Source organism: Platichthys flesus, chromosome 15, assembly GCF_949316205.1.
Source record: "Platichthys flesus chromosome 15, fPlaFle2.1, whole genome shotgun sequence".
Classification (NCBI taxonomy): Eukaryota; Metazoa; Chordata; class Actinopteri; order Pleuronectiformes; family Pleuronectidae; genus Platichthys; species Platichthys flesus.
In genome coordinates, this window is record NC_084959.1 from 16,131,332 (window position 1) to 16,274,253 (window position 142,922).

At 41.3% G+C, this 142,922-nt stretch overlaps 7 protein-coding genes across 14 annotated transcripts in view; 4 read left to right on the forward strand and 3 right to left on the reverse strand.

The window, feature by feature from the left end:
- The window catches only part of myo1ca (myosin Ic, paralog a), a 12,511-nt gene extending 11,030 nt beyond the window's left edge, over nt 1-1,481 (forward strand). Inside the window, exons 29-33 of one of the 2 annotated variants that reach the window (XM_062406478.1) lie at nt 27-162; nt 407-477; nt 541-653; nt 766-865; nt 1,004-1,481. In XM_062406478.1, coding sequence (XP_062262462.1) covers nt 27-162; nt 407-477; nt 541-653; nt 766-865; nt 1,004-1,030 — 447 coding nt within the window. In that variant the 3' untranslated portion in view covers nt 1,031-1,481. The remainder of the gene's footprint in view (nt 1-26; nt 163-406; nt 478-540; nt 654-765; nt 866-1,003) is intronic. The other variant, XM_062406479.1, reaches the window with a different exon arrangement.
- Nucleotides 1,482-1,603: 122 nt separating this feature from the next.
- On the reverse strand, nt 1,604-2,657 carry LOC133969787 (uncharacterized). Its single transcript, XM_062406480.1, has 2 exons — nt 1,987-2,657; nt 1,604-1,880 (listed from the first exon to the last, which is right to left on the reverse strand). The coding sequence occupies exons 1-2, from the start codon at nt 2,203-2,205 to the stop codon at nt 1,689-1,691; spliced, it is 411 nt and encodes a 136-aa protein (XP_062262464.1). The 5' UTR covers nt 2,206-2,657; the 3' UTR covers nt 1,604-1,688.
- A 7,577-nt stretch (nt 2,658-10,234) lies between these two features.
- Nucleotides 10,235-12,246, forward strand: epd (ependymin). The gene is made up of 6 exons (XM_062406775.1): nt 10,235-10,391; nt 11,093-11,124; nt 11,234-11,371; nt 11,459-11,645; nt 11,735-11,813; nt 11,948-12,246. Exons 1-6 carry the CDS (start codon nt 10,313-10,315, stop codon nt 12,072-12,074), a joined length of 642 nt encoding a protein of 213 aa, XP_062262759.1. The 5' UTR covers nt 10,235-10,312; the 3' UTR covers nt 12,075-12,246.
- A 2,254-nt stretch (nt 12,247-14,500) lies between these two features.
- On the forward strand, nt 14,501-30,799 carry stag2a (STAG2 cohesin complex component a). Of its 2 annotated transcripts, none has more exons than XM_062405774.1 (34): nt 14,501-14,700; nt 17,891-18,020; nt 18,156-18,234; nt 18,423-18,581; nt 18,839-18,935; nt 19,017-19,093; nt 19,660-19,864; nt 19,992-20,143; nt 20,969-21,042; nt 21,313-21,436; nt 21,589-21,687; nt 21,860-21,939; nt 22,263-22,370; nt 22,830-22,938; nt 23,115-23,232; nt 23,351-23,454; nt 23,554-23,646; nt 23,760-23,849; nt 23,935-24,138; nt 24,265-24,335; nt 24,466-24,553; nt 24,652-24,732; nt 24,918-25,010; nt 25,127-25,301; nt 25,395-25,534; nt 25,621-25,722; nt 25,942-26,090; nt 26,220-26,348; nt 26,550-26,758; nt 26,932-27,175; nt 27,483-27,593; nt 27,682-27,808; nt 28,201-28,278; nt 28,807-30,799. In XM_062405774.1, the coding sequence occupies exons 2-34, from the start codon at nt 17,977-17,979 to the stop codon at nt 28,828-28,830; spliced, it is 3,837 nt and encodes a 1,278-aa protein (XP_062261758.1). In that variant the 5' UTR covers nt 14,501-14,700; nt 17,891-17,976; the 3' UTR covers nt 28,831-30,799. The 2 variants fall into 2 exon arrangements, with proteins under 2 accessions (XP_062261758.1, XP_062261759.1); XM_062405775.1 differs by having other exon boundaries at nt 26,935-27,175.
- A 516-nt stretch (nt 30,800-31,315) lies between these two features.
- thoc2 (THO complex 2) lies at nt 31,316-51,774 on the forward strand. Of its 2 annotated transcripts, none has more exons than XM_062406298.1 (39): nt 31,316-31,418; nt 33,702-33,757; nt 34,144-34,235; nt 34,460-34,511; nt 34,648-34,718; nt 35,109-35,230; nt 35,344-35,477; nt 35,773-35,933; nt 36,093-36,185; nt 36,407-36,562; nt 36,830-37,002; nt 37,186-37,381; nt 37,524-37,562; nt 37,688-37,818; nt 38,487-38,588; nt 39,148-39,232; nt 39,768-39,861; nt 39,981-40,061; nt 40,181-40,277; nt 40,511-40,628; nt 40,749-40,928; nt 41,047-41,211; nt 41,504-41,779; nt 41,963-42,104; nt 42,373-42,530; nt 42,914-43,042; nt 43,151-43,282; nt 43,379-43,563; nt 43,987-44,162; nt 44,465-44,567; nt 44,679-45,064; nt 45,534-45,592; nt 47,061-47,096; nt 48,869-49,000; nt 49,182-49,248; nt 49,337-49,479; nt 49,692-49,768; nt 50,841-50,887; nt 50,976-51,774. In XM_062406298.1, exons 1-38 carry the CDS (start codon nt 31,354-31,356, stop codon nt 50,866-50,868), a joined length of 4,692 nt encoding a protein of 1,563 aa, XP_062262282.1. In that variant the 5' UTR covers nt 31,316-31,353; the 3' UTR covers nt 50,869-50,887; nt 50,976-51,774. The 2 variants fall into 2 exon arrangements, with proteins under 2 accessions (XP_062262282.1, XP_062262283.1); XM_062406299.1 differs by having other exon boundaries at nt 31,322-31,418; nt 50,979-51,774.
- A 1,890-nt stretch (nt 51,775-53,664) lies between these two features.
- Nucleotides 53,665-121,263, reverse strand: LOC133969675 (glutamate receptor 3). Of its 5 annotated transcripts, none has more exons than XM_062406302.1 (16): nt 121,061-121,263; nt 119,677-119,835; nt 107,735-107,974; nt 90,637-90,824; nt 82,184-82,237; nt 81,787-81,948; nt 81,250-81,417; nt 79,958-80,062; nt 77,278-77,385; nt 75,259-75,465; nt 72,934-73,307; nt 70,457-70,655; nt 63,132-63,379; nt 57,406-57,520; nt 55,955-56,203; nt 53,665-55,149 (listed from the first exon to the last, which is right to left on the reverse strand). In XM_062406302.1, exons 1-15 carry the CDS (start codon nt 121,146-121,148, stop codon nt 55,958-55,960), a joined length of 2,661 nt encoding a protein of 886 aa, XP_062262286.1. In that variant the 5' UTR covers nt 121,149-121,263; the 3' UTR covers nt 53,665-55,149; nt 55,955-55,957. The 5 variants fall into 5 exon arrangements, 4 of the variants coding, with proteins under 4 accessions (XP_062262286.1, XP_062262284.1, XP_062262287.1 ...); XM_062406300.1 differs by lacking the exon at nt 57,406-57,520 and adding an exon at nt 62,237-62,351; XR_009924235.1 differs by lacking the exon at nt 53,665-55,149 and adding an exon at nt 62,237-62,351 and having other exon boundaries at nt 56,064-56,203.
- A 17,987-nt stretch (nt 121,264-139,250) lies between these two features.
- The window catches only part of cchcr1 (coiled-coil alpha-helical rod protein 1), a 7,713-nt gene continuing 4,041 nt past the window's right edge, over nt 139,251-142,922 (reverse strand). Inside the window, exons 14-19 of the mRNA XM_062406997.1 lie at nt 142,326-142,444; nt 142,027-142,215; nt 140,984-141,085; nt 140,673-140,818; nt 140,450-140,597; nt 139,251-140,349 (exon numbers count right to left, since the gene is read on the reverse strand). Coding sequence (XP_062262981.1) covers nt 140,222-140,349; nt 140,450-140,597; nt 140,673-140,818; nt 140,984-141,085; nt 142,027-142,215; nt 142,326-142,444 — 832 coding nt within the window. The 3' untranslated portion in view covers nt 139,251-140,221. The remainder of the gene's footprint in view (nt 140,350-140,449; nt 140,598-140,672; nt 140,819-140,983; nt 141,086-142,026; nt 142,216-142,325; nt 142,445-142,922) is intronic.

The following is a 142,922-nucleotide window of genomic DNA, read 5'->3' on the forward strand; positions in this document are numbered from 1 at the left end:
ATAATGTGCATCATTGTGCTCCTCAGTACGGTGCGTCAGTCGTAAAATACGACAGGAGGGGTTTCAAGCCTCGGCCTCGCCAGCTGCTCCTCACTAACACCTTCGCTGTGCTGGTGGACAGGACCAAGATCAAACAGAGAATTGACTACACAGCTCTGAAAGGTGGAAACCCACTCTGACTGGGGGGAGGGGGCAGTTATGTGAAATGTTTTAGGTTGTTGAGAATATCTTTAATCCATGATCTCTGTTGAACTCAAGCTTTTATTACATGTGTTCTTTCTTCTTTTCCTTGTTATTTGCTATATTTGTAGATGAGGACATAATAAGATTGTGTGATTTTTGATTAATTCATTGTAAATGTAATCTGTAGCTGAGTAAATTTAAACCAGGTTTTCTCTTTTAACAGGTATCTCTTTGAGCTCTCTCAGCGACGGGGTCTTTGTTGTGCACATGCCCACTGCGGACAATAAGCAGAAGGTACAGTAGGACACAGCAGTCGTGAGTGTTAAACAAAAAGCCACAAAGACACTTTTAATCCAGCTCTGTGTGCCTCAGGGAGACGTTGTGCTGCAGTGCAACAATGTGATCGAGCTAGTGACAAAAGTAGCCATGATGGCCGACAAGATCGACTATGTCAACATCAACCCGGGCAGGTGAGTCCTGTCGTACTTCTCCTCTGAGCTACCAGAAGTCCATTGGTTGTTGGTGGTCCATTGTTATATTCTCATCCTGTCTTTATTTGTAACCTCCATGTGTGGCGTGCAGCATCAGGTTTGCTTCGGCTCGTGGCAGAGAGGGAATCATCGATTTTGTCAGGGGCTCGGAGATGAAGGTAGCCAAAGGCAAGCGAGGACATCTGCTAGTGGTGAGTCAGTGGCTGTTCACATGTCATGTGGGAAACCTCAAGGGAGGGATGAAGGGATGGAGGGATGGAGGGAGACTGTTTTGACATTAAAAAACATTTCGGCCAGCTGACTGTGTTCAATCTGATTTCACTCTGCAGACTGTCCCTCGCACAAACAGCACATGAAGAAACCCGAAAACAGCTGCCAGGCAAACAATAATCCTTTCAGCTAAACGGAGGATTGCCGCTCACAAGTCGTCGTTGTTATTTGTTAGTTTGCAGCCAACAGGATGACACTGCCTGCATACACAACATCCTCAACATAAATAAGATCCTATTGTGATCAATATACAGCATTTTTATTACAAGAATGTCTTGTGATGTTGCAATGAGCTTTTTCCCCCCAGTTAGACAAATGAAGTCATCACAGTTCCAAATGCTTAGTCTCTTTATTGTCATTCACACACATATATATGTATCTATCAAATACAAAAAAGTCTTATGTAAAACATTGTATCTCTGTTCTGTAATAGAAATAAAACAAACCACTTTGAAATAAATAGTATTCAATAAATATGTCAATAAATAATACAAATATCTTTGAAAAGTCTGGTAGATAGAGAGCTTGAAGGGGAATAACAGTGTTCTCTCAGTAATGTGAGCTCATTGCTCACTTAGAGCGGGAGTTGAGAGAGAAACTTTGGGAAATACCCAAGAAAGTCCTTAAATATTAGAAGATGTGTTAAAAAAAAACAGATGTTTTGTTGGTTCTAATTGTCGGTTCAGCTTCTTTTTTGTCTGGCTGGCTGACAAGTGACAAGTGACAGTGCTTTTCAGTATTGAGTCATACATGTGTCTTGGAAGCCAGCAGGAGGAAATCTCTTGCCAGCTTGGTGAGGTAAAGGTCGAGATCCCTCAGAATGATGTAACCCTCCACTCGCCGGTCCCAGACTGTTTTGGAGCTGGGCTCTGGGCTCAAGGGTCTTTGTGCCAAAAGAGATGCTGGCCTCATCCAAGAGCTCCTCATGTAACTCATCTGGGGAAGAAAGGAAAACAATTTTTTATCGGAATAATCTTGGTGTCACTTCCTCCCAAGTCTTACAGAGGGGACAACATGTTTGCAGATTTGAGACTGTACATACCTGACTGGTGACTTGGCTCATCAGGTCCCTCAGATCCAGCTGAATGTGCCTGATGCTCTGAGGTAAAGTAGTGCGCACTGCCATGTTCTCGCTCTCCTCCTTCTCCAGCTGTTTTCTCTTCCACTCCAGCTTATTCCAGTAGGCCTGCATGTCCATTAGAGCAGCATGCAGCCGTTCCCAGTCCTGCACGCACAACACCAGACAGTCAGACGGTTGCATAATCAAGATGTTGCACAAGCACCTTCTTAATGTTTGGTATTTTTAAAAAGGGGAATTCCACTTAAGGTTTTCGATTCTGCAAGGGGAGACATTCTGACATTGTCATAGGGTTTTGCTCTTGTTGGGGAAATAGATTTGTAGACATTTTGAGAGACTGATTTGTACAGGGGCGGGCCGGGGGGAACCCGATTGGCCCCTGCAGTGCCTCCTGTTCTGTGTAGCATTTCATTTATATCTTTTTTGGAAGAACACAATGTGCTTGAACAAGGAACAATTTTCTAAATATATCCAATGATGTGTGCCTTAGCTCAAAGCTATAGAGCTGACAGTCAACATGGAATGACTTAAATGTGATCAGGAATTGTGCATGGATGTCGGACATTAAATTGTGGCCCCTGACTTACATACATTTTAGAGCTAATTATCATCAGTTAGTGCCATAGACTTTTATGGAACTGTTTTGGAACACAGGCAGATACTAACCGTCAGGTTTATCCAGCTGTAGAAATCTGTAGAAATCAGCGGCAGGTCCTTTAACTGTCTGCTTCTGTCCTCAAAATGCTTACTTCCCAACTGCTCCTCCTTCTATTAAAGTAAACAGAGTTGTAATGAGAGAATGTTAATGCTGGATGTGTCCAAATTTGGCCAGGAACAAGATGGCCAGTGTTTCTTTTTTCCAGTACTCACATATTTCTTCAGCAGTTGCTGGACCCGGGATCGGGCAGACCTCGTGAGACCAAAAGAGTTGTTATATTTATTTCTCCGGGGGACCGGGGACGGAGCAGAGTCCAGGAAGCTCAGTGCGCAACAAAGAAGGATGAGACCCTGCTTCCAAACAGTCATCTGAAACAAAACACATGCTGTTAGAATAAAGGACCTGTCGTGTCACTTCCAACACAAGCTGCAGCGCTCTGGGTTGATATACTGGTTCTCTTTGTGGGAATTGTCAATAATATCTGAGAGGAACTTAATGAATATCTTAAACATTTCTGGAAAAACATCCAACCCACATGCTTCAGCACCTCGACAGATGGCATCCCTGTAGGAATTTCTTCTGTAATTTTGTGACACCACAGTTAGTATGGTTGTACATTTATAGAAACGGTTTCCTCTAAATAGTTTCAATGTGGAGGGAAGCACTTTGCACTTCCCTGCAACGCAGTCTTCTTGATGAATCAACATGTTTCTCACCCAGCGAAAGCATGACAGTGCTCTGTTATTGACCAAAAATAATTGTTGTTGGAGCTTAACTCATTTCGAATTCTAGACATCATGAAGTATTGCAGCATAACTAATTCCAGCTACATGCATTGCCATTAACAGTCTGACTGTCATCTGTGTTTTTTTTTACATATTATTAAAAATTTACACTCACTCTTGTCTTTCTATCAATGTCAGGACACTTATTGGCATAATGAATTCCGTAGTTACCTCAACCTTAAAATGCCTAACCCTAAAAACTATTTCTTAACCCTCAAACAGCACTTGGACTTTGTGAGGACCTCACAAATTCAACGTGTCCGCTCAAGATTAGTATCGAACCAAATTGGCACTCATAACTATAGATGGTAATGATATGCGCACGCTCACCTACATTCACAGTCATTTCTCAATGACATTAAATTACAGAACATTACATTGACTCCATAGCTACTACATTCCTAACCCTAATTTTTCCCTAATCTTAATCTAACAGTAAAACATGGCTTTTTTGTCCCCATAAGGAAGACCAATTATATGTAGCATAAATAATCAAAACACCAAACTCATGTCTCTACGTTCCGGATGGGCTTACCTTGGAGGAGTAGTGTACAGCACTCTGAGAAGGAAATATGCATGCTTGAGTGAAGCTCCATGACAGTATTTATGTGTGATCTTTCTTTCGGTTTATGACAAATCTGGAGTTTTTTATTTTTTCCTCTCTCTTTCTCGCTCTCTCACTCTTTCGCTCTCTACTCAGCATCTTGTGGTCACCAGTGTGAGGGCGTGAGGAAGTTGTAAAAAAAACTGTAGTGCTCTGTAACGGATCTCAGTCATGCTAAAAAAGAAAATCTACTTCTACTTTTAGTTTTTGCTGTGTGTTGAATATAGCATAGTAGAGCATGTTTATTCAATATTACTGGACAATTTAATGCCACACAGAGGAAACGGCAGATGAGTCACATGTTGGTTTCTTCAAATAAAGATGACAATGATGATTATTAATACTATTACTAGTGGTAGTAAGAAAGCAATGGGAACCTTCAGTGTAAACTATAAGTTGATTATAGTAAAATTAATTACTGGTTATATTGTACCCCCGCCTATTACATTTACAGCAATGTATTTGAATGTGCTCTGTCTCTGTTAAATAAAAGCATGACACAATGTTAGTCATTTATTCCCTGTTGTTGTTCCTGCAGAGTTTCATTGCTTAGTCACGTAATTGTCACAGTGAAAGTGGTAGACTGGTAAAACTACTAAAATCTGAAACTTATTTATTTTCCAGAGGAAGTGAATTTAAGTTTGAACCACTGCATCTTCAGGGAATATTTGCGGAGTCTCATGATGCAGAGGAGTAATGAATCTCCCAAAACCAAACACTAGAAAAGGAGGTCCCCCCTCCCCTGTCGTTGTCACTGACAAAAACGTTTTCACTATAAATAATAAAATATGGACTATGCTGTAGCTGAATAAAAAGGGTTATTGACAACCCTTTGTTGTGAATTTTCCTTTTCAGAATAATTTGCTCATAGTGATTTCAACAATTTATCATAGTGCCTTTTAAAGATTTGCATTTCTTTTGATTACGTTTTCTATTCAACCATATTTTAGTGTGTTAAATTATTTGTTTTCCACCAAATCTTTGACTCAGTGATTGTAATTTTTAATACCGTAAAATGAAAACACTTTTAAATGAGTCCAATAACCCCTGGTTTGAATATTTATATTTCTTGTGTATGAATACATTGGGAATCATTTCTGATGTTTTGACTTTTTAACCTGTTATAATTTGCTAGATGGTGTGAAGCCCTACATGCAGATGATGATGCCATTTCTTTATCAATAGTGCATGATAAGTCAAATTTAGTAAGTCGTCATTACTAAATCACAAACCTCAGTCTCCATGTTGTTTTCATTATCTCATTCGTAGGCCGAGCCTTTAAATCATGTTTGTTGTTAATCAGGTGCTGAATATTATTCCTAATTTTAAAGATGTACATATTTATTGTTTCCCACATGTCCTGAGAGAACGGCTCTGTCTTGTAGAAATCTGCTCAATAATGAAAGTTATTTATTGATAATTATATTGGAAGTACAATCCTAACCAAAGATGAATCAAATGTGACCCAAATAGAAAGTCAACAAACTTTCTATGGAATTATAACTTGTTGATATTCTGTAGCTTCTTTGAAAATCATACTGAACTAGTAAAAGGCTTTAATCAATGGAGTTTTGAGCTTAGAAGACATTTAGTTTGAAATATATTTATGTACAGTGCCAGTAAAGTTTGGGCAATTTGTCTGGTGGCTGTTTTGCAACATTGTTGCATGATCTGGTCTTTTACTTCACCCTGTTACAAACATTTAGACGTCCTATTTATCCATCAACTATTATGTGTGGCTTGATGAATCGTCAACTGGGGCCTTTTAGGTCTGCACACAAAAAAGTCCTCATCAAATACGAGTGACATGGGCCACATTCGACTGATGGAATAACCTGATGGGATCAGATGTGCCAGCTCACACTTTCAGAATAAAGGTGTACATAGAACGATGAAAGAAACCCAACAAACTGAATGGAACATAGAGAAGAACAATACCCATCCATCCATTAACTATACCGCTCATCCTTTCAGAGCTGCTGGCATCAGGTGGGTGAGCAGGTACACCCACCCTAGACGGGTCATCGGCCTGTCACTGGGCCAGAGACAAATAACCATTCACACTTTTAACATTCAGTTGCATGTCTTTGGACTGTTGGATGAAGCCAAGAAAACTCACACAGAAACAGGAAGAACATGCAAATTCTTCAGAAAGACCCAGGACGTTCCTGCTGCCAAACACTTCAATACTGCGCAATCCATTATGCAATACTTTTAAAATAGGCCTATTCATATATTCATAACCACAGCAGCTATGAAATGCTGTCCTGAATAAAACTATACCTTCACCATACAAGCAACATTTTATAGAATGACTAATTTGGAGAACAGTGACATTTTATAAGAGCAGGTTGATCATTCGTATTACATTTGTCTCAGTCGTTTTTTTGCACTAAAAAAGGTTAATTTAAGACACAACAAGAGTAAAGCACCATGACTTACATAGAGATCAGGGTGCAAATTTATAGGGTGATATAATTTCTTTGAATTTATCAGGTTTTACAAAGTACACATATCTCATTGTGACTTCAATAAACAATGCTTGAGACTTAGACGGAGTGACAGGGCAAAGGTGAACCATTTTTATGAAATCTGAGAGGAGCCATGTAATTCATTTCAGAATATCAAAAGTTTTTATAAAATCCTTGAAAAATTTCTCTGCACTGGCAACACTCACCACCCGTGGTTTCAACCTACCTCTTTGTGGTGGGCCAGTTTCGCTTTGGCATAGCGATGCTGTTTCGCCTGACAGCTGCACAGTCTGTACTGTAACTATGCACTCATGCCATAGGTGGCCACTGTAACTGTTCATGAGGGTTCAAAGATCATCTGTGTGTCAACCAGTCTCTGATTTACAGTTTAAAACTCAGAGATAACCTGAAAGACATTTACCACCAATTAACCCACATAACATGAAACTTTCCCCTACAATGATCACAAGGTAGTATATGGTAGTAGGCCTAGTGAATTTGAATCAATGAATAAAATGTAAAGTATATGAATATTTACAGTGTTTGTATTAAGTTTACTTTAAACGTATCAGCGCAAGTGCACATAGGTTATAAATGAATACTCCCAATCTGATTTTATTTTCATGAATCGTTTAAGTATTTATTACAATTCGATTTTTTAAGAAATTTCAGAAAACTAGCACCAGATTATCTTGTCGTATATTTGATGCAGCCGAGAGGTCAATGATGTTGTTGATGATGAAGGAAGGATTCCGAGGACCCAGTAGTTTCAGTGTAACAAAGTTTATTACAAGAAATTACGGGTCGGGACGGGCATCTAGATACCCGGAGACACACAGCCAATAGTGAAAGTCTGACGTGCTGGGGTCTTACACACAGTTATATAGGGAGTTTGGTTCCACCCATGACTTCTGGGTAAAACACATCCCACATGGGAACACCTGGTGGACTATCTGAGAATGTCTGAGTGTCCAAAGGGCAAACACCATAAATGTAAGCCTATTATTATGTTCTAAGCATATGTCAACATGTTTTACTCTAACGAATACACAACAATCTCTAGGCTGTTAAGAAGTTGAATTGGAGACAGGTCGGGCTGCAGGTCTGACAATATGGCAGTGAGGCCAAGACGTGTCTGACTTTGCAGGACAACATAAGGTTACGAGGTAGAGCAAGTGTTTTTCTATCTTGTTAAGCGTCAGAATTTGTCAGTGATTATTTAACTGCAGTTAATGGATCTTTATTGTTTTACTGTGATGTTGTTATTAGCCCTGCCAAGTTGGTTATAGGTTTTCATTGCTGTTTGTCTCTCTGTCAGCAAAATCACTCAGAAGTAAATTAAACCGATTTCTCTGGGAGTTTGTGGAGGTAGAACCTGTTACATTTTGGAGCGGATCCAGAAAACGGGCTGATCAAAGAATCATTTATCTCGTTCTTTAACAAGGTAGGATTGTTACTCTTGGCCTTTTTCTAGAGGAGGTATGGAAAGGATCATTGTTTATGAGAATGAAAAATTCGAGAAACGTCAGGATAAGGGGAATTGTTTATTTAATAATTTCCTTTTCCCTATTCAAACTGTTTTTTCTGGCATGGTTGGTAAAGCTGTCCCCCATTTTCCTGCCATCGATAGCATCTTTTGTGGCTATCAACTAAATCCTATCCAGGTCACACTCTGCTTTTGACAATATCCAAACTTCGTTCAATTGACTGGGGCTCACCAATTCACAATGTTTGTTCTGACTCCTGAAAAGACCACAGGAATACATTTTACAATACAAATCACATCTGACTCAAAAACCAAAAATTAAGATTGGTTTTCTTTGATGAAAGAAAAAGGTCATTTAAGATATTAAACTGCAGGTCAGTGGGTGAGCCACGGTTTATAAACAAGTTGGACTTCCTCTAAGAAATAGAAAATGCTGAGCGCTCCCAGAATTAGCATGATGTGGTCGCATAAGAGAAGGGCTTCCCTCAGTTTAAAAACCTCCCCTCTCTAATTCCCCGTCATACAATATGTAAAATTTCCCTTATGACCGGCAGAAGTTACTCTGTTTTCTGTCAGAGACCATTTGTGGTTTTAGTTGTGTTGAGCACTTCCTTCCCCTTTTGACAGTTGGAACGACATCTATTGCTCGAATGTAAACCAGTTCTCTTATTCCACTTATTGTAAATGAACTATCATATGAGTCATTCGTTCGCACACACACCCACACACACACACACCCACACTCCCACCCCAAACACAGAGACACACACACACACACACAGTATACATACAGTTTAGTTTACATATATTGTAACATACTTTAACACATAGATAGATGGATATATAGATAGATAGATAGATAGATAGATAGATAGATAGATAGATAGATAGATAGATAGATAGATAGATAGATAGATAGATAGATAGATAGATAGATAGATAGATAGATAGATAGATAGATAGATAGATAGATAGATAGATAGATAGATAGATGTTTGTTGGAAAGCATAGACGCAAGTGGGCAGCTCGATGTGCAGAAGAACAAAAAGGCAGCTGCACAGTGTCATTGTGATAACAATACATTTCTGACCTGGCTCGGGACAGTTGACCTGATATAAACAACCCAGGTTTTCTGTTTAGTTTGGATCACTTTTTTAAAAGACAGGGTAAGAGAGTTCAAGGGAACAAAGACTGACCCCAAGAAGGGAAGTTAAAGCTTTCTTTCTTTCTTTTTCCCCACATATTCATTTACTAATAGGGGTAGAGGCTTTATGGTAAGTTCTTCATGTGCCAAATACAAGTTCTTTATGGAGTCAGTTGACAGAAGGAAAAAGACTCGAAAAGAAACTACATTGCAATGGATTTTCTTTTGTCTCAAAGAGTTATTTAAGAAGTATACCATTCCTGTTGAGGAAAATGACCGGAAGGTAAAAAACTATGGAACATCTCAAACAAGTGACATTCCGAACACATGAAAATGCTGATTTAAAGAAGATTTATTATAAATTGGATTTTTTGTTCAAAAGCAAGTAGCTACCCTCCTTAATGCTTGCGGTTGCTTTTAATAGAAAACACATCTAATCAAGGTCAATGGGTTTTGACAAATTATCCCACAAATGTTAAAGAATTCCTGAATCTGTATCAAAATTGTATGTGATCTTCAACGACGCATGTACGTGTATTCCATCCAGTTGCATAATCTTGGTTACAAACAAAAATACAAACTGGGGTGCCAGGGCCAGCGGGCACCGGCATCATGCAGCTGGAATCTGATTGTGCTGAGTCAGCGTTCAAAGACCGTTTTTGGTCCACTCAACTCTGAACAGTCAGTCATTGTGAGGGGATCCTCAGTGGGAAGCTCAGCAGATAAATACTGCCAAATAAATTGTCCTATAGACGTCAACATACCGAGACATACTTCCCTCACATGAACGTTGTTCATCCTCCATGATTGTTCCCACTTGACCTCCTCTTTACTGTGAAAGGAGCTTTTTTGACAGTGTGGGGCAGACACAGCACATCACTGCACGAAAACATCTGAGGACAGCTGCACAATCACAAAAGCCATGATAGCACAAGAGAAACCATTTTGCCGTGTCACCTCCAGCTGGGCCATGGTCTAATATGTTTGGACAGCTTGATTGTTTGAAGTCCAGGATTGAGTCACCACCGCACCAGCCTGCAGCACTATAAAAGCAGGGATAGATTCAACTGGAAGCCAGATGCACTTACGGTTGTTTTTTGACATCTCAGATATTGTTTTGTGACTCCCCCTGGACCAGGAAAATGTACGCAGCTATCACGTTCGTCGTCCTCATATGCTTGACTGCCGCCACACATGCAGATCACCACCATCAGCCTTGTCGTAAGAATTTGTGGTTCTGTCATTTTGGTTCCTTTATTGGTGATTAATTTTGAGTGGTCCGTGTCAAGTGGCTTCCTAGATCACAGATTTCCTATTTGAGTTAATAGAAAACAATTGTTTTTTTTTTCAGCTTAAGAATGTGTAAAGGGTACAGAATGCTGCTTAGATGTTGCTTTGCAGCTGACACTGCCTGTGGCTCCATGCGCGCTGGCCGGGGCCTGGAGAGCTGTGCAGGCGGGCTGGGTGCTTCACCCCCTGGCTTGGTGGTGCTTTGGCCTGGCTGTGCACACTCTGGCTGGGGCAGTGGAGCTGTGCTTGGCTGCTTGGGCCTCTGCCCCAGGATGAAATGCAGACGTGTGCATCTGTAGAGCTCCCTGCAACTGATGCCCGTTCACTTGTGCAATATATACTGTCTTCTGCAGAGTTTGTACAGTTTTGTAACTATTCCTCTGTTTTGTGTGACTAATCGTATAGTTCTGTTTTATATAATAGTACAACAGGGATAACATTCTTTGGTTTATTTCATTGAAGAAGGTTGTTCTTTCAAATATGTGTTGTGTGTGTGTTTCTGAGTTGCTGTGTGACTAATTGAAAGGTTCTGCTTTTCTTACAAATATGTGTTGTTTTATTTTATCTAAAAACAATAAAACACCCAAATGGCTAGCAGCGGCCCTGCCTCTAACCAGCTGTTGTCTTTTCAGACTCACCTAACATGACAGGATTCCTGTCTGTGGTGAGTTTGCTTTGATCATTTTTTGACCACTTTTTACAGTACCAGGACAAGAACTGGACCTCTAGAATCTCTCTCTCTGAATGAATTGTTTGTTGTTGAATGACACCAGATGAAAATGAAGGGTGAAATGAGAGCATATGGGGCCATCACCTACGACTCGATGTGCAAGAAACTGCGGTTCAGATCAAACGAGAGCCACTTCGCAAACACCTCACTGAGTTTGGATCTGCTGATGTTCTTTGAGGAGGTAACGGTTTTCTCACTTGAATAAATGTCAAAACTCATTAACCGGTTTTGGGCCCTGATTCTTTGAATCTATGTCCACGTCTGGCAGGGAATATTCTATGAGATCGACAGCAAAAACCAGACCTGTGAGAAAAAGAAGCTGCAGTGCACCATCCATCCTCTACAAGTTCCTGATGACGCCAGGTTTCTGGCTACGATAAACAGCGGGAATCCATCCATTGAGGGAGAGGGATTGAAGATCAACGCGTGGGTGGGATCAATGCCAGACAAGAAGGGTGGGACAGATGCTGTCAAATAATGAGAATCTTCTTTACAATGTAAAGTGTGTATCATTCATAGTTGTTAATATCTTTCTCTTTTTTAGGCTACTACTCCATGTCTGTAACCATGGGATGTTTGCCTGTGTTCTCAATGTACTTAGACGAGACATCATTCATGTTCAGGTTGGTTTCTTCTTTTTTTTTTTTAAATGGCATTAAACACTCCAAGCATGTTTATGATATTTTCTCATATCTAATGGGAGCAGAAGTTATAATGCTTTAGATCTCCATTTAATGTTTATATCACTTTCTCGCAGCCTTTTGGAAGTTGAAAACGAGATCAAGGATCCCGATCTCCTCGTGGTGCCTTCCTTTTGCCAGGGACTGCCTGTGGAGGAGACGCCTGAAGGGACAGTGAACAGCTTCATCAACGAGTTCATGTAGATGAGGCTTCACCAGCAGAATTACATTTTGATGTAATGAGGGGGACACGAGATATAACATGGATTATAGATGTAGTCATAATCACTAACAGTTGGTCGCTTTTCAAGTTGGTCCTGCTTACAAAACCTGTCAGATATGATTAATGGAGCAATAAAATGTCAAAGCTGTCAAATGTGTAAAGAGCAAGTTCTTTCTCCCAAGATTATTTCATTGTAAAGAGTTTAATGTTGGCCTCACAGGGGACATGTTGCAGCAAGAGGTACAGGGAAAGTTCAAGAGGCAAAACCCTTTACCGTTTTTGCATTGTGACCTGTGAAGTAAAGCTTTTGTAATGAAACTTGACTTCTAAATATAAACATGCTTGGATCAGTCTTAGTGTGAATATTGCCCATAATAATATCAGTATTGGTTTTATTAGTGTTAATAGTGTTATAGATAGTATTAACACAGAGTTTATTAATAAATGGAGTTTTCAGGTCTGGAGGCCGTTCTATCTTTGTAGAATAATACAACTCTGACACTTCCAAAGAAGAGAACTATGCAACATTAATAAATAAAAAAATAACAAACAGCAACAAATTACCTTGTAGACATTTAAATGTATAATTTCTTACTCTTAATTATTCTCTTTGAATGCTATAAAATGCTTATATTATTATTAAGGCCCGAGCACTGACAGATACTGACAGACAATTGAAATTGTAAGGATTATTATTATAAAATTTTTCAGGCAAATTAATTGGCTTTTTGAGGGCTTTAACATGCTAAAATTCTTGCCAAAAAAAAAGCAGGAAAATGTCTGGGAAATTGCCCACGAGAGAGTGGGCATGTTGATGTTGTGTCTTAACACGTGATTGCCGCAAACCCGAACATTATGCCCTGCCTCCTGTATTATCTACCCAGACAACACCACTTGGCTGAATGCTGGGGACATTTTCCTGTTGTTGTGAATGCGTCTGATCCGAACAAAAGGTGAATTTCAGAAACTACCTTTTCCCAATCTCATGTTTTGAAAATGGCTTTAGAGGGAACTCTGTGTGGTTCACTTGTGGTGTGAAGCCACAGTTTTTTTTTTTACCGTTAATTTATGGTTTTAGCTCATAATCAATTTTACTGTTAAATCCACCTTCTGATCACAGGAAGTGTCCTGATCTGTATAAAACAGTGGTAACCAAGTGCATCATCAAGTGCCTGAAGGGATTTTTTTCTGATTCATCTGAAACAATAAAGGACTTGCGGCAAAACGTGTTGTGCTTTTGTTCATCTCTGCATGTCAACAGCTCCTAAGTAAAAAGTGAATGGACAGTAGCAGCTACACTGTAACAAACAAATCAAAATCTATCAAGATCTAAGAGGAAATATTGGACAAAATAAACCAAACTACAGGTCAACTGAAGTGATGATCTCCTTCCTATATGCTACCTACCTATAGCAACAGCTAAATCTAACTTTTCATTCTTTATTTCTCCTCCTTACTTTTCATCACCTCAGTAATCCCTCACTGGCATCCCCCTTTTCAAATTCCTCTCCTTCTACCAACAACTAGAAGAGATTTCTCAGCTACAGTTTGACTCTCTTGCTCTGAGATATAGGAGCAACAAGAACATGAAAACATCTTCAAAAGTTGAAATTCCAGACCTGTTACTGTTAGATAAAACCCCTCAGGGTTATGCCTGGAGCCGATACTTAGAAAAGAGACTATTCTTATGGGTCTGAATAATAACAATAACACATTTTATGCCACTTTCTCCTCTGACTGGCTTTGTGTTAAACTTCAATAAAAAGGCTTCGCCGGTAATTGCAGCCACCCACAGAAAGGCTACAGTCGACTCACCGCCCGCAGGTCCTCGATGCGTTTAATAAGAGGAGCAGGCAGTCCATCAGGACTTATAATTTTTATTTTATTTTATTTAAAAAAAATGTACCTCGTGCGCAGAAGTGAACTAGATATGAGGTAAACATTACGAATGACTTGGGCTGAATAGGGACATCAGATATTTTGGATAAATACCTTTTAGATTCTGATCACAGAAGAAATGTAAAATCACTATATATTTATAAAAACACTGCTTTTATCATCTTTTGAATTCACACATTTGTGGGACTAGAAGTATTCCTGCAACACAATACTATATTTGTGGCTTATGTTATCCAACATAGTGAATCCAGGACTGTGAAAGCTTGGTGTTAATTTCCCACATATAGTGTGTGTACAGTGATTGTGTGTGTGAGTGTGTGTATAGTGAGAGTGTGTCTGTAGTATATGTATAGTGAGTGTGAGTATACTGTGTGTGTGTATATATAGTAAGAGTGTGTGTGGGTATAATGAGTGTGTGTGTCTTGCAGGGATCAGCACTGACGGACAGGATATGATATGGCCCCTCTGACCAGCAGTTCCCGGTTCCGCCGAAAGGTGGCGTGTGTGCTACATTCATAACAAGGAAAATACAAAGTGTACCTTGCTATATTAGCCACCAAGGAGCCTCCTCACGCTAGCTAGCACATTAAACCACAGTTTCTGAGGTTTGGGAACTGACAGTTTGTGCAGGACACTGGTGAGAGCATCCTTGCAAAGTCCGCAACGTTTGGAATATTCGCTTTTAGTCCGTCTATGATTTAAAACAAGGTAAGTTGTAAAATGGCGGATAGTGAGCGAGTGTTAACATCCAGGGAGTTTGTCATTGATGCTGCTGTGCTAGCTGCTCGGCTACACGGCTCTGTCAACAGGGCTCTCTCACACAGAAATGCCACTTTCCCCCCTCCCGAGTAAATTATAATCGACGTCATTGATAAGGGAGAGCAAAGCTTCCAGGTCGGGAGAAGCAGTGGTGTCGTTAGCCAACCACAGCTAATAGCAATGCTAGTCATGCTAGCGACGAAACCGACGCTGTGATTGTATCGAAATCTCAACGTGGACCTAAATCTGAACGTTAGCATCTCGTTATGCATTAAGAAGCTAACGACGGCTGGTCCTAGCGGCTGTATAACACATCGGCTAACGTCACATCACCGTGAGATTAGCGTTAGCCTGGGAGCTGCTCGGCCGTCGTATCAGAGACGAAGAGCTGACAGGACTCTGTGGCAGCCCGGGGAACATCTGTGGTGCTGTTTGGAGCTCGGGACAATACAGCTGCACTGGCCACAATTGTTTTGGGATCTAGTTATTTCACATCAGAAGTCATGTTAAAGTTGATGATCGCATCGTACTCAAAACTAAATATCTGATGGTGACTTGGACGGAGTACGCGGGAGCCTTTATGGTCACAGGACAACCGCGTCACATTTCCAGTACATCCTGGAATCGGGGTTTAAATGTCGTCTGTGTTAGTCAGCAAGGAACGAGTAGGAGATTTAGTGTCGGTGCTTCAGTTCGTCTGTCGCACAACCGCCTGGTAAAGTTCAGACCACCTGTCTGTCTTCCTCTGTACAGTTTGTCTCCAGCTCCGGGTCAAGAGGTCAGTTCAGATCTAGTGCGACAGCATCAAACACACCACCTGTGTGTGTTCGTGGATGTGTGGGGGTGTATGTGTGTGGCCACCACGTGTAACACTACACAATATCACCACCCTGATATCCCCAATTATCTATGTCGCAATTTCTCTGTATATACAGTCTATGGGCAATTCCCTTCACAAAAAAAAGGATGGAAGAAAGAATTTATTAAGAATTCGAATAAATTTCCACTGCCCAACTGCAAAAACTCCCTTATTGTCCTCATATGAAACTCGGCCTGATTAAATAATTATAGTGGTGCCGCACAGTATCTGTACTGGGGCTGGGCAATTAAATAATATCAATAACTATTATTGTAATTGTGATAAATTGCAATATAACAAGGATTAAATATATATTTATAGATCTTTATCACGTAAAGTGGGGAAGAATACCTATCAACAATTAATAACAATAACAAGTACTTTATAATCTACCTCCGGTCACCCAGTGCTAATATTTGGCAATGTAACGCTCATTTATAACAATACAACAAAAGTCCAATGTATAATACTTATTATAATAATACAAAAACGATCCCAAAAATAATATTGTGGGAGTTAAGTGAGGAGCTATAGCGCATAATTGATCTAGGATTTTTTTTAATGTGTGGATCTTTGTCAATTGTCCTTCTTTGTCAATAAAGAAGCGTTTCAAACGGCAACCTTCACTTAGCAGCAAAAGTCTCAAAAACCTAAAATATATAGTAACATGACATTTGTCCTGATAATTATTTGTTATACACTCCTATGAACCTTTTCATCTTTAAAGTATTTGGTCATATCTTCGTGGCCGAAAGTTTTGCAATATAATTTCCAAAAATTGCAATATACTAAAAGTCCACTATACTTGACATAATGCAGTTGATTTACTTCAGATTTGTGAGTTGCTGGTTTTTTAACTGTTTAAAAAACCAGCAAGTTTCCAACCACAACCTTCACTCTGGAGCAAAAATCATAAAGGAAATAATAATGTGACTCCAGAACTCCCTGTAGCCTTTTGCTTTTTCAGCTCTGCTGGATCTCATAATCTCTTATGACTCAACGCATATTTTCTCTTTCTCTAATTAGCAATGGTGTTAAATGAAGATAAACATGCACATTTCCCTAATGTGATGTATAACCTCTTAGTTCTTATTTGTATTTAATGAATGACAAACGGTTATTCAGCTCGCAAAGATCACATCAATCATGTTTTATTTAATTATTTCAGCACCAAGTAAATATAAATGAAATGTTTTATCTTTAATTTAAGATGTGCAGTGTGGGCGTCATAAATAATTGTTTTCCAAGCTCAGAATTGTCTGCACAATTCGAGATGGAAGCAGCAGAGTCCTCTGTAAAAAAGTTGAGTGGAAGTGAATGAGAGATCCAGGAAACATCTCCATCAATCCTGTATCTAAAGCTTGTTTGAGAGGAGCTCTGACCATGCTGTGGGAATAAAGCAGGGCTCCATCTGATGATCATTTAATTCTGCAGTTATTCACTATAGATTAATCAAGTAATTGTTTTCTGTAAAGAATGTTGTAGAATATTGCCTCACATTTTCCCAGACCCCAGGGAGATATCTTCAGATTGATGCTTTGTTTTGCCATTTCTCTAAAATGGAGAAAAACATCAAATCTCAACATTAGGCTGAAAATCTCAATTTATTAATGGGTTTGGATTTTAATGAGTGCTCAACAAATTTTTCCGTGCACAGGCCCTTTTCACATCAGACATTTTGACATCGCAGTTTTACCAATAACATAAACAATGGCTCCGTTCTGTTCAAGTATCCAAGTATCAGTGACAGTATAACAGAGGCTAACATGCACAATACCAGCACTGGAATTCAACCGGCAGTTATTTGTATTATTTACATCTGTGCTATTTTGGGGGCCTGTACATGTTTTATGAGCGAGGAAACTGTCTGTTCCACTCTGAGAATAAACGCCTCAATAGTTACAATGAAGGGATAATGTTGAAAAGCGATGAGCTTGTGAGCAAATACTCACATTTACTGCCACACAGAGAGAAATCCGTCAACTGCACAGACATTGTTTTCTACATGCACATGAATCTAACAAGCTTGAATATGATATCTCTGCATTATCTTCATCTCTACAGGCTTCATATCACTAAGGCATTTAAAGCAAGCTGGTGTTTATTTGGACCTGATGTCTGGTATAAGATACCTATTGTAATTCTCCCTTTGTGGGGAATACATGGGTTCTTGAAACTGAGCCTTGATGAAGACCTACTTTGATTTGATTGTGCCTCATTGCAGCTCGTGACAGTGTAGTCTTTAATGAATGCACTCTTCCGATTTGTCTTGTTTTCCAGGTGCAGTTGAAGAGATACCATCTTGTTTGGAGTCCAGAGCAGAAGAGGCACCTCCTCCACTGGCAGATCCAAAACATGTTAAAGAAATGATAGCAGCGCAGGATTTGCACACAGAATTTCAGTTTCCTCAGTAAGCAGTGGATCACAGACATCTATCATCAAATGAAACTCATTGATTTTCTTATTCGAAAGCTTCTTTTGCATGTGTCTCCTATCCTCTGAAACGTGAGTTATTTATGAGGTGTAATTGACTTTGTGTTCACAGAGAGGCAGAATCTCAGTTGTCTTCAGATACTGACTTTGAGGATCCTGATGGCAAACATGCAAAGGCAGCAAAGGGCACAGTAAGTTTATTCAAACCGTCTGTCTTCATTTATTCCTTTTCCATAACGATCCATGTATAAATTAAGATAATATGGTAATATCTTTACACTGCGGCAGAATTTAAATTCACACTAAGGATAAGTATTCAGTTTGCACACACGGAATGTAATCACACAATATCTCCACCATCGGACAAACTTTTCTACAGGCAGCTAAGAAAGGCAGGAAGGCGCCGGGAGACAAGGCCAAAGGTGGGGGAGCCGGGAGGGTCCCTGGTCTTGGTCTGGTGAATGGCAATCATCAGGAGAACGGAATGGAGAATATGACCCTGTTCGAGGTGGTTAAAGCGGGGAAGAGTGCCACACAGGTGGGTGCACCCATGTAGTATAGTAAAATGATTTTTTTGACTGGTTTTGTGTCCCCACATCTTTTTTAACTATTGTTTTGTACCTCAGAAAATATTTTGACTGGTTTTGTAGATGTGTCTTATATTATTGGTGTATTGATTAGCTCTTAGCATTGTAACGTCAGCTTCTCTAAGATAATTCTAGGATGATTTTAATCCTGAATGTTGTGCTGATTCGATGCATGAATAAATCATCTTGGTCCTGTTTTCTTTTCCAGTCCGTTGTGGATGATTGGATTGAGGCATACAAACATGACAGGGACGTTGCACTCTTGGACTTAATCAACTTCTTCATTCAGTGCTCTGGCTGTAGAGGTAAGTGTCTGACCAGTGGCAGGTGTCTGAAAGTAGTTGAATATTCAGGATTTGACTGACGTTGTGTGACTCTTCCTGTAGGTGCTGTGAGTGGAGAGATGTTCAGACATATGCAGAACTCAGAAATCATTCGAAAAATGACAGAGGAGTTCGATGAGGTGATGTAGGCTGTTTTAAATTTTTTACTTAAGAGCTTGTTTGCTCTACTGCAGATATTTTCCCTTACATTCCCAACCTTTCGGTCCACACTACCTCAAGTTTATACAATGTCAACACAAGAAGCTCACACAAGTAGGTGGCGATAATTGTCAACATCAATGATCCTTTAAATACCAGAGAAGAACGCCGTGTCCAAGTTATATTGGGCGAGGCAGATGTCTGTGAATTCCGGTAGTGTGGTGCAGTAATGTCAGATTTAGCTGCGAGCTTGGAATAACACCTAGCACAAACCAAAACATAGAAAAACCGAGTGTAATCTAAAGCCCCACCTTGACTGCTGAAAAATGCCTAGAAATGTGTCACTTTGTGTTAGGTAAAAAAAAATAAAAAATACATCGGACACTTGTAAGCACTTTACATTATAACAAGAATGCCTAGAAATGTCCCAAATGTTTTGTTGATTCAAATTCAAATTTGACAGATTTAAATGGGAACTGAACATGGTGTAAAACAAATGTAGCATTTCTGACCGGAACCTGATCATCTCTCTGCTCTCCTCAAACAGGACAGTGGGGACTATCCATTAACTTTGTCGGGGCCACAATGGAAGAAGTTCAGAATAAGCTTCTTTGATTTCATCGCAGTTCTGGTGCGTCAGTGTCAGTACAGCATCATCTATGATGAGTATATGATGGACACAGTCATCTCGCTGCTCACAGGCCTGTCTGACTCACAAGTTCGGGCCTTTAGACACACAAGCACACTCGCAGGTCAGTTTTTAACGTGCACTCTGATATTGTCTATCGGTGCCCTTTGGCTTTCTGCATGTTTATGCTGTTATTGTCAGGAAGTTGTTGTTCCTTCAAGAGTGTCTCAGATTTTTGTCATCTTCGGCAGCCATGAAGTTGATGACAGCCTTGGTGAACGTTGCTCTGAACCTGAGCATCAACATGGACAACACCCAAAGACAGTACGAGGCGGAGAGGAACAAAGTCATCGCCAATCGGGCCAATGATAGGCTGGAGCTCCTGTTACAGAAACGTAAAGAGGTGAGAATACAAATTTATTGTCTTAACACTTGCAGCCACTCTTTTTCTCCAAATACTTGTTCTTGGTACTGAAAGCTTTTAGCAGCACAGAGGCCTGAAAATGTTTTAATTTGCCCCAATGAAAATGTGTGGTTATTTGTAACTTTTTAGTTGACTTTGAATATAATGACGCTGCCTGAAAAATGCATTTGGTCTGAAAGCACCGTTAATGAAGGAAATTCTCAATTTGTCCAGCCTTGTAGTCTATTTTACAAATAGTTAATTATCTATGAAAAACATTTGACCTGAAATAATATCTTAATTTGACGTCCAGATATATTTAGTCCAGTAGTTGCTAAAGGGATAGTTCATCCAAAAAAGGAACATTCACTAATTATCTACTCACCCCTCTGTCGAATGAGGGGGGGGGGGGGGGGGGGGGGGGGGGGGGGTGTTTGAGTCCACAAAACACTTCTGGAGTCTCAGGGGTACACTTTGTTACACAACATAAAACAAAGTCATGCTTCCATGCTGCTCCTGTGGTGTCATCAAAGTGTCCAAAACCCCCGACATTCATATTCAACTTGAAACGGTCTCATTTCCACCATGTTTTAGTCTACGAGCAGTTTGGCGGCATATTGTGTTTTTTGTGTTTTATTACGTCTGAAGAAAGGACATTTATCGGCTAGACTGTTTACCCCTGAAACCCCAAAAGTGCTCTGTGGACTCAAACACCTCAACTTCAAATATTTGTGTTTGGAGATTGAAGAGTGCAGTTTTTGGGGGGAATTTAGTTTTTGAGATATTGATAAATTCCTAAACATTAACTTTGTGTTTTTACTTCAGCTTCAAGAAAATCAAGATGACATTGAAAACATGATGAACGCAATTTTCAAAGGAGTGTTTGTACACAGATATCGGTAAGTGGATTTTTGATATTATTTACTTTACATATGTTCTGATGACTATGAGATTTCCCTGAGTTTGCCTCAACAACACAGGCAATGTGCAATGTTAATTTTCAGTTGTTTGGCGCCCTCTAGTGGGAATTTAATGTCAACAGAGCAATAAGTGCACATAAATTTTTTGGTTAGATTTTGAAATGTAGCACTTCCGAACCGTTCTGTTTACATGCTGCCAAATTATACACCTATTGACTAAATTCTCATCTGTTCTCTTGCGTTTTCCAGTGATGCTATAGCTGAAATTCGAGCTGTTTGTATCGAGGAGATTGGAATGTGGATGAAGCTGTACAGTGACGCCTTCCTCAACGATAGTTACCTGAAGTATGTTGGCTGGACAATGCATGACAAGGTGAGCTAACACAGAGCATCTAGGTTGTTTATGAAATGAATTCAAGTGAACTGACACACACAAACACGCAAAAAGTGACATTGGACACATCTGTAAACTCAGACTGGGGATCGATATGATAACTATTATCTGTATTTCTATTGTGATGACAGCAAGGTGAGGTGCGACTGAAGTGCTTGACCGCCCTGCAAGGCCTCTTCTACAACCGAGAGCTCGGCATTCGACTGGAGCTCTTCACAAGTCGCTTCAAGGTGAGCCAGCAAACAGCGTCGCTTCAGTACTTCAGAACTTCAGTACTTCTCATACATTATTTATAAGAAGAAGATTTACAGGATTTTCATTTGTTCATTCTTTAAACGCAGATATATAAAGAATAACATAATATTAAAATTAATATTTTAAACTTCATATTGTCATTCACAGGACCGCATTGTGTCTATGACACTAGATAAGGAATATGATGTTGCAGTGCAAGCCATTAAACTTCTGACACTTGTCTTACAGTGAGTAACCTGCCTTCCTCTTGAATGGAAACATTGTGTATTGAATCTAATACATTTTGGAACAAATTAAAGACATTACCAGTGTCCACTACTGCTTATACTTGTCATTGTTTTTGTTTAATGCTGACATTGAATATGAAATACGAAGAATATGATCATATTTTAGTTGATTTTCAAAAGGAAATTTCTCCCTAATCTGTAAAGCTTCTGTGAGAATATTTGAACCAGATAATTTCACATTTACCTTTTAAGGCTAAATGCTTTTCATTTTCATTCATTACATTTGCCTGAATCACTAAGAAAGTGCTCATCTCAACTAACAGGAGTAGTGACGAGATTCTGACAGCAGAGGACTGTGAGAGTGTCTATCACCTGGTTTACTCAGCACATCGACCCATCGCTATTTCAGCAGGAGAATTTCTCTTTAAGAAGTAAGTGTTTTATTTTTGCAATCAAACTATTGATTTAGGTGAATTTGACCCTCCAACACATAACACGATTTTAGAGAAAAGGAACATTTCAGTTCTACTACCCTTCCCTCCCTCTCTTGGCTTGGAAGATGGCTTTTTGTGGGAGATATCCCATTTAACTGCAAAATCAAAAATACAAAGTGACATGTTGCTGTGTAGCCTTTCAACAGAGTATCTAACTACATGCGAATACTAGATATGAACTCTTGTTTATTTGACATATGCAAACTATGACGAATTAAGTCGGGGAAAAGAGGAAAATCCAAATCTAATGACACGCACGAAAGTACTTTGAGCTCTATTTTATGTATGAAATTTACTATGTAAAAAATTAATTATTATTATTAAAGGGTCTGCAAGCATTTGTTCCACCTTCCTTCACCGGACATTTTTAACAGTCTTGTATTGTTCTGGTTGAAGGCTTTTCAGTCATCGTGGTCCAGAGGAGGAGGGATTACCCAGGAGGGGCAGGCAGAGCCTCAATGGCAGCCTTATCAAAACTACTGTCTTCTTCTACTTGGAGAGCGAGGTAACCAGATGTCAGCGTGTCACTGTTACTGGATATTAACAGTGTGATCCTGGGGACAGGATTTGATCATGGCTATTTGTGTTTCATTTTTTTAAATCAAATGTTATCTCTGCAATTAACTGATCCAGTAGGTTTTCATTTGACTATTTTATATTGAAGAATTTGATGTTTTGCAGCTCCATGAACATGGGGCCTACTTGGTGGATAGCTTATGGGAGTGTGGATCGGAGCTGCTGAAGGACTGGGAGACAATGATTAGCCTGTTGCTGGATGAGCCCATACCAGGAGAGGAGGGTAAGAGACAACAGTCTCAGACCCTTGCTGGTTCACATTTTCAGCTCCAGTATGAGAAATAAGGAAATCTAGTCTCACATACACGTTGTTAGTAACTTAACCTGTCTGTGTTTTTTAGCCCTGACTGATCGCCAGGAGACAGCTCTGGTTGAAATCATGCTCTGTGCCATCCGGCAGGCTTGTGAATGTCACCCTCCAGTTGGCAGAGGCTCGGGGAAGAGGGTGAGCGCCTGCTTGTCAAGCCCGACACAGAGACGAGCAAATTTGTTTCTTGAATGATTTTGTGATGGTAACATGGTTGTATTTTTGTGCACGAGAAAGGTCCTGACTGCAAAGGAGAAGAAAACACAGCTGGATGATCGGACACGGATCACAGAGATGTTTGCTGTTGCATTGCCTCTGTTGCTGGCAAAGGTGAACACTTGCATTATAGCGAAGGAGCTCATGCAGTTAACTTTTTTATTTACTTGACAATGTGTGTGATTCCTGACCATTGATCCTTTCTGCCTCCTCTGTTCTTGTCATAGTACTGTGTCGATATTGACAAGGTGACCAATTTGCTACAAATACCAAAGTATTTTGATCTTGACATCTACACAACTGGCCGGTTAGAAAAGGTTTGTCAATTTTTAGCATTTTACTAAATTATGCATCCTAAAATTTGATACAGTGTCACTCAAACAATGTTATGTTCCCATCAAGCATTTGGATGCGTTGTTGAGGCAAATCTGGGAAGTGTTGGATAAGCACACAGAGACCGAGGTCCTTGAGGCCTGCTCCACCACCTACCATTATCTCTGCAATGATGAGTTCTCCATCTTTAACCGCGTGGACATCGCCCGCTCCCAGCTTCTTGATGAGCTTGTAGACAAGTTCAGCAGACTCCTGGAGGACTTCCTGCAAGAGGTGGGTGCTGTGAGACTCTGTGTGTGAGAGGTTACTTTGCTATCGATTGTGTGAAAGGATGTTCACAGAAGCAGTGGCGAGCGTGAATGACCAGGATTTCACAAGCTGGATCTCTTTATTTGTCAGGGGGAAGAACTAGATGATGATGACGCCTACCAAGTTCTATCTACACTCAAGAAGATCAGCGCTTTCCACAAGTAAAGGAACTGATGGAATTGTGCTTTTGTGTTTTGTGGTCATCAGTTTTTGTTTATTTGAGAATGTGAGAAGGTGTGACTAATAACATGATATCTTCTATTTCGACTTTCCATTTTTCACTCTCTCTAGTGCCCATGACCTCTCCAAGTGGGATCTCTTCACCAGCACCTACAGACTCCTCAACTCGGGTCTGCAGAATGGGGATATGCCTGAACAGGTATCAAAGTCTGAACAATTGAGATCGTCAGTAACAACAACAAATTCAATCTGACTGAATGAACGTCTCATCTGATCTGCTCGACTTTCGCCCCTCAGATTGTGATTCACGCAATGCAGTGCACACATTACATCATCCTGTGGCATCTAGCAAAGGTTTCAGATGGCAGTTCACTCAAGGTATTTGTCCATTATTGGTCCTGGATGTCTCACAGATATGTTTGTTTGTCATTAAATGGTCCAGGAAATGTATTATTTTTCTCATGAAGTCCTTATATACCGGGACAATCCAACTGTTAACTAGTTCATTTAAAAACGTTATACACTTACAGTAATGTCTAACTGAAATCTTCCTCCTATTTTAGGGAGAAATGGTGACCTTGAGAAAGCAGATGAGAGCATTCTCCTTAATGTGTCAGCGTTACCTAAACAGCATCAACACAGCAGTAAAGGAGCAGGTGGGATTATGCTGACTGCACGGTTCTTTTATTCCTGTTGCTCTTCAATTCCAGACTACAGGTGGAAATGTGGTTGGTCAGTGTTGTCATAAACGCTGTTGTTGTGTTTATTCCAGGCCTTCACCATACTATGTGATCTGCTAATGATCTTCAGTCACCAAATGATGTCGTCAGGCCGAGAACAACTTGAGCCTCTGGTCTATGTCCCAGACTCTACTTTGCAGGCAGAGATGCTCAACTTCATCCTGGATCATGTTTTCATTGATCAAGATGATGACAACAACAGCACAGGTGAGAGTCAAGCACCTGTTGTTTTAACCACGCTTACAAAAATGTGGTACTTGGGGTACGGACTGCGTCTTAAATTTTGTATACATCTTTCAGACGGACATCAAGACGATGAAGCCAGTAAAATCGAGGCTCTGCACAAGCGAAGAAATCTTCTAGCTTCCTATTGCAAATTAATCGTTTACAATGTTGTGGAAATGGACACCGGAGCCGATATATTTAAGCAGTACATGAGGGTAGGTTTTAACACTTTTTCTTTAACTATGAAGATTCCTCCAGTCCTGCACTTCTTCTTAATAAGATTTCATCCCTCTCTCCTTAGTATTACAATGACTATGGAGATATCATCAAAGAAACGATGAGCAAAACAAGACAAATCGACAAAGTACAATGTGCGAAGACACTCAACCTGAGCCTTCAAAGGGTAAGCCTTCCATCCCAGGTAGAAACTTAAATGTTTCAAAAGTCAACTGATATAGTGTCCTTACATTTTTGGGATGATGCAGATTAATAAACCTTTAGTTCTACCAAATTGAATTTATCTAAAACTTCAGATCACAAATGCATTGAGTCTCCAATTTAAACCTCTCAGTTGTGAAAACAGGGGTGAGGAAATCTAACTTTTTTTCTTTCCTTTTGGTAGTTATTCAATGAGATGTTGTCAGAACTTGGCATCAACATCGACCGCTCGTCTTCAGCCTTCTGTGGCATTAAAGAGCTTGCCCGACGCTTCTCATTAACCTTTGGCTTGGATCAATTGAAGACCAGGGATGCTATTGCCATGTTACATAAGTAAGTAGCAGTCCTCATCCAAGCCCTTGTGGTTTTACAGCGTTGCGTGCAACTCAGCTCTTACAATGACTTGTGTGTTTTTTAATAAGGAAAGCTGTTCATTCATTATTTGCCTGTTGTTTGTTCTAGGGATGGGATTGAGTTTGCTTTTAAAGATCCCAGTCCCCAAGGAGAGGGGGGTCCACCGCTGAATCTAGCATTTCTGGATATTCTGAGCGAGTTCTCAAGCAAACTCATGCGACAGGACAAGAGAACAGTGTAAGTCTGAGGCACAAGATTCATGCAGTGATTTAAGTTCTGTTGTAAGCACAGCGCTGTTTGAGGAATTCTTTAAGGGATAGTTCAACGAGAAATGTAAATTTCATGGAGGGGTGGGTGTTTGAGCCCACAAAACACTTTTGGAGTCTCAGATTACATCACTTAAAATAGCAAAATCTTTTTTCAATCCGACTTCTGCAGTCATGCGTACCTGGAGCGGTTCATGACCTTACAGATGGCTCTGCAGAGAGAGGACTGCTGGCTGCCCCTCATCTCCTACAGAAACTCCCTGCAGGTTGGAGGTGACGATGACACCATGTCTGTCATCAGTGGGATCAGCAGTCGGGGGTCCTCCATCAGAAGTAAGAAGTCTAAACCAGCCACGACTAGCAAAAGGAAACTGCCTGAAGGTGAGCAATTCAACAATGGGTCTCAGTCACTGGAATGATTATTCTCCTTGGGACTTCATAGGCAAACTCTTTGTTTAGTTCCTACTCTACCTTGCCTGTGCCCACTGCACACATTATTATGGCCACTGCATGCATTCAGTAAATTACAGCAAGTGAAAGGTTATTTTCTCCAGCAGAAGAGAACAGCTGCAGCAGCAGCGATGCAGTCTGGATGAACCGTGAGCAAAACGTGCAGACGCCGGTGATGATGCATTCACCTCACGTCACCTCTACTGTACTGAGGGATCCAAAGAAGATGAGGCCAGAAGAAAGCTACACGGCTGCATACACCATGCCAGCAGAGCAGCTCCCCCATCAGCATGTGCCTACCCAGCAACAGCAGCCGCACCATCCCCACCAGGCTGCCATTGACTACAAGTAAAAAAAACTCCTTCTACAGTGTCTATTCTCACTTTGTACACACTGCACTGTGTTGTAGATTTAATTTGAACTGGGTCAATGAAAATCTTTGCCCATAATAATGTCTAGGTGAACACATATATTTTGTCATTTTTTAGCAAATTTAAAACATTTCAGAAACTTAAAGCGACTGTACTGTACTTTCTCCTTTCACTTACCTTGAAATTGATTTCGGCAAATGTTGATGCTTTCATTAATACCTTATGTTATCTCTGTAAGTATGGACATATTGAAGTCATGTTAAATGCTGCCCACTGTCCCACAGTACCCAGGTTACTTGGATGTTGACACAGAGGCAACAAGCTGAGGCGCGTCAGCAGCAAGAGCGGGTTAACATGCACTATACCAAGATGAGGAACCACATGCAGCAAGCAATGTAAGATTGTACTTGTTTATTTAAATAAGTAATTGACATAAGAAAGCTCCGTCGCTTAACATGTATCTTATGTACGTGCCCTCCTCAGTCGTCGAGGCTCAGGACTCATGGAGGATGATGAGGAGCCAATAGTTGAGGATGTGATGATGTCGTCCGAGGACCGCTTGGAGGACATCAATGAGGGCATGGATTTTGACACAATGGACATTGATTTGGTAATTGTCAAACTTGTTAACCGTAACTATGTTTTTGTAAAATGAATGCCAACAGACAGTGTCTTATATTAATATTTATATAAATCTTACAAACTTGCAAACTCATTTAAACAGCAAAGTTTCCAAACAAAAATAAATTGATGATGGTGCGTGAAGTGTATATGAATGTCTGTGATCACTGCATACAAAGAAACTCGCTGTAGTATTATTACATCCCAAAAGTGTCATATCAGAATCTGCACATCAGGAAAAGTGATTGAGTAAAATTGACTAAAGTTGCCGCATTTCAATGCATCATTTGATATATTGTAATTATTTCTTTTTTCTTTAAAACTATTATTTCCCAATACTTTTCCATAATAATTTGTTCTGACTGAACTTTTGTTTTTTAGCCGGCAACAAAGAATCGAAGAGAAAGAACGGAACTGAAGCCAGACTACTTCGATCCATCTTCCATTATGGATGATTCGGTAAGGATTTTCTACTCATAATATCGGCCTGTTATTTGTCATGATAGTGACTGATTAATAAAGGATAGCATAAACACTACACTTGGATTTCTGTGTGAAGATTCTCCTACATCTAGCTCACAGTTATCAAGATGTGTCTGGAGAAGGGCATTAGGACTTGGTTGTAGATGTTTCGCCTTCACACCACAGGAAGTATCTATAAGTATCTATAACCAACTCCACTGGCCCCTGATTCAACCTTTCTTGGATCACATTTGGATAACAAAAGCTAAATGAATACTCTCCTCCCTACGATCCCCATGTCACCCTAATGACAAGAAACAGGAACAATTTCTGTGAAAACTAATGTTGTTTTTAATATAGTAAAACTATAGTAAATAATAATAGTTTGAATATACTTTACAAAAGGGATATCTTTCACAATTCTGTAATTAACATGTTTGGCTGTTGTTTTTTTATTGATCAATGAAAGCTGTCATTGTTATTACCCTTACCCTATTTTTTGTAATACTTTGTGTTTGTTTTAAGGTTCTCAATGTCTCCATGTACTAAAAAAAAAGGATGGACAGCCAGTCTTCAAAATCCTCGGGAGATGCGTGAAAATCAGGATGGAGCCAAATGGTCTTTTCTAAATGGTTTGCGAGACACCAATGTTTGCCTCAACAACACTTTGTCAAAACTCTGAGGGAGAGCTTGAATATGAATTTTAATTTGATATTTTCACACACCATCCTTCTGTCATGCTGCAGGAGTGTTTTTTTTTTTGTTCAGTTGCCCACAGAATGACTTGATGTTAGCTTTACTAGGGTGACACTGTTTGGGTTGATAAAAGTGCCAGCACAGACATATTGCAGGTGAATGGTGATGGGACAATAAACAGATTGAAATTCAAATGAATAATATGTACATTTAATCTGTTTAATTCAGAAGACAAAAATTGTCTGATGTAAATACATAGTGGCCAATATACAGGTGGGGTGAACACAATTTCATGTGGATAAAAATCAAATATCCCTGCAAAATTAAACTACCTTAATGATGTTTGTAGTGCTCACTTGGTGTTGAACACTATGACAACACTGAACTTTGTCACAGAGGTGTTTATTCAGCTCTATGGTAATTTTACAGCCATATTTTTCAGGATAATCATGGGCTTCAATCAACGCCTCTCTGACCAGAAATTGAACATGAGCTTCAATAAAAATCTGCATTAATTTCAGGGCTATTGAATTGGACTGCATTAAATTGTTAATGATATTGTGTTCTTCCAGTGTATTTTTAAACTGTAGATTTTACGCATGGCATGTAGCCATATATTGAAACATGTACACGGTAAAGTATAATGTGAACTGGCGTCTCATACTGTTCAAAGGCCTTGCCACCAATGATATATGGCAATCTCAGATTTCTTTGTGATGGTATTTTTTAGAAATGTATGTGTTCTGCTTTTATACCTTGTAGATGACTTTGATTTATAGATATTTTGTAATGACAATCAAATGTAAATTAATGGTTTCTAATCATGTTATTTCACATAGATGCTGAAATAATCCTTTTTAATGGAAATTATTATGTTACCTTAGATATGGCCTGCTGTTTGTGTTTTATTTTCATCTCTTTAACAAATGGGTGACAAAGTGACTGCAGTTGCTCAAATGTAGTAATTTGACAAAATGATGGCTGCATCTAAAAATATTTTTTACTATTTGGAGTATTCACAGTGTCACACATACAAGTTTGACTCAGTCTTAAACATTTAATCTATTGTATATCTTGATCATGTTTCTCCACAGTATATTATATAAGATCTAGTAACACAGACATGACATTATTGCGATCTTTAAAAGAAAGGATTTGAAAATGGTTGAGGTTGTGAATTGAAATGTTTTTTCAGTTTTATTTTTCCAGTTTGCAAGTGTGCAGAGAATTCTTTCAAGAAGCCAATTTATTGGTGTACCACTGTTGCGTGTGTAAGAGTGATAGGATTATTATAAATTTATAGTTATTAAGTAAAATATTATAGTATCAGAATTATACAATTAAAAATGTGTTTTATATTGTGAATCGGTGCTCATTTTATAATTGCAGTTTCTGCTTGCTTGGAATTTTAGGGAAAGCATTAAGAGATAGAATGTAACTATTCAGAGCTAATCTACTAGTTAGAAAGTATGCTGTTTGTCTTTCAGTGGATTGTTGTGATATTTCTTTACCTCTGTGTGTTGGCCTGGTTGGCAGATTGATTTTATGAAAAGAAGAGTGTATCCATGTTGTAGTTACAAAGAAATCTTTATAATTTACTCACAGTCTCACTATAATCCAGAGAAACCCATCACACGGTCTTCAACATTACCATATATTCATGTTAGGCAGATGAGAAATACAACCTTAGAATTGCCTGTAAATTAACATCAATCGTTTTGTTTTTCTGTTTTGCATTGAACTGCTGAAAATGTGCATACATCTGTATGTTTACACATATTTAAAAAATTTGTGTATATTAAATTTGTGTTTTTATTCTATTGCCAAGTGCCAATTGCATCCTTTAAGATCTGTATTAATGTCGGGAGATATGACATGAAAGTATAAACCGAGGAACATGAGGATTTAAAGAACAAGGATTTACAGAAATAATATATTTGAGTTCCTTTACCAACATCTACATACATACACACACATATATATTATAGTGTTGTGTTATCGATAGTTCAACAAGCAAGTGGTGATCCACTTGTCCAGACAACACAGAAGTGCAGTGAGGATTTTAGAAACCATGGCTGTGCTATTGAATTGTTGAATTCAGGAAGCTCTCCTGAAGTAGAAAATAAAGCCCTGTGCTATTGAATAGAAGCTTAATGCATTTAAACTCTCAAAGTTGTGAGGCACACTTGTCATCCCCTCTTCAAAGAAGTGGATCCCCAGCAGCACCTCTCAGAACACTGAGTTCTCTGCTAACAAAGCCTTCAGACCTGCACTTTCCCACCATGCAGCGCTCAGCTAGCAGTTAGCAGCGGCTAGCTACCACATTTGACCCTGTGCGCCTTGATGAGCTAGACATCCGGGCTGTGTGTATGGAAGATGGCGACACTTATCCTCCCTGGTGAATGGTTCAAAAACTGGGAAAAAACTGGGAAACACGAGTTGTGAGTACACATGTGTTTCAACCCCGTGTCGGGAGACTACAGGGATGTAACGGTTGCTGCGTTTCGGTTTATAAAAATTGCGTAGCAGGCAGAGAAGCTGGAGGCCAGTCTGTCAAGTGTGTGCCCCGGCTAACGTTAGCAAGATAACAAAAACAGCTCAAGAGGCTTTGCTACCCCTCGCTGACGAAGCTGTTTAATACGAACCAAGAAGAGCACACCGTTAGAATTTGATAGTGAATACATTGGATTTACGCCGTTCGATTAAATGGAACGCTCGTTAATCTTTTACCGGCTAACGTTAGCTGCGCGCTAGCAATCTGGCTAGCTTGCGCTCTACCTGGACCCTTCGTTAAATTGTAAACACGATGGCTAGCAAAGCTAAGCTAGTTAGCATTGTTGTAGCTACACCCTTGTGCCCCACTATTTAGCCAATAACTTGTAAAGAATGTGCTAAAGTTCAAGCACGTATCTAAAGCTATCTATTAGCAGATAACCAAGGAGTAGATAAAGAAGAAACCAGTTATCCAGCGTTTTGTTATGCTAACAGTGGCGATGATCAAGTGGAGGGAAACGATTAATCTGTACATAATGTTATAGAAAGTTAGCTGTAAAGCTAGCTTCGTGGTTTATATGTGGCTTTGGGTGCCTTGGTAAACGTTATACCGCATTGGCGGGGATGCATGAAAATACGATTGATACATAACATTGTTTAGTTGGATACATGTCTTCTCTTAATAATTCAAGTATTGCGGTTGATGAAATGTGTAGAACGTCCAGCTAACGCTATTCGTTGTAAACTAACGTTAACTTGCGCTGGGTATTTATGTTATCCATCTTTTAAAGCTTTATTGCGATACGTGGATCTGCGCCATATCCGCCATCAACTTTCATATCACAGCGTCAGATCCTCTAATCGTGACAGCTGCACAGAAGCTTATTTTAACATCTGCAAATCAAGGTTGAGGACATGCTGGCGCTGCTAGCTTAAGCACTGTTAAAAGGCAAATCGTCGCTGTAATACGACTGTGATTCATTTTCTAGCCCGCCATCATCATGTACAGTCAGAGACACAATGGACTCATCCACGTTCCGAGATGCTGTTAGTGGTCGTGGGCCTCGCATGTTTAAGAAAGGCCTTCAGTGAGATGTTCTAAGTCAAACTACTTAGACCATAGTCCTGCATGCTATGCTTTTCACTGTAGCTGACGGCACCTTTACAGAAAAATGCTTCAAATAGTTGCAACTTGTAAATATGGCTCCTAATAAATATGCTGATATGTGTTTAAATTCAGTATTCGTCATGTTTCTGACGCTGGGACAGATCTCCTGTGCAGAACAGAAACATACCTGTAATGTCCACTCAATCCAGAATCCACATGAAGTGTTAAAGGATGACAGTGTGTCTGCTCAGCTCACTGGTAAATCTTCCAGCATGAGGGTCAACTTTAAAGGAGGTTTTTCATTCAACCCTGCAGACTTTCTATAACCTCAGGGGTGCAATTGCATCTCTGCGTTAAGCTAATCAAATGCATCACATTATTGTAAGGTAGCCACTATATTACAGGTCAAATACTCTACACTACATTTTCATGGATGTTTGGATCTGTCCATGCCTGGCGTCCATACATCATGCTTGTGAAGCAGTGGGATTAATCACAGTCAGAGATGTGAAGGGGCCAGTCAACATCATGTCAATGTCGACCTTGTTTATGTTGTCCTTGGGCTCCTGACAAGCATTCAGTTTGGCACTTTTCAGCAACTCTGAAGGACCATCACATGTTTAGTAACTCGCAAAGTGTGCCTTGCACCATTAACGCTAAATGGCCCTTATCACAACCATTAGGCTGATTGAGGATATATAATTGAATTTGTGCCACTGTAATTTAATGTGTTTAGGTGTGCTTTAAGAGATGATGAGGTGACACAGTTTCTGAACCTTCCTCCTTTTCTCTTTCTCAATACTACCTCTCCAAAACCAGTTGCTCTGAGGAAACATCCATATGGAAAGCATTTCCATTTACTTTTGGAATATGTTTCCAAATGTCTAATTTTGTTTGGGATATTGTTAATAAGGATGGTGTTGGCATGTGTATGATCAAGACTTTATGAGAATCTTAGGGTGCAGTTTATTGCAACTTGTAAAGCCACTGTGTTTACATCGTTTTTAGGGGAGGGAATAAATGACAAAAGTATTTTATATGTCAAACAGAGGCAGTTATAGAGATGATTACTTTTATGTAGGTGTAGGTTAACTGATCAGGAATGTCCTTCTTTGTTTTATAGTGTACAACTCTGCAAAGAACTTACAGAGAAAACAGATCATGGAGTTGAGGTTAGAGGTAAGTGAAATGATCTAATTTCTACTATACATTCATCTTTTTGGTTGTCTGTTGATGTATGTAAGCTTAGACAAATGCAGCTCTCATGAGCTTTGTGTACATTTCTATCCCCAGCACACTATCCATTTAACTGAATAATTTGTAATTCATCCACAATATATTGTTTGTGTTTGTGACGGATGGAAATTATTACAAATAAAAATGTGCGAATGTAAAAACAAGTGGAGAAATATTGCTTCTCACTCTGACCTATCCATTTAATTGTAAGGCTTTAACTGTTTTTCCTAAAAAGAAGTGTGAACATGGTAAGGTACTATTCTGTCACGCTTTTCCTGTTAGTTCAGTTTTGGTTAATTTTGTCTTGTCTTGTCTGTTTACCCCTGCAGACATACAGGCCGCCTTATATGAGCTCTGCTGGCAAGTTGTACAGGGGAACCTTAAGTTGGATCTCGTCACCAGCGTCCTTGGGGACATGATGGTAAATTTGCTTTTTTTTTGTTTACTTGATAGCTACACTTAAAGAAGTATCTGCTCCTGTATATTATAAATACACACAGCCATGGCTTGGTCTAGTTTTAGACATTTTATTCCCCATGTTCATTCTATTATTGCAGGAGTCTGCACAGAAAATTCACTACCATATTCCTGGCAATTAATAGTTTAGAGTATTGTCTTATGTTATGCTCCTGTTTTTTCTTTCAGGAACTCCGCGATGACATGCCATCAATTTTAGCAGATGTGTTCAGTATACTAGGTAAATCTTGTTTTTTGAAAATATATCTCATTAAAAGTAATTTAAAGATGTGTGCTATGTAATAGTTTAATGGATTTTTTACTTTTTAATAGACTTTCTATACTTAAAGACTAACTTTTAATTGTATTTTATACAGATTTAGAAACAGGAGCACTGGAAGAAAAAATCAAGCGTGATCATTACACACAACTGGTTGGAGCATGTTTGGTAAGAAGATTTTATCTCTTTAACCAAAACGTTTGATTTTTGAATGACTTTCAGGCTAAAAGTTAATTTAAAAGATTAAGAAATTGCCACAATATGAGATCCTTAAATCATTTTGTATTTGTAATGTCACTTCTGACAAGGATGTTATGTTTACTCCCACTTGTCTTTGTTTGCTATTAAATAGAGTCCAGGTTTAACAACAACAGTTATCCTTTTAATTGCCACATTTCCAACTTAGAAATATACTAATTTCCATTGTCCTTGTGATACATATATACGAATTTCAAGTACCCCTCCTATTGATGTCATAGATATATTATTGATCGTGATACCTGGGTCTGTAACAAGCAGCTCAAACAAAATAACTGACTTGTAAATTCTCTCTTTCAGTTTTTTGTTCCAGAGCCTATCTTGAAAGAGAGACTGGATCCAGAAACCCTTGAATCTCTTGGACTTATAAAACAAGCCCTTCAGTTCAATCAGAAGATTGTAAAAATCAAAACTAAACTATTGTAAGTAGAGCGCACAGTTAAAGAGATGTAGACAACTTTAAATATGCTGGGAACACTCATTATGCTTCATAATACGTATTAAATATTTGCTAAACCTTTTACTTCCTTCTCAGTTACAAGCAACAGAAGTTCAACTTGCTAAGGGAGGAGAATGAGGGCTATGCCAAACTCATCACTGAGCTTGGCCAAGACCTTTCCGGCAACATCACAAGCCATCTTGTTCTGGAGAGCATCAAGTCCCTCATAGGTACAAAACAAATCTTGTTTCAGGTTCACTGCCTTGAACATTTGGTTATTGTGTCTTGGCTTCGGTCTTGTGGTGTGTTTTAGGGGATTGTTGATAATGGAGTTATTACTACCTTATTTCACTGCAACTTGTGCCAGAACCTGCATTAAATTGACTGGGTCACCTTTTATTGCAGTGCTGCTGTTGTTAATTATACAATGTCTGGCCCCTGTATATTACAGAAAGTCTGTCATATACCTGCTTAGTTCCACTTGTGTTCTGTTGCCTAACCCTCCTCTTTTTCTTCTGCTGTCAGGATGTTTCAACTTGGATCCTAATCGTGTATTGGACATAATCCTTGAGGTGTACGAGAGTCGATCTGACCAAGATGAGTTCTTCTTGTCTCTCATCAAGTCCTACATGTGTGAGCCACTCACCCTTTGCCACATCCTGGGATTTAAGTTCAAATTCTACCAGGTGAGAACATTGATATTGGGTAATTAAACCCAGGATGGGTCTTGCAGTATAAACAAATCCAGAAACAAAATATATTTTTATGCTTGAGCCTACTTTGTCCCTCATATTTGATTTTCTTTTGACTAACTGTATTTATTCATTCCTTGTGTCTCTCCTCAGGAGCCCAATGAGGAAACCCCCACGTCACTTTACCACATCGCTGCTGCTCTGCTTCACCACAACCTGATAGAGCTGGAAGATATTTATGTACATGTAAGTAAACGTAGTTAAGTTATCAAATGTCAAGATATACATATTATGGAATATCAATTCTGAAGACCTGAAATAAGGACTCTAATCATACCATGATGAATATGTTTACTGAATTATATAACCAAACCGTTGGGTCACAGTGTTTTTATCCTAAACGTGAAATTTCCTGGAGTACAATTTGTTCCCAGTCTGAATTCTTGGATTTTGTTGCCTCCTTCCAGCTTATGCCACAAGATGCCACCATCATAGAGGAACACAAACGGGATATCACAGAGGCCAAGCAGGTTGCTCGCAAGCTGGTCATGGTTGTGTTGCCCTCAGAGAAGAATGAAGACAAAGAAAAGGAGAAAGAGAAAGATGAGGAGAAGAACGAGAAGGTATGGATTGTTGAGTTAGCTTCACAATGTCTGAGATGCCCGTTCATTATTTACTTCGAATAACTGCAGTATGTTTTCAGCCTTCCACAGACGATAATGCAATATTAATATGAACGATTTAAAAAATGTATCACATTGGAGTTTGACAACAGCTGTGCTCAGTATTTGTTGACTGTTGAGCTCTATCTGCCTTTTATCAAATGTCACTAAACTATGATATATAAAATATTTACACACACTCGGTTCTACTCTTTTCTGTGCCCACAGCCACCCGATAACCAGAAGCTTGGTCTATTGGAAGCGCTGCTAAGAATTGGAGACTGGCAACACGCCCAGAGTATTATGGACCAGATGCCTTCCTTCTATGCTTCGTCTCACAAGGCCATTGCACTGGCTCTCTGCCAACTTGTGCACCTGACTGTGGAACCTCTTTACAAAAGGTGCAGATTTTTTTCCACTTGATTGTTTCACTTACTGCCCCTTCATGTGTGGTCTGACCAGAAAAAGCATGCATTAACTTCAATTACACATTTGACCTGCTGATACCAACATGTCAAGTTAAAAATAAAGAAATAATTCTGGTACAAAACAAAGGCTCTGACACATTGGTCTGTTCGTGACAGGGCTGGTATCCCAAAAGGTTCAAAGGCACGAGCAGTGCATCCACTGAGGAGCAAGCGCGCACCACGGCCTGCAGAGATTTTTGAGGACCTACGCAGGGACACATTCAGCATGCTCTGCTACCTCGGCCCTCACCTCTCCCACGACCCCATCCTCTTCGCCAAGATAGTGCGTCTGGGCAAGGGCTTCATGAAAGAGGTACCAAACTGTAACCATTACATGAACCCACAGTGTTTCCCCTGGGATTGCTTTCCCCACAGAAGTAGGGGAAACCCTGTCCCAAGTGCAAAACAGCCTACATCTGACATGATAATCATTTCTTTTGTCCTTTGCTTCCCAGTACCAAAGTGACAGCAAGACTGAAGTCAAAGACAAAATGGTATATATAAAAACTGAATTTTATGATGCTGCTTTTGGTTAATATTTCAATGATTCTGCTCTTTTTCTTTAAATGATTTTTCAGTTTATCTCTAACTTACTCGTGTTATATTTTGCATTTTGCAGGACACACTACTTAGTTGTTTCCTGAGCATTGCAGACCAGGTGCTTCTCCCTTCGCTCTCCCTCATGGAGTGTAATGCTTGCATGTCTGAGGAGCTGTGGGGCCTCTTCAAATTGTTTCCCTACCGGCACAGGTGAGATACTCTCACACTCACTTCATGCAGCACTCTGTAGTTGAATAATTGAATAGTAAACCCTTCGGCAGGGTGCCAGGATGGTGTTAACTACTGAGCATGAAAATAGTAGAACACGCAATCAGATTCGGTTAAAACTTCCTTCTCAATTCAAAGTGATTTTCCTGTGTTATTTTTTCAAACCTTTATTTCTACAGAGCAACACAAGGATTTTAATTTTTAGAGCCTTGTTTGAATATTTTGAAACATTGTTGACATTGCAGCGACACCCCATCTTCCCAATGGATTTATTTAACCTTTAGTTGTTTGTCATTTTGTTGCAGCTAAAAATGCAGTTTCCTTAGTTGCTGAAAATATTAGCACTTATTTTTAAGTAATCTCATAGCTTGATATTTTCCCCCAAAAACTAATCTAGTCAGAAGTTCCTTAAAAAACAGATACAAGGAGACATTTAAAATAATTAAGGTTACGTAGCTTTAAACTGTATTTATATTTGAAGTCCATTTAAATAATATGGTTCACATTCATAGGAATATTATGAATATATTGAATTTAGAATAAAAAGTGACGTATCAAGCAGAGAATTAACCTTCTGCTATCCGACAACCAGTATACCATACTTAATAAACGTGTGTTTAATGTTGGTTTCTCTATTTATATTCCCTCAGGTATCGTTTATATGGACAATGGAAGAATGAGACGTATACCGGTCATCCTCTCTTGGTTAAAGTCAAAGCGCAGACTGTGGAAAGGGCCAAATACATCATGAAGTAGGTCACTTTACAAAACCAGTGTATTGTTACTGTGCAATCACTCGTCTATCTTCACCTGTGGTTGAAAAATAATGCATCTCAAGCAGTATTTGTGTCTTTGAATAGTCCCTGTTATATGTGTTACAGAGAGTGGAGTGTTTCTAATCTTGGACAATAAAATAGCCTTGACACACCACATTATCATGAGGGATTCATTGCTATCAGGATATTATGGTCATATTACTGCTGCTTTTTTACAGAAGCATTTATTTCATTTGCTATTTCAAAGGAACAGGTCCATTAAATGAGTTACATTTTTTTCTTCAGTTTTATATATGACTTTAAAAGTGGAAAAATTACCTTTTTGGGATAATTAAAAAAATAATTAGGTTGCACATTTTGTATGTGGAAATGTAATAATCATCACTGAGTGGAATGGACTAGTTTCTGTTGTAAAAGCAATCAGACGTGCGCTGTGATGCCTGAAGCGGTGACAGTCTTTGCTTACAGCACTGTTTGCAGCGTCTTGTGTTTTAATCATCCGCTTCCTGTCTTTTGCTTCCCCCCCCCTCCACAGGCGGTTGACCAAAGAGAATGTGAAACAGTCTGGAAGGCAGATTGGCAAGCTGAGCCATAGCAATCCCACCATCCTTTTTGATTATGTAAGTCTATTTGATTGCAGTTCAATTTATTTAACTTATTTTGAATTCTGTCAACAAATTACAAAAAAACAGTTGATTCGAGATTTCTACAGTAACTAAATATATTCCCGTCGCAATCGCTTGCATCTCGTGCTCTGCTTACAAATAATGCATTTATGAATCTAAGTAAAAGCCATTTCGTAAAAGCTGGGTAATGATGAATGTGTTCCTGCTGCACTTACAAAACCATTAAATTTGTACAAACAAAATTAAAGACTTTTTTTACATACAGTAGCTGGAGGATGTGTCATTTAGCCTTGTCTGCATTTTTACACATCTCTGCCTCCTACTTCTCAAAAATTTTACAACATGAGTTCCTCAAATAACGTTCCCTACTTTATATAAGGTCACACATATACTACAAAGATGTTCTCAGCAGTTTTGTTAGGTCACATTGCGGAGATATGGAGGTGACATCAGGTTCAGGTATAATCTGCTGTAAATCCTCTGTAGTTGATGATGATGATGATAGATCCCCTCTTCTGTTGTTTCGCAGATGCTGTCTCAGATCCAGTGGTACGACAACCTTATTGTTCCAGTGGTGGACTCACTGAAATACCTCACATCCCTCAACTATGATGTCTTGGCCTGTATCCTACACTGCCGTGTGTGTGGGTGTGTCGGTGGGTGGGTGGGTGGGTAGGTGTCGCAATGGGTTTTAGGCAAAGTGGGGCTTTTTTTCTGTCATTCCACTTAACTCTGTCTTCAGATTGTATAATTGAGGCTCTTGCCAATCCCGAGAAAGAGAAGATGAAGCATGACGACACTACCATCTCCTCATGGCTTCAGAGTATGTTTTCACACCTCGCCGGCGTCATACTGTACCGCAGTCGCATCAGAAAAAGAGGGACCTTTATTGATTTGTTTTCATGAGTATCAAAATATTATTCTTTCCTCTTTTTATCCAAGGTCTGGCAAGTCTTTGTGGAGCTGTGTTCAGAAAATACCCAATTGAGTTGGCTGGTCTCCTTCAGTATGTCACCAATCAGCTGAAAGCAGGAAAAAGGTACATGATCCAAGATTATGATAGGGAAACAACAAGGGATGACTGGTTTGCAGGATGTGCTGAGTTCAAGCTCTGCTGGAGTTTTATTCTTTGTCACTGGTTAACCTTGCCTCTAATTACATTACAGCCTCCCCATAAGTCAAAGCAGGAGGTTTTTTCCCTGTGAAATTTTACTCGATGCATTAATACAATTTATTTTGACAAGCAGATGCATGTCCCTTCTCCCCCTGCAGTTTTGACTTGCTCATCCTGAAAGAGGTGGTCCAGAAAATGGCTGGCATTGAGATCACAGATGAGATGACCTCAGAGCAGCTAGAGGCCATGACCGGAGGGGAACAACTCAAAGCAGAGGTAAAGATTCAAGTACAGTTGTTATTCCCTAATGTAGACCTGCCAGCGTGATGATTACCTGTACCAGTGATGTATTCAAGCTCACCTCCATGTCATTGTGGATGTGATTTTTGACAACAGGGCGGCTACTTCGGCCAGATCAGGAACACAAAGAAGTCCTCACAGCGTCTGAAGGATGCGCTACTGGACCATGAACTGGCCCTACCACTGTGTCTGTTAATGGCCCAGCAGCGGAATGGTGTGGTTTTCTTAGAAGGTGGAGAAAAACACCTTAAACTTGTTGGCCATCTCTATGACCAGGTATAAACCTTCTCTTATTTTATGAATTTAACCAGTTTCTTGTTTCTAGCAGTTAAATCTAAAACATAATTATTTAAGTCTATTTTTGCTGCTCAGTAAATGAATTGTCTTCCTGCAGTGTCATGACACATTGCTGCAGTTTGGTGGCTTTCTGGCCTCCAACCTCAGCACAGAGGATTACATCAAGCGGGTTCCCTCGATTGACATCCTCTGTAACCAGTTCCACACTCCGCATGATGCTGCCTTCTTCTTGTCTCGGCCAATGTACGCCCATCAGATTTTGGTGAGTTGGCTGCTCTTTCAGACTGTCAATGCATCACATCACATTCCTGTTATTGAGGGAGATTCTAGATGTTATTAACACAATTATCATGTGTAGATTTTTCTAAGATTATTAAATGCAAGTTTGATCTTTTTAAGAGTGACCTCTGTTGTTAGGGTGGGGGGAGATGATTTACAAAAGATATCGTGGATAAATTGTATTTATTTTTATCTATGGAAAAGCCCTGTACCCAAATCCACAGTTATTTATCACTAAGAAAACATTTATTTAACTAAATTCCTTCTGCTCACAGTCAAAGTATGACGAGCTGAAGAAAGGGGAGAAAGGCAACCGGCAGCAGCAGAAGGTTCACAAATACGTGGCAGCCTGTGAACAGGTGATGACACCAGTGCACGAGGCTGTGGTGTCGCTTCATCCTTCCAGGGTGTGGGATGACCTCCGCCCTCAGTTTTATGCCACCTTCTGGTCCCTCACCATGTATGATCTGGCTGTGCCTCACGCCGCATATGAACGTGAGGTCAACAAGCTCAAGGTCCAGATTAAAGCCATTGAAGAGAATCCAGAGATTGTGAGTACCTGTTCCACAAGTATCAACATATAATCCCCAATTTGCATTTTACTCGAAACCAACTCGTAATTCAAGGATTGTTGTTGTTGCAGAGATTTAAAACCCATAATAATCACTATCAGTGCTGCATAGGTCTCTGTATATATGTGGTTTGAATATTGCTGTGGTTTCCTTCTGACATAGGCCATGAATAAGAAAAAGAAGGAGAAGGAACGCTGCACTGCCCTGCAGGAGAAACTGCAGGAGGAGGAGAAGAAGCAGCTGGAACACGTCCAAAGGGTTTTACACCGTCTAAAACTGGAGAAAGACAACTGGTTGTTTGCCAGTGAGTTTTCTAATGTTAATGCCTGTGACACTAATGATGCATTTTAGACTGCATGTGTTCATTCTTTCGCCTTTTTCAGTTGATGTTTAATGTTCATGGTAGTATTCAGTCAATTTTAGATGCAGTTTTAACAAGACTAGTAATGTAGTTTAGGGGGACATCCAATAAAAGCTGATCAAAACTTGACTATGATCAAAGCATAATATTGGAGGTTATCTAATGTTTGTTGGTCTGTCTTACTAACACAACTTAAAATGCTTCCTGACAGAATCCACAAAGAATGAGACCATTACAAAGTTCCTGCAGCTCTGTCTGTTCCCGCGCTGCATCTTCTCTTCCATCGACGCTGTGTACTGCGCCCGCTTCGTCGAGCTCGTCCACCAGCAGAAAACGCCCAACTTCTGCACCCTTCTCTGCTATGACAGGGTAAGACACTCAGAAACAACATACTGAACACACTCTGGTCTTAATGCATTTATGATGATGGCTTTTAATATCTTAACTGCAGTCTTCTTATATCTATAAAGTGTTTTATGAGAAGAGGAATAAACATGTACATTTTCATCAAATTAGCAGAAATAGTAGCAGCATTAGAATAAAACTAAAGAAGAAATTCAAGAGGTTCAACACCCACTTGGGTGCCCCGACAATTTAAAGCTTGAAAGGAACATTTCACAACTGTTGGTTTTGAAGGCCACTGTTGTAAATCTCAATGTGAGAGACCACGATTTAGTGCAGCTCTCGGATACTGGCAACAATCACACAGACTTAGTAGCTTTTTCTAACCACTACATTGTGTCACTCTGCAGGTTTTCTCTGCCATTATTTACACTGTGGCCAGCTGTACAGAGAACGAGTCTCACCGCTACGGCCGCTTCCTCTGCTGCATGCTGGAGACGGTGACCCGTTGGCACAGCGATCGTGCAATCTATGAGAAGGTATCCACTTCAACCGGCTCTACACATGCAAAATATGTTCATATGTTGGGTTTACAGATGTATGATGTAAAGTGGTTATTAATGTCTCCTCTCATTGTGTGGTCATAGGATTGCGTGAATTTCCCTGGCTTCCTGACCATCTTCAGAGCCACCGGCTTTGATGGAGGGAACAAAGCAGATCAGCTTGATTATGAGAACTTCAGGCATGTGGTGCACAAATGGCACTACATGCTGACTAAAGTGAGCTGCATTTCCTTTAATATTGTTTGTCTGTTTAATTAAGCCAAGTGGTTGTGCATGTATCTATAATCACTTTCTCTGTTTCTGTTACTTAAGGCGTCAGTTCACTGCCTGGAGACGGGAGATTACACACACATCCGTAACATTCTCATCGTGCTCACCAAGATCCTGCCCTGCTATCCCAAAGTCCTGAACCTGGGCCAAGCGCTCGAGTGCCGTGTCCAGAAGATCTGCCTTGAGGAGAAGGACAAGAGGCCAGACCTCTATGCCTTAGCAATGGGGTAACACAGCATTGTGTGCTGTTCAGCTCTCCGTGGAGCATACAGTGAATTTATATTTGTGAAATGTCATAAAAACAGGGAAGCATGGGAGATTAAAACACAAGTGTGCTTCCTTTGAGTTTCTAGATATATTTGAGTGTTTATTGATTTAGTTGTTCAGTACACAATGTTTTTCAGCTCTAATTCGATATAGGGAACTTTTATGTCTGAACTTAAGCATGGACGCTAGTATCTGTTGATCAGTCTTCGCTTGTGTTACTTTATAGCTGCGTAAACTTGGGTTTGTTTTTGCAGGAAAATTCCATGTTTTAGCTCACAAATACCTTTTTTTTTTTTCTTCTCTCTGAGAGTTTTTTAATGCTGTGTGACAAACTTTGGAGGTTTTTGTGTCTGCCTTGTGCAAACCCTTTATGGTTCTTACAGTTATTCAGGTCGGTTGAAAGGCCAGAAGGTGCACATGGTCCCTGAGAATGAGTTTCATCATAAGGAGCAGCCAGCGCGCAGTGCCACCCTTGGCAGTCAGCAGAACGGGCCCGGCAGCACAGGCAAGCCCACCACCAGCACAAACAAGACAGACGAGGGGGCATCAGAGGATGGTGGTGAGTGATGAAACATGACTGATTCAAATGCTGTGCTTCTTAATTTCTTCACAAATTCTTTGCGTTGGCAATTAAACATGCAGTGAAATCAGGCTGCCATTTTATGTGTAATATTGTGTCTGAGTAAGTTTAGATCTGTTTATAAGATTGCACTGGTTGGAAGTCATAAAACATCAACATGTATGCATCAGCATGTATAGTTTATGTTGTTATTGTTAGCATTTGCTTTGATTTTAACATTGCTCCAAATTCAAATTCATAAATCCTGGGCTCATATAGTTCTTTTTTTTTTTTTTATGCAGAACGGGGAAAGGATAAATCCAGTGCGACAACAAAGCCAGTGAACAAAGCAAACAGTGCAGTGGCCAAAGTGACCACCAGCAATGGGAACGGTGCCCTCATTAGGTAGGTTCTTCAAGAGCTGCTATGACACTAATATGCTAAGTCAAAGCTATTATGAACAGTAGAATCTTGTATGAAACCATTTTTTAACTGAAAATGTCCATCCTTTTGCAGCACCAAAGCCGTTAAAGAGCGGGATGACAAAGAGAAGAGCGTGAAAGAGAAAAAAGAGAAAAAGGAGAAGACACCAGGCAGCACTCCTGAGACAAAGGCTGAGAACCGACGGGAGAAGCAGAGAGACGAGAGAGCGGGAAAGGAGGAGCGGCCGGCACGTGAGGGTAAGGAGAAGACCCCCAAGACTGACAGGGAGAAAGTGAAGGTCGAGGAGAAGAGCAGCAAAGATGACAAGGCCAAAGCCGGCAACGGGGAGCCCATTGAGCCGTCCAGGGAGCGCGATGCCATCAAGGAGTCCAAGAGCAAGGAGAAAGGAGACAGAAGCACTGTGGCGGGGTCCCTCAAGTCACCAGTTCTCAGATCAGAATCGGCCGAGTCTGAGAGGGGTAAGCATCATCTCTGGCTGCCCTCTTATTCAACTGTGTTCTCTGCACAGCTCATAAAATGCAGTTTAAACTTAAACACCCCATACGACAGATTTTACATTATTGGATCACATTGTTCTATTTAGGTGCCTAATGTGGTTATTAATTTTACATTCACATTTTTGTCACAAAACCCTACAAGAAACAAAAAGGACAGAAAGAAAATATGATATGAAGACAGATACAAAATTATAAATGAAGCATCTACTTTATATTATCTTGAAGTGAAAATTAAGAAGAAACTATAGATACCAATGAAATAAGGTAATTAATTGAGATTTATTTCACTTTTCTTTCATTGGTGTCTTGAACCATTTTCTTGATGTCAAGAAAATGGTTACAGGAAGTTGTGCTCTTTCCAATATAATTATTTTCCAGTGTAGAAAAGATAGAAAGTGGCTGATCAAATTCACTCTTATTGTTTTCACAGAACACAAAAGACGAAAGCTCGACACTCACTCTTCTCCATCCCACTCCTCGTCTGTTAAGGTTAGTATGGCTTGAGGAAGGCTGTGCCCGTTTCTTCTCTATCTGCCGGAGCGTTCCCTGCCGTTGCACATTCCAGCAGCCCTGAAGATCACCAAGGAGAGTTGTCGTACATGCAGGCGTGGCACCTGGAAATCCTGGCCAAATCAAAGGGATTTGGAAATCATTCCATGGACAATAGCATAATACTTTGCAGAATTGGGAGAAAAACCCTCAAAGACTTAGCCAAAGAATATTGTAAATATTGAGTATTTTCATATTGAAATAGTTATCTATTTTCGTATTTATGAAAGCAGTCAGTGTGCCTTGGAAAGAATTTTTTTTAAGCACCTCTATATTCCTCGTGGATTTTTTGCTTTTTTGAGAATAATATTCACCTGAAGTTAAATGGCTTACCCAATCCAGAGCTTTCGCCTGCTCCAATGGCTATGTTTTTTTTTTTATAACATCGAAAGAAGTGTTCTACCACATCAAATGGCGCCCAAGATGTTCCCCTGTTTTTGCGACCTGAGAAGAAACCCTGCTTGAAGTGATGTTATTTCGTTTGGCCCTCGTCGTGCCTGGATCCAGCGCCGAGTCCAATGGCATCAAGCAGAATTGCCTGTCTGCTCCGGCTGAGTCATCGGTCCCTCTTCTATCTACGTTTGTTAAACCAACCTGCATGCAGTCTTACACTACATGAAGCGTATCCAGTCTGTCCTGCTGGCTTCTACAACGCGAACACCACAGCTACCGACCATCGGCATCCGTCGTACTACCTCCTGGCAACCATTCAGTGGGGAATCAGAGCCACCAGCGACCGAGATCATCGGAGAAAATGAATGTCACAGTTTTGAATCAGCCAAAAATGCAGAAGAAAATAAGCCTTCCACTACAAAGAGAGGGAAAGAGTGGGCGAAGCCTGAATCGTCTGGAGCATTGCCCACACCACTGGAAGCTTGTGATAGGTCTTAATTTTACCCTTCGCCAGAGAAATAGGCTCCATGTGTCTTATCCATTCCACAACTGTAAGTGACAGCAACAGTTACCTATGTAGGGATGCAGTCAAGCACATAAGAACTGAGTGATTTGTCTAACACACACAGGCAGACACACATCCAGTTAATACAGAACTTGCACTTTAGATGTATTGAATATCAGCTGCACTGTAGAACTTTTATATTATGCTGCCTGAATGTGCAGACATGTCTGTAGTAATATGACTTAGCAGTTATTTCATATATGCTCAGGGTATTTCTATTTCTAGAATTGACATTCCAGATGTTGAGCCTATGAACCCTCGTATGTAATAACCTTGTCAAAGCCTTAGTCCTTGAAGGTCAGAGGTCAAGGGCGAAGTATGATGATGGTCCGGCCTGCCCCGACTCCCAGTCCCCCCCACCCCTTCTTCCAACTATCTACTGCTGTCTGAAAAACTCCTCCCAACCCCACCCCCTCCCAGCTCATCTGTCATCTCCATTCATCCCTACAGGACAATAGCAACGAACCCAAGGAGACCACATCCAAGGTTTGAACAAACTCTGCTACTCGCTCCTTTTCTCACATTGTCTGTTTTTCTTTGTTCGGGTGAAGGAATTTGAACTTCTACGTATTCTCACACTGAATTGATTCATGTCCTGTCATGATTCAAGTCCATTTGGAGGCAGCAGAATAAGCTGAAAAACATCTGACATATTATAAGTCGTTGAGGTAAACAGTTGCCTGTACATCCAGCAGACACTCAGCAATTCACATGGAGCCATGTTTCTGACAAGCGTAAGGCTAATTTGAGTGTCTGTTTTGATTCCCTCCAGTTCATTATCTGTAAGATGCTCCAGCTAGTCCATACCTTTGTCTGCGGTTTGTTGCTGTCCAGGTAGTGTACAGTAACAGTCTTCCTGTGGCTGTAAACCAGATTGAAATGAGTGACGTGTGATGTAAAAACAACAACACGTTAAAAATGGGCAAAATGTTCCATAAACCTGAGGAGCACTGCAGCCGTGTGATTATTCTCTGGTCGTCAGTATGAACGACCCTGTCACAATAAACAATAATTTTATCTTTTGTTAGTATAAATACTAAGTTGTGCAGCTTTGAGGTTTTCAATTTAAATGGTCCAATACTTTAATATAGTATCAGTCACTGGAAAACACTTATTACAGCCAGATGGGACCCAAATTGAATCTGAGGAAAACCCATAAGGTGTCAAATAAACACCAAACACGATTACAGTGATTCAATGTTGTGACAAACAAAACCTGGAGAGTTTTGTTTGTCACTACATTAAATCACTGTGATGATCATTTTCGTTAAAGACACAAATGAAAAGAAAAGTGAAATAAATCTCAATTAAATTACCTTATTTCATTGGTTTCTATAGTTTCTTAATTTTCACTTCAAGATAATATAAAGTAGATGCTTCATTTATAATTTTGTATCTGTCTTCCTATCATCTTTTCTTTCTGTTAATCCTTTTTGTTTCTTGTACTGTTTTGTGACAAAAATGTCAAATGTAAATAAGCAAATGTGTTGCACTGAATGCCCTCTGGTATGAAGACCATCAGTAACTAGATGTCATGTGCTGAGGTCCATATTTACATAAATCACTATATATCACTTATTGGCACATCAACACTTGCAGACAGATGTTTGTAAACCCTGCATGATGGCACTCCATGTTAAGACCCCCCTATACAATATTTTAAAGCAGTATACAAACATTTAATAAATGGTCCATCACACTCTTAACTAATAAACTAACTAAAGTAGTGCCTTGACACCTAAGTCATTGTTCCTCTTATTTTCAACTTGAGCCTTAGGGTGTAGTTTCAGCTTGACACTAAGTGATATTACTTGCTTCCACTGGGAGCTAACATTATCCAATTGATGGAATTTAATCAAAGCAAGTAGTGGAAATTTAAGCTTTTTAGAATTGTACAGTTTGTTTAGGCTGGTTATAGAGCTGTGCTTCCTATGACTTAAATATATGTAGGAATCCACCCAGTTTTTATCAATGACTAATGTCGGATCGATTTATACTTGTTACAAGACTCTGTGATTGATCAACAGTAATACTTTAACGAATTTTCTACAACTTCCTTATTAGTCCCACTAATGGATATAGATTTATGGATCCAATTATCAGGCATTGTGGGATTGTCACAGGGATTGTGAGGAAATAGCCAAGAAAAATGTCAGTTGGCTGTCCAACCTTGTTTTTGTATGTTGTGTTATTTACTTGTAACACAATAACATAATATTAACAATAGCATCATTCCATGCATAAACCCTCCTTTGCAGCATCACATCAGCTACAATTCAGTTACCCGGTCCAAGAGCAGAGAGAGGGAGACGGAGAAGAAAGACTCAGAGAACGCACAGGGCCGATCCAAAGAGAAGAAGGAAGAAAAGGATCGGAAAGAAAGGAAACGAGTCAGTATTTTACAAGACCTCTGCACTTTGTCAAATGGGTTTTTGGAAAAGGTCATCCATGTGAATTTATTGAAATCTCCTATATACACCTTGGTCCAAAGGCAGCCTGTTTGTAGTAGTATAATGATAAAGTGAATCGTCAAGATATATATTAACACGTGGATTGTCATTTTTCTTTTAGGACAATATTGTCAATGACCACGACACAAGCCTAGAATCCAAACGTAGAAAGGACGAGAATGGAACCAGTAAGTTTGATCTTGCAAAATCTGACGTAGCCATTAACTTGGTAATGTACGATGCAGTAACTGCAGCAACAAAATCTTTCCCTCCCAGATTCCTCTAAAACCAGAAAGAGCACCAGTCCCTCGTGTGACTCGCCGCTTTCTGCTGAAAAAGAGAAGAGCAAAAGATCCAAATCTTCCAGCAAAGAGAAGGCAGACTCTGGGAAACCTGAGCGAACGTCCGGAGGAAAAAAGGTCAGCTCAGCTCATCAATGCACCACTGCCACACTCTCCCCTTCATTAACTTTTAATACTCTCACCTCTCAATCAAAGAGCTCTGACACTTCTACTAGCATATTCATTGATTCACCATTGACTGGTACATTAATATTGTTCAATAATCCCATCTTATTTCCATTACCACTTACGTGCTTCAATTCATACTTGTTTCTGTTCACGTGCTCCAGGAGTCCAGACACGACAAAGAGAAATCTGAGAAGAAAGAGAAGAGGGACAGCAGTGGAGCAAAGGAAGAGAAAAAGCAATATCCTTAAACAAAGAGGAACACCTCAATGAAAAATCAGTTTTATCTGTATTTTTAAGTGTGAATATTTTAATATTAAAAGTTGCTGAATATTTCTACTTAGCTGTTGTTTTCTGCCACATTGAATCACTAAAGTTACCTGGGATCACCTGCTTTGTTCGCATGTTTGGTCATCGCTGGCTGAGTGCGCTTCTTTTGAAAAGATATTCTTACGTATCATTGTTTCAAAGTGTTCAGTAACGTTCAGCTGCTCGCAGTTCTTAATAGTTTACATTATTGCACTATGACATACGACTGATTTTTTCTGATCTGTTGTTGTCACTAAACACACTCAGATGCAATAACTATTTAATTCTGGTTAAGACTCCTGTAAACATATTGCAAATATTCCTTCTCCATCTCAAACACTCCCGGAGCTCAATCGGCTATCGTGTGATGTCAAATTAGCGTCTTAGGATGATGGATAATATTTAGGGGCTACAGGTGTCTTCACTGGTTCCCTGAGCCAAGACTCCATCCTCCGTTTGCCGTACACTGTTTACAGTCTAGGTGTTATAGGTCCAGCAGGCATTTTGGCTACTCTATGAACAGCTATGTGAACATGAATGTTGGTAAATGAAAAATCAGATAGCTGATGTATTTCGGTCTGTTGCTCTCCACACGGACAGCCTAACTGCTGGCAACCGAAGCCTACTCAAACGTGAAACAGAAACCAGCAGGCGTCAGTTCCCCCAAAACGTTGTATAGATCCTGCATATTCACAGGCAGAATCTGTTTATAGAGATTCAAATGTATTTGATTGTCTAATTTGAACATTTAGCTGCTTGTTTCTGTCTTCAACAACCATCATTTCAAAAAGGCCTTCTGGATTATTATTGATATTTTTGTTGTTTCCTGTAATGGGAAAGTTCCTTGTTGCACCTTATTGGTTAACAAGACACCCTTTTGATACGAAGTTGCACGGAAGCTGAAAGACTCGACTGTTTAATGCCCAACAGTTTTTTGTCAATAAATCCGCAGTTGTCAGCATTTAAGTTTTTGATTAATTCACATTTTCCCTTAACAATCCCACTCATAAATCCTCTGACAAGCACAGATAATGTGCACTAGTCAGTGAAGGTAAGATGCTTTCAGATTCTTGGCAAACAGCTCTTGATAGGACAATGTATGCTCAGTGTTTGATGCACTTTCTCTCTCTGATCCGCAGCAGAACTGGAGAAGCTGTGCTTTTATCTGCTCTGCCATCTGTACCGTGTCGTTAACTTTTCTTTTTCTGTGGACTCCCCTCCCGAGTGTCGCTAGCTGTAGTCACTTCAACTCCACTCGTTATTTTTCCACTTACACAGTGAATCTGCTGCAGTTTATCTTTTTCCGTTTTTGTTATTCAGTACGGGCACAATGTGCTGCTCTTTACACAATGTTATTGTTATTCTAATTGGAACCAGTTGTTACTGACTTGTCTGGGAAGGATCTGGTCATGATTCAAAAATGGTATGCGTGAACATTTGTATTTTTTTGTACGTTGTCAGGCTTGGCGTTTTGCTCGTCTAATTGGAGTCAACTTGCTTTCCATACTCACTTACCTCATATCCTTTTGAGATAATTAGATACTTATATTTATTTATCTCCACCTTTTAATCCAAGTAAGACAGTAGGCACAAGTGATAAATTCTACAAAGGACCAGTTTGTATATTATGTACAATAATAAAGAGGGTAACATGAAGTTCACATCATGTTAGTTCTTTTTCTTTTTTTTTTTGATGTCCCTTTCAGTCCTTTGTGATTTTGTGTTATCAGGTTTTTACATAATTTATAAAAATGCCTGTTCAACCTTCAAATGTAGAGTTGTAAAGAAAAAAACCCCTGACAAAACGCATTCTGTACTCCAAATGCAACTGTTTAAAAATGACTTTTGGAGATTTTATCTGCTGTACTCAATGAGTGTTAGCGTTTTTTTTAAAGACAAAAACCAATAAATAATAGTTTTCCTAGTGTGTCACTTTCACATTGTCTCTTACGCTCATTTCCTCCTCCACCAACATGAAACTCATGAAACAGAGAGTAACTCCCTCAGCGGCTGTAGAGACCGATTCTTACAGGTTGTACCTTAGATTCGGCTGAATGATAGAAACTCACTGAAATACATTTAGATCAGGGGTTTTCAACTAGGGGTCCGCGGCCCCCTGGTGGTCCGCGACGGCATTGCAGGAGGTCCGCGAAATTCGCTTTGATATTTCAACACATTTCCAGAATCCTCTTGAATATCGTGAAAAATATTTCTAAAATAATATAAAGGTGATGAGGTGAACCTTGAAACCGGCTTGGGTCTAGAAACTGCCAGTTTTCTCCTGTGAATGTGTGTTAAAGGTAGATGTAAAAGAGCGGGTTAGCTGGGTAGAAAGACTCTCAGGAGGTCTTGGAGATGTAGTTGTGTGATGGGAATATTTATTTTCCCAAAAGAAGGCCCAAAAGGGCAGAATTAATAATGAAAATATTAAATCAAACAAAAGAGTGAAAAACAAATACTTTGTAATAAGAAAAATAAATTGGCATAATAGCCAAAACAATTAATTGCAATAACAGTCAACTTTACCACGTTCGCTGGTTGAGAAACAATTTCTTAGGAGAGCTCTGGACACACACACACAGAAGTACTACTCCTGCAGTAGGTGGGATTTGCTGCTGCTGATCATGAGGTTAAATTTAAGTAGGCCTCAATTGTTTGTGTGATATTGTATGATTATCATTTGTGAAATATTCTGTATTACTCTTTCATCTTCCCTATTCAGTTGTAGCCCCAGTTTATGTTGATTGTTATTGGTCACCGTTACTTTAACATTCTCTCAACATGTCAGCTACATGTATGTCCATTTAACTCTTGAACGTTATATATTGACGTACATATGGTTCTGAGATGCAGTACAACTCCAAACGGCATTTTAATTTTGTTTTCAATTCTTTAGCACGGAAAATCCACTTGTTTTGTTGTTTTTTACAAATTTTTGTAGATTTGTTTGAGTTTTTTTTAATAAACCCGACATGGAAAACCAAATGTTAAAACTTCCTTCTATCCACATGCATGCACGCACGCACACACACACACACGTAGGCACGCGCTTAGGCACATCAGTGGGCCGCGGATCACTTTCTAGTCAGAGTGGTGGTCCCTGGGACAAAACCAATTGAAAACCCCTGATGTAGATGAGTCACTGACCCGGTGTCACTCATAACCAGAATGCTTTATTTTCTACGTCAAATCCTAAACTCTTGTGTTTAAACTGTTAAGTTACATTCAGCTCCTTGTCACATGCTAAAATGATGCAGCACTAACTGAATTTTATCTATCTGCATCTTGATCTATAAAATCACAGAAATGCTTCTGGGGAGAAAAACTTACTTCCAGTTCATTTCAAGGGATTGCAGAATCAATACCATTTTGGTCACTGACCTATATGTATAGTTTGTTTATGGAGTAGCATTTTTGTTGATCGTATATGTTATGATAAAGTTTTATTTGAGTTTAAATGGATCTGTCTTTTATCCAGTTGAAACTAGACTAAATAAACTCATAACTGTCTCCCCTACAGTTTATACCAGATCAAGTTCTTTCCATAATGTTTTCTAAAATTACTATGAAATTATGGGACCTGCAGAATTAATACACTTCAAAGTCAACTTTTCCCCCTCATATCTGGAAACATTTTTGCAACTATAAAAGAAAAAGTGTTTAAATGTGTGAACTATTGCTTAAAATTAAGTTAGTTATTACATTAGGTTCTATTTCCTCTTAATCCTTAAACAAAATAGCCTGTAGGTTCTCTTGTTCAACATTCACACTGAGTTTATGTAGATGTTCTTTCTACTTGGAAAGGAAAAAAGACGTGAGTGCACATGATGAATATAAACCTGCTTTTATTAAGGAAATGTAATAAAATCCTTTGTACATGTCCTCTCCACAGAGGTTCACTGTGTCCACACATGCAACTCTCATGGCTGAGGTACTGTTACAAATGAACTGGAGAAACTAAAAACCAAAGTGGAACTAACGTCGTCAGCAGACAATAAACCAGGGTCCGTTCTGGAGTTTGCAATTCGGCGAAAAACGTCTCACCAAATTCACATGCACTTTATCTGGGAAGAAAAAGGATGAGAAAGTCTGAGATACTAAACGAATGTAGGCGAACATGGTTTGTAGTGTTTTTTTTCTGCTTTTTTTCCCTTCAGTTTTATAAAAAATTCACTTATACAAACAGACAAATGTTTCATTCATAGCTCTCTCCTCAATGTACAGTTCACCAGCTCTCCTGCTGCATATGGACGCGGACAGCTCATCACAACCAAAGAAGCCGTTGTGTGTTATCGTAGACCAGGAAGATCCACAGCTGCAGACGGTGCATTTACACGAGAGCAGCTTCTAAGTGTGGTGTACAAAGTGTAAACCTTAAGCCCAGTCAAACCATTGTGAATATGATCTTACATCAAAAAGGGGGGGGGGGCACCTACGTCTAAAGGATTATTTCTAATTCCTCTGAATTTAAAAGTATGGAACAAGTGATTAAAAGCCGACCTCATGTCAATAAAAAACCGTCCCACTGCAAACGTGTGGCAGTTAAAACAAATGCAGTCTCAGCACGTTGATTCAAAACAAGCGTCTAAGTGAAAACAGAGTCGTACGTTTCAGGCTTCCACAGTAACACCACCTAAGATGACCACTACTTTCATATTATTGATATTTTCTGCATGAAAACTGGGGCGAAATGTCGTCTGGTTTATTGGTAACTATCCTTATCGATTGATGCTTGTCTTAAATATTATGACACTGAAAATAGTCTTATAGTAAAACAAGAAAATGACTTTACTTCACTAAATATAACATTTATCCAACTCAAGATTTCACCACAAAATATGTCAGCAAAGGATTCCAGTGACTCAATAAGTACTCCAGGATGTTTTGATTGCAATTCATGGCTTTTTTTTCTTCTTCTACTTCGTCTTCTTCTTCTTCAAAATAGAAAAAATTACAACAGTTCGTCTAATTGTCATTTGAAGCAAGGGTTTGCCCAACGTCCACAGATTTCTTTTTTGTTTGTTTTCAAGTGAATTCAATTTTAATTGCATTGCCATGACGCCGAAATGCTCCATAAGGCACTACAAGAGGCAACTTCCATGTTTCCAGAAGCAAAGAGTCCTGTTGCGTCATTGCCCTCTGTTAGTGTGACGGGTCTCACGACCCCAAAATGAGCACTTGTTAACTTGTAGGCTTTGTCCAAGCTGATGAGAAGGAAGGCTGCTGCTCCCGGGATGCCAGCCGCGAGGTGTCGGGGTCACACAGAGGCTGTTTCCATCCAGATGCACCAGTGGGAATCGACACGTTTAATCTCTGCAAAGTCAAGACATGATGTGCAAAGGACAAATATGAGATGCAGGAAAAAAACCTTCAGCTGTCACCACGACTCTAAATCCCCCTCTTGAACTGGTCAAAGAGCTCAACCACACTAACCCACTAACGTCTGCGATGGGAATGGATGCAATGGGCATTCACTCCTGGGTCAAATGACTTTGAACAACATAAAGGTTTTATCAGCTCCAACTAGCTATGAGTTTTTGGTGCGTCTGGGAAATTATATTAAGTCGGTAATTGGGGCGTAAAGGAGGAGGTACCAATCAGATATTTGACAGCACATTTGACAGGTAGAGACAGAATTCAATACTAACCTCCATCATGGAATGTATCATACACGTTTTTGTTTTTTTTTATGAGAAAGACAATCATGAGTTAATCAGACATACATTGAAGACACACAGGAGATTAAATCATGGGTTCACTCAACGTGACAAACAGACAATTCATGATGTACATGTTGATCATTCACTCATTCGTACCAATGACTGTAAACGAAAGCTCCCTGAAACGGAAACCAAAACACTCGATCGCCCCCTGGTGGCCGGCTGAGCTGTAGGTTTTAAACCCTACCTCCTCCATGTTACTGAATGAGACATGGACCAAACTAATGAGTCATGTCAAGTACAACTTTCCTGAACATGGTTCTCACATCGGGTTGATGTTCCTAATACATTTGGTGGAAGTTGCCCCAGCTGAAATCGGATGTCCTGCATCTTTACACACAGTCATTCATCAAGGCATACGACATGTCAGAGACTTTCAGGTCAACAAAACGACTCACCGTCTAGATTTTAACACTCTCTGTCCCGTACACGTTGTAGCCTTCACGGTACGTGGCAAAATTCTGGGTGTTTGCCGGAGGGGCTGGCTTAAAGTTCTGGGCGTTCTTTGCCAGCTTCAGTCTTTTGGTTTCTTGCCGAGACTTATAGCAGAACTCTATCAAAGCCACAGTCATAGCCAGGCCAAGCCCTCCTACCAGAATATAGAAGACTCCTGCCACGTTGCTCAGGCTTAGTGCACTTGTCTTGTCCTGGGGGAGGTAAAGACCACCATTAAGACATTTTTCAAAGCTGACTTGAGGCTGACCTCAAACAAACATCTACACCCACACTAACATAAATCCTAAATGTACATTCTGCTGCACTACGGCTACACAGGAACTCTGAGGAGATAATTGTGTCTCCTGAGGTGTAGTTGCTAAATTGAACCAATAGGTGTGATAAAACCCTAAATGTGTCTAATTCCTCCTCATGGTTGATTTCCACTCTAAAGAGCTGGTAAGGTGAATGTAGAGAGAGAGAGCTGCTATCTACGCTGCTTCATGGTCTCTTTACGAGACCACCTCTAAAGGAAGGCGGTCGTGGTCGTACAGGTCTACACATTAAACCCTCAGTCACTATCTCACTGTAGCTGCTTCAACGTCAACACACTGCATATGTACAATCAAAGTGGCAAAGCTGTGGTGGGGCGAATTGAACCATTTTGCTGCTATTAAAAGCCAAACAGTAATATTGAAATTCATTTATGTGAGTTTTACCATTTGCATCCGGGCCCTGAGGGATATTTCACAGGCCGTCAGCCAGTAACATCTACACTTGACGTCTAAAAAAGCTCATCATGTGGCGGCTAAACTTATTTAAAATGGACTGAAGATGTAAGAAAGAAAGTTCCTCACTCTGACACTCCACCTATGAGACATGACTATTAAATGCCATCGCACCACTTTGTGCTCAGATGGTATTTAAAGGTCAGTTGGGTCTGTGTCAGAATGAGGACACCTTCGGGGAAAACACGGCCAGTCATGTCCGAGATAACATGCGCTGTTTGCATACAAATGAATAAGAACACCAATAAACTAAATTTCAATAGAGGTTCGGAAGACTAAATAGCAGTATAATGGTTTCAATTCTATGGGTTTTTTTCAAATTGGATGGTATGGAGTCAAAATAAAATATTGTGTGATCATGCTATTTTTTTTACAAATCTTAGAATCGTCTGCATACGACAGTAACATGTTGATGCAATGAATCATGATCAGAGTGTGAATAAACTCATTCGACTATGTGTGGAGCGGCTCTAGTTGTTAATGTCTCGCTCACTCAGGTGTTCAGAAACTATATCATGTCGTGGTTCACATGTCTGACACAATGTTTATGCTTTGGATGTTTGCATATGAACAGTTGGGTCAAAATGCATTTGGCAATCAGTGTAAAAAGACCTGCAGCGACTGACCTTACTTCCAGAGTCCTTGGTTCCACATTCACCCTTATCGTACCACCATTTGTTTTTCAGCTTGTCTAAGATGCCTTGTTCACTGAGTTTCAATACTGCAAGGTTTACAGGAGTTCTTCACGTGGGAAATAACATAAATAACATTTTATTATGTTATTTTATGTTATTCAACTTTTTTAAAACTACTTTATACTGTGCAAAGCGATAGAGTAGGGTCCTGGCCAACACATCACAGATAGCAAGCAATACTACAGTATGTAAATAAATAGATAGATATAGATATAAATATATGAGCTTTCATAATCCATGACTACCCTAGCATGCCAGACCCCATCTATATCGCTTTGAGTAATCGGCACACACTGATCACAAGGAGAGGAACAGATTTGAACTTGCAGAATAAAGCGGCTGCTGCATAGCTTTCACGAAATGAGAGGAAACAGAGGCGAGAATCGCTGAGGGCACTTTTTTGGGTTGTTGTTGTTGTTGTTGTTGCTATGTGCAGCCTTTTGGAAGTTTAGCAAGGTGAATCTAACAGGAACCCTTTCTTGACTAAGAGACAAAACACAGCAGTCCAAATTCTGAGATTTGAGATATGTCTCACAAATCCCCCCTTTCAATCGTAACAGCAGGGGGTCCAATGTCATTCCCCGAACTGAAACACATCTTTAGAACCGAGAACGACAGCAGACCTATTCATTTAGATCCTAATTTTGTCTTAATGTTAGATCGAGTTTACAGTGAGTTTAGATGAGGTAAAAAAAAATGTCACTTTCTGAGTCAGTTTGGGGATTTTGGATTTTGCAAGACATTCTGATTTAATTTCCGTGACAGCCTCATTTCCAGGCGGATTTCCTTTTCAGAACATATGACAGTGTTCGTAATCCAACATCATCAAATACATTGCATTCACCACCGTGTTCTTTGTATCGTCAAATTGAGCACAAATCCTGTTTTCTGATCATATTAAAGAAAGAAAATGATAACAATTCAAATGAAAATCATGCATGTTGAGTGGACGATGTGCTGTCCTGTCTCCAGTCAGAGCTTTTTGAAAAGGCAAAGTTGTGATGATTTGATTGTGTGATATATAAAGAAACTTCATCACACATTACAAAACATTAAAGCTGTTGTAGCTCGTTTCCTCCTCCGAGAAGCTTATGTTTTAATCTCTGTCCGTTTGTTGGTTGGTGGGTTTGTATGATTTTAATGAAAACTTAGAGAATGTGGTTTGGGTCGGAGAAGAACCCATTAAACTGCAGATCTGAGCTGTGTGTGGATTCCCTTTCTCACACTGTCTCCAGGGGCAAATACACAGAACATGATGAAATAAAATCAGCCAAATTCAGGGAATTGGATTCTATGAGTGTGTACAATATGGTGCAGCGGGATTGAGTTTAAGGGGACGTTTGAATTCTACTGAGTGTCCTTCTATTTATTGATAAGCATCTAGAGACTTTTGTTTTTGTTTCTGTGACACCCTCAGAGCTCAGTGCCTCAGGTCACCAAGAGACATAAAGTAAAGATTAAGATTTCAAACTGTTTCACTGTAAAAAAAATAATTCTCTGTCATAACAAATACAAAGAGTTAACTTTTGTGAGACCCTCACCACCAGGTGGTGGGCACGGACTTTAAAATGATACACTGAGTTCACAGCTCAGAAACACTCAAACCTTCCCCTCTCCTCATCATCTGCTCTTTCACAAAGGATTTCTATGTGTAGAAACACATAGTTTGACATTTTGTTTAACACTGGAAACGTCTCGACAATAAAGTAAAGCAATAACCTGATATACCAAGCTAAACTAGTAAATTTAGATACTGAAGGACGCAAATGTGCCTGAACAGACCAATTGTTAAAAAGCACAAGTGGGCGGAGGGGTCCACTTTCCCTCCTCGTATTGATGTAGTTTGGGTCATTCAATAAAACCTCTAGTGTAATAGCAGCTCCAAAGAGGGAAGTTAAATATATATGCAATAATGTATATTTATGATTCACCTTATAAAATAGTATTTATGAGAAAAATAATTAGATTAGATTTTATTCTTATTATTTGTGTTCTTATCATATATTTGATGGTTCAGTTCTGTCTTTAATCGTGTCCGTCCTCTGCAGTTTCATTTAGCCTGTGTGCAAAAGAGACAAATAAACGTCTGCTCCCCTCACATCAGAACTTTAGCCTTCAGACTGTCTGCAAAACAGGAAAACAGCATCTTAACACACTCAAGACCACACGGAACAAGACATGAACCACACATGCACGACAATGACTCTCATGCACAAATTAAGACATAAATCACATTCTGTATGAAGTCAAATCAAACAAACATCACTTTCTAGATACATAAATTATCCACGATGCTGTGGATATTTTATATCATCCAGCTCTGATTGATAAAAAAAACCTGTGAACACATCTCCATATGAAATAAACATTAAAAGATCTCTGATTTACAATATGTACAGATCATTTGAAGAACATCGTTGATTTGTTGTTACGCTGTATTTTCTCAGTGGTAGTTACATGCAATATATTTACTTGTTGAATTACCCACACGTGCCTTTCTGAAAGCGAAATAAAGACAAGGAAACATGGCGGTCAGATGTGAGAGTGTCACACCGATCGTTCACTCTCTTTCTAACCGAGGGGTCGAGGCAAATTGCCGGCGAGAGGAGACGGCTTCTTTGCGTTATCCCACCGGTAGCATCCATGTTCTGCTCAATCAGAAATGAACGGCTACAGTTGATAACGGAAAGGTTTGCCGCGTCTCTTCTCTCACAATGTGCCAAGAGGGCTGCGGTCATGAGGCAAGCTGGAGAGCAGAGGCAGAGATGGATCCACAGTAGCACAGCTTTTACTGTGCCCAGGTGTCTGAAACACAAGATCAGGGGCCTCATTTACAGACAGGTCGCACAACAGATTTGATCGAAAGAGAAATCCTTATCAATGTCTGTATCTAATAGACATACTGATCTGGTAAAAGGTGTCAGCTGGACGAGCACAGCTTTGAAAAAGTATAAGTATGGATGTAATATGCTGTAGAGCATGTGCACATGGGAATGTACCTTAACTTGTTTGCTTTAATTTGACATTTAGAGCAGACCTATGCAACTTTTCAATCTTCCATTATCTTGTTATCATCTCACTTTAAAGCAACACTATTACAATTGTACTGAGCAACAGCGCCCTCTGCAGCAGCACGTGGTAATGAGTACTGTTGGGCTCTGTGTCTAAGCGATTGAGTGGTTGTCATGTAGAGTATCACTCTGTTGAGAGGAGCTCTGACAGTTTGGTCCCACTCACTGAACTGAAACACAACTGAGTGGTTGATATTCAGGATTCCACCAAACTCTGCTTAGAATTCTTGATATTTTAAAAATCACTTAAGCGAAGATGAATGTTGAATTTGAATAACTTCTAAATCTATATCCGTACTTGTGGTGTCTAAGACAAATCAGCGCTGCTACGTACACTCCTGGCGTCCACACAACTTTGGAGTTTTAGAGAAGTTTGGAAACGCTGTTGATCTGGGTTTAGTTTGAAATCTACAGGGCTGCATTGTTTGGAAACAATGATGTAGAGACTCACAGCCGTTTGCTGATTGGCTCTTTTAGGTCACGACATAGCTGACCCCCTTTCAGAGAAAAAACCCAGCATTAGCCTATTGGCTTTGGCTACCAGTGTAAAACTCAACATGGACGGTCTAAGAAAAAAAATCCATGCCATTGCTGCATCTAGTTGTTGGACTCGCTCTTTCTGCAACTAAATGCAACCAAATGTTTCCTGTGCACATTGGCACACACATGCCCTGTTTACATGAGTGGTCATGTGATATGCATTTTCAGGCATGTGAGTAAAAACCTGGATTAAAACTGATGTGGAGACAAAACACTAGTGTGGACAGGATTGTTTGAGTTTGAAAATTTAGGAGTATGGATGTAGCCGTGGTTCTGAACCATCAACTCATTTTGACGCTGCTATTTTAAGGTAAGAAAAGTTGCATAGTGTTGCTTTAAGGTCTGTATGTGTCATCGCCACAGTCACTGATATTTTTGCGTGAAGCATATAAATTAATTATGGACAATCCTTATAAAAACAAAAGTGTGATGTGAGTCAAATCTGCTTGCACAAATGGAGCCCCCGGTCACATCTTACACTCTACCACTGCAGGGTTTACCAGGTCAGGGTTGCCATGGAAAGACTTTGACTGGCCTTAGGGTCAAGACCAACCAAAGACTTCTGTCAGTGTTACTCTGGATTTTCGGTGAGAGGATGTTGGACAAAAAAAATAAAAGTTTGGACCGTTAGTTTTCACTCTGTCATTAGAATTCTCACGTTTGCCTGTAATGCTTAGTCCCCTCAAGACAACGCTGTTTCCCGTGCCTAACGCCATTCGGCTTATTGGAGAGTGCATACATCGCTCAGCTTACAGATGCTGAGGGCGTGAAATTCCATTCACTCTAATCCCTCTGGCAGAATAAAAAAAAAAAACACGGATAGATAGGAAGCCTAAATATTGGCCTGTAGATATAAAAGAAAACAGAGGGGAAGCTGGTTTCTGTCTTTCATAACCACAGGTCAAAAACACAGAAACAACTGTCGCAATATTAAACTCCTCGTGTTTCGGTTCTCTATTACTCGACTAATTCTACACATTATTGCTGTTTTTCTCCCCCATTAGCCAAGTGAAGGGTTCCCAGTTGATCACAGTTGCACCTTTAAAATTTGTTTTACATGTATTTTGGCCCAGAGACTATGGAGTCAGTGACCACAGCCTTGCCGATTACTCTGTTCTAGGATACCCGACTTTGGTGACATTGAGGCTGACCTTAGAGTCACCTCCCCCGCTGCCGCACTCTCCCTTGTCGTACCACCATTTGTTTTTCAATTTGTCCAAGAGGCCTTGCTCATTCAGTTTTAACACTGCCAGGTTAACAGCATTTCTTGAAACGATAAAACATAACTTGTAAGAAAATGAACAGGTCCGTGAGAAATCTAATATAGAATATTAGTAAAGAATAGTGATAGATATCAATGGTTCAGAAGGGGAGCACGGGAGGGACAAATTGGTAAAGAATTTCACTGGTGTGTGTGTGGGGGGGGGGGGGGGTAAGAAGCATTTTTACAGCAAAGAAAACGTCAAATATTAGAGAGGTGGTGGCATGGAGGGTTACATTGCTCGTAACTGAAGTGTGCGGGATGGGGACATTCTGTCGTCGTTGAATTAGAAATAAGAACATCCAGCATGCAGCTTAACATTCATTCAAGTGACAGAGCAGCATTTTCACCAGCAAATGAATAAGGAAAGAAATCTTTCAGTGTTGAATTAGAAGCAATGCAGAAGAGAACCACACAGATCAAGGGGTGGGTGGGGGTGGGGGGGAGGTTGAAAGGGGAAAGAGCCAAATAAACAAACTGGGGAAAGTGACGGTGCACAACGACATTGAAATGGATTGACTGCACAGGACTGGTGCACAAAAAGCCTTAATGGGGGGGGGGGGAAGAAAGTGACGAGGACACAAACCAGATAAATAGGACAGAACAGAATATGGCTGAACATGTCGATTCAATTCAAATAACTCAAAATACAGTTCACTCATTGATGCATTGGGAAAAAAAAGAAGAATTAAAGGAGTGAGGGAGAAGAGAATGACAAATGAAGACATCATGGTAGGTGGAATACTATAACAACACGGAGGACATTGTTATATTATCCCACCCACCCTAATGCAGAGCCTTTGGGTGTGGCCACGCCATAGCCCTTAGAGTCGAGGTTCCCGCCCACTTTCATGGTGTCGCACGGCTTCCGCTGCTCTATGTACTCGTTCATAGTCGACTCGAGCAGAAAGGCGAACTTGCCCTTTGACTTTCGTACCCGGGACACCCCGTCTGGTGTTGTCTTGGCAAACACTGACGGTTCTGCCGATTTCATGTAAGACCACATTTTCTCATAAACTGCTATTTTGGAGCGCTGCATAAGAGGACACAGAGAGAAGACAGAGAGAGGTTAGTTATGCATCAATCAGACATCAACAGTCATAACAATATACATAACGAGCCGCTGTGGGTTTGAGTGAAAAGCAGAAGTTAGACATTTCTGGTGATTTGGAACTGGAGCCTGGAGGCGACTTGCTTAGCTGAAGGACTTTCAACAATTCATTGTGGTGGGAAGACAGGATGACTCTAAATGTTATTTTCGAAGAAGTTTTTATTATATATTTTATTTGTACATTTTCCTTGTCGTACAAAAACTAGCACAATTAGCAAGTTGTGTAATTGAGTTTTATCTTCAGCGGACATAATAAACTTCCTGCTCAAAGTCCATACTTAATAGGACTGTCACCTTCTTATCTGAAATTCAACCCAGACCCACATTAGACCCTCAGAAGCAGTTTGCCTCCTTATCCACCAGAGGGCGTTCACCATCATAATGCCCCTCTTGACCTATCACTGAAGTGAGTCAATGTTATATCATTTCAAAAAGCCGTCCTGAGCAGACAATCACGACAACGACACGTCTGGGAAGCTGCTGCCTTGCCGCCCTGTGCCTTGCTTCCCGACGGCTCTGGCAAGACTGTTCTGTTTAAAATATGGTTGGATCTACAACTTAGGTCAACCTTCCTTCCCCATGTCCAGCCATGCTGCCACCTTTGAGCAGGGGAGGGGGGGGGGGGGGGTAGCCAACTGGAGTCATTTGTATTCAAATTAAATCAGATCCAATTGTGAATTATGAACTAGTCAATTTTAAATTATGTCAAATTCATTCAAACTTTTTGGGAAAGTGACAGCCCTAATACTTTAGGCAAATCCATGTGACTGGAATCAACCTCTTCACCAGCCGTCAGTGAGAGAAGCAAATATTTCCTCGGTCTCTTACTATTCCTCCCGACTCTGAGTCACACGGGGAAAACAAACAAACAGCGTCAGCCGCTGTGCCCCGTGGCCACGTCAGCCACGTGACAGCAGATGTTCTCATTCATGAAAGCACCTGCTGCGACACCACTTACGTGTGATGTGCTCGGTGGCCTCACCGAGGCCAGCGCTGATGCTCTTAGCAGTTCAGAGCAGATTCACCCTTTAAATGCAAACAGTGCAGCGGAGGTAGTGGGCCCTTTGCCAGCAGCCTGAAGTCGGACAATCTGGCAGCTCAGCAGAAGCAAACTGCCGACCATGTTTGGTATCAATATGAACACACCGCCCTGACCTCCTCCTCTTCCTCCTCCTCCTCCTCCTCAAGTTGTGCTCCTACAAGCAGCAGCAATCAATTATCCGGGTTTTGATTTTGAATAATAATCAAATCCATCTTTTTACAGAGCCACGTGATCACTGCATCAGATCTGACGCTTGTGTCACTTTGAAATGTGTCACGCGGTGTGTTTAAAGTGACCTGTTGTGCAGCATGATGCTACAACAGCTTGATATATGTAACGAGTGAAGACGCTGACAGACACATCACTGTCGGGTGTTAACTGAATATGAAACCGCAAAGATTTCACACACATTCCTCTGTGGAAGTCACTGGTGCCACCACATGCTACATTGCATGCTTGTATCCCAGTGTGGAACAAGCTCATTACATATTACTGACTCCAATTATATACAGGTTTTGCCTTATAGGTTCAGTAATTTAGTAAATTTTGCATAAATAATCCTACTGATGTCTTCACTAGTGTGTTTCATCTAAATTGTATGAATTGTGCAAACCCTTTTCCCACCACTAAATTCTACACCGACCCTTTAATATGTACTAAATAAAGATGATTTTAAATATTATTATTCTTTAATATGTTATTGTTAGGGCCATGGAGATCACATGGAGATCACATGAAGATCAGACTCCAGGTTACAGGATCTCCAGCTCGTCAGGAGCAATGGGATGTACCTGGGACCTCCCTCAGCTGGTGGCAATCAGCTGAGACTGGGAGGGTTTATAAGGAGGATTGGTTTTCTTATTCAGTTGCTTGCTTGCAGTCAGAGGATCAACACCTTCAGTTGCTTCTCTGAGTGTGTGTTGTTGATTGTTGGTTTGTGTTGTTGGTTCTGCTCATCCTAAGAGTTTGTCATATATTTTCACCCCCCGTTTTCTCTGTGACTCCCACTATCTGTTGGTTTAGGTCTTATCTTTGTGTCCTAACTTATTGATAGATTAAGTGGGTGACAGTAGGGAACTACATGCCCACTGTTACCTTTTAGAACCCTTGGACACATTTTGTTGGAGTGTTTCGTTTGTCTCACCAACAGTGGCCCCTTTTATATGATCTATTAATGTATCTCCATCAATCAGAAGTTGCAGATCTAGTATGTTTCTTAATCGGGGGGCCATCAAATCCCTAGCAGTGAATTCCACTATGCTCCAGTTGATACAACTAGGACCGGCTGGTTTATCAGCAAAAGGGTGAAAATGTTTCCTGTAATTTCTCTATGACATAAACCAATCAAAAAGACTGAAATCATGAGAGTTCATCCATTAATCATTTCAGGCATCTGTTCAAATCCATGTGATATTGAGCCAAATACCAGGTCAGCGAGTTTTAGTTTGTGTCACAGTTCATTGTGTGATGGCACCGTCTTTAACATGTTGGACCTGCTCGCTCCGGGGACTGACGGCTTCACCTCAGTGGCCCAGTCAGCTGCCAGCTGGAGCAGCTACAGACATGCACAGCACAGCCCCGCTCTGACACTCAGTACGCTGCTAAAAACGACCAGCGAGAGGCTGATCGCCGGCCGCCAGGGTGCTGCAGCACACAGCGGTCCACAATAGGAGGGGGGGGGGAAGAGACAATTTAATTTGCTTTAAACAGGCCTCATGTCACCTTCACCTTCTATTCTAAACTTGGAAATGGAGAAGACTCTTAGAGGGAACTTTGGGCTAAATCCTTTCTTATCTTCACACTGTATTCATGCAGCTGCTGGTCCGGTTTATGGTGATAGGACGACAGCCAGCTTCATAATCTGACAAGTAGGAAGAAGGACAGAAGCATCTGACGTCTGGAGCAAGTTCTAAGAGAAGATCCGATTTTGTTTGACTCTCCATGACATTTAACAACGAGCTTTTACTTGATTGTTTTTCTGCTTTTAGGTTCTTTTATCCTTTTCTTTAACCTTTACATTTAAATTATGTTCCAATATTTAATCTGTTTTAGATTATATTATTTATTGTCCTTGATTTGAAATTACATTGTATTATACTTCTCCTTTTCTTCCCTGTTTAGTGTTCTTGTTTTTCATTGTGCTGCTCTTCAAGCAAAGTAAACGGCTGTTTTGAAACGTGCTGCGTAAATAATAACAGCAGCATTATTATTACTTTTATTTAAAATATCATGTAATGATGTAATTTCCCATTTGTAATTTACAACACATATTGCAATTGCAACTAGAATATATTTTGCATTCATGACATGTTCAATTCTTTGAGTATCGAGCTTTGACCAGATTGTGCGCTCAGCAGCCGTGTGAGTCAGTCGCACATCACGTCTGGTAGGTGAAAGTAACAGAAAACATTGGAGCAAACTGGCAAACTATGTCAGCCGCAACATAAATAATTCACCACAGATGTAATGGATTGTGGGCTCGGGCCAGTGAGTGAATCATTCTTGACATATGCACGATTTCAGTTCATTCAAGTGTTCACGTAAACAATGTTAACGTGACAATAATAGCTGATGACGGGCTGGGATACGGTGTGAAAACAGCAGCTCTTTTCTGGGTTACATGAACATGCGTGTTCGTCGGCAGCAGGTTGACCACCCCATCATGCTGCGAGGCTGACATATCCACTGAGAAATCTCCTCACTACAGCAGTCGTGGTTCAAGAGCATGTGATTATTCAACACATCATTCTGATGTATTCTGTAGGATGTAGGTCATATCCTTTGGTCAGTGGGAATTAGACTTCACATCTTCCAACTGGGATTCTTCCAGGTACCAGTTTATCTCACCACAGTCAACTGAGGAGCGGGATAGTATAAAAAGCTATCAGAAAGTTATTTATGTATCAAAATGCAGCTTTACTGCAGTTAGAGGCAAGTTAACTTTGAGGAGCATAATATGAAAGAATTCATTGCAAAATGCGGATGACATGTTTATATTGATGTTTTGCAGTTCAGCCTATTTGCCTTCTCGCTGAGAGTTATATGACAGTATAATTCCATATCTGAATATTTAATATAAAAATCAGGAGACAGGGGACAATTAACTTAGTATGAAGATTTGAAACTGTCCAAATACTTAAAAAACTCTAATAATAATAATAATGAAAAAACACATTTCAAAAAATGTTGGCTGAAAGGCAGATTTGTAATTTTTTTTTTAGTTTAAATCTATTCAAAGTCAAACTATTAGTCCAAGGTTTTGCAGGGCTCAGTAGCAGGAGAACAGAGTGTGTTTTAAATGAACCTTTAATGTCGTGAAGCCATTTAAATGACTGTGACAGACATCATTATAGGTTACGAGCTCTACGCAGGCTGTGAGACCTGGATCAGGCCGTGCAACCTCTTTGAAGATCACTGTAGAGACCTATCCTATTAATCATTGGCTTCTCATCACCGCATTTCAATAACCGCTGCTCAGAAGGAATCCTGTGCACTGACATTTCCACTGTGGAAAGCAGAATATTTGTCACTCAGGATGAAGTAACCACACGCCTGTCAATTGTCTGCTCAGGACGACCTCAGACAAACCACAGCGTGACCAACCTGCCGGGATTAGCAGTGCTGCTTATGGAGCTGCTTTTAACGTAATAATGATTCACCAGGAAGCCTCTGGAACTACCAGTCTGATATGTTGGAGCAGTTATTTAATTGCGTTAAATAAATAAAACCTGAGATGATACACGTCTTATTCCCCTACATTATCATCTTCCTTTAACTGCACCTCTTGTATAAGACTTATTATTGATTAAAGTGTTTTAACACGGGTATTTAAACAAAGTGAAACTGGTGCTTAGCTCAACACACATTATTGTCTAGTTTTATGCCACATCTGTTGTCAGTCCCTCGAGTCATATCAACAGAGCCGCTCCTACAGGTCTAGTGTGAATTACTGCAGAGAAGAAGAAGAGGAGAAACTCAGCGCAGAATCTTTGTACCCGCCTAAATCTCTGAAACAGATACTTGAAATAGTGTTGATCCTCTTCTCTTTGCCGTATAAAATCTTTTCCTGGTGACTGCTCTACCTCAGTTTAGCTTCAATTCAGCAGCTCACTCTGCTCCAGCACCTTTTATACGGTAAATCAGTTGGGTCGCAGAAACAATTCACTTGTCTCTACTTAGTCACACCCCTGCAAAATCAGTCCCTTCCAGTGCTCAGCACAACCAAATGTGTGTTTCTCTGAGAGCTGCACATGCTTTGATTTGATCATGTTTGATAAAAAGCTCTTTCCTGCCAGCAGCGAGCGTGGAAAAAAAGTAAATCTAATAGAAACGTATTATCCTCAGTGTAATTCAGCATATTTGCATTAACTGATCTCAGGAGAGTGTTAGATGTGAGCACTGAGGCATTGTCTGAATCCAACAAACCACACCGATCAATCCCAAATCTGAGGGAGAGCAGGGTTTGTATTTATTAAATGTCTCCCGAACCACAGCAATCACACCACAGAGACAGAGCAGGACTAAAAATAGGCACAGCCCAGAGCTGGACATTAGACGTGAATGACATTTCCATTTCCGAGGAGTAGGACGCCTTCTTTGACATTAAGGACTTTTTTAAGGAGGCCCACAAATTGGAATTCTAATAACAACTTGTGCTTCTTCTCTAAAGTTTCACCAACAAATCTGACAGATTGTTTCCTTTCCTTTGATTAGATGTGGGCGACTTTTCAGAGGCCGAGGCGGAACCACGGCTAAACAATGTTATGTAAATTACAAAAAATGGAAATATAAATATTGCAATAATTAACTTATCAAAGACAGACTATTATTCACTCCGTCACCTGCTTTTCTATCAGGCCAACACTAATTGATGAGTAATTATCTGTGCTCTAAGGCTAAAGCGTTATCTATTTGTGAATGTATAAAATGATCATGCCCTGTGTGACTAGGAATGGGCAATACAACAATATCAATCACTATCACGATATAATATTATATAACTATATATCAACATAATGCTAATAAATTGTACAACAAAGCGAGGGCGTAAAAACAAATAATGATGTCCCTCAGATTTGTGAAATGTTCTGCTGTTTGTCATTCTGTGCTCATAAAGAAGAGTATAAAACCACAACTTTCACTCAGGAGCAAAAATATGTCTTATTTAACTGACATAATATTGTGGCATTTAACTTGAAAATTATCGATATCGAGCACTGAATTTCATCTTAATGTAATTTGGGCTACATCTCCCAGCCCTTTGTGTGACTTTAAGAATCTGCGCATCTTACAATGCTAGCAGTTCTCAGTTGTGAGGATAGGAATGAATCTACATAACAGTGGAGGAGCAGTGAGGCTGATCAGTTTGGTCTACGGTCGGAAGCAGAGGTGTAATTACACGGCTGAGTTATTTCTGTTGCCGAAAAGTGCACAGTTTGAAAAGAAAAACTTTTAATTTGTAATTAACGTTTTGGACAAAGAGGATTTGCAACCAGGCTGATCACAGTCATTCCTCAAATTAGGAATTATTTGTTCTCTTCTGACACTTATCCTGACTTTATCTTCATTTTTGATTTCAAAGCAAAGCTTTTTTAAACACTTAACAAAACAAATGTATGTGATTTTCTCTCAGCTTTTTACTTACTCAGTAATTCCTTTTTTATAAAACACTATGCACTGATGTGTTATGATGAATTCATCAGTTGAAGTTTTAGATTAAGTACTTTGAAAGTGCTGTATTAGGGGAAAAAACAACTCTAGACATTGTTATTGATTATTTATACATATTATAAATAATCTGATTATTTATTCTGTATTACCAGGCAGGTACAGAACCCACAGAGGAGCTCCTGAGACGTATTAGACTCTGGGCTTGTGGCCAACATTAACTAGCGCTGGAGCAGCTCTGGTTCTGCAGTGCAGCAACAGCATGGACGTCAGCCATGCAAGACACTCACCCTAAAGAACTCTTTAGTGGAGCCTGAGTCTAACGTCCCGTAGGCGATCTCCGTCTGCTTGGCCAAGTCCTCTGCGCTCTCGATCGGAGAGACCATCCTCTCCACGGTGAGGAAGGCAGCCAGGTTGGCCGTGTAGGAGGAGATGATGATGAGGGTGAAGAACCACCACACTCCTCCGACGATGCGCCCGGACAGAGACCTGAGAGAGATAGAGCAGAGAGACGTGAAAGCAGTGTGCTCCAATCTACACGAGGAGGGGGAAGAGGATCATAGTCCACTGGGGCTCTAGTGTTTGATACGTCTGCAGAGAAGCACAATAATTACCCTGCTGCTCCACATATTTTCATAAATCAAGAATAAACTCAGCGTCTAAAGCAGATTAAATCTTAAAACTTAATAACAAGCCTCATTAGCTCATTATAACTCGGTCCAATGTGTAGTTTTGGAACTAATTTACGTGAGCAACCAGCCCAAATAGCTAAATATGCTCAGCCCGACAGCAGCCTAAATCCAGCAGCCTGCACACAAGTTCCAGAATCTGTCCACGATCATTTGGGTTGATTCCAGGGACAGCAGAGTCCTGCTGCACAGTGGATATTTCTCGTCTTTAGTAATAAATCCAGGCCCTGATCTTCACCTCATCGTTGCCAAGTAACTGCATAAGCATTTTCTTGAGCCAGTTTATTTACTTGTGATCTCTGCTTCAGCCAATGTTTGATGTTGGAGTGGAGGCATTTTTTTTCAAGTGTTTGATAAATTTATTCTGCTGTTAAACGTAAATCTCTCCACTACAAGTTTAGTCTGCAGGGAATCCAACAATACTGAAGTCGCAGCACGACGAGAATCAGTCAACTCTTCAGTGAAAAGAATCGCGACTTCAAACGTGATCTTCACAGATCAGCCCTGGGTAGAAATCTTTACCTTTTTCTACTCTCGGTGGCGCTGTACCAAAAGTTAACAATCCCATTCTCCACTGAAAGTTAAAGTTAGGGTTAGAAAGCTAGCAAGAGCAGGCCACACCCCATTGGCCCTATCTTCAAAGCCACACCCCCAAAACATGTAAACATGCACTACATGACAACAACTACTTTTTTTTCCGTAACTCACTCGCTTACTTCTGACTATGGTCTGTGTATCAGCAGCAGAGCACCGGCAGGGTGCATGCAGGCAGGCTGGTTGGTTGGCGTCAGAGCTAATGCATTATTTATGCTATTCATTTGACACCTTCAATTTCTAAACATTTTGTTTTGTCATTCAGTTGTGTTCACAATCTTCACTATGAGAGTCTTTTTCTTGGCAGATTCCAGATCTGATAATAAGGGGGATAATCAACTATAAGGTCAAACTAAGGTCAGTTTACCAGACTTGAGTTGGTCAAACCATGATTTAGCCCGAGGCAAAAAAGCACTGGAGATTTCTGTAGGAGGTGTCATTAAGGTGTGAACATCCCTCCTCTGGGGATTAAATCAACCTGGAAACAGCTCTGTTTAGCTGGAGATGTGCTCAAAAGTAAACACTCAGCAGTTTTTGCCGGAGTAAGATCCCCTATTGGCTGCCTAATTGATTATTTTCACTGATTAACACAAATTCACATTCAACTTTTCCAGAGGCTGCTTTCTCTTTGCTTCTTTATAGATCTCACTCATGTTATTCAACCAGAGACCTGGGAACTTGAGCTCATACTGACCCTTTGGCATCAGGTCTATAACTGTCAGGTGCATCTCTGTCTAATCTCTCTCTAATTGTGGGAATTATAAAACATCATTCATCTTCACACTTGAGGCTCAAGTGGATAAAGGTGGGATTTTTACAATTGAGTTTTCCAAAAATCAAAACCCTACAGAAATCCCTGGTCATATTTCCCAGCAGCACATTTTGAATCACTGGATCAATTTCTGTGAAAACACCAGCATCTCTACATTCTTTGCAATTTCCTGAAAACAGGCTATGAGAGGTGGGAAGAAGAATCACAGACACCACACAGCGATGAGTAAAGAGATGGAGAGATGAACCAATAAATGAGGGGACAGTTGGTGGCAGTTATGGTCCTGATGATGTTTTTTCTGCACAAAGTACATTATATGCACCAGGTTGATGAGCGTAAAATGGGACATGCAGCAAAAACACGGTAGCCCTCCAAGAGTCACGAGGAGTTCAGGCAGCTACTTTGAATGAAGTGTAATGACCCTGTGCATTTTACAGCCCTCAGCATGGTGGATATAAGTTATTTTGTTGATGCAGAGCATCACTGCCAGCATGCAGCCTCAAGAAGAAAATTAAAAAAATAACAAATGGATGTACAGTAGCGAGGGAGAAAAGTGCAGTGAAGTGAAGCTTGAGGGTAGGTGGAGTATTAGCATAGCTCAAAATAACCTATATGCACCATGGCAGGATGGAAATGAAGGTTTGGGACCATAAAATGCAGAGAGATGATGAGGACAACTGAGAGCTGGTGAGGAATGAATGCAACAACCAACCTTGGCGAGATATCGCATCCTTGCTGCATGAAGGCGCCCAGGGAGAACCACAGGCTATTAAAAATCCCAAAGTCGTTCGGAGGGTCTGGGGGGCTCTGAGGGTCTTTGGCCTCATCGTTCTCGTCGAGATGCCACTCATATGGGCTGAACCGGCTCACCAGGAAGAGCACCACACTCACGCCAATATAGGCAAAGACTATACACATCCAAATCTCATAGGCCAGCGGGTCCAGGAAGGAAAACACCCCGGGTTTGGACTTTTGAGGCTTCTTAATCATAATGGAGATGCCCAGGCTCATGAAGGGCTTAGAGAAGTCTATCATTTCCTCCCGCACCAGTGTTATAGTTAGAGGAGCCACGGCTATGTCAGCTCTCTGTGGAGATAGGAACATGCACAGTGGAGGTTAGAGAAGAAGAAATCATAAAGTAACAACCTCAGGGTTACATATTGCTTTAATAAAGGAAATACTGTAATTCTGAAGTCCAACCTATAACTAGGCCTTTTTCGTAAGTCATGGCCGAGGACTCGGCTATAAAGTGAAGTCGGGGAATAAAGAGATTGGAAATTAAGCAGTTCAGAATAAACTGAGAGACGGACCGGTGATAACGCCAATGAGCGCGTGAAGGTGCCATTTAGAAAATGAGTCACTCAGCATTTGCGTTGGCTAATGTCTTTGTCTCCATCCAAATCTCCTCCATGAATCAGGCGGGAGGGGTTGGGAGACAGAGGTGGAGGAGATTGTGTAGGGAGTCCATGAAATGTGAATCAGCCTCCATCAGATCCTCTGCGACGCCTGACAGGCTCATTAACACGTATCTCACTGCAGTGGCAAATGCTCGCAGTGAGGGGGAGAGTCATTGTAACAGGGCCACAACTGAAATATTTAACCTTGATGATTCATATATTAGATTCGAAGGAGTCTCCATCGAATGCCCGAGATTTATTCTTCTAAGAGTTCATTTACATTTGAAAGGCCAATCAATACAAATTGATCCTGGATGCAGGAACACAACTGAGGGCTTGTTGTGGCAATTTCACTCACTACAGAAGCTCATCTCCATCCATCTAAGCTATTAATGCTGGTGTAGTCAGGAGCACGCGCACAGACCTCAGGTGTTGGACTGAGAAATCTGCACCTGAGAAATCGCCCTGTTTGCATGCAGACCTGTTTTGGACTGCAGTCTGCTGATACTTAAGCATTATTCATTCAGCAGCTGAGGTCTCATAAAAGATGCAAATCATCTTGTTAGAGCCGGTTGGAGTGTGCGTGAGCCGCAGGACGATGATGAAACCAGGCGAGGTGATTTTACAGTTGAAGAAGAGGAGCTCTCTAAACTCATCGGGTTCACTCGAACCAAATTTCGGTTTCACTGTTTTAAATTAGGTGTTTTTAAGTTTTTACGTCACTGATTGTCACAATTATATCAGAATGATCAGGTTACTAAAGACAACAGCTTTCACATTTGACGAATCAGATGGTCTTCGTCAAAAAAGAGAAACTGAAACTGATAAAACAGTACATTTTACATCGTTACATCCTGTATGAACATCATACACAGTGCCTGACTCATATGAATTTACAATGGCTGTTGCTGATACGATATTAGGGAGTAATACATTTCTATTACATATATTCTGAAATATATGAAAATGTTAATGTCATGTCATTTTCCAAACCTTGTGAAAATTAGCAAAATAAGTTACCCATACTTTTAAAACATAGTATTTTTAGAAGATCATAAATATCACTTGTATGTGGGAAATTTGCATTTTGTTAGATTTTCTTTTTTTTATTGATCTTGTCATTAAATGTGTATCTTCTCCATATTGACTTTTAACTGTTTGCGTGTAAACACAGTATCTGTCATATGCAACTTCATTCCACTATATGTTTTACAGATATGTCTGGAATGACATGAATAGACTTGGAATATAATTTAGGATTGATATTTTACAGTTCAACCAACTTCCCTTTAAATTACTAAAAATAAAAGAAAACACATTTGACTAAATAAATAAGAATATAAGAATAATTTTGTCTTAGGTCAAATTAAAATATCCCAAAATGCTAATATTTTCTGCTTAGTTAATTACGTAAATTAAAAGGTTTCATATGGGCAAATATACATACTGATATGTCTGTTAAAAGTAGATATCAGCTGATAACTAACTCGAATCATACAGTACGTGTATGGATTGGTTCTGAAAATGGACTATGGCAGTTAAATAAAATCAAAAGTACAAAATGCTTTAGAAAATATAAGTATATCTGAAAGTTGAGGTTAGAGCTTTGATCAAGCCTTCTCCATCAGACTGATACTCACCCCGTAAACCAGTTCTCCCACCATGCCGTTCCACGTCTTGGTCTCTGGGTCTCTGGCGCCGTATTTCCCATCGGGAACTACTGACAGCTTATATCTTATCCCCACATGTTTTGCAATTTCAGAAGCTAAATCGACACAGTAGCCTTCATATCTGTCATTCCCCTCCATCTGCATATAGTTTTTCTTGTACATCACATACGGAGCTTCCTGTTAATTAGACAGAAGTTTGAGTTCACAGTAAAGAATGCACACATCCACAGTGGCCAGACCTCATGGGTCACGGGCCTTGATTCGTGCTGTAGCATGCAGACATGCGGGGGACAACAAACAAACACATTGGGGGGGGGGGGGGGGGCGCACAAAGACGAACAGAGCAGAGATTCAACATAATCTACACAGCATCAGTTACAGGGGCACCACTGTGGGACTAAAAAAGCAGCTGGAGTAAAGAGGCTGACTGGGCCAGCGGGAGGGGCTGAAGCGTCTAACATATATATATATATAAAAAAGGAAGAGGACATCAGGGCTCCCTCATGCTGTCCTCGTCCAACATCTAAATCTGTGGAAATGGGCGACAGACTGGGATGGGGACAGTGGAGGGGAAAGGTTGCATGTGCTTTGCAGCAGCTTCACACAAAGGGAAGGACAAGTCAAATGGCACTTTTCCAGTTCATAAAGTAAAGGTCAGTGACAGCAGAGGGATTAAAGACCATGGAGATTCATTCATCCATTCTTCTTCTGTGACATTAACTAATCTGCTTCTTTCCTGGTTTTTACATCATCTCTGCGCTTTAGATTTCAACAAATAATGTTGTGTATTTCCTTCAATGTTTAAAACATGTTTGCCACCTCCTTTAGATGAACTGATGTCATCTTTGGAATCGTCAGCAAAGGTGATTTGGTTTGTCGTGCGGCATGTACATGTTTTTCAGAGGTAAGCTGACCTGCAGTAGAGGTCGTCCTCAGTGGAGACTTCAACTATATCCAACAGTCTTACTTTAAACTAGAACTTCTGTTCTGCTGTGAAGTCATGTACGATGTGGTGAAAGATCAAATGAAAGTGTCACACTCTATAATAATAATAGGGTGGCCTTTCATTAAATTAACATGTTCTTTAAAGTTACAGGACATAAGAAAAGATGAAGTTAATGAGATGATGCGTCTAAAATAACAAGTTGTATTTATCCAAAAACAAAAAGCATGCCCTGAAGTGAGAGAATAATGCAAAGACTCGTCTTCTCTGTTTTTCCTACCTCGCTCTGTACACTGCTCTACTTCTGCTCTGCTCATGAGGAGAATGAGTTTCTAAACATTGAAATGAGGATGTGTGACTATTACATTCTGAATTTGTCTAAGATGAAAACACAATAGGCAAAGTCAGAAGGAACGAGAGGCCAGGGTTTTAAATGTAAGATAAGGAGCACCTTATGGTACATTTAAAATGGCCGATGATTTCTAACTACCCGCTAACTTCCTGTAACTAGCCTAACTAGCACTTTGCCTCAACCTGGACCTCACATACTGGGGGAAATCTCATTGTACAAACTTTTAGGTAAAGTAAGTTAAATTGGAACAAAGGGTTGTTTAAGTCCCCCCCCCACCCCCTCTGTGCGCAGAACATTTCCTGTCTCTGTGCAGCGAGACACTGATTTGACTCATCCGTCCCCGGGCGTCACTGACATTTTACTTAATGAGAGGGAAACACTTTTACTTACGTATGTACTGAATGTGAATACAATGGTGTCTAAGTCTACAGTTATCATTACCAAAGCCGTTATTGTGATGTCACTACTACAACAGCCCACTGGAATATAAAAAAACCAAAATGCTTTGGCACCCACACGGATACAGTTGAAACACTCTTTGTGAGTCGACTGTTTCAACATGTAGTGAGTGGATGGAAAGCAACTGAAAATAAAATAGTTCTACCCTCCCAGGACAGATTGCAACAATGGACACCTTGACCTTGAGTGGCAGAAATCTTAAGGTGAGACATTTAAAACCGGCTTGAGAGTGTACCATAATAGTAGTGACCACAATTGTTCGGTTTTCCACAGAAGAGGACTCGTTGGTGACCTGCTGATCCATTATATATACAAATTTTTCGTACTCATTCCAGTAGCCGATCTGCAAACGACACAAAGGTTCACAGTTATAACAAGAAGCATAAAGACCAATTTTTTCCCAGTAGAGCACACCCTAACCCTATATGTTAGTTAGTCGGCTCTATCTGTGCAGCACGAGAGAATTTTTAAATAAAACACAAACAAACAAAGTAGTGGTGTTTCTCTCTTCACCTTAGCTACACTTCAGCAGAGTAGGAGTAATCTATTCCTGGCTCAGCAAATGTTCTCTTGCATAACAGGAGAGCTGCACCAGTGGATACTCGAAGGCTGATCAAATTAAAAACAGCAAGACAAAACCTAAAAAGTATAGATGTGATTTATGTGGTCTGTGCAATATGTGGCTCTACTGTTCTATAAATACTACCCGTTACACACAAACAGTATAATCTTACATAGAAACCATCTCTGGCCTGTGTCTTCTGAGATGATTCCAGTCGCTGCATTGTGTTTATTTGTGTCACACGCCGGTGTATTCAGCCAAGAGGAAATCCGCCACTACAACACACAGTACTCACTCACTGCTGTCGCTGCAGATTGTCTCAGTTTGGGTCTGAGGGGGCCGCTGTGATGCATGTGGACTTGTGAGCTGAGCTAAGTGGTACAGTACGGGGCCACTTCCTGTCGTGTGGACAGTGTCAGAGGTCAGCGGTGTGACGAGAGCAGGCGCCAGCATTGTGGGCGTGTGCATAGCTGTGTGTCAAATCAGGGGCTGCATTTGAAGACTGATTTCATCACAGCGGCGCGACTAGGCTGTTCCATTTCGCAGGGTCCTTCAAATGCGGCAGAAACATCCACGAGGAACAATCCTTCCTGACCTATCCCAGCATTCATTGCGGTTCGGTGGCAAACCGTTTTTTCGAACAGGTAATGGCACTGGCAAGCGGCGAGACGTCCGATGCTATCAGGCCTCAACTCAACTGAACAGCTAATGGTACACATGTTAAAAATACCGAGGGGCATTCAAACTTCCTTGTCATGTCCATCTTCAGCTCTGTTGCTAAGCAACAGCAACAAGAGAGGGACGAGCTGGTGCTGCTGATCACAGGAAGACACTGTAGACCAGATCTTATCATTCTGGTTAGGCCTTCAGGGTCTACCCGACCCAAGAAGACCACCTCCTTCATGGGCTGAATAGACCAAGTCCTCCAAAGGACCTAGCCCCTGAACTGAGACACAGACTATGTGTGTTCATGGCAGCGTTGTTTTTACCTATGGTCTGTGCAACTACACAGAGCTCAATTACAGCAGCGCATTGCACACAATGGGATCCCCACATGTATTACAGTCTAAATAAAATTTAAAAAAAAACATTGTATATTTGCTTTTCAAAATAAATGCTACTGTTTTTTATCAGGGAAAGGCAGAGGATTCAGGAAGGACTTTTTTTTGTACCTCCAATCAGAGTATGCGCTTGTAAACAGACTTGCTCTGATAACTGGGCCTAACAGTGTTAGTGTTGAAGTTGAAGGACCTAATCATTCAGCATCTAAACTAACAGACATTGACAAGTGCTGCAGCTGTCAAGCTAACTGGCTTAAATGACTGTTCAGAGCAAGTGCACCCCCCCCCCCCCTGTGCAGTCGATGTTTTCTGGCTTGTTTAATAGAGCCGCAAGAACCAGACATGTGTCCATGCTCGAAGACAAATGGACACACTGCAGCAGAGGGCTAATACGTCCCACAGCTTCTGTCTGAGGCTCATGTAAAATAAAACGTTATTGTCTGTAGAGCCACAAATACAAATTCCTCCTTTTCAAGAGGACAAAGTAATTTACAGTGTGCATCACTGGAGCGGCTAACCCACCTCCCAGTATCATTCCAGTGGGGGCAAATGGAAAGTTGGAAAGTATTACTGTGATGAGGATCTGAAGCCTTTTGTCAGAGGATTTCAACGAGGAGGACGCTGAAACTGAATTCACATTTAAATATCAAAAACATACTGTGCATCTAAAAAAAAATGCCATCTACTTATGATCATGCAAGGCCAGCCCATGACTTTAACTCTGCCCAAGATATTGACGTCATTTAAAGTGGCCGACAGCTCTGTGCTTTAATCAAGCATCAGCATTACAAAATATATGAGACAATTCATAGGACAAATGCACCGAAAAAAGAACTTTAAATTTAGAAATTCATGTAGAACGGTGCTTCAAAGCTGTGGACTATTACTACTACTACTGATCAATTGTGGAAATACATTTTGAGACAAAACAGTGGCCCTGAAGAGGCACATGTCACCATCTAAACTGCCACCAACGGTTTGTGGATTGGGTCAGCTTTTATCTGCAGGGCTCATCTGAGAGAGATTGTTTCCTGGATTAAAATCTTACGGGGAATGTGTGCTCACATGTCTTGGGCGAGCCTGAGCTACTGGCAGCTTCTGTCCAAATCAGACTCACCCTCAACTCGTCTACAGCTAACGTGCCAAGAGGAATCAGGATCACAGAGCTAAATGAAACTTGGCTGCGTTTATTAAAACTCAGTACTGATTATCTATTATGCTATTCACAGCAGAGAGTAGTTACGCATGGATTCCATCACGACAGATGGTTACAAGGTCGTGTGCTCACTTACCTTCCTCGGGCCTCCTGTTTTCATCTCGTACACATCGATGGTGTAATTAGTTCGTCTACCAAATGTGTCAAACTGGATGTTTCCCGTCATACCAAGTACTTGGACCTGCGGGGCACCAAGAAAACAACAATGACCGCAAGAGAGCAAACTCATCAAGCGATCCTAATGTATGGCAACCAATGTTCTACGAGGTACAGTTTGTGTTTCAGACATTTCAAATGGGACCATGGTTTTATGTTTCTTTTTCTGATTGAGAGGAAAGTGCTTTGACAGGCAGGTTTGGATTAATTATGACCTCTGGTTTTAGACCAATCAGATCAACATGTAGGAGGATCTAATCTGTAGAACTGTTAACAATATGAACATATTTCTAAAGCAAGGGAAATGTTGCTTTCATAAGGAGACCGCCCACTTACAGAGCGGCTTTGGTGACAGGAGTACATTTCTTATTAGTTTTCTCCATTAATGTATCAGAAGATCTTATAAAAATAGTTTCAAGCCTGGTAACAGACCGAACAGCTGGGATCTGAATCATGACCTTAAAACATTTGATTCGGCGTACAAAAATTAAAGAAAACAATAAGAATGAATGAACAAGACTGTGTCCATAATCATTTTTAGGGTAGAGGAACTATGCATCCCATAAAGTGAGCTGGCCCTCACTAACACTTCTCTCCAGTAAATGACCTGTGAAATAAAAGGGACATCATGGTTGCTCCGTGGTAAAGGCAGTGTAAAACTGAACAATCTGATTGTAGCAAACTTTGTGGTAAAAAACGTCTATGGTTACAGCGAGGTCCTGCTATCAGAGATGTAGCTATTACACCTGAGGATTGTGGGTAGAGTAGTAGTTCTTCACATTGTAAAGTACTGTTTTTCTTTTATCACGCAGACTTTTGACCTCTACAGGAGCATATGACATTGTTTCATAATCTCGTTGCTTGTGGTGAGTCTAACTCGGACAATCCAAATCTCTTTTCAGAAAATGAATGGGGTTTTGATTGTGGACCACGCTGTTGAGTCCACAATGCCTGGCAGTACAGGAAGCAGGAAGCAGTTCACTAATCATTAAAAAGGAATTGGCATATTCAAAAAAAAATTATCAATTTAAAAAACTTGGATTGATGGTTCCCATAAGAGATGACAAAATATACAAATTATTGGTCCAACAATCTTTCAAGATCGACAATGAAAGTAGCAGTTAGGTAGAGTAGGACGAAGTTTTAACCACAAAGTAAATAAAATACAAATCACAGGCGTTTGCAGAGACAGCACATGCCCTCAGGCCTCACCATTTTGAGGGCTCTCTCGATGTCGATGCCTTGGCTCCAGGGCACGGCGGGGTTGGCGAGGCAGTCGCCCGCACTCCCCCTGCGAGACACGTCCACTCGCTGCCGCCGCAGGTACCGGAAGGCCTCCACCATCACAAGGATGGAGTCGTGGGTCAGCGCTGATGTATACTGAGACAAAGGCCACAAGAGACCCAAGTGAGCAGAACCAACAGAACATTGTACTGCAGCCACAGCAAGGTCATTATTTCCACAGCAATGTACACCACAGCCTCTGATGTAAAAAGTGAGGAAATCAAAGTCTAGCATAATGATTGACATAAAAATTGTGGGAGTGTGAAGGCCGCCTCTATTCAAGGACAAGCGATGAAAAGTTATTTTAGCAGCAGCTCCGTGAAATGATACGGATTGACAGATTTCCTCTGGTTTCAGCAGGATTACCACTTCTGAAACCCAGAAGAAGAAAGGGAGAGAGAAAGGGGATCTTTGAAGATGTGAAATTAAAATGTAAGTGCAGCGTCGGCGCTACGCCTCACTGACCTTCAGCGGAGTGTTTTTGGCTTCTGGAAATTCTCTTTCATCCAGGCGCTCCCAGCGCTGGAGGAACTGTTGGACGATGACGCTGTCTGGGTTGATGATCTTGAAGCCTGTGATGTTGGCTCCACCGGCAAAGACCCGGTCCAGGCTCACGTTTGAAAACCCCTGGGGGCAAAGAGCAAATGTGGAGGATGGTGGAGCGAAGGAATCATTAGTAGCAAAGAAAAGCTGTGGAAAAACTGCTGGAGCTTGTGCATTCTGTGGTTATTTCTGAGCTGTGTTTGAATAAATACACTCGATTGTAAATCTACCATGAATGCACGGTGAGGGAGAGAAGTCTGGATGTGTGATTGAGAGTGTTGCATCGCTCTGCAGTATGTTTAATGTTGCGTGCTCTCACCAAGTTGGCCAGGATGTAGTGGTATCCTCTGCTGTTCTTTCCCGCGATCACCACCTACAAGTTGCAGGAGGAGACACACGGTGACTCACATGTGCATCTCAGAACATTTACAGAGGCTGAGATTCAGACATGACAAAGACCTTTCATAACACACACACACACACACACACACACACACACGGTGGCTGCTAGAAAGAAAGGAGAGCGAAGGAAGACAGATATTCAAAAGCTACATTTACAGGGCAAGAAGGAGCGCGTGGACACATTTGTTGTTTTCTGTGTTTTTTTGTATGAGGCACACTAACGAGAGGGCAGGAACTGTGATGACAGTGCCTGTTCCTTTCTATTACCTTCAACATGTAAAATAAGGTCAAGGCTATGACTCTCTCTCTCTCTCTCTGGCTCTCTCTCTCTCTCTCTGCAGCTGCCTATGCTCCAAACACACTCTGCCTCTTCCTGCTCCGTTTGTCTCGGTCGCACAAGAGACTTAATTAAAGCCAAAACGTTGCGCAGCACCTGTCCGCCTGCCTGCAGATGCACAGCGTGCTGCACTCGCTGATTTCTTTTCAACTTCTCCATCAGCCAAACCTCTCTCCCTCTCTCTCTCTCGCCATTTCACATGCACTTCTGTCTTCTCTCCATCTCTGTTTCTCCACTGCAGAGTACAGAGCTTCAAAAAGATACTGTGGGGGAGGATGGTTGTTTGTTTTTCCCCCTGTCTTTTCACTTTCTACACTCGCCCACAGTTTTGAGAATCATGCTTAGGCTCTGAAATCATCTAAATGTTAAATCTCCAAAGTGAAAGTGATATCATATCGAAGATATTTCATTGAAGAACTTGATTAAATAAGAAAGACCAGTGATTCTATTCACAGCTGTGCTCTTTGCTTACTGCTGCCTCAGTGTCTCGTGATTGTCCCCGGAGAGAGAACACCCTTGATACTCCGGCATTGGCCCTCTGACTCGCTTCTCCACTCTGAGCAGTTTCAGCAATAAAGCCAATTGCCTTACTTGGAAATGGAAAAATGATTTCATAGTGCTCAGCGTTTTGCCCCCTCCGCTCCGCCGACTTTGTTCCTCATAAGCAAAAACTTCTGCTTATAGTGTTCCATGTTGTCTTGGAAAGCTTTTCAATTACTATTCAGCCATGTGAGAGGGAGCCGCAGTGACCAAATCAGAAACAACACAGCGAGCACTTAATGAAGCTGCAGCTCCTGGAGTGACTGACTGCACCTCCTGTTTGTCAGAGGCACACTCGGGCAGAAAGCCCCAGACTTCACACTCACTCAACGAGCATCAGAATCTGACATCACAGCTGCTGCTCTTAGACTGAAAACTAATTTAGCTGAGAGAAAATAATAAACATGTATGACTTACTGTAGCTGAGAAGCACACAAACAAAAATAGTAATATAATAACAATAATGTTGTGGGAGTGACTATATTTTACTCCACTGGAAGGTGACATTGTAACTTCCTTTTAATTACCACAAGCTTCTGAAGTCATGGTTGAAATATTTTGAAAATATTTTATTCCTAAAAGCTGTAAATCTAATGAAAAGCTGCTGCAATTCTGCATGACTTACAGCAGTCATGCTTTTCAGATGAATAATATTCTCAAATTTTTTTAAAAATAATTGTTATGCTTTTTTAGGTCTTTAGAAACGGAGGAAATAAGCATGATACATGCTCCATTAAATCATCATTTCATATGATTTACTGTGGGGTTAGTCCCACCAATGGCAGCGCTGTTCTGAAAGAAAAGTGCATAGCAAATATTTTTAGTATCCTGATGCTCCACTTTCATTGTCCCCTGAGATAATCGCTTTTTGTGACTATGTGAAACCACCAGGAACCCGGAGGAGGTCGAGCACGGCCGCCACTGAGAGAACAACACCTGAAAGCGTCTCAGGACTCGTCTCTTTCTCTCCGTCAAAATCCATTTCTCTTCAAACTGCTCGGGAAAGAGTAGACCTGTGAGAGGGAACCTGCAGCATTTTACTGACTAGCCACTAAATGTTTAATGCCCATTAATGGAAATGATCTGTGCTGTGCCCAGTTAACTGCCTCCAACAGTTAATGTTTTCATGTGGCAACAGTCCAAAGTCTTGCTGAATCGGGGAAAGAGCAGGATATGTATCATATGATCATCCTGTTCGGTGTCACACACTTTTCTATTCAGGAGACTTTAAGTGGTTTGTCTCCTCGCTTATGACGTCTCTGGTTGAATCTGAATCATATATGATGTACTGGTCATTTTATTTATTTATAGGCAACCTGTGGAGTTTTGGACCACTAGTTGTGCTATTGAGCATGTTACATACCTGATCAACCACTGGTACAAGAAATGTGTCCGGACACGTTGAGACAGAAAAATGAAGAACACGGGTGTTCAAAGATTCAAAGATTAGCTTCGGAAATCTATCTATGATCAACAAATGTGCTTTGGTGAGAAACACATATTGAAATCATAGCTTTTTGTTTCCAACCATTACTTTTTGGAAAATATCCACCGTGTTGCCAAGAAGGTGCATGTGAAGGTTGGAACCACTCTCCCCTCAATGCGCCTGTTTAACATGAAGCCAGGAATCAATTAGCTTTGCTTTGGAATAACGACCATAAAACTTACTGACACGTTACTGACCATGTCGTGTTTAGTCTTTATAAAGAGCAAACTGAAAACGCAGGTGGAGGTTTGAGGAGGGATTGTGTGCCAGTCTATTTCTTGGCCAGGAGCTGTGACTTCCTGGATTCTTCACTGTTTGCAAACACTTGTTATTTTTAGATTTTAAATAAGGACATTTGTCTCTATGCTAAGCTAAGCTCACCGGCTTGAGGCTGTTTCTGCATTCAGCACACACACTCCTGCCTCATCTGTACATTAGTATTCACCTCTATTTCAAGGATATGATCAGAACAGGGACAATCTCTGTGTGCTGGAGGAGACAAACTGTAAGACAGAGGGAGAGCAGTTGTCTCAGGTCCCAATAATCTTTATTTGTCTGTCCTCAGGACCCCTGTCGCCCGCCTGTCTGGATGAGCAGGTCGGCGCTGTGCCGTTTGATGCCGATGCAACCGGGGCCGGCCTGCAAGACGGTCAGCCTAAATATTCCCACAGGAATAGACTCTAATTATCAGACTGGAGCCACACAGTCCTGTGCAGAGCTGGACGCCTGCCCAAGTGACTTCAAGAGGATTCGACTCTCTCTCCATTGAAGAGAGGCTTCTCTGCGTTACAGTGATTTGTCATCGGCCTCCTTCAGAAGTGGAACGGACACCGAGGGGTCGATAGCTGTCCCTTTTCAGCGTCGACTAATTGTTGTTGTGTTACTCAAAACTGAGCAAAATGTGAGGAGGGGAAGGATGTGGCTGTGTATCAGTCACCAGTCCTCACTACAAAGCTGAAACTTTAAGGGAAGGTAGCTGTGCCACAGGATGAAACTTGTGTAAAAACAATAACATATGAAAAACATCCTTATCCTTTATTGAATTAAATCAGAACAATAAAACCACCTAAATGCTGTTTTATTTTGTGTTTGTCTTATTGGGACTGTGTGCAGTCTGAGGGTATAGGCAGCTGATTTGTTCCTTTAGCATTAAGCCTCAGCGACACACACACACACACACACTCTTCTTTTTGAATGCCAATTTCAGCAAAAATAAAAACTGTGTATGAATTTGTAATGTTCCTACTTTCCTTGTTACAGCTGCCAACTCTCCTGCCTGTGTGTTTGATGTTGTTTTTCAGCGAGCTAGCTTTTAACTCAGACTCCTCTTGGGTCCCCTTCAGACGCCCGGGCTCCAAAGGAGGCTCCACAAAAACGTCCTTTATTACAGTCAATGTTTTTCAAGGAGACATGTTTTCTCTTTCTGTAGCTGAAGTTAAGAAAAAGTGGAAATGAAGGCCAAGGCAAAGATAGTTCCAGTGTTGTTGTGCAGGTTTATTCGTGGGGCAATATAGTTCAAGCAGCACTATCACATATGCATGTTTCTTTTTGTCTTATAAAGTAAAGGGTGCATGATCAGTCTTCACCCTGTCATGATCCATTGAGGATGTTGTGGAAAATCAAGCAAGCAAGAAATTTGTAAAGGACAAATACATTTTTCTGACATTTTTAGGTTGATTTGTTGTAGTGCAATGTTTACGACTTATATGTGTACCTTTTTAAACAGTGCAATATCTTCTACCTAAGTGTAATAATGTATCTGTATGCGATCTCTTGCACAATGTCTGGGAGGACTATCTACTATCTACTTAGGAATATCTGTAGGAATTATTAAAGGAAAACTGAAATATTCATTAGGATTTTCTTGCTCTCAGTGAATTCACTTTTTTCCTTGCTGTGTTATGTGTGGCTTCACTATCTGGACTGCTGAAAACAATGTCTTGTAATGCCATGACAATAAAGGGAATCTATCTAAGAGTATGTAAGGTGCCGCAGAGCTCTCTTCATCGAGCTGTGGTTTGTCCACATGTCCCCTGCTCCTGCTTATTTTCTGGCACTTTCTCACATTTTAAATTCCTGCAGCCTGCTCAAATGTGCATTAAGTCCGCCCCTCCACTGATTATGTGTCTGTGCATGAAAAACAAGGATGCACATGAAATACAAACTGGACGGTACCAGGCGCTCTGCAGCTCTCTACATCAGGGGCCAGAGTCTACTGTTTTTCCTGCAGAGGCTCTGCTCCTTCAACGTCTGTGGCACCATGCTGCAAATGTTTTATGACTCTGGTGGCCAGCAGTATTTTCTATGCCGCTGTCTGCTAGGACAGCGACCTCAGGGTGGCCGACTCCAACAGACCCAACAAACTGATTCAGGAGGCGGAATCAGTCCTGGGGGTGGAGCTGGAACCTCCATATGGAGTCACTGAGGGTAGGTTGTTGTCAAAACACCTCTCCATCATTGACAACATTTCCCTCCCTGTTTACCAGGGGTGGGGAACATCCGGTGCTCCAGGCCGGCCCCTGTGACAGTTTGTTCTGCACCGCGAGATTCATGAAATCCTAGAAATGAGGCTGAATAATAGGAAAACAAATCCTGCAACAAATTTTTCAAAAGTCAGGCCATGGACACACAACTTACGGCATCACTGACAAAGAAATGGACGAAGGATTTGTGGCTCACAGTGACGGAAGAGACCAATTTCCAGGCTCATTACAGAAAATGCAGCTAAACTGAGGACAAATGTACTTTCATAAAGTTGCACCTAATTGGCCGAGTTCGTGAGCTGCTCTCCGACAGAGACAATAATGGCCACAGGCTTTGCAGTGAGCGAGCAGAAAAACCCCTCGCAGGATGTTATAAAACTTTAAAACGGCCTTGATGGGGAAAAACGGTATCGCTGCTCTACGCTGTGATCGCACTGTCGTAAACCTGCACTTGAGAGGGTTATTTAAGTTATTGAGTTATATATACACTCCTCTTTGCATTTATCAGCCTGGCTCTAAGGCTCTAAACCATCGGCTGGATCGCCATGAAATTTAGTACAAACGTTGAAGGTCCTTAAAGCGTGCATCTTAACGACTGTGGTGATTCTCTGACACTTCCTCTCCAGCCTGAGACGCCTGTTAAAGTGTCAGTTTGTCCAGTGCTTCAGCCTGAGATGCACCTTGCCTTAAGTGCATTTAGTTAATTTTTGCTACAATTTTTTTTTTAAGTCAGGCAAATAGAAACCAATAGCAGAGGTAAAAATCCATACACAGCATGAAATAACATCCACACAGATGTAATCTGAATATTCCCACTACAGCATCTTGTTTTAATGTCCCGCTCTCTGGGTGTGGAATTCCAGCGCACCTCTGGGTGTTTGGCCCCTCTCCTCTTTCCCTCCACAGCAGGAGACTCGCACCACATGGCTAAAGTCCCTCAAGCTTTCTGCCCTTTCAGTAGTTTTTTTTTCTTCTTCTCTTTTTCTCTCTACCTGTTTCTCTATCCGTCCACTGAGCAGGAGGAGGCTGGAGGTGACGGGTCCTCTCTGGCAGCGATTATAAATCCGCCGCGCTTCTATTATTGATGAGAAGCCTTAGAGGTGTTTATCGCTCCGTCTTTACTTTACTGAGGGGATGAGCAGACTGATATTTTTAAAAGGTGGTAGAGAGCCAGCTGGGGACAGGGAAAAGAATCCCACAGCACATCCATCAACAGAAAAAGCCTGTTCCTACCGAATCTACCCTGATAACAAAAGTAATTAGCACAAATGAAAAGATAAATGTCTCCATGTCAATTCATTTATAATGACATCATACCTTGATTGCTAATATCAAACCAAATTAACACTTATTTAATGGTTCCAATCTATTCATGAGGTCCAAATCTAAACAGTGATTACAAATTAAATCCCGTCCGGAGCCGCTGCTTCCTCATTGCCTGACTGATCTCGTTGTGTTTGCTCACTCCTGACTTTGTGAGAGATCTTCCCTCAGGCTAGGAGGGTAGGCTATTTATAGTAGGCTCATTGTTGTTGCTGTTATGGGACAGTGTGTCCTACTTACACTGGGAGCTGATATTACATTAAAGCAAAGTGTTGATGTCACAGCTCGAACAAGGAGTCGCTCTCCAGAGATCGCAGGAGCGTCCTGCCATTCCCCAGCATCTGCAGAGACGCTCTTCTGACACATGCTGGCGACGAGGCCGCATGTGACACGGGGCGACCAGCATTATCTGATTGGATAACTAGAATCTAATATGGGGGCAATTTGAGAACATCTCATGAAACCCCTCCGTATCAATGTGAAGGGCAGAGACCAGCACAAGTTTCTCTAAATTAATAAAAAAAATGTCCGCTGCTGTCACTAGAAATATTCCCCTACGTCGGAGCGAATGGAGACAGATCCGCAGTGAAGGTCAGGATGAAACTCGTAAGGCCGGCGATAATGAGGATCGTTATGTAGAGGGCAGATTCCTGTACACGCAAATTTCTCAGCAAAGACCAGGAGGTTAAGACGTGCTCTGGATGAATGCTTCAAATGAGCTCACAGACACACGCACGCACATGGAAAACAGACGAGATGTGGCTTTTTGTAAAGCAATACTCTAACTAACCTTTTTCATATTTTCTGAGGTGCAGATATCTATATTCGGTGAGTCCTTTAAAAAAAAAAAACTGACCCACTTTGTGTTTCTGAATTCAGTCAATCAAAACTCCTTGGCTCAGGTTAGGGAAAGATCAGCTGCATGATTAAAAGTAACCAAATGCTGCTGCAGCATCGAACTCACACACTTTCTATGTTCCTCTATCCACCCTGATCTCCCCTCAAGCACTTTCCAAACACTGCGTCACAATCTGCCCGTCTGTGTCCCATCCAGCTAAGACTTGGATGTGTCTGTTGTTGTACTTCCCAACTTTATTTTCTTTTGTCACCGTTTGCTATCAGTTAATTAGTTTCTTAGTGTTTTCATTGTCTTGTCTTTGTCATGCCGTTAGCAGAACGTTGTGTTACATTCCCCTGTCTGCATTCTGGCTGTTCTACCTGTGTTTGTGACATTTTGCCTGACAGCTGGATTTCTGACGGCTCCTTATTGGATATGTGTTTAACCCCTGTTTGCCTCCCCTTCATTAAACCTGCTTCTGGCATCTGCATTTCTGTGCTGTCCCTCGTGTTCCTGCAACCTTGCCAGCACCAGTTGTGACAATAACAATATCATGCTAGCTCCAATGTTCCTCCTGAAGGTACACCTTTTTTAAATGACCCATGAGTTGACTATGCTGGGAAAAAATGTATTGGATTCAAGGCACACTTTTAATTCTATAGTTCGTGGAAGCAATCTATAGATAGTTCATTGTCATTTTGATTTGGGTTCAAATTTCCTCAACACTCCACTATCCACATAGTCCCTCCATTTGCTTGAGGCAAGTGTAATAGATCACAGGTCTCTACTTCTCAAACCTTGACAAACACTTCAATATTTGCCACTTCTAATCCGGCAAATAAACAATACGAATTTTCCAAAACAAGTGAGCAAGGTCCCAGTTAAGGCTTCATTTAACACATTCCCGGTCATTATTTCCTTTCTGTTGCACAGCCACAGTATACGGTCTGTATTTGCAAACACTGAAAGACTCAGGTGGGAAAACTGCTAGCCGACGATCACCTAGGAAACAAGGACGAGGAGGCTGTTAAATGTCTCTCCATGAATTAAGCCCAGGTGACCTCAGAGAAAGAAGGCACAAGAAAACCAAAAAAATAACACGCCGTAATTGAATGTACCCGTCTCGCCTGTTTTAACAGGGTCTCTAAATGAGAATGCTGAGATCTGAGGCAATTATGATGCACTCTGAGTACTGAGCGTTATAACAGAAAACACATGAAGCCCCATTTCACTAAATGTGTAAACCAGGATTGTGTTCAAGGTAAAAAAGTGAGCAGACAGTCTCAAATGCTTCAGAACAACCGAGCATGCTGAGGCATGAGGCTGAAGAGAAGTCATTTTTCCACAAACGCAGAGTGTGTACCTGCTCCAGTATGGAGTTGATCCGGTCCACCTCACAGTCGATGAGGAAGCGTTTCTCCTGCCGCCGGTCCATCTCCTCGATGATGCGTCTGTACTCAGTGGGGTCCACAATGTTCCCCACCGAGCGGGCTGTCACCTGCCAGTTATTGGCTACAGCCGACTCCATGATGGCCTGGAGGATTGCAAAACCTGGGGGAGTGGAGGGAGAAGAAGAGCACCATCACACAACTGTCTCTTTGGGATTTCAGAGCACGGTGGAAGATGAGTGTTGTGCTGAGACTCCAGACGGCCGTAAAGAAAAGCTGGGAGGGTGTTCTGGCTCCCATCAGTGGTTAACTATGTGTTTAACGTCCAAGAAGATTTCTTCCAGCTTTTTATTAGAAGCCTTAACAAACCCATGATGCATTGTTGAAATGTTTATCTGAACAATAAAGTTAGAATTACCTGCACACATGCGGGAATTTGTAATCTGTCTAGTTATCCAAAAATAAATGTGAGCAGGAAATGTCTCCAGCCTTGTTTTCAGAATTTGTCAAATGAACAATTACTAGAAGAATATCCATGTGACAGTATTATATTTTGTACTGCCAGATGCAAAATCATTGCCTCATTATAAGAGGAGCTGACAAAGGTTCAAAAAGACTGAGACCAGTTGGACAGAACAAGACAAAGCATACTCAGTGGTGAATACCAGACAGAACAACCATCAACACACCCACAAAGTTTTAAAAATAGGTTTAAGCAGTGGCATCAGTCATCAATAATTGGTGGTCTCTGCTGTCACCTCAGGTTGTTTTGTCCTCACCTGCCTCACTCATGGATATTGAAAGATCTAAATTTAAGGCGAAAGATGACAGAGGACGCCACAATAAGACGTGCAGCACATACTCCAGCAAATACAGTGTAGGGACTGCATCAGAAGCAGGCGAGCGAGCACGATCGGTGCAGCTCAGTGGTGTGTCTACTTTGCAGAGCTCACGGTGCCGTGGGGATGAATCGGTAGATGAGGCACATGAAAGGAAGGAGCTGAGCTAACAGTAACCTGGCTCAGCAGGGACGCTTAAAAGACCCTATTCACCCACAGGAATTTGGACAGTTCCACTGATAGTCGACTAAAATGTTTAGAAGTCACGGTCAGCAGTCATGACTTGCCATGAGGCCGTTTATTTCAAAATAACATATTTGTGACTGGAGCTGGAAAGTAGAGAAATCAGAAAGCTCTCGTTAGTTTTGTTTCAAAAAGTTAAAGAGAGATAAGTCAGTTCTGGCTTTTTTTCTTACATTTTCTTTTGGAAAACAAGTACAGGGCTGAAAGTAAAAGACAGTAGAGGGAATCTCTCCACCCCAAAAAAAAACTGTACTTGAATTAAATCAAGCTGCACCAAGATCCACGAATAATTCCCTGGGAAATCTGTGAACATGTACTATAATGGGTTCTTTCCGGAACCATACCAAACCCATAGAAAACTGTTCACTAGTTTTTGTTTATTCTTGCTTGGCGGAGGTAACAACTTGTTATGCTCAAAACTACTACTACTTCATTAGGTTGTTTTTTTTTTCCTGAAATTATTGTGTAAAGTAAAAACTCCACTTTGTCTCTATTGATTTATTGTCATTATAGTAAAACCAGTGATGGCAATATGACCTTCCACAGGGATGGTTCCAAGAAGCCACAATCTCCTCCTGACCTATTTGAAGGTTTCATGGAGCCGATTTAACAAAGCATCTGTTGGGTGAGGACAAACACACACCTTGACTTACAAACACATATAATAACAATCGGCAGAGCACCTACACAGATACAAACAACCATAAGGGATGATTAGATGTAATCCTGGGTTGTGGAAAATGCCATGAAATTCTGATCAGTAACTTTCTCAAAGAATTAGGCAACACGAGAGCTTTCAGACTCTTATTAGACTTATCAATTGCAAACATTATCAGAATGTTAGCATATGTTAGCTTCTGAGTCTGTGATTCAAATTGTATTATAAACTGTGACAGTGAAATAATGGTCAAATGTGATCAATCAATCAGACAAATTAGTTTTAAACTGCACAATGCAGCATTGGTTGTTCTGAAGAGATTTCCTGTACACAAATACATTGTGTTTATTCTTGTGGGGAATTGGGACAAGATCATTACACACACATCGTATACGAATGATTGACCTTCGAAAGTGTGTCACATGCGGCCATGTCGCCTTTTTTCTAGTGATCAATCTCTTGTGAAGCATCGGTCCGCCTCTGTGCTGAAACAGCAGAGGTTAAATTGGCTGTGAAACCAGGTCAGTTGAAAAAAAGGTGAAAGCTCTGGTTTTATCTCACCGAATAGAACTTATATTGGTGCAGCTCAAAATACAGAGCAGGAAGTATGAGATTGTATGAAGCGCAGATATTTGAAGCAAGTAGCAAGACTGAAGGCGCTTAACATATATATAGAAAACAGGCGTGTAAGCAGAAAAAATTATAAAACACTAAAACAGCTGAATAAATAACAGAAGAGAGAAAACGACAGAGTTCAGAAATGAACAGCATACATCACAGATTTGCATATTTCTATTATTGGATGAATGGTGCCTGGGATATGTTGAATGGTGGTGAAAATGCATGGTGACAGGAGCTCATTATGTGCCATATTAGGTCATACCTAGTGGACAGAAATAAATGGGATGGACGTTTTTTTCTGCTGTTCAAAACACCGCAGCTGACAAGACTAAATGAGCAGAGGTAACATCCCATGCTGTGTTTTCTCTCATAGCAGGGGGAGAAAAAAACTGCTGATTCCATGAAATAATAGATGTTATTACAAGTGTTGAATAAGCTGGTGTGAAAATGTGTTTATGTAAATAAAAGCAGGCTGCAGAGTCTGTACCAGAAGCAGTCGCTTCACAGGCTACATGTTTCTCACTGTGTATCACAGTCAAGTGATTCACAACCATTCTGCTGCACAGACCAGACTGCCCCTCACTATCAAGGCTTCTTCAGCTTCTATATTGCTACATATATATATATATAGTATATGTAACATATTCCTATTGTTTCTGAAGCTGCTCCACATTCCTCATTTTAACGCAGGCGATGAACTAATCTTCTTCTTAAAATGACACACGACTTTATTCAAATAATATAACAAATGTATTCTCGTAAATTTATGATTATTTCCTCGTAACATTAGGACTTCATCCTCTAAATCTCTTTTCTTTTCCCCCTTTAACTACTGACTCACTTTGAAACTCTATGGTAGTAGTTGCCGAGCAATGCAACGATTTATCACTGAAGATTTTAAACCAGAATAAAAAACGTTTTTAAGCTCTGACAAATGTGCATAATTTTATCAGAAATGTTAAGAATAGGAAATCATGGAGTCACAGCAAGAAGAAGTCCCTGTTCAGCAGAAACCATTACTTATGGACATGTGAGCTGACATGTTCTCAGCAGAACTCCTAAGTATTCAGAGCACGGCGCCTCGGCCGACATGCTCACCCTCCATTCCCCTGCTGGCGACCTTCACAGTGAAGTGCTCGGGCAAACAGCACTCAGATCAGGTATGGCCTTTAAAGACAAGTGGCTCTTGCTGGGCGCCACCACATTAGCCACTCAGGAGTCTAAAGAGGCGGAGGAGATGTGCATTCCGTGTGTCTGATACTCTGGGAGGTTTGGGAATTCAGCTGGTGTCTGTGTGACTGTCCTGTCTCACCCCACTGTGTGATCACAGACCGGAAGCTGACCTCAAACTGGGCCCCGCCTCTTTCATCGTCCTGACTTTATCAAGTCAAACAGGCAGAAACATGTTGGATTTTTTTTTTTTATCAGCTCAAAGAAATCAAAACAAGGCTCCAGCACAGTCTATCTCTGGTGGCAGGGTGGGGGGGATTAAAAGGCTGAGGCTGAGTGTCAGCTCTCCTCCCAGTCTCCTCTGACAAACAGCACTGAGCAACATAAGCTGGGATATTCATGACATTTTGAAATGTGTTAGTAGTTGCTTGAGAAAAGGGATTTGGGGTATTTTCAAATGATTCCCTCACGAGTTTCAGTTTTGTTTCTTTTCTGACACGAAACTAAGAGGGATATTCTGGATTTAAACGTTTGCACGAGCTCATCGATGTTACGCTCCTCGCCATCAAAGATGTGCGGGAATAAAAAAAGATATGGTTCAAAATGAAGGAATGAACTGAACGTGACATTCGCTGCAACAGCCACAACGCAAACGTGAAGCCTGAATGTCAAAGGACTCCCAAATCTCCTAGTGAATGTTATCGCCGAGGTGATTCATCAGCCGCTGCTCAGATGACAAAGACTCCTGGTCCCAGAGTTTTGGTTGACTTTGTAAACAGATGGTTCGCTTTACAGCAGCCAGCAGGCAGGACGACCATCAAGGGCATTTTACAGAGTCGATTATTCAGCAGCATCCTGAAAAATAATACATATTAAAAATCAGAAGCATTTTGCCTCGAGGGATAAATATAGCATCAAAAAGGTGAAGGGAATATTTAACTGAGACAACGTGGACGTCAGGGGAAATAAGAATGAGCTAAAGATTGTGTTTAGATGTTAAATTTCAGTTTCTAGGAATGCACAAATCCAAACTAAAGAACAAAACACTCTCTGGCTCTTCCCAGCTCACTGTTTTAGATTCGCGGCAAAATGTCAGTAAACAAAAGTTGGCGAGTCTTCCTTGAACAGCTAGCAAGTGCAACAGGTTTCCTCTCAGAAGTTGAGTGAGACCTAATGAGGTCAGTTTATATTTGCCTTTTTTTCAAGTGTCCAGAAACACAAGCCCTGAATGAATGCTAATGTTTCTTTGTGTCAACCGAATGTGTAAACTGTTTACCAAACATGTGAGGTCAGACCAGGTTGCTCTGAAACCCCTCTGTCCCCAATGGCAATAAAATGCTTAATATTGCTTATCATTTGGGGATGCTGCATTCAGCCATTACATATGAATGATAGAAGAGGATCTGCGAGGCGCTGGAAATATAAATATTTTAAAGACTAAAACAAAAAAACTAAAATGTCAGCTGGTTTAGTCATTTTTATGGCTTATTATTTTATTATCATTTACTTTATAAAGAAAACTGGTTAAGTATAATATAATTGTTCATTAATGACTTATGGAGAAGGTTAAATAAAAGTTTGTGCTTCTTCTCACTCCTTTCAAATATGTATTAAATCATGAAGTGTTTTTTACCACATCACTGTTAGTAAATACTTTGATTATATAAAAGCCATGATGAGTATTTTATCACCTCCACCAAGGAGGTTATTTTTTCACCCCTCTCCATTTATTTGCTTGTTGGTTTGTTTATTGTTAAAAGGCAGGATCATGAAAAAGAAAACAACTGAAAATGTTTGTCTAATTTGGTGCAGATCCAAATAAAAGTATGGATCTGGCAGATTTAAAGTGTTTTCATGAGGGGATCGTTGGGCCTTGGCAGAGGAACAGAAGAAGAAATTATTATACAAAAAGTTAGTGCAACTTAAATCCCAAATAAAGTACCTAACTGTAAAATGCAAAGTGCTGGTTATGTGTATGTGTAACAGTGTCAGGACTAGTATCCTGCAGGACCATTGAAATCTAGTATAGCTTTTCTTTACATTGATTTGTTTTTACATTTTATGAAAGGATGCGAGCCTAACAAACACACAGAGAGACAGATACTCAGTGTCTGTAGACAAAGAACAAAAGGGGAAGAACAAGCTTTGAGTTTTCACTGCAACATCTGTCTCATGTGCAGTTCTGCTGCATCAGTAATCAGATGGGCGATTTGCTCTTTCATCAGCTCACTACTGAAATCACTTTTAACTGGCAACTTCTAAAGCAGAGGGAGGAGAGGACGACTGTTCCCCTGAAAACCAGAGTGGCGGCATGAACCGGAGCTGCAACGTGTTGACAATAGGTCAAATGCTTTCATTTCATGCAAATGAATGTGACATTTGCAGTGCATGGACCAAGTAATGATGCTTGAGTGTTTTTAAATGGGCAGCATCAGTGTCCCATCTTCTCCAGCTACCATCATATTGGCCCAACATTTAGGTTATGTTCCACATTGTACAAACACAAAAAACATTTTCTACTCAAATCAATGCCTGAAGATAACGTCCGCTGCTGGTAACACAACACAAAGTCGAGCTGGCCTGCATGTGGGAATCTCTGGAATATATGAGCTCAGTAGCCCACACAGCACTGCCGAGGAGAACAGCTTCTACTCCTCTGATGTGGTATTTTTGTAGCTCCGAGTGTTGGCTTTCCAGAGCATAGCCCTGTTTTTCGGCTGTTGCGTGACAAGAAAACACGGTCGCTTGTAATCACTGTCCTGTACAGCACGTCAAACTTAAGCATTTTCTCACCAGCCTATTACACCATTGCTTGACATAGAGAAAAAAACATATGGTTTGCAAAAACAATATTTGATCAAATGTGGATTAAAACTCTCACCAGGAGATTTATCTCCCCACAGGCAGGCAGACAGACTGACGCTCTGCTGGCACCTGTCCATGTGTCTCCTCTCGTCTGACTTGGGCAGCGACTCAGACGACGGCTGGGCGGTGGTGTGCAGGCTCAGACTGGGACTCAGTCATCGCACCCCCCCAACCCCCCGGAGAAGGTGACCTCTTTAAAATTCTCTCGCAGGCATCTGAAGCGCGCCGTTGTCATGGGACGCCCAAGGGCTGGGCGCGACGACACCGAAGGGACCTCAAGCAAAGCCACGGAAACTACTTTAGAGGAATCTGCCCAAATAAAACAGATCTCAACGCTTGTATACGCGGCTCCGTGAGGATGACCTGCTTTCAGTGGGCAACATTAGTCAGAGCCGGTAAAATAAAAAAGGATTTGATCTGCCAAATGACAGTAAAAGGACACTTTTGAGTACAATTAGCATAACAACGCCTACTCCCGATGCAGATAACGGCTCCCTGTTCCAAAAGAGCTGAATTGCAGAGAGCCCTGCACCCCCACACCACACCCACTCCTGCCAAAATGTCTGATCAGAGCCAATCACAGCTGTTATGTTTCAAACAGAACGTTGAGCGTAGCTCCTCCCGTTTCCTTTCATCGCTTATGTAAGTTTTATTCATATTTCATTAAGTAATCCATGAACTTTAGTTGCACTTTAACAATGATTCAGCTTCTGAATATGAAGGCAGAGTGAGAAACACAAATACAAACACACAAATACAAAGCAGACATATTTAGCCTTGCACATACAGAGACATGGAGGAAGCTGTCTCTTGACCATCACTAAAAAGAGGCACTGTTCTACACCCTCTAATGTCTTAAGCAAATAAATGGCGTTCCCTCTTCGGTAAACAGGGAAGCGCACATCACATCTATCTCTTTCATAATGCAGAAAGACAACTGTTGTAATGGCCTTGTGTTATCCTGTAGTCAAGTGTCTTGAGATAGATATGAGTCATTTTAGCAACATGGAAACAAAAGTCGAGCAGGGCCAGGGCAGTGGTCTGTAAAGCAGAGGGGCTCCCTCTGTATAAGTCACCTGGTTTTCGGTTGGAGCAGATTAGATGTGGGTGGAGGGGCGAGGGGGCTCTGAATACATAGTAAAAAACATTTGGTGCATCTGACAGCATGTCTGACAGTGCTTGGCCCTCTGTGCCATTTTGCTGTGTTCTGACGCAGGAGAGACACAAAGGCTTTGCTGACTCGTCTGTTCCTTCCCTCGCTCGTCGTCTGCGTACGCTCTCATTTCCTCCCTATTCATTCAGATATGTGGCCACATCTCCGTCTGTGAGCAGCCGAGATGCCAATGTTGAGCTGCGGAGGAAAAGGAAACAAACCTCTTGATCCCTGTGTGCTCACCCTACGCCCTGTTCACTCCCCGAGCCGACAGGAGTGAACAGACATTACAAAGTAAGAGCGGGATGACGGGGAGTCACGGCTGGTTAAAAGGTTAGAGGATCAATTATTACACGTATCATGTGTATTGATTTCTCATCTATTTAAGTGGCAGCATTATGAGTCAAGGGGCAGGGGGGTGAGATAAGCATTGATGGTATATTGTTAACAGTAACCGATATGGCAAATGTGCTTGATCTCAATTCAGGAAGCTTATTGACAAGATTGTCTGAGTTTATTTGAATGGCCCCATAGAACACGTATAAGTGAGTGAAAGTCCGTTCACGGTTTTTGTACATTTGTGCTGACAACATGATATATTTAGTATGATTGCGATTCTGTAAGTATTGCGATTCGATATTACGATTTCTTGCCATTTCTTTTTTTTTTTTTTTTTTTTAAATACTTGACCATGGAAAACAGTTGAATCATACCTTCAAATACAACAGAGTCAAATTTACTTAGAGCTTCACAAGTTTCATTTCAAATATTAACATTGACTTAATGACAGCCGGGCAGCCAATAGAGAATATAAATAAAAATGTGCCCTATTATTGTTTAGTCCCTGTCAACTCCACACAAACTGACAACTACTTTTAAACAATAAATAAAAGGTAAATTAAATAGAATGAATAAAAGTTTACTTAAAATCGTCATTCACAAGAATCGCGATTCGTAACTGAATCGTTTTTTCCCCCTATCCCTACTATTTAGTTGTGTATATGATTTTAGCATCGATTTGACTCACTTTGATAAGCAGGTATTTGATTTGCTAGATTTTAGTCAGGTATCCTTTCACCTGGCGTCTGGCTCATTCAACATCCAGTAATAGTCATGTAGTTATAACCTGACACCTCACGCCAATATCGTCTGTTCTTCATTACTGCTCAAGCACAACAATTTTTTTTCCTCACTAATAGTTGAAAAAGTGGAAAATATCTTAGTGATATTGTCTTTCTGACTATGAAGTTAAAACATCCACTGTGTAAGAAATGACGGGTTTCTGCTTTCTGTGAAACCACTTGTAAAGACTAGTGCAGTGCCTGTTCTCAACCTGCCTGTTTGGAATGGGCTGTTTGTTTGGCCCGTGGTGATGCTGATTGCAGCTTTTATTTCTGACTTGCAGTAAGACAGAGTTAAAAGGAAAGCCCGGCTGCAGCGCCGCTCATGCACAAAGAGCTGTTCAGCGGTTTATTTAAAGTTCAGTGAAGCTCGACTGGAGAATCAGTTGTCTTTGATGCTAGTTGTCGCGATTGACGACATCCCTTAAATTAAAGAGTCCCAGCTGCTGAGGTGCGGACACCGGATCATTCAAACCTTTATCAATAACGGACCTGTCTCATGTCCAAATCGCAACTAATCAATTCTGGAATTAGTATTAAGTCCTAATAAATGTGTGGGTCTTCTTTAAATTGTTCAGATGTTTGCATGTTGACTCTGCCCAAGTCCACAAACAGAGCATGAATAGAAGATTATATAAAAGTTGAATAAAATAAAAGAGTTCACGATTCTCACAGAGCTTTGAGAGATGTAAGAGCTGTCCATGGTCCTGAAACAACGAGCTCGGCACTGCACGAGGTTTCCTTCCAGCCTGGATACAGTGGAGGGGTGAACACATTCAGCAAACTGCCTGAGAGATGTGTGAACACACAGAGCAAAATAATCCAAATCTGCACTCACCACTGACAGTTATTTGTGCATGCTAGATTGCTGCACTAATGGCTTGTTCTCATATACTGTGTTGACAGACTGAGTGGGTTATGCAGAGAAGCCCACACGACAAACCGTCTGTAATGAGCAATGTGTTGCATCTCCCCTTGTCAAGCACCGCACACAGATTTACAAAGTGATGCGACTGTTTATGGTTATGTAACGTCTGTATAAAGGTCACTGAAGCAGCATTGGTGTATCATAGTTTCTGTAATGTAAGTCTGTCTGCCGGTCTGTTTTAGTAAAGAGGACGTGACTCATTCCTCCATTCTAGGTGGCTGCGTTATTACCCTGCATGTCACCACAGCCAGAAGAAGGGTGTACAAATAACCCAACAACACGTGGACCTGGTGGGAATATTACCTGAGAGGGGATCTGAGGTCAAAATAAGCAAATTATAGTGCAAAAACACAATTTCTAATTTATCTCCAACAGTAAAGATATGCAGAGAAGATCCACAGCTTATGAAAATGAATCCTCATCATATGACATGATATGATAAGTGATAAGTGAATTTTTCAAGGTATCTCATAATCTGCATATAGGACTATATATATATCTATATTATATACATGACCTAAGGTTATATAGATTGCAAAATAATCATGATCATATGGACGGATTTATGTCATCATGATGTCGCTTATGAATTCAGAAATGTTCATCATCACATGGTGTAGTGATTCATCAACATGCAACCAATGAGATTACAGGCACAATCTACTGCTTATTCAGATCAATCAGTCATTTGTCATCATATGGTATAAATTACATTATGATGAAGTTATTTTTAAATGATTATTATAGTAAAAAGAAGTTAGCATTACCTGACTGGGGTATATAATGTGCAGGGCATGTATAGCCCCTCTGATGCTGTCCAGTTAAACTTGGGCCCAATGGTTGTGTGAGTCTATGAATCGCAGATCATCCACGGCGAGGAACAAAACCATCAGATCGGATAAACTCTTCCCTCATGTTTATTATTCTGCATTAATAATTCACACGTGTGATGCGGGGCTACAATGGGCTTGATACTGCAGTGCGCTGCGGAGCGTCTGCAGCGTACGTGTTGTTTGATGTCGTCGCCGGGCCTCATGCGTGGACGTGCGGGGATCGATTGATGCCGTTTGGGGGCATCTGGCAGAGCCGAGTGAGCCCTCGGATCATGCAGAAACACTCAGACAGCTAACACAGCCTCAGCTGCGTCTTCTCAGAGAGCGCACACAGCTCTTTGAGGTTTTCACCAACGAGGTCACTGCACAGTACACATACGAAGCATCCCTAAGCCGCTTTTCCAAACGCGGTCCATTCCCAGCTGTAAATCTAAAGGCAACCCGACTCACGTGGAGAATTTAAAGTGCATCCTGAAAAAACCACAGAGCAAAATAAACGTGCTCTCCATAAGAAAAAGGAGATAAATAATGCACCGTTCTATTTCAAAGTTCATTATATAGGACATTGTCCTGTCCAAACTTGGAGATCTTCTGCTTTCTAATTTGCATCTCTTTGTTTTACAGAGCCCTTTGAAACCCGTCTTACAGAAAAGAACATTGGCCTCACTACTTGGCTATGCTGTGACACGTGTTACACTCTCCTGTGCTCCTTGTTGTCTACGTGGTATAATAGAGTCCTTGAACGGGGGAGGAAAACAGCTCTCTTGAAGCAGACGGGCCTGATTAATGAATCTCTGCCTCAGTCCCAAGATTAGGGCCTGTGAGGAACGCAGTGTTTACACACACAGGGGGGGTCAAGGCCTACTGATTTGTGTCCATCTCGGAGTGAAGGTGCAGTAAGGTGTTCATAAAGTGGAACAGCTGCTCGGTGCCATTCCCTCTCTGTCTCTCCCATTCTGCGTTAATGAACCTGTGTGCCTGGCTGCTGAGTGCAGCTACTTAGCTGCGTGCGATTAATCAGTTGTTTCCTTGCAGAGACGAAACCAACCAGACATTAAGCAGGAAGGTGGTGTGATTACACATCGAATGCAAATGCTCCACCATCCCGACCAGTCCCATTTGTCAGAGCAGCTGGAGAAGGCAGGAGAAGCTGCAGTGAAGGTTGTGAGACTATAGTCCTTCATTTTGATGGCAACAAAGAGAAATGAGGACCCAGTTTGAACCATGTTGAGTACATGAATCAGGAGGCCTGCATGAAACAGCAAGAGTTACACTGCACTGGAAGATTGCACACAAATATAAGCTTACTCAAGTACTCAAATGGGGCCATTTTTCATATTTTTTATTGGTATTTTAAATTTATCTCATGCAGTTACTTACATTTTTGGGGAGAATGTATTTCTCTACTTTATTTCTTACAACTTTTACTTCAGTACAATAACCACTTTACTCCACTGCTACTTAATTTAGAAAATAAGTAGATACTTTTAAGTCAAATCACCTTCACCTCAACCACCTACACTAATAAAATGATGCATATAGATATATGCATAAACATAAATACGAATTATCCCACACTTATTAATAAGATAAGACAGACACGCACCATTCTCTGCATAAAATTACTCCCTACTTTGAAAACCATTTTTTTTATTCTTCTACTTAAATCAAATCAAATTTCTTCCTTCAACACTGATCTCGATGCATTAAATACTAAAACCTGCAGGATGACATTCCTTCAGGCTAATATTACACTGGGGATAGTATTATACTTTGAGATTGAGACAACATTAGAATCCCTTGAGGTCATCATACCAAAGGAGACTGGAATCATGTCCCTCAATATCAAGTGGAGAACACACAGTACTTTGCTTTACATTTCTTTAATGAAGTGATGATTCCTAAAATCGCCCCAAAGACACACATTAGAGAGACTTGTTTTCTCTATAAACACCCTGATGTCTCGCGGAGATGTTTTTTTTATTTTATACGTCACGACAGACGTTGGACTGTTTCTCTCTTGACATCTGTATAATCGTTCTTTTCTATAAAGCTGCAGCTTAAGGCACATAGACAGTCCCCCTCCTGTTAGTCCTCTGTGGATTTGTCTTGGTTAAAGGTAGCTATTACAATTATCAACAGATATAAAGAAATATTGTATGAAGTTTCTGTATTGTACTTTCACCGCTGTGTAGATGGGATTTACACCTGTACTTAAGTATGATTTTCTATGTAAGAATTCCCCCGAGAAAGGAGGTTATGTTTTTAAACCCGTCCATTTGTGGGTTGGTTGCTTAGTTCTAAGATTAAGATTCTAAGATTAAGATTCGTTTATTTATACCAAACACATGCACAGACATGCACACACACTCATGCAATGGTAGGTACATTTATCCTCTGCTTTTAACCCATCTGGTGCAGGACACACAGAGCAGTGAGCGACCATGTACGGCGCTCGGGGAGCAGATGTTGGGGGAGTAAGTTGCCTTGCTCAGGGGCACTAGACTTTGGTAGGGAGAATTCTCTTGGATTTTTGGACAGATCAATCCAGGTTCGTCTTTTGTTGTCTCTCCGTGGAGTCGAACCGGAGACGAACCAGAGACCTTTTCTGCCCATAGTCCAAGTTTCTGCCAATAGAGTGAGTTTGTTTGTAAGCAAGGTTTGTAAGCGTGGTATAACAAACGTTATACCACGAAGCTTGTGGAAGGATGCAGTATGGGTAAGAGAAGATTACATTTTGGTGTAGATTCAGTTCAGATTTTTTGTTTCACTTTCTTTAACATTGCTAGGTGTTGTTATTTATTTATTAATTTGAAAAGACACATTTAGGGGAACTGATACCTATGAAGTTGTTTTTGTAACACTTCTTCAATTTGACGTACTTGTTTTTTACTGATTTCGATACAATAAATAGAATAACAAAATTGCATTGGAACACTGGTTTAATTCTTTTGGGAATTTGTTTATTTTCAAGATTACAAACATATTTTTAAATTTTGTGCAGCAAAGTCTTTTTTACTGGCATGAGTGGTATACACTGTCCGTATATGCAATTTGCAGTAACTAAGCTACACATTAAAAAACCCGGTGTCCTTCCAGTGCTAAGTCCCAGATGTTTCTCAGTTCAAGAGGTCTTTCTTGCCAGCGGCTATTAGTCTGTTTAATGAGGTCATTTCGAAGCCACATTATCCAAGATAAATAGGTGATGTTCTTCTGTAGCAGATAAACACATCTTTAATGACCCATGTGTGCAAAGGTGTAAAGTCAGTCTTTTTAAAACTAGGTAAATCCGCAAGATACCCCCGACAGAGGAAGGCAGCTCCAACATGAAAGTGAAGCTGAACTTATTTGATGGTGATACAATTTCCATTTTGAAATGCATAGTGGAAATTAAATGTACCGCTCATGCACGGACACATTTAGTTGTACCTCTGAGTCAATTGTCCCGTTCAGGGGGACAGAGATACATACTAATGCTTTATCACTGCTTATATAGGAACTGCGGCCGCTTTCAAATGATTAGCAGGAAGCAGGTCGTCGAGGAGGTTTTCATGGAATGGATTATGGAGATGAAATCTACACACATGCTGCTGCCTCCGTTCTCCAGCCCTTGGATTCTGTTTATCATTCCACCCACAGATTTATCACTGCTGATAGCTGTGGTCCTCACCACTGTATCCTTTAGAACAAGGTCAGGTGGTTCTTGTTGGCAGGGAGACGTCACCTGCGTTGGCATTTGTTTCTATATAAAGCCAGAATTGGAGATATTCCTTCCAGAATGTTTTCACAATCGAGCATAACAGTGAGTGCCCACTTTTGGAACGGCTCTTGTTCCGGATGTAAATTCCCCATTGATTTTCTTCATTGATGTTTCAGAAAAAAAGCAAAAAAGCTAAAAAAAAATGGAAAGAAAGGTAAAAGTACGAGGCATGTGACCATTGTGAAGGATCCCTCTCCAACCACTTTCAGGACCTCGTTGTAATGATTTTCATCCTTTGGACTATTTTCTTTATCTTTATAAAAACTGCAGCATCTTAGAAAGGGATGTCACAGTTGCTCTTTGGTAAATGGAATGTTACACTAAAGATCGGATCGTAGCTAACATGATTTTCGCGATAGAGGTAAACATTTCCATGGTAACAGCGAGCTCCACAGAGACGAAGCTATTACACCTGAGGATTGTGTTGTACTGCACCTTAAGAATCGAATACATACATTTTATTTTTCAAGTTCAATTGATAGATGAACTTGTGGCTTCTACAGGAGCGAAACATTGTTTCACAATCTCATAGGTTGTGCTAAATCTACCTAGGATTGTGAAACAATGTTATGGCTGATAAATAAAATCTCTGTTCAGAAAATAAATTAGATTTTTACTTCTGGAACCAAACTGTTGAGCTCTATTAGATTGATCATCTAGAACCCGGTCTCTCTAGGGATCGGCTCGTACTTCAAAAGCCCAGAGTTAGCACTGAAGTGGAGGAATCAGTTTTTATCTGCTGTGCCTCCAGCTCCTGGATTGTTTTGTAGCACATTTTAAAATTCAACTCACTGATATGTTCTGGACATTTTAAATCCTTCCAAAAATAAAAAGCACAATCCATCCATTTGTGTTACTGCTTATAATCTGTTTTTAAATTATTTTCTTTTAACTAGATAGTGATTTGTGCCTGTGTTTGGAAATTTCCACTCACTCAACGTTGTTGTAAATGAGAGCAACCTCGAGAAACTTCTCCAGGATCAATAAAGGTTTGAATGAAATGTAAAATAAAGACTATTACTGTCATATGATCGCCCACAAACTCTCAACAGTCACCCACACAAACAGCAGACAAGCAGAACCTTGATGGGGAGGAGCAGCGAGGAGGGACTGGCAGCCAAAATAGGACGGCTAACACGCCTCTCAGCAAACACAAGCTGTGCAGCGAGCGGGAATCTATCCTAAACTAGTGTTTACATTGTGTCAGCCTGTGGAGAAGAGGCTGAGTGTTACAGATGGCGCCACGTCACCCTCAAAGCAGCAGGTGACAGAGGCCGACAAAGTCAGACAGAGCTGCGAGGGCAACATCAGGCAGCACTTCTGAGGGCTGATCGTGCCCAGGAGAGGCTATAAACTGCTCTATCATTTAGTCTGAAGTACATCAGCTAACCAATCACCAGCTTCTACAATCTGACACAGAAACAGGAACGCACACACACACACACACACATCTGCCAGGCCAATGAGACCGAGGCAACCTCTGCGTCACAGTTACAGAGGTTGCAGTTTTTGTTAAACAGGTTTGTGCCACACGTATGTCAATCTATGCAAACATACTGTCAAAAAAAGTGTTTCAGCAGATGCACAAAATGGTTCTGTTAGTGGATCGGCTCCGGGAGTGAGCAGTGAAATTAGACACCCACCTGAAATGGAGATACTGTACATCAAGTGAGGCGGGGGAAGTGGAAAGGAGGGAACTTGTCCTAGAAATGCAGTTTAAAAATACTTGGAATGCTCAGTTTTGAGCAGTGGCACATTTAGCGGCAGAGACTGCACCCGAAAACACTTCTGCAACTACTCAGTCATCTGAACTACGACCAACACACACGGCATCGGGGCGTAGAGCACATCTCGGCTGTGACTGAGCCGTGGTCCAGAATCCAGACAGAGACACTGCGGTGCTGTTTCTTCAAACAACCTCTCATATGCTGATGTTCAGGGGCCGACAAAGACTCGGGTCTGTAAATAGTTGGCCTACATGAGGGGACTGGGAGGCCACAAAGCGCATGCTGAGGTGTGTTGTGCTCTGTCTTTATATAATCCAATTAGAGCTAAATGATAATCAGAGAGTGTCGGGGATTAGAGGCTGCGGCAGCTGAAGCCGTAGCATGGCAGCGGATCAGCAGCACCTGTGAGTGACTCATTCCTCTGAAGCACGGAGCTTTAGAGCGACTCTGTGAGCAGCATTCAGCCACCGAGTCGAGCAATTTGGGATCATTACTGGTATAAATTAAAATGTATCAGGCGTTTCAGAATGTGGGATTTACATAGGAGAGGCCGATTATATGCGGTACACTGTGAAATAATGCGTCTGTGTGAGCAGCGTCTCGTATGTCGATGACTTATCCTCCTTCTCCAATAATGACATATTCTGGTTCTACGAATCTGTCTTTCACAAGTTGTGTTAAAAGTTTGTGTGTGTGTGTTTTATAGCACCATTTTCCCAGCATGAACTCTGCAGCATGCCCACACAATCGGGATTCTCTCAGGAGTCATATGAAGAACACAGCAGGAGATTCTCCAGTTAGACACACCTTCACAACGATACAAAAATCTCCAGAGCGTTCAGGTGGGGGCTGGCAAAGGATGAAGGAGGCAGGATGTATTGAATGGGTTTGACTCTGGGGCTCACGTTTTTGTTTACATCAACACCAGCATCGGCCCTTATCACCAAAAGCCCTAAAATCACGTTGTCATTCTTCGTCCTGTAAGCATATGGTGCCTCTTTCTCCTTCAGAGTTATTTTCATTTTGTTGCCGCATAGTTAGAAACCTCATCAACTCGCCCACTGGCTCGCATTCAGAACCTCCGGGTCATTTCAAGAGATAATCCACTGTTCAGTGCATGTCAGTAAAGCAGCTTTACTGGCTCACTGCTCTTACCTCTATCAGTGTCGTAAAGGTAGACGAACTTCTCCCACTTGTAATGGTCCAGCAGACTGAGGACAGCCCCTCGCAAACCGGGCCTCATCTGGATGACGAACTGCACATCAGCATCGATGGGGAAGCTGGGCGTGATGAAGGAGGTGTGCAGCGCCCCACAGAAGGAGGTCAGCGTGTTCATGGACTTCCTGTCGTAGAAGCCGAGGATGGCGTAGACTCCCCGGGAGAACTGGGAGCAGACTGGTGACAGAGACAAAAGAGCAGGGTTCGGGTTAGGGACCAGCAGAGAGTCACATATGATCTAATGCTCTTCCCTCCATCGGAGATGATGCCAATGTTCTATTCCATATTTTAAGTTAAGTCTGCGAACAGTTGGTGCACGTGTAAAATAAACCGTAATCAAAGGTTTGGATTGGAGAGAATTTGTGGTAGGATTAGTCTTCTGAGCGAGGCAGTGGCTATCTGAATGGGTGCCATGTTGGATGTCTGTTCCCCATGGCCATGCCCTGCCACCCAGTGCCCTTCACTTCTCCTTGGTCTATATGCAACCGCTTGGGCAATCAACTAGATATAATGGGGAAATCAGTGCAGTGGCCACGGCTCTTAATGGACAAATACCCAGAAACATGAGCATGCAAGTGTGCAAGCGCCGGGCTGTGCTGCAGTATTCGAGATTTATATCAAGCCCCGTCCGCTGCCATCTGCTTGCCTGTGGAAATGAGCTTGGTTCATCAGACAATCAGTCTTACAAGGTGTTGACTATTTGATTTTATTTGTACATAATAAATGGATTTAATAACATCAAGCAGGACTGAATCAGGGATGTGAGCCCCATCTTATTATTAGTAACAGCTGAAGGAAATGTCGGTCAGCGCAGCAGAGCCGCTCTTGTATTTATGATCTTCTGCTCCGCATAGATCACAACTGTGTGACTCCCCTCACTATCACCAATCAATGTTTAATGATGTTATTATCAACCTGATTGGATTTAATGAGGTGTCTTTTTCAACAATCTGTGGCTTGAAATATCAAGTGATTCCTGGAACGTGAAAGTTTGGGGACAAAACATTTGTTAGGCAATGCATAAGTTAAGCAAGACTTACATGAATATTAAGGGTTGCATCAAGAATTTGTGTTGGTAGCAAGTAATTAACAATTGAACAAGTCACTATGGATGCATGAAATATCTGCTGAAAAATTGGGGGTGAATGGACAGACATGTTAAAGTTAGCAGCTGGACCAAAGCACAGAAAAACACAAAGAAATGAAGTGTGAATCAGACATATGAAGTTTTCATTATTACTAATATTTAGTGACTGGTGGTTGTTGATTCAGTTAAAGCGTTATAAGTTCATCATATTGTGTTCCTTCGACTACAATCACAGGTTTTTTCCCTTTGTAATTTTCAAATCACGTGATAATGAAATCAGTTACTAATTTGCATCCTCCCAAAAGGCATATAGACAACAAGAACATTCAGCATGAAGTGTTTTCCATTAAAATAATTAAATCAAAATATAAAGAATAAAGATGCAATACTATAATGTAAAACCTTTTCCTTTATTCTTAACCTTGGTGTTACCAATCTAGCAAACATTTTAAATCGTCCTCCTCTGGCTGAGTTTGACGTTAGTTTTGACTTTCTTCTCAAAATTCTAAATGGGGGAAAAATGTATCCTCTAATTATTAATTTTTTTATATACCTGGCCCTAATGCTCTTTATTACAAATGTCACCCGTCATACAATATAAGACAGACGATCCTACAAAGGAAAAAACTATTTCACACACCCAGAATTGGGTTTAAACCCTGAAGTATGGTTAATTTAGCCGACTGGACTTTAAATAACTGGACTTTAAATACGATCTGTTACTTCAGAAAAGTATCAGCAGACACTAATGTCTGCAAATGTAGTTGGAGTCCAGTACTGGATCCATTTCCAAAGTTTCTCCTCTTCATCTGAACTTTTCCATTAGAACAACCATTCATTCACCCACACACGCCTGATAGCTCAGTTCAGTCATCTTTCTCTCCGTCATTTTATCATTCCTCCATCCCACCATTTTCTCAGCCTGCACACACATCCGACCTCACCAGTGTGGGAAACATACCAACTCAAGAATCCACAGAAAGAAATAGCTGCACTTGTTTGGGGGGAGCGCCGCTGTACACTGAGGGGCCATATTTAAGGATCATTTGAATTATGCAAACGGGATGTTATTTGATTCAAATCTCTTCATCCACAGTTTTCAGTTTGGGATTCAGCACGGCTCATAGTGGCTGCTAGAATTACAAAAGCTCACATTTCTGCGGAAAGAGAATTTATTCAGCTCAGTTTTGTCCAAGAATAGAAGACAGCCATAAAACTCAAACCTCTCAGAAACTCAATATCATCCAATTCTCAAAATGGCCCCATTATCTTCAGTTTGTCAAGGTTAAATGGCCGGCCCACTCTCCTGAAGGACTGATGCAATCATATATTTCGGCTCACGGGGCAGTGACAGGAGTCAACTCATGTAAATCCCCCTGATCCCAGTCAGCGATGAAGACTTACATCATTTACTTTATTACAGAGGAGAAGAGGAAGCTGTTGTTTGGACTGCAGGCTCTGTGCCTCTCTGTTCGCACTGCTAACACACTCTTTACATCCATGATTGATTGATATCCAACTGGGGAAAATTCACCCCTTCACACTCCGTCCACTCCCATCGTGTTTTCTCCATCACCTAACACGCCCCTCTGCCTGTCATTACTGTGTCATTACTTTGCCATTATACTGTGGGTATATGGCTTTCTCCCTCAACCTCCGATTCTCTGCTTCTCTCGACTTCTCTCCACCTCGTCAAACTTAAACATGTGGATACAGCAGCTCCTGTGGCACCAGCGCTCTCTCACGTCAGCAGCTCAGAGCTTCGCGGCTTTCAGGGTCTTTGCTGTTGTGGAATCTTTTCTGGGTCTAAGATAAGACCGATGTATAGGGATCAACTTGTGCAGTGTATGCACAGCAGAACAAAGTGAATTCTTCAGGCCCTGTTGCTGACTCTGAAGGGGAATGGAAAGTGGCTGCTGTCCCCATGCAGCGAGGGAATGAAACCTGATGCATTTAAGAAAGTGTGAATAAGGAGAGCGATAGAGGAGTCACACTGAGATAAGGGAGGGAACTTTTTCGGATCGAGCCCCTGGGGAGAGATTCAAGGTTTGAAGGACTATGCTTCTGAATCTGCACAAAGCAAGGACAAAGATTTTACTTTCTGGGATGATTACAAATAACTTGTTTATGTGTTTTCTTCTGCCCGGTGGAAAGTTATTTTCCGACCTCTTTCTTTTCTGAGATCAGTGCTTGCAGCAACATCCGAGGCAGCAAGACTTCAATTTGTTCCCCTGTCCCGCCCGGTCAGCCGGGGTCACATGTTTAGTAAGAGAAGAGAGGCGGAGCAGGCAGAGCACACATGCAGCTGCTGTCCCAAAATTGCCAACTCATACAGGACGGGGTCAAGAGAAAATGGAATCAGTGAATATATCCACCAAATGTTTTATTATAATAATAACATGAGGTGTAGAATGTGCACCGACTGAGGAGACAGTTTCACTGTTACACTGTGACGCCCGAGTCATATCAGATGTATGTAATTCTGCCCTCACATTTAATCAGGACTATTTTCTATTCATCTATTCAAGCCTCATAGCTTCATAGAAGAAAACAACATTATGCAGAACATTGTTTCATGCCCTGAGACCCCCAAAAATTGGAATTACTTGGACTTTTCACCATATAACAGCAGGAATTACTGTCAGTCAGTTTCTGCTTTGCTTTAAGCTAAATGCTAACACTTGATATGAACATCACAAAATTGCAGTGGCAACACTAACTCTCTGATACTAAGCAGGTCTGATGGCTCTAACGATCACCATCTTCGATATATGGAGATTAGTGTGTTTACATTAGCTAATTAGCTCGTTAGCACTGAACAGAGTAGAGCAGAGGGAGGCTGAAGGACATGTTACTAGTTTAGCATGTATTTTTGTCAGAAAGCACCGGAGTGTTGGACAGATTGAGACTGACCTGCTGACGACCCTGCAGTTTTATGCCCCCACCACCCGGTTCAGTTTCAGACAAAATCTCGTAAAAGTGACAGACACTCAGTGTTTCCTCGTGGAAAGGAACTGGGCATCTAAGCTGTGCCGCTCTCCAGATGATGATTTGCAGGATAAGAACATCAGACAACATCACTGCTCTCTTATTCCAGGTAATGTGCATCCTTAGCGTTCTACCGTCAAGGTTCTAAATGTGTCAGCAGGACAGGATGTTGTGAGAATATTTCTCCGTCTGTGTCTGAATCAGGAGCTTGGACACTTGGCACAGTGTCGCAGGTGTTTTCCAAACAGTCTCAGTATTGACAGTTCACAGAGAACTAAGTGCTTCTGCTTGTTTGGAGAGACGGGGGTTGCTATCTGTCCAAAACGCATTGGAGAGAACAGAGCAAGGCACACAGAAGAGTTCACATCGTGGAGTCACAGAGAACCACCCACTTGCATGGACAACACGTACAAATCTTTCAATATACTATCAACATGTGCATCATTACTTGTGAACATGTCTGAAAAGTCTGCACTGAAGACGAGGAGAAAGCAGCAGGGTCTTGAATGGACAAGTTTAAAATCAAAGGCCACATTTAAAAAGACACGCAGGTAAGTCAGTGAAGGTCTGAGCACTGAACAAAACTGTCTACAAAACTGTGCAACTGTGCCCATCCTGACCCTGAACCCTGTACACTGTTTTAGTGTTTCTGTTTAGTGGCCATAAAAAAAATGTAAGCGATACTTCCACCAATATTAAAGAACTTTTTAAAAATGACTCTTTTCAAAAATCTCCTCTGCTCCTTCCACTGACAGGACTTTTACAGTAAAAATCCCAGTGAGCTTTTGTTTTGAAATAAAAATCTCAGTGAGGTGCACCCAGTTCGAACGATCTCCGTGTTATGACATTTAAGTGTTTCATATTTTTATCCGCCTTACAGCCTGCATTGTTGTGCAATTCGTCTCAGATGACCAACCACAGCGTAAGCGCAAGGCATATAGGGACTGGAGCCTGAGTAGGTGTTTCTCCTCAGGCAGTGTGGTTGCAAGTTGGCTGGAATTCCCTCCTCTCCACAGATCATAGCATTGTAAGGAACACATATTTTTCTTTCACCGGGCCACCCCCTGCAGATACCCATTATGAACAAAAAAAAAAGCGGGGCTAACACTCGTTGGATTAGCCCTAATCTGAGAAATACAACTGGATACATCCCACATGCTAAAGCAACATGACAGAAGGAAATCTACAGCAGCGATCCACACACAGGGCCTGTGGCTACTGGAGCCTCGTATGAAAGAATACACTTTAATATTGCACTGCACTGCAGTAAGAGCGCTGCTAGCACTCCACCTACACATGCTTTGCATATACTGAAAAAAAGAGAAAAACACCATCCAAGGACCAAATCACAGGAGACAGAGCAATCAATACACTGAACCAAAAAAGTGCAGAAGACACCGGGAAATACATCAAGAGAATGCAAATGTTTGGAAAGTGAAGGATCTGGTGACTCTGTACAAACAAAATATATTTATTAAGATTTAAATAATCCATTTCCATCATCTCTAACCATCTGTTCTGGTCAATATTGTATAATAATATGACTTAAGTTTTACTATGGATAATCATTTGGATGAATAAAGCTAACAACGTATATCAACTTTGAATAACAAATAATCTAAGGTTTAAATTCTTGTTTCAGGTGCATTAAGAATTAATAATTTCTTCACACTTAACAATGCATTTTCCACAAAACTTTTACAAAGGTATAAGAGAAGCCAGTCCTTTAGCTAATTCACTGGCCCAGTGGGATCTTTTGGTTTTCTTGTTTCTTTCATCCGTGTGGTTCACTTCGCAACTCGTTGTCCTTGGATAATCTCATGTTTAAAAAAAAAGAATAATTGAATAACAACAGAGCTCTGAGAGGCAGCCACGCTGAAGGACGTTGTGTAAGACTGCAACAAACTGCTGCAGCATCACTGTAGCTTGTCAGTAGTGATCACCGTCGCTCTGTTACAGCACTGGCATGTAAGCCCATTCTGATGCACAGGATGAAAGACTAACTGCACATCTCCAGTGGCTTGCCCCCAAACCTATTCGGCGCTGCTGCGCCATTTTGCAGCATTATATGACCAGCCAGTGCTGAGAGGCTCAGATTAAGAAAAAAACATGAAAGAGGATCCTTTTTTACGCCTGGTGGGCTGAATTCTGGATTTTCTTGTTTTTATACGCTGGCGTCTTCAGTCAAAGGATGTTTAAAAGCCTCTATTGTGGTCAAGGCCATTTATTTAGCATCAATACTCCCTTGTTCAAAGAGAGGTGATGCATTTATGATGCATGATGACCCATGAGTGCTGCACTGCCCTACAGCAAAATGTCCAAAAAGGCTCTTATTAAAGCAAGGGTCAAACCATCTGTTCATGTCAGTGAACGTATCATTGCCTGTGACTGACATCCCTCTCTAGTTAGATCAAATTATTCCAAAGACATTACAAAAGCTCACATGTGTGTGTTACGCTTAATAATGGCAACACCATGACGAATCGGAGGATGAGCGCTCGTCAACTCGGGGCAGGTCATGCAAACTGACAGGACTCCGGCCGCAGCAGCAGCAACGCAGATATTTTTATCGGTGCATCACGATAAAGGGACAACGCTTTTGGGTGAGTTTCTCTCTCTATTCAGGGGGGCTTCCAAATCCAGAGGTCCCATTCGCAGCTTTCATGTGTAAACACAAGCGCCTGTCAGAATACATAAACGCAGGGATCTGAGGCCAGTTTTTTATTAATAAATTGAATCGAGGCATGCAGAGTGCAGCGTAAAAGCCAAGAGTGGACGAGTTCTGCTTCTGATTATCAGTCACCCCGCTGACACTGATGCCGCTACAGTGTGTGTGGATTAAGATAGAAACCATCATGCAGAATGCTCTCCCTCGGGCCTAACCATTTGACAACCATGTCTCTGGTGCTCTTGCATCATTCATGAGTTGTCGGTTTAAATTAGTTCTAAGAGTTATGATGGATCTGAGGTTATGCATTGTTTGCTTACATCCCTGGATGTTTGTTTTGCTACGGCTAACACAGCAAACACGATGTAAAGTGTTGCCAAATTGTTATTTACCTTTTGATGTTTGCAAAAGCTCTGACGCTCGAATGATCCACTTGATGATCTTTTTTCTTCCGGAAACCACAGCTTCTGAAGTAATAACTGCTTTTAAGTTGTTAGATTCTTAAAATCTTCCTTGAATAGTTCCGCTTTTTGGGGAAATGTACTCACTTGCTTTCTGGCCAAGAGTTAGACATTAATATTGATATATGAAGCTACTGCCAGCAGCCACTTAGCTTAGCAGACCAGAAACCTATGTCTCATGTTGTAATGCTAATGATTGGCTGGACAATAAGGTCTCATTCAACTAAACTCTCATCTGTCAGACAGTCGGTGGCGATCCGATTACAAGCAGAAAAGCGCTACAATAAAAGCCGTCCGAGATTTGTCCGTTACTTTTGACAGAACAAGGGGCAGACTACCTTTTTCTTTCCCCTTTAGTATTAACAGCTTTCGACTCGCCCACCTTCATGAAGACTTCTAGATCTATCTTATTAAATATTTACAGAATGTTTACTCTGGGCTAGCTCCAAACGAATTGTCCTCATGACAGAGATCTCGCTAGTGTGGCTGATGTGTCTCCGTTTAGATTCCACTCAAGGCTTTGAGTATGACCATATCAGAATTGGCAAATTTCAGTGTATTTAGTGAAATTTGTACATAAAAACAATTCAATCTGCAGCAATTACTACCCTTTTATGGTTAACTTATAATTAGTTTAGTCTAATGGGGCTGAAAGATAGAGTGCACCTGCTGAACTGTGGCCAATAAGTTAGTTTAGTTGTTTTTCCAACCAATAGATTCACTGAAGTGAAAATATGATTTCAGTATGACTGGAGCTAAGCAGCTGTTGTAGCTATGCCTCAAGAATGGTATAGAGACTAAATCCTATTACACAAAATGTTTAACTATTCCTTTAAATGATGTATGAAATATTATGTACCATTAGATGATTAATTCAATATCACAATTCAGTATACAACTAACTCTCGAATAACTATCTTTTCTGGGTCACTTTCTTAGAAATCACATATGACCACTCTCCTTTCACATGCAGCTATTCTGCTCTAATATCACATTTGTAATCAAAACATTTTTAGAAATACATCTTGGGAATAGTCTGTTGCTGTTCTTCTATCCCCAGCCTGCACTGCTTTTATGCTGATACCAAGATAAGATAATAATAATAACAACAAAAACTTTTTCACAAGATTTCCTTATTAGGACACAGCTTATGAGTCAAAGAATTCAGTGTAGTCTTAAAAATGCCGAAGGAAAAGTAGAAGAAGAAGTAGAAGGAGAAGAGGAGGAGGAGGAGAAGGAGGAGGATATCTGGCTGCATTAACTGGTCTATGCTGCATTAGTGGGACTATGCATTGCCTACACATTGAAGAGGTATAACATCAGCCTCTTTCTGAGTGACATTGCACTGGTTGAGTCATATCAGAGGGAGGATAGGTGGCCATAATAGATTATTTAATAAGCATCATACATTAATACTGACGCCTCATCAAATCAAAGTTCGTCTCTGGAGGAAATTCAGGCCCAAACATCCATCCTGGCTCTCACTTAAGGAGAGTGAAAAGAGAACATCTTAAAACATATGGCCTTTTCACAAAGTGGCTCAACAGATGGAGTTGTATTAACCAAATTAAGCTAACAGATCACTCAGGAATTTAAATTCATGCATTTTACACTTTGCATTAATGTGTGAAGCAGTGTACACAGAAGCATAATCATGTGTTGAATAAACGGCTGATAACGCTAATGCTTTATTTCCTCTGTCCTCCATGTCACCACCACCAGAACCTCACCACCACCCACCATCTCTCCCTGCCCTGACCTCAGTCTTTAATGGATACAAGCCTCCTGTTTCTACATGTATGCACACCCCATCCCTGCCTGCGGCACGGTGTCACATCAATAAGTTCTGCAGCCTCACTCCAGCCACAAATTGGTGAGATAATAAACACAGCGAGGCTCTTTTTGTCAGACTCAATCCAGTTACACGGACTGCAAATGCTACTGCTAGTACCATTGGCCGTTTGCATGTTGTGGTTTTCTAACTATCATATCTGCAATGCGAGCGTCGAACTGAAAATTCTACATCTCTGGTCAGAGGAAGTTGGAGAATCAGGCTTTTATTAGAGGGGAGCCACTGCGATAGAGAAAATGAAAGCTTGGTGAAGATTGATTTTTCCATAGAGGGCAACAAACTGGAGCAGCACATACACACACACACATACACACACACACACACACTGCTGCTACTGCTGCTGGACTATAGCATTCCACCTATTGATCCCTATTGCCAATAACCAGAGTAATTTTCCAACAGGGATTTGTAACAATCATTATATCCTGACCCGGCTGGGGGGTAGCAGTGTCCTACAAAAGGTTCAACAAATGAGCTATGGACAAAAAGTAGTTCCTCTCTTTTACACAACTGCACGGCCCTCTATTATTTATTTCATATTACAGAGGGAGTTTTGTAGACTATCCCACAAATGTCTCAGTCATTTTAATGTTTTATGATGTTATGAAAATGTACAAATTGTGAGCTGTAGGAAAGCAGAGCAATGACTAACCTTTAACTGCTGCCAGAATTATGATCACATTCAGTTGCTACATCAACACCTGCCAGGGAAACAGGATATTATACAATCCAGATGACTATAATAAGAATTGTGGAGCTTGGTGCCTTTTCTAGCAACGGCTTAGTCATAAACTGGCCTGGCTGGTCTGCTCAATGAGCCACTGACTGGTCTTTTTCTACTGGAGAGCATTTAGCATCAGTCCTCTAGCTTCATCTGGCATCAGCACATCTCGCTGGAGTTAATCCTCCTGATTATCTCTCTTTTCTTGTCATCCTTCAGAAGGAAAAACCTTTAGATTCTTTCAAAAACAATCAATTGAAGTTCATTCAAGAGTTAAGCTCTGGCTATGGTCTAAATTGTTAATAGTCTGAGCCAGATCCAGGCCACTATTTTCATTAATGTACTCTACAGGGTGCCAAATGTGGCAGACCAGCATCATAACAACATCCTGCATTCCAAGTAGTATCCTGTGCAATAAATACAAGACTCACTATATAATATACATAAAATATATATAACATATATGTAATAAAACTAATAATAATAATACTTCTTTAAAACTAACAACAGGCCCAGGTTTGTGCTTTATCCGTGAACTGGTCAAGCCAAGAATGTAGCATTCATCTCTTCCTCAACAACAACTGATGAAGTGCCCTTGAGCTAAGCACCGACCCCACAGCTGCTCCAGCGTAATTACTCAGCAGCCGACAGACCAAGGCTGTGGTTGAACAGGGCATCAGCGTCAAGGTGTGAGTGTGCAAATATGTTTGTGTAACGTGTATGTGTAATCCTGCATCTGCCTGCAGCTTCTCCCCAAGGCTGCTCCTTGTTCCCTGCCACACACACACACACACACACACACACACACACACACACACACACACACACCAACCCACACACCAACAACCACATGCCTTCAACAGCTATTCAGATTTTTTTTATCATAACCAAGCCTTTGATTTATTAGTTTACACTTTTGCTCAATTTCCTCTTTTTTTTCCAGGCCATTTCCTCACTTCATTAGGTTACACAGGCGTCTCTGCAGCAGCTGACAGCCGTCGGAGGGCAGCAGCTGATCCTTAACCATGAAGTGTGAAGTGCAGTTGGTGGGGAGAAGGATAACAAATTAATTCTCCAGACAGATCTTAAAGCCCTGCATGGCAGAGGAGTGACTGGTAGACCAATTATGAAGCCATCTCGCACTCCGCAGCCGTTCCGATCAGATCCGTCATGTTTGTGGAGATGACTACAAGGATTACAGCATGTTACAGTTGATACGTTAGACTATTCATCTGACAAAAGTGCAGCCGGATAAATTTGCACCGCTGTGCAGTTGGTATAACATAATGTGATATTTTAAATCATTATCACAGGGACTGACAATCCAGAGGCAACAGTCTAGATTGTATTATATTAGAAGTAACAAAATGTCATTGTCAACTAGATTGTCAATCAGTAGAGCGCATACCAGATGCAATCACTTCCTTAAATAGAAAACTCACAATCTCCAAATGGTGACAAAAGTGATAAAAAAGATTCCTGAATCTGCTCTTTTATACGCATTCTGTTTTTTTTCTGGGCCTCAAACCAAGCTTTTGCCAACATCATATCAGTCGTTTTTGTATAATCTTGTTTACAAACAATCCAACCAATCAACAATTGAACAGGGGTCAAATATCTAACCAATTTATCAAGGTGCAGATGTGAAGGTTACTTTGGGACATTTATTTGACAGTGAAGAAAGACCAGATCAAATTTGCAGGACTCAACCAATTGAACCTTTAGCCACCGCCACAATTAAACGTGCAGCCATCACCCAAAGCCACACATGACATCAGCCAGAGCAGCGATGTTTGTGTTTTCCCATCTTTCCAGCACAGTCATGTAAGTGCCGCTCATCAGCTCCTCTGGAATTACTGCATTACTGGGTCTACAATAATCACTGTGTTTCGCCAATTAGAGGCAGTCATGCTCCATCAACCCGCCGGTCAACGAGGCAGGGCATTGGCCGGTCACTGTCCACTTCATTCAAACCCCAAATTCAGCTCATAAATAATATTTAACTTTTAAAACCAAAACAACAGTGGTGAACGCGTTGTCCCGGTGTTTCTCACACAGAGACTGGTCTTACTGAGAGGTTTATATAGTGTGTAGCTACTCACAGGCATGTGTGACAGAGAAGCTGTTGGAGGACTCCAGGTTGTCGACGTTGTAATTGAGGTGGAAGGGTTTCTCCGTCGCATTCTGGTTGGTGTTGTACAGCTGCACAGCAAACCTGAAGGCGCTGTGCTCCTGCACTGTAGAGCGCATGAAAAGTCCACCTGCAAGGGAGAGATGTCACATAATGTTACGGAAGCCCATTTCTGACAAGAGAGATGAATGCTAAATCAAAATTATGAGACGGTAAGTCATTAAGGTCATTTTTTTGAGATGCTAAGTCTTTACTTTGAGTTTGTAAGTTATTATTTTAAGAGGCCCACTCCTTATCTTAAAATTGTTGCCCAACTTATTTTAAGATAGTAGCCTAATCCTTGAATTACCGTTACTCAAGCAAGTTTGCTCGCAGCATCGTTTGTATTTACTCGCAGGAACTTGTGTAAGTCACACAAATAAACACAACCCGAGACTATTCACCTGTTTCTCCTCCAAAAAAGAGGACATGAGGACAACCACTGGCTGAAGCTACTGCAATTGCGTTGTATATGTTGTGCAGACAATGGAGAGGCCAGTGCCATTGTGTATGTGTGTGTGTGTGTGTGTGTGTGTTCCTCAGGACCATCCACAGGTGCACACAGCTCTTGGGTCGTCTCCAGGAACTGTGTGTGGATGATATCTAAACCAGGACCTGACGAGTGGCCAGTTTGGTGACCTGCTAGCTCAGATAGGTGCCAACACCTGTCTCTGGTGAGTTTCATTCTCAATGGCGATTGGCTTTTGCGACATCGCATCACACACGTTTTTCGCCTGAATATTGTAACTCAAGAGAGTGACGTGAATGATGCGATCGCCGTCTGCACAAACGTTGTGAAATTCGCATCCATTTGTGCCTTAGCTTTGAATGTGATCTCAGTTAATGAAATACACCACTAGTCATCATTTTGAGATACCAACTCTTTTTTTGGGGGGATTTAGTAAGTCATTCTCTGAGAACGCTTCTCATCATATTGACTTAGAGGATTTTTCCTACAAAGTGGCAGCAATGGGCTTCCATACATTCCCAACATACACATGCAGTATGCACTTTGAATTTCCTTGAGAGGCACAGCACCTAGTAATTGACTTCTTTCGAAACAGATAACTACATCAGTTAGAAGTCAGTGTGTCACCACTCACTGCAGATTTTGACCATTTGGTTCAACTCTATTTTTAACCAATCCGCCCACAAAGACGCGCAAAAACCTGCAACATCCAGGATTTAAGAGAAGTCAACTTGGCATTGATGCACAGAACTAAATCAATGTGTGCAGCCCACAGAGACGTGTCCTATTTAGACTGTGTGAACAAAGAGATGTGCGTGCGGGGCTGAGAGGATCCCGGAGAACTTACCGATGTTGATCTGATTCGGAAAACCTGCCAGCGAGTGACCCGCAAAACGCAACAAAACGAGGACTGTCGCTAATGCGCGATGCCACATCTTTCTCCGAGAAGTGAAACCAACTCGTGGCGTGGACGTGACGGAGGAAGAGGAGCAGGGAGAAGCATGTACACGGGCTGGTTATGCGCAAAGAAATCCACAAGATGCGGCGGCTCGTTCTCTCACTCACTCACTCACTGTGTGTGCACCCACGTTGAATATGTGCCAGCGCAACTGCAGCGCCAACCTCTCTCTCTCTCTCTCTCTCTCTCTCTCTCTCTCTCTCCCCCTCTCTCTCTTTCGCTTTCTCTCTCTCCTGATGCTGATGCTGGAGACACACAGCCAATGTTTAATCTCAAAGATGGAGGAGGTGGAGGAGGAGGAGAAGGAGGAGGAGAGGGGGAAGCGGATCTTCTTACTGGGGATAAAGACCTTTGAGTTGGACCACGGAGAGAGAGACGAGGGATGGATGGATGGATGGAGGAAGAGGAGGAGAGGAGGCGGGTTATCAAACTTAGCCTAACGTTGAATTATAATAAGAGCAGCCACCCGTCTTCCTCTTCACGTCACTGCAGAGTTGGTGTGTGAGGCGGCACAGCTGTGTGTGTCTGTGTATGTGCGTGTGCATGTGTGTGTGTGTGTGTGTGTGTGTGTGTGTGTGTGTGTGTGTGTGTGTGTGGTGCATAGCCACAGCAGCACCACGCTTACACACATATCTAGTTCTACAATGCTAATTTATGTGTGTGCATGTGTGTTTATTTGTACGTTTATAGTGAGGTTGTAGGGATCAGCTAAGGCATTCATTACGTCACAGAATGTCATCACAAAGATTGAAATACAAGAATGTCTTCTATCCATGCATCCGCCACACATGCTGAACCGTATCAGCATGATGTTAGGCTGTCCCCTGCAGGTGTTTGAGTGCAGAGACTGTAGATGTTGGAGCTCATGTACTGATTTATTACTATTTAATCACTAGTTGCCCAGTGTCCTCTTTAATGTTTTATATATATTTATATTAGAGTCCTAATGGACTCACTCATGTTAGTCATTTAAATACACCCTCCTTTTTGTCTTCAGGCTGAACAGTTGATATAGGGTGTCCAGAAGATGCAATTTAATTAGTATGTGACTGAATTCATCATTGATATTAGGTTCATCTTCCCACACTGACAAATGGTAAAATATCAGTATGTGATTGTCACTTTTAGCAGCTTTAGCTTGATCAAGGTGTTGTGAGTCTCAAGAAAATAGCCGATTGCTTTCGCCACTTAAAACATGACTCTATATATACGAAATGCCTGAAGTTAATGTAATTTTTTTTGCCATAATATTAAGATAATGTCTTTAAAACTTCGCAAAACAGCAATGTTTCCAACAGAATTTGATTAAATTTATTTGTTGGTAGCGGAGAACACATGCAGGATGTTTCCTTTTCACAGTGATAGGTACAACACATTTTCACATAAAAGAGAGAACTGCATTGATTCCACTTGAGGGAACACACTGTCTGCAACTAAAACTATGAGGTGTGACTGTCTGCATGGACAAGATAGATTAGAATATGGCGACCCACTAAAGCCTTTAATGAAAAACACTGAACAGATCCGAGCAGATAAATCTTTGACCTTGGAATCTGTGGTTTAACATAGTCCATCCAATTATTACGCCCCCTACTAGACACAGAGATTGTGCTCCGCCTGACAATCAGTCTCGTAACACAGGAGTCGATACCGAAACTGTTGCACCAGCAGCGCAGCACCCACCCTTTGACTCACAGGTAACGTCTGGCCCTAAAAGTTTACAATGTCACCGAACCTTCAGCCAATCACAAACCAGCTCCATACATCAAGCGCTGGATACAATTATACTAAAGCAGTTGCGCATGACTTGGTGCAAACACCATAAACTTGATGTTGTATTCTTTTTTAACTGGCTCTGGTTGAAAACACTGCAGTTCTCATTATTGTCTAAAATCAATAGTGTGTAATGTTTGCAGCCTGTTCTATATGAAGCATCCAGAGGTTTACCAACAGAGTAAACAGAGTATGGCTTTTCTGTTTACAGGTGATGGCCATGTCTTAAAGTTGTATTGTTATCATTTATAGCGCCTCATAGCAGACTCCATGCTTTAGTATGCACAGGAATGGGATTTAAATCTACTGAAACTCAGTTGTTTTTTTAGGACATTAATGTTTCGCTCACTCCAGTATTGCTTACTCACTATGGGCGACTCTTATTCCCCTAGATTAGCTGAGCAATACAATACTAATTATTATCTGAGTGTGATTAGTTGGAACAGGGTCGGGTGTGTATTATATATTTATATACAGTATATGTTGGAGTGGTATAATTCATTACAGCTTCCTATTTAGATTACTGCAAAAGCAGCACAGCGGAACAGGCTACACAGAGTCTGTGCTTATTGATCTGGATGTGATTTAATGCTCGGCATACAGCTCTAATCTTTCTGAGGACACAGTAAGTAGAACAACTGCACCATCATTTAGTTCAATTGAATGGAAGACAATGCTATGTGGATGCTATGACCTTTTTAGGGACGTGCACCACTGTGTGTGTAGATCGTAGATGTGGCACTTGAAAAATGATCCAATTAGTTTCAGGTCACTTGTAGCTACGCTCAAGATTGTTCAAATTAAATTCTTGGAAAACATACATATACCAGAGGAAAGAAACAACAACGGGTAAAGTGTAGCCCCAAGTGTAGCCCACAGGGTAACCTGAATGAACTACACTTTACTAAATTATCCATGCTGCTGAACAAGATAATGTAATGTAGAAAAAAATGATTGGTGCAGTCAAGGCTAGCTGAACCTGGTGTATCACTGTGTGTAGTCACAGCAGGGTTATTAATATTTCTTTGAGCGCCCATCTCGGTTTGGCAATAAGGGAAAAACGCACCGAAAGTTATTCTATAATTTCGTATCTCCTGCTGATCTTGTATTATCATTGTGTTCGGTAAAAATAATTTGATTTGTACAAGATTAAAAACACTACTTACATAACTCCAATTTTTTTACTACTACTAGTACTTTACTTTATTAAAACCAAATTTCCCAATTTTTGAGGACTTCATATTTGGACAACTGATGGGCTTATTGGTAAAAACCCTGACACATAACTGTTGCATATGAACAAAGGTGCAGGTTAAAGTTGTTCATGTTACTTTATATGTAGTTAGTATATAGATTACATACTCAGTAGAGCACATACCTCACAGTCTCCTTAAATTCAATCCGGCTGCACCAAATGTCAAACACAAGCATAAATATCTGCTGTCGGCTGAATGTGCCTGATTCTTTAAATGTCAAATGTGCTTGCTTCAAAATTCCTGGATCTGCCCCTTGATCCAGATCTGCACCAACATTTAATTGGTTCTTTCCAGACCCGCATTGAATCCCACACCATCCTTGTGATAATCTGTCCAGGAGATTTAGCATAATCTTGCTTCCCAAAAACAAACAGACCCGGGTCTTAATGTAGCCTTCTTAAAGGTAAAGAAAGCTAAAATAAAATATAAATTTGGTAAAGATCAGAATAAAAGTCCTTTTTCTCTCAGTCTAGATTAACTTCAAGCCCCCGAAACAATTACATTGCATCACATCCACCCCAGATAATGATGTTTACATCGTCTAAAACATGTCTGAAACACCAACATTTCTCTTTCTTTAAAAGTTATGTATATATATAAACATATACATTTATATGCTATATGCAGGTATATGCTGTAGTGATTTTAATAAGTATGATGATATCTTTGTCATTTTTATTACACCTTCCTATCTGCCTCTTAAACCTACAGCCAACGGATTTATGATTAGCTGGTTATTTCATTTTGAACAAGAAATTACAGCCACATGGTTGTGTGCCTCCTCCAACCAGTCAAGTTGCAGTTTACATGCATAGGTCTGTCAAAGATAATTTAATATGCTATCATTAAAAAAATGTTTAAGGAAATTTGTATGTTCTCATATTTGGTGAGCATAAGTTTACTGAAATGTCAAACTGGAGAGAAACTGACCCCAGTAAAGTTTCTACAGTGTCGCTGTCCTCTCATCTCATCTCATTTTCGTCCGCTTATCCGGGGTCGGGTCGCGGGGGGAGCAGCTCAAGCAGGCGGCCCCAGACTTCCCTTTCCCGGGCCACATTGACCAACTCTGACGGGGGGGATCCCAAGGCGTTCCCAGGCCAGTGTTGAGATATAATCTCTCCACCTAGTCCTGGGTCTTCCCCGAGGTCTCCTCCCCACTGGACGTGCCTGAAACACCTCCCAAGGAAGGCGCCCAGTGGGCATCCTTACCAGTTGCCCGAACCACCTCAGCTGACTCCTTTCTAAGTAAAGGAGCAGCGGCTCTAATCCGAGTTCCTCACGGATGGCTGAGCTTCTCACCCTATCCCTAAGGGAGACGCCAGCCACCCTTCTGAGAAAACTCATCTCGGCTGCTTGTACCCGCGATCTCGTCCTTTCGGTCATCACCCAGCCCTCATGACCATAGGTGAGGATAGGAACGAAGATCGACCGGTAGATCGAGAGCTTTGCCTTGCGGCTCAGCTCTCTTTTCGCTACAACGGTGCGGTAAAGCGAACGCAATACCGCCCCCGCTGCTCCGATTCTGATCCAATCCGATTGGATGATCCAATGAGGACCACGTCATCTGCAAAAAGCAGTGACGAGATCCTCAGACCACCAAACTGCAACCCCTCCCCACCACGACTACGCCTCGATATCCTGTCCATGTATATCACAAACAGGATTGGTGACAAGGCGCAGCCCTGGCGGAGACCAGCATCCGAAACTGACTGGCTGCCGAGGACGCGAACACAGCTCTCGCTTTGGGAGTACAGGGATTGGATGGCCCTGAGGATAGACCCCCTTAACCCATACTCCCGCAGCACCTCCCACAGTTTCTCCCGGGGGACCCGTCATACGCCCTTTCCAGATCCACAAAACACATGTAGACCGGATGGGCATACTCCCAGGCCCCCTCCAGGATCCTTGCGAGAGTGAAGAGCTGGTCCGTAGTTCCACGTCCGGGGCGAAAACCGCATTGTTCCTCTTCAATCTGAAGTTCGACGATCGGCCGAACCCTCCTTTCCAGCACCTTGGAGTAGACTTTACCAGGGAGGCTGAGAAGTGTGATGCCCCGGTAATTGGTACACACTCTCTGGTCCCCCTTTTTGAACAGGGGAACCACCACCCCGGTTTGCCACTCCTTTGGCACTGTACCCGACTCCCACGCGATGTTGAATAGGCGTGTCAACCATGACAGCCCCTCAACACCCAGAGACTTTAGCATTTCTGGCTGGATCTCATCAATCCCTGGGGCCTTGCCACTGCGGAGATGTTTGACCACCTCAGTGACCTCCACCAGGGAAATTGGGTGAAACACCATCAACCTCGAGCTCTTCCTCCAACATAGAGGGCGTGTTATTCGGATTCAGGAGTTCCTCAAAGTGTTCCTTCCAACGTCCGACGACCTCCTCAGTTGAGGTCAACAGAGTCCCATCCTTACTGTACACAGCTTGGATGGTTCCCCGTTTCCCCCTCCTGAGGTGCCGGATAGTCTTCCAGAAACACTTTGGTGCCGACCGAAAGTCCTTCTCCATGGCCTCTCCGAACTTCTCCCACACCCGCTGCTTAGCCTCCGACACGGCAGCAGCTGCAGCCCTTCGGGCCTGTCGGTACCCTGCAACCGAGTCAGGAGTCCTCCAGTATATCATATCCCGGAAGGCCTCCTTCTTCAATCGGACGGCTTCCCTGACCACCGGTGTCCACCACGGTGTCCGAGGGTTACCGCCCCTTGAGGAGCCTAAGACCCTGAGGCCACAGCTAGCCGCCGCAGCTTCAGCAATGGAGGCTTTGAACACCGCCCACTCCGGCTCAATGCCCCCAACCTCCACAGGAATGCCAGAAAAACTCCGCCGGAGGTGTGAGTTGAAGATACCTAGGACGGGGGCCTCCTCCAGACGTTCCCAGTTCACCCGCACTACTCGTTTGGGCTTACCAGGTCTATCCGGAAATTTCCCCCATTCCCTGATCAAAACTCCCAACCAGATGGTGGTCGGTTGACAGTTCCGCCCCTCTCATTACCCGAGTGTCCAAAACATGCGGCCTCAGATCAGATGACACGATCACAAAATCGATCATTGATCTTCGGCCTAGGGTACTCTGGTACCAGGTACACTTATGAGCACCCTTATGTTCGAACATGGTGTTTGTTATGGATAATCCATGACTAGCACAGAAGTCCAATAACAAACGACCGCTCGGGTTCAGATCAGGGAGGCCGTTCCTCCCCACCACGCCTCTCCAGGTGTCTCCATCGTTGCCCGCGTGGGCGTTGAAGTCACCCAGCAGAACTACCTCCCCTACTGGAGCCCCATACAGGACTCCATTCAGGGTCTCCAAGAAGGCCGAGTACTCTGAGCTGCTGTTTGGTGCATACGCACAAACAACAGTTAGAGTTTTCCCCCCTACAACCCTTAGGCGCAGGGAGGCGACCCTCTCGTCTACCGGGGTAAACTACAACACCGCTGCGCTCAGCCGGGGATTTATGAGTATCCCCACACCCGCCCGGTGCCTCACGCCCTTGGCAACTCCGGAGAAGAATAGAGTCCAACCCTTATCCAGGAGTACGGTACCAGAGCTGAGACTGTGCGTGGAGGTAAGCCCCACCAGATCTAACTGATAGCGCTCCACCTCCCTCACAAGCTCCAGTTCCTTTCCCCACAGCGAGGTGACGTTCCACGTCCCCGGAGCCAGCTTCTGCCGCCCGGGTCTGGTCCGTCGAGACCCCTGACCTTCGCTGCCACCCATGTGGCTGCGCACCCGACCCCAACGTGTCTTCCCACAGGTGGTGGGCCCATGAGATAAAGAGAGGGGGGGTGCCACGTAGTTTGTTCGGGCTATGCCCGACCGGGCTCCGTGGCAAACCCGGCCACCAGGCGCTCACCATCGAGCCCTCCGTCTGGGCCTAGCTCCAGACGGGGGCCCCGGGCTTCCTCCGGGCCGGGTCCCATCTCCTCTTTTTCCGATATTCATTGAGGCTTTTTGAACCATTCTTAGTCTGGCCCCTCACCTGAGACCACTCTGCCATGAGAGACCCTACCAGGAGCATAAGGCTCCAGACAACACAGCCCTCAGGTTCACAGGGACACGCAAACCTCTCCACCACGATAAGGTGACGGCTGTCCTATGGGATTCAATTATAGGCCTGTCTATCACACAAATCCATGAAATTATAAATGATATCAACATGAACGGGGTCACGACTAAACCAATAAGAGATTAAGATTAATATTCACAGACTCTAAGCATCTTAAAAATAAAGTTTTGTAGCTCATACAACACAAACTAATATATAAATGATTAAAGATAAGGTCAATATTGACATTGGACATTAAAATGATGTCAATGGCGAGAACCCTAGATCTCTGGAGAGATACTCCAGAGAGATATTGCTTATTCTGATTAGGTGCAGAGTATCTTTTGGGATATTTGGAAAAGTTCGGCGGGCCGTATTAAAGAGCCAAACGGGCCTTACAGGGCCTGCGGGCCGTACTTTGCCCATGTCTGGCATAGACCCTACAGAGTGAGGACATTTGAACTGTTCCTCACTTATTCAAAGGCCAGTCTGAAGGTTAAGACTTAGTTTTAGGGTTAAAATTCGGTTTCGGTTAGTTTGGATGGTTAAGGTTATGGTATGAGGCTTAGCAATGCTTAGCAATGTCTTTCATTGTCTGTCAATGAGTGTCCTCACTAAGAAAGAAGTACAATTGTGTGTCTATCTGTAGTTATGAGGGCCAATTTTGGTTCAATGCCATTATTGTGAGGACATTTTGGATGGTTCTCACACATTCAAAGGGCTGTTTAGTTGCGATGATTAAGGACTAGGGAAGGAGTGTCCTCGCAACTATAGAGAGACGTGCATGTGTGTATGCGCGAGAGAGTGTGTTTGTGTGTGTGTGGCAGCTTCCCAGTGAGGGGCTGACTGTCAGACCTGTGCTGCCTCCGTTCATCGCCTTCCTCCCCGAAGCATGTGACCATGTGATCACACAGTCTCTGCACAGTCAGACAACCCGAGGTAAACTTGTTATTATTAAATCCGCATTGTGTTGCTTCACTAGTGTGACATGACGACAGCTTCCCAGCATGCCTTGTAGTTACAGGGATGTTTGAGCTTAAATCAGCTAACCCTAACCCTAACCCTAACTCTCTTATGTGGGTATATACTTTTAGAATAACCAGCAAATCAGGGCAACTTTAAATAATTCAGATTAATCCTCTTAATCAAGAATTATCTTAATAACTTTAAAGAAGAGATTTAAGGGGATTTCAGAAGCCATCGCCAATGACTGGTGACCCAATCAGTTCTCTTTTGAAATCAATTTTACTTAATGAGTAGGTTTTATGGTAGAATTAGTGCGAGCAGGACTTTGCAGCCTCTACTCACGAACCTCTGGCTCCACAGAGGAAAGCACCGTTTCTCTCAGTGAAGAGTTCCCCTGTACGTATCTGACACTGTTTCAGTAAGTGGTGGAATATTAGGCGAGCTCTCAGGATATCATTGCACTGCTACTACAGCACACCTAGCTTCCCACTCTCTGCACAGCAGCAAATCTGCTCAGGGACTCTCTCACTCTCTGTCAGCCTCTTTAGTAGGTTTCAACTGAGTCCACATATCAGCAGGCCTCTCCATAACTCCCCATGGTGTGTTAGTCAAAATGGCATTAATGAGGTGTGTACCATATGGTGGGTCCAATTAATAGCGTGGTGAAGTTCTGGCACCGCTCCAAGAGGCAACACCGGCTATAAGATGATAAATAGTGAAGCCCTGCTAGTTAGTGAGATGCACTGCATGCAAACATTAGCAATGTTTTAAGTGATTAAAGGCTGGTGTTCATTAAGTCTTTCTCCAGTGTTATTTTCTCTATGTTGGATCAAACTGACTGAACAGGGGCAGCTCCAGGGGTGGGTCTGGAGGGGCACTGGCCCCAGCTTAAATCTCACTGGCCCCTAAGTAGCCTTATCCTGTAAATAGTCTTTTTAAAAACTAACACTATTAACAACACCAACAAAAACTATGACAACATGAAACTTTTTTTTTTTTTTTGAAGAACACAATGTACTTGAACAAGGAACAATGTTTAAGATATAGTCAATGACATAAGGTGTCACTCAGTGCTCACCGTAAACAAGGAATGACTCAAGTGTGCATCTAACTAAATAAGGAACTGTGTACATTGTGTGATACAAATCATCCCTGGACCTTGAACGATTCACAGGTTTCTGAGGTCAGTTGTCTTCTCAAAAGTCAAGCGAGTAAATTTGATTGTCTTGCAGCTGCAAGGACACAGGACCTGATCACTTTTCAATACAAATCAACCAAAGTTTTCATCCTAACCTTGTTTTATACATAGCAATTGCTCGTTATACCCAAAGAATTATACACACAAGTTGTAAGCCTGAGGGAGTCCAGTGGCCTAAATACAGGGATATCCAGTGTTCCACGTTGTGATGGAAGTTTTCTGGAAGCAAGTGAAAGGAGAACTCAGGAAGCAGCTGATGTCTTATGCAGAAGATTTCATTGTAGACTTGATGCATCAGGGAGACCAGAAGGTGGAACAATATCGCAACGCTAACAGAGCAACATGAGCAATTGTCATCACCAAGTCTGGAGATGTCTTCCACAGCATCCTCATATATCTCCCTCTACTAGCGTCACCCATTCTAACTGCACATCCATGACTGGCAAGATTTACTGTCACTCTCTATGTTACATGTAGCTGTTCACATCCAATCGGATAGTTAAGCCTAAAGTAGGCATTCCTAAATCAAATAGTGTCCTTGCCTTTTGCCACTGATAAAATACACAAAAGAAAAGAGATGAAGTTGGTGAGAGTTAAATTTGGTGCTTCTCTGACTGGGCCATCTGACTTAGATATGAAAGTTCATGAGATACATTACATTACATGTCGCTTAGCTGACGCTTTTGTCCAAAGCGACTTACATTTTTAGTACACTCAACATTTATGAGTGGCCATTTAGGGGTTCAGTATCTTGCCAAGGACACTTCGGCATGCAGATGGGGAAGAGTGGGCATTGAACTGGCAACCTTCATGTTGGAGAACGCCCACTCTACCCCCTAGGCCACACCGCCCCTGACTTACATGTCACTACAACCTTCTGTTAGTTGGCCCTTTATCTATAACCAGACTTTGCTACTGCCTTGAGAGGGAAGGGAGTATATGTGGGATTAGACAGGCACTATAGATTCCTGTACAGATATAATGTGTAATTTAAAATATACATAATATATAGGGGCATATACACTAACAGAGAGCACACAGTTACAATCAGACACACCCATAGTAATCATGTCATCAAGAGAAGGCCACTGATTCTAATATTTAAAAGTCACTGGGAACAACTGTTAAACAGATAACTGATGCTAAAATGTAAATAGAAACTCTTTCATTGTGTAAGTGTCTGCATCACCACATTTCATAAAAAGCTGACGTTCTTTTACAGACATTAAATTACATTGAGCTAAGACACATCTGGGTTCCTGCATAATTCCTAAAACACTTATCAGCTGTGAAGCCGAGCCAGCTCTTTTTCTTTGACAGATTATTAATTGAAATAATACTTGCTTTGACCGTTGCCTCTCTACATGTGTATTTAGTCATGGCCTCTGTCCTAGCCTCATTACTCAGAGCTTGAACCCATGAAATCGGACGTGGCACAGGGCAGCCACGTGTGCGGCCTCGCATTTCCCATCGAAGGCGACGCGAGGGCCAAAGTGCGCTGGGCGAAGTGAACAGCACCCAGCGGAAGTGCTGTGAAGCCTGCGCGGCTTCATTATCCTCGGGCAGATAGCGTAAACGAGGGTTGGCACTGGTTAATTAAGGATGAGACATCCAGCTGTAAAAAGCGTCTTCAGAACCAAGCAGCGCTCTGTGGATCTCAGCCATTGTGTACTCTTGGTCAGGGATCAAGAGGGAGCAAGCCGAACAGTGTGATAACGAGTTGCCCTCTCTCTCGTATGCACGACAGATTGGACTGCGGCACTCTTTGCTTTAATATGACAACTTTGCATTCAGCCATACACAGGGGGCGGGAAAAAACCTGGGGGCACGCTGAGCATTGGATTAACTATGATTTAATAAAACCAAAACAATAGGCAGCATGTGACACGCCTGCTTGTGCTGTGAAGTGGTTCCCCAGAGAGGTTTTATGTGCAGCCACAACAACACAGCAATAAAAGCAAAATGCACGTAAAAAATTCTCCAGATAAAATTGTCTGACATGGCTTTGTGTTATTCTACCCGACGTTACAGCTGCAGTAAGTGGTCTGAAGCCCCCCAGAAAGGTCTGGAGATAAAAACGAGATCACTGATTGTTAGAAAATTCTACAATAAAGCTTTTATGTTTCATTCCCCTATAAGGCTTCCTGTAAAGCTCAGGTATTTATGGCTCAGCCGCGAGCTTCAGCTACAGTATGTGCTCTGACACCACATCTTAGGATACAGCCCTGTGATGTTTTTACACATTTTCTGTTTTTTTTTTTTTTTATCTCAGCAGGTTATCCCATCATCAGAAACACAAACCAGATAATGTGAAGTGCACAGAGGCGGTGAGTTCCTCAGTATGAGAGGAGGATGTGTTTTAATGAGAAGACGACGTATCTCTTTGGAGCAGCTCAGTGGACAAAAGCAAAGTTTAGCTGAGTTTCCACCATGACACTGGTTTTATCTGACAGCTCTGAGTAATCAGCAGTGCACAGTAGGAGATGTGTCTTTGTTTGACCTGACATGATAACAAATTCATATAATGTCTAATTAATGATTATTTATATATAATTATCCTCATCTTATAACTCTGATTGGGATAACAAGTAGACACCCCCTGTATTTCAGTGGATTAAACGCAGGACAAGGACAAACTGTCAACAATGTGTAATACTCAACAAAAAATCTCTCTTGAGATTATCTTCCTCTTCATTGAGTTTTCAGTATGATTTATAATCTATTGGACAAATTAATCATACATATTTTATCACTTGTGTTTCAACAATTATTTTTAAATGTGTTTAATAACTGATCTGTGTTCATATATTCTTTAAATTTCTATTTTCTTTAAATAAAGAAAAAGTACATCTATTGTCTTCATCAGCCATTTAAAACAGCCATTCAGTAAATGGAAAAAACTTTGGCCTGAAATATATTTCGTAATTTATTACTGGACACGGTGTTGGTCAGTGTTTCTGGGTCTCAGCAGGGAATTAAAGTATATATATATATGCCGTATGGGAAATTACCAAGTACACAGATAATTACCAATCTGTGTGTACTACTGCCCAGTGATGTAAAAGAAAATCATGTGTATGTGCCTTGATAAAGTATGAATTTTCCCTTGCTGCCTTCATAGGTGTAACAGGCAGTGAATCTATAAATGATCAGAGGAACTCTGTTGGAGTTCTGCTCTGGAGGGAGTGATACGTAATAAATAGGATTTTTAAATCAATTTGAGTTGAGCTGAGTGTTAAGAAGCTTAAACAGGTCAAACATGAGTCTTCATGAGGACACTTTGCTCAGAGCTTGCCGGCGGGATTTCAATCAAAACTGGAGAAGCTCTAAAAATGACTGAGTTATGCAAGGAGAAAGTGTGCGACAATAATCTAAACAGGATGTGACAAAGGCACGGGCAAAATCCTTGAATAACCCAGCTACAGCTTTGATTTGACTTCCACTGAAAAGCCGGCATGACTTACATGATACTGCAACCGATCGCAGTCACTCCGCCATCCATCTTCACTAGGCTTTAGCAAGTCTGCAGGATAACATGACGGGGTAATCCCCCAAAATCCAATGCGCCAAGCTGCAAGCCTAGCTCTCATGTTATACATACATGGGGTTGATATACTCCTTCTGAGCATTTCTCTATTCATTTTCAAAACAGTTCTCTCCCCTGTTTCATTCCTTAAAAGATCTCAGTGCACATTCATGTAACGTACGCTTGCCTCTCCTTTATTTGATGTATACTACTGAGCGGTCCACATGGTCCACTGAGGACCATTTGGTTATCAGCGTTTTTACTTTGATAACCACAGCATCTACTCTGGTATGAGTGAAAATCTGTATTCCACAGAAAAGATATAATCTCACCTATGTCTGGCGGGTACAGTGTTTAAAATTATTAGCTTGTGCGCGTTTATCATCCTGCTTATACAGTGTCCTACTTTATTACCAGCACCAGCATTAGCATATGAGTTGAATGACAGGAAGCTCAAGGCAACGTGTATATGGAGAGGAATAAATCACAGTGCTTTAAAATAATTAGTCAAGAAAAGGTGAAGGGTATTTATTGTTTGCAGATGGCAGAATTGCTTCAGTGCACCACCATCTCTTTTCTTCTTGACATGATGAATAACTGATTCTACATCATTGAAAAGGGGTTTATTCCTCTGGGTGGGGGGGAGAGAGAGAGTCCACTTGTCTGTTACTATATTGAGTACGTAATTATACTGTCACAAATAGACTCTCTCACACAAAGTATCTTTGCAAGAAACAGCAAGCAACAGAAACCAAATGATAATCTGTAGAACAGATTGAACACAAATGGAGAAAATGATGAAACGGAAGTCCAAGAACCTGGTAATTAGGAGGCCCCAGTCGAAAACAGCATGCTGGTAACCAAAGGGAGCTAAGGTGCAGCAGCACAGATGAATATAAATGGAAATTTGATTAAACATCCACACGTCTTTAACTGAATATCCCACAGGCAAAGCGCTCACAGAACAAAACAAATGAGCCTGGCCATTTTAATTATCAGGCTGCTGTTTTCTAAAAGATTCCTTGTCTCTCTTCTCTGCCTGATGAGATCTCAACAACAGATGTTTTTAAAGGATAGAACTAACATTACATGCTCTGCCCTTTGGCTGACTTTCAGTTTCATATATTACCTCTGTGAGCAAACAAAAGCCAATACGTATTCTATATTTGATGCGATAATTCAATATTTCTCTATGTAATCTTGCATAGAATTTTTCCAGTTTATTCTGCTTATGAGGGTCAGGGAGCCTTACAATTCATATTGAATATCCATTTATGGTTGCATAGGTAACTCATTTTTTTAAATGGCTCCGTTAGGGTGTGATAATTACAAAGAACGAGTATCCTCTACAACATTTGCTCATTCATTCACGTATCTGTTAAACACATCCCAGAGCCGCACTTCAGATTGCACCGATCGTCCCAAAGGGGAAATGCAATTACAGCTCCAAACACGATGACTGATTGGCACAGGTGGAGACTTTATCATCCTCAGAAGAACAACAGGTTATATTGTTGCTGTTATCAAAATAAAACCATGAGTACATGCACTCACCATGATTTTCTGAAGACTCCTTGTAGTTGAAATGTGGAAATATATTGGTAATTATGGCACTTAAAAGAGCGCATACCACCGTCAAGGCCCAACAGTCAATAAAGCTGCACCTAAATTTCTAACAATTATATATATACATATATATAAGTTCCCTTAATGTGCCTGATTGTGTTTTTTTCCCATGAATTATGTCCTGGGAAATCTGTAAAATAAATATATTTAAATATATATTGCAATGTTAAAGGAAGTGGGGGGGGAAATGCCAGATCTGATGCAGATTCACATCACAATTGTATGGGTTCTTCTTTGTCTCATATCATATCCTTCCACCAAGTGTTGAGTAAATCTGCTGAGTTGTTTAGGGTAATCTTGCAAAAATACAAACAAACCAACCACCCAGCAAACAAACAGGGGTGAACACATAACCTCCTTAGCAGAGGTAAAAATCTGAAGTTAGCTGCATGATATGTCTCAAAGTTCTTCTTCTGTGATAACTCTCGATACCTGCTGTTTGTTGACTTTTGTCACCAGAGAGATGTCAGTACAGTAAATCGCTTAGATCGAGATCAAGGGTAAAGCAGCGTTACAGCTGCTGTTTGAAGACACTTCGGTCCACTGCAACCCCCCTCCCTCCAAACAATGCCCCACATTGCCTGCATCTATAAATAGGGTTACTTCCATGGCTGCATGTCCCTTGCACTGCTCCTCCGTGGTTGCTGCTCCTCCCTGTAGCGTGTCCTGCCACAACACCATCCACCCGGGCTCTCGGGCAGCATGCGGCCCTGGTGGTTGACACCCCTGCCTCACTGGATCACGTCAACCTCGGCCACACAGAGCCAAGGCGTCTCTGACCACCGGCCTTTGGGAATCCCTGGGAAGATGAGCCGCTGTTTGATTGAAACATTGTAATACCTGAATGCAAAGGGATGTCTTCATGTGAGGACTGAGGATTGCGAGGATACTCATGTAATCGGATCTAAAAACAACTGTGCAAGAGCCAGTTTTCAGGGGGTGTAAGTTATCAAGTTATCAAATATTAGAGGTTAGCCAATAAAAAGGCAGATGACTGGGACACATCTAAGGGAGAGCTACATGAGAGAAAACACAGTGATAATAATGACCAGGATTTCTGCAGCTTATTCCAGTCACTGACTGTAGCAAGCTTGAATGAGGACTGGCCCCGAGAGGACTCTGCTTTTAGGACATTTGGCAAAGTGTGAAAGAACGTGACAGAGGATAAAGTTTTCACATCTCAGACAAATGAAGTCTGACTAACCAGTCTAGCATACCAGTACACAAACATGGTTTCCTAACGAGCCACAGGCTGTGTACAGTTCACCATTTCTAGTAATTCAACACAATTTAGCAAAAGGAAACTGGTCGTGGGGCCGTTTCCGGTCCCATGACATTTGTAATAATTAGTTTCTACATTTTACATCATTAATAGTTGATATAACATTTAACAATAATGATGTCATAAATCATTTCCTGAAAATTATCCAGTGCTGCTGAACATCAGGAAAATTCTTTCCACCACATCCAACAGACAGAACCTGCAGGTATGTGGTCATTTCGATTATACCAAGAAACCGACGTAGCGGTTTGACGCAGACACGTGATGACAGGCACGGCTGATGACAGCAGATGTTCGGATTTGACGCGCTGCACTCTGACGGCACAGCAGCAGCCTCACCACCAGAGGGAGGAGGGTTCAACCACAGGCACATCACAGTATCTATGCAATCTATCAATAAAACAGCTTCAGTCAGTGGAGCCTGCGTCCAAGAACTGTGTTAGTTCCACTGGTAATATTACAACAAAAATGAAACAGTGTCAACATAGAGATAAACTCAGTTGGAAGTCAGTCGTTTGATTGCACCATTTCTTTTCATTGTCATTAATTCTGAATTGTTCCGGAGCTTATTGATTGGTTTTTATTACATCATTTATTTCATGTCTCTTCTAGGTAGCAGTGCTCTACTAAATTATTTACCAGTTAACCACGGTGTACTCTGGCTGCTGAGCTACTCTCTCGACACTGCTGAGGCAATGAAATACGAAGTAAATGCATTTACTGAGGCTGTATACTACAAAATGTAGTACCACGTTTTCCATCAACGTGAAAGTCGTTCACCAGAGTACTGTTGTCAGTGAGAACAGTACTCTGGTGAACAATACTCAGAACTTATCATGTTTGTGGAGAAACAAAGCAGCATTATAGATGAAATGCAATGGTTAAACCACATGCCTTTTCTTGCTCTTTATGTAACTTTGGTGAGAGGTATACGATTTATACAAGTGTGTATCTGACTGACACTTACATTGATCATACCCAACAAGTTCAAGGGTATGGTCAAACTGTAGATCAGTTAGACTTGGGTGGATTTAAAAACCAATATAGGGCGAGAAAACTTTTTAAATATCAAGAATTTTAAATAGAGTTTGGTGGATTTGTTACAGCTGCAGTTGTTCTGGTTCAGGAAGCAGTAGTGTTTCAGTTCAGGGCGTGGGACTAAGCAGTCAACAGGTTCAAAGTTTGTATTATTTTTATGAAAACGACTAATTCTGTTAAGCTTCAATGTAGGAGATTTAGTCAACACATATGGCAGCAGGGGGCACTGTTGCACAGTAAAAGGTACAGAGTGTTGCTTTAAGCCTGATTGAAGGCAATATCCTTTAAACCACATGTTAAGCCATCCAACCTCACTCACATCCACATCTAAATATGCAAGAAAAACACCTGTATTACCATTACAAATCAAATTGTTCTTTTTTCGCTTCCAATAATATTCAAATGGATGAGCTGCCTTTTATAGAGGGTGGACCAACGAGATGATGGAGATCGCTCCATGTGTTGAACTAACCTTTGACAATGTCGCCCTCTGCTGGTTTTGATCTGCACAAGACAACACATTCCGTACAAGTGGATCACAGAAAGATACACGATAAACGGTTTAACATTATATTTGGTGGCCAGTCCTTTAAAATAATCCATCACAATGTATCTAATTTTATTTTACGTAAAATGTTCTTAATCGTCATAAATCAAATAATAGATTTTTGTATCAGATTTAAAATACAACGCATATTATATTCAGATGGCTTAGGTGCTGTTTTACAAATTCTCAAGAGCCATATATAAAAGCAACCGTGCCCTACTGGAATGCATCAATGTTCTTTTAAAAAATTACATTAATCCTCTACTGTGATGAATCACCTCTCAAGCGTTGAGTGTGTCCCCGCAAATTAATTTTGATGCTCTTAGAAAATAGAGTAGCATCGGCTGGACTTTATTAGTATTTTCATTCTGCTCTCCCTCGGTTCTCCATGAGTTTATTTTTAACCTAGAGGCTCGAAACTACGACCTATTGCAAAATTTATTAGCACTCATGACAACATGACAAATAGTACAATTATCCAGTTCATCATGATGTTTATCATCGTCAATCCTGCAACTGTAAAGTCATTTCAGAACTGACCTCCGTGAACCTAAATAGAAAGTATTGATTTCTTTCCATTTGAAATTATTCAGGGGCCCCCCCAGTAGTTCATGTGTTATATAAAGAGAGAGCAGATGCAACATAACATTACAACTAACTTGGATTCAACAGACCTGGGACCAGTCGGACGACAACGACGTCAGATCTTCTTCATTTGGGGTCTGACATCAATACAGGAAGTTCAATTTTTATCAAATCATGAATTTCTTTTTCACCAGCTCCACCCAGACAATACTGTTGAAGACCATGTAATGAACTATAAAAAATACTTTATTATATAGGTTGCATTGAAAAGTAAAACACCAGCCTCTGCATAGCAAGGAAACACTGAGACCATCACATGAACTTCGACAGTACAGACAGACTCTATTTACATAAACTGGGAAAGTACTAGTCAGCTGTATTTTTTTTATCTCGCAGGCTTTCATCTAATCACATGATTGCATTTATTTATTTAAGTCATCACCATCTGTGTAGCTATTTTACATAAACATCAATTTTACATCAACATAAATTCTATTAATTATCTATAGAGAAATTATAAATACATTGTTTCTATTGTGAATGGATAACACATCATCTTCAGCTTTGATGCATTTCATCGACTCAGTGGGCAGACCAGAGAATTAAAAAACTGATTATTTTTAAAACTGAAACTCCCCAAAAACATCTGAATTTTATTTCATGTTTGTTTATGAGGGCTTGGGAAAGATGGTACTATATGTTGATTGGGTTAAATTAACTTTTTACATTAATGCATTTCGGATACTGTGGATAACCAAGCCAAGGCTTTATCATCTAATCGCCATACAATGATTGAACTCCAACCACTTTCTGTTATCAGGAGGTTGAACATTCCCCCTCACGAAACACAAATGGTAATGTGGTCATTTTTGTAGGCGTTTTAGGTCCAGTCGGATTTTGCCTATTCTCTATTAAGTGTTATTCTGCAATTTCACATGCAGAATCTGTTTATATAGATTATCCTGGGAGACGACTGGGATATTTATGCAAACTGTGTCTGCTAAAAATACCTATTTTTCTTCTTATAAACCCACAAGGAAATGTGGTGTGTGTTTCTTTCTGAAATGTTTGGCTCAAACAATTTGTTTCCACTGACTGTAATTGACTCCAACATCTTTAACACTGCCCACCTTTTGTACAAATGAAGGTGTTTTAACTGCCTCCAGTGACTCATCCTCAGGTACCAGCTGTGCAAGCTGTCACTGGATGGACCCACATGGTTTTTTTTCTCCCTCCTCCTCCTCATCCTCCTCAGCAGAGTCCTCCGAGCTGTGTACCACTGCTGCACTGAGAGTGCGGAGCTCCTCCAAAACAGACAAGAGTCTCTCTTACGGGACACAGACAGGCCAGACAGTAATTTTATTCATGTCACCGTAAGTGTTAGGGTTTATAAAAAGAGCATAAGTAGGAGTTAAGATATTTCTTACCCTCAGCAGGTAGTTGGACATTTTCCCGCACAGAGCTACTCCTCTCTGAAGGTTTTTGTCGTTGTTCTCCTGGAGGAGCAGAGTTTTGAGAAGCTGCTGCATGAACTCTTGTGTACTCACTCGTCAGCCCTCGCTCAGCAACAGTGGCCTGGAATAGATTCAGGTGGTATGAAGTCATCAACAGAAATGGTCCTTTGTGTCATTTTTTTAAAGAAAGTCTCACCATCAATTGGCTTTTTTCCTTTTCCATCTCCTTTGGTTGTACATTCTGAACTTTCCTCTTTGTGTGTGAACCCCCTAAATACTGAGTTCCTCCCTTTTCATCCTGTTTCCTTGCTTCCTCTCTCTGAAACTGCCGCAATGTCATAACTGCAAGAGAAAACACAGACGGATGAAGCGCCATCAGGAAATGCTGCTGTTTACTGCGTAAACAATTCCAGTCATATTAGCTGGCAGTCTGCGTTACAGATGAGTTCATTCCCTTGTGTTAGGCCTCTGTGAGAGGAGGTTGCACAGTGATTATCCGGCTCGTACCTGCTTTGGTGTGCTCTCTCCTGGCTGTATTGACTTGAACCTCCATCTCTCTCAGCTTCTCAGCACAGCAGGCATCAATCTCAGACACCCTCTCCTGCAGGACTGAAGAAAAACAAATTTACGATTCTTTAACGCAGTGTCCCGCACGCTGAGAGCTCAGGGTTCTAATGCTGTATTTGTTTATATTTCATAAAATAAATATATCTTAATTTATCTGTTTGCTAATTTTCACTGACAGCAAGACCTCTATGAACAGTGCTGATTAAAGGATCAGATTTATCAAATAATACAATACGACTTTAATATTATTATGTATTTTGTATGTTAAGTGTATGTGTATTTGTTTAGTATTTTCCTGTTTCTACAAATGAAGAAAAAAATCCCACAATAAATGATTATAATGAGACTAGGGTACCACATAACACACTCTAACACAGCAAGATGGCAGTGGCTTAAAGTTCAGAAAAGAGCACCTCCAATTGATTTTAAAAGTACAGCTAATGGAAAAGGTTTTTTTTGTTTAAACAAGAATGAGGAGCAGTGAGGCATGTTAAGAACTCTGGCATTCAGAAGAGAAATGTAATCAATCTGTGTGGATCTGATGTCTGCATTATTGAAGTGCCATAATCTGTTCTTTTTTTAAATCATGTAAATGAAAAGTGTCCAATGAGAAACCAAAACACAAATGTATCACCTGACTTGCAGTCAGAGTATTGTGGCAACTTGAAGATCACCACATTGGTTTTGTGCCTTGCAACTTTACTGGTTTGGTTCCCTCACAGCAGGACTACAAAAATAGTGGGGCACGTAGGAGATATATTCCCTCCGGAGGAGTTGGTGGAACAACTAAGGTCAAGGTGCTCTTGAGCATCTCACTTAATCCCCAAATACTCCAGTGATGCCACCAAGCAGAGGGGAGTGTGAATATGAGGAGAATGTGATGAAGGGCATTTTTGAAAAGGAGAAGGGGTACTCTGTCTCCTTTCCTCTGATAAATCAAGGCCGAAAAGCAGTAATGCGGCTTAAGAGAGCTGCTGCCTCACCCTGCTCGCTGTGCTCCTGCTGGGTGAGCAGCTCAGAGCGGAGTTTCTCCAGGTTGCCCTTGCACTCCTCCAGCTGTGCCTGTGAGTGCTGCAGGCTCCTCTCTGCCTCCTCTCTCCCAGCCACAGCCTGACGGACCTCCATCCAGCTCTGCTCCAGCTCCTGTTGCTGCTGCCTCCGTTTGCTTTCATCTGAGGAGGAGGAGGAGGTGCAAAGTGAGCTGACAAACATGGGTTGCCAAAACATGTACAGCCAACAGATGATCCACTATAATTTGTCATGTTGGTGCAAGGCTGCTCACACTGATCTTTCAGATCGGCCAAGGCTTTCTCGATGAGCTCCGGGGTTCTTTTGAGCTCCTGTGTGAGCTTGTCTCTCTCTTCACACACCAACACGAGCTCTGTCTGGAGGTCTGTCAGGCTGCAGGGCAGCACAGACAAGACGAAGGAACAGACAGTCATGCAGAGAGGCTGAGAAGAAACTGCACAGTTACATCTAACAAAGCAAGCTTCGCTCTAACTATCCAGAAAGGAACAGCTTTGGCATTTTGAATGATACTATAATCATATTGTGATATCCTGACCTTGTGTTATTAATATCACTGTATTGATTTACTCTGCCCCATTTCCCACAATGCTGAAACAGATATTTTCATGTTTGACCACTTCTTCTATTGAGGCATGTTTTGTAAGGCAATATACTCTTATTTGGACTGTGTATATAATAGATATGTCAATGCAATGTGAAATGTATTAGTAGGCTTGAATAAGTCTATTCATTCTGAATTAGTGTTGAAAGGGATCATTCCTTTGGATGAAATGTTTTCCTAATTAGCTCAATTCAAATCTGACCAATAATAATTCATTTAATTTCCATGTAATCCCTAACCCAGTAAAAG

Excerpts from the sequence above, each read along its gene's own strand:
- thoc2 (XM_062406298.1), top strand. The coding sequence starts at position 31,354 with ATGGCGACACTTATCCTCCCTGGTGAATGGTTCAAAAACTGGGAAAAA. Across the intron at positions 38,589-39,147 it reads AGGGCCAAATACATCATGAA|GCGGTTGACCAAAGAGAATG; the intron begins GTAGGTCACTTT and ends CCCCCTCCACAG. Across the intron at positions 45,065-45,533 it reads ATCGGCCGAGTCTGAGAGGG|AACACAAAAGACGAAAGCTC; the intron begins GTAAGCATCATC and ends TTGTTTTCACAG.
- LOC133969675 (XM_062406302.1), bottom strand. The coding sequence starts at position 121,148 with ATGTGGCATCGCGCATTAGCGACAGTCCTCGTTTTGTTGCGTTTTGCG. Across the intron at positions 119,836-121,060 it reads TCCGAATCAGATCAACATCG|GTGGACTTTTCATGCGCTCT; the intron begins GTAAGTTCTCCG and ends TCTCCCTTGCAG. Across the intron at positions 63,380-70,456 it reads CCACTAAAGAGTTCTTTAGG|CGCTCCAAAATAGCAGTTTA; the intron begins GTGAGTGTCTTG and ends CCTCTTATGCAG.
- epd (XM_062406775.1), top strand. The coding sequence starts at position 10,313 with ATGTACGCAGCTATCACGTTCGTCGTCCTCATATGCTTGACTGCCGCC. Across the intron at positions 10,392-11,092 it reads TCACCACCATCAGCCTTGTC|ACTCACCTAACATGACAGGA; the intron begins GTAAGAATTTGT and ends TTGTCTTTTCAG. Across the intron at positions 11,372-11,458 it reads TGCTGATGTTCTTTGAGGAG|GGAATATTCTATGAGATCGA; the intron begins GTAACGGTTTTC and ends CACGTCTGGCAG.
- stag2a (XM_062405774.1), top strand. The coding sequence starts at position 17,977 with ATGATAGCAGCGCAGGATTTGCACACAGAATTTCAGTTTCCTCA. Across the intron at positions 23,850-23,934 it reads CAACTGGCCGGTTAGAAAAG|CATTTGGATGCGTTGTTGAG; the intron begins GTTTGTCAATTT and ends GTTCCCATCAAG. Across the intron at positions 25,011-25,126 it reads ACACAGCAGTAAAGGAGCAG|GCCTTCACCATACTATGTGA; the intron begins GTGGGATTATGC and ends TGTTTATTCCAG.
- LOC133969787 (XM_062406480.1), bottom strand. The coding sequence starts at position 2,205 with ATGCAACCGTCTGACTGTCTGGTGTTGTGCGTGCAGGACTGGGAACGG. Across the intron at positions 1,881-1,986 it reads TGAGCCAAGTCACCAGTCAG|ATGAGTTACATGAGGAGCTC; the intron begins GTATGTACAGTC and ends TTTCTTCCCCAG.